This window comes from Lipophrys pholis (assembly GCF_963383615.2).
Source record: "Lipophrys pholis genome assembly, chromosome: 18".
In the NCBI taxonomy this organism is placed as follows: domain Eukaryota; kingdom Metazoa; phylum Chordata; class Actinopteri; order Blenniiformes; family Blenniidae; genus Lipophrys; species Lipophrys pholis.
The window spans coordinates 19,733,158-19,877,336 of record NC_137646.1 but is presented as its reverse complement, the minus strand read 5'-3'; the positions used below and the strand labels follow the sequence as shown (position 1 = coordinate 19,877,336).

General features: G+C 43.8%; 3 protein-coding genes across 13 annotated transcripts in view; 1 reads left to right on the top strand and 2 right to left on the bottom strand.

Annotated features, from left to right (window-relative positions):
• LOC308123808 (protein phosphatase 3 catalytic subunit alpha) overlaps positions 1-3,000 on the bottom strand; it is a 71,727-nt gene extending 68,727 nt beyond the window's left edge. Inside the window, exon 1 of one of the 2 annotated variants that reach the window (XM_080486498.1) lies at positions 2,608-3,000. In XM_080486498.1, the coding sequence (XP_080342624.1) occupies positions 2,608-2,668 (61 nt within the window). In that variant the 5' untranslated portion in view covers positions 2,669-3,000. The remainder of the gene's footprint in view (positions 1-2,607) is intronic. The other variant, XM_080486499.1, reaches the window with a different exon arrangement.
• On the top strand, positions 2,268-30,463 carry LOC308123807 (B-cell scaffold protein with ankyrin repeats-like). 2 transcript variants are annotated; one of them, XR_013936258.1, is made up of 17 exons: positions 2,268-2,336; positions 6,560-6,661; positions 7,020-7,415; positions 8,998-9,128; positions 9,235-9,373; positions 9,461-9,603; positions 12,919-13,033; positions 13,806-14,002; positions 22,147-22,210; positions 23,437-23,652; positions 25,307-25,369; positions 26,499-26,662; positions 28,853-28,916; positions 29,063-29,092; positions 29,292-29,418; positions 30,049-30,083; positions 30,159-30,463. XR_013936258.1 is itself a non-coding variant. In XM_080486497.1 (17 exons), exons 2-16 carry the CDS (start codon positions 6,649-6,651, stop codon positions 30,070-30,072), a joined length of 1,839 nt encoding a protein of 612 aa, XP_080342623.1. In that variant the 5' UTR covers positions 2,268-2,336; positions 6,560-6,648; the 3' UTR covers positions 30,073-30,083; positions 30,159-30,463. The 2 variants fall into 2 exon arrangements, 1 of the variants encoding a protein (XP_080342623.1); XM_080486497.1 differs by having other exon boundaries at positions 29,339-29,418.
• A 41,880-nt stretch (positions 30,464-72,343) lies between these two features.
• On the bottom strand, positions 72,344-141,763 carry LOC308124005 (nuclear factor 1 B-type-like). 9 transcript variants are annotated; one of them, XM_080486762.1, is made up of 13 exons: positions 139,705-140,308; positions 136,558-137,089; positions 98,408-98,464; positions 98,175-98,255; positions 95,770-95,838; positions 92,595-92,715; positions 91,704-91,825; positions 86,109-86,243; positions 85,674-85,858; positions 83,228-83,366; positions 82,763-82,845; positions 77,846-77,934; positions 72,350-74,006 (listed from the first exon to the last, which is right to left on the bottom strand). In XM_080486762.1, the coding sequence occupies exons 1-13, from the start codon at positions 139,729-139,731 to the stop codon at positions 73,874-73,876; spliced, it is 1,773 nt and encodes a 590-aa protein (XP_080342888.1). In that variant the 5' UTR covers positions 139,732-140,308; the 3' UTR covers positions 72,350-73,873. The 9 variants fall into 9 exon arrangements, with proteins under 9 accessions (XP_080342891.1, XP_080342888.1, XP_080342889.1 ...); XM_080486765.1 differs by lacking the exons at positions 98,175-98,255; positions 139,705-140,308 and adding an exon at positions 141,392-141,760 and having other exon boundaries at positions 72,344-74,006; XM_080486763.1 differs by lacking the exon at positions 98,175-98,255.
• Between the last annotated feature and the right edge of the window lie 2,416 nt (positions 141,764-144,179).

The window sequence follows — 144,179 nt, the reverse complement described above, 5'->3', positions numbered from 1 at the left end:
GGCTGAAACCGGTCTTCATCTGTCAAAACATGCAAACGCACTCCATCAGTAAATAAGACCTTAGTTTAGTTAGAACATTGCAGTCGTTGGAATTTCTAATGCATCAGAATGATCAAACTCAAGCCGATGCAGGATAAACGGTAACAGATAATTTTTCCAAACATGGAAATAGTCGATCAAATTTAAAACAAAGCAATTGTCATTGTTGGTGTTGATGGAACCTGGTGTCACCAGTTCTTCACGGGTGCACACGACCACGCGCATTCAATTCAGTCACCAATTAGCCTAGCTCTAACCGCTGCGACATTGTGACGCATATGTGCCTGCTAATAGAAGCTTTTTAGAAAATAAAATACAAAAACAAAAACTCGGACAAAATAATCAGGATTATCATGAGTGCCTGGATAATCCAGTTTCAACTGCAACTAAGCCAGGCACGCTTAAATAAATGTAAACAAAACCAACCAGCAATGGTCAAATATGAGGAGGAACTCCATAAATCATCAGCAACAATCAAGTTCATTGAATTGATATGTTCCTCGGAATCGCTCATGTTTGTGTCTCTGCCAGAGGATCAAAACAACATTCATATGACACGATTCCTCCTACCCTCGCAGATTAAACTCTTATGAGTAATTACTATTCGGCAGCAGCTTTCGGGAGCATTATGATAATGCATTTTGAAAACAGGTGGATGCAAAGCACTTAGAATAAGTTGGACTGACACCTCGTAGCGAGGCAAAGTAGGCAGCTGGAAACAAATTACTTCACACCTATAGCCTGCAGTTATTTTGGAGAGGTGCTTTGTACACAGCGAGCGTCTGTGTTGTCATAATACTGACGCATTACCAAAACACTGACTTCTCAAAAGTTGATGAATGGATAATGAGGTAAATTACTCTTTTTTTTTTTCTTTTTTTTTTTTCGGCCACAGCACCGGGTTTTAAAAGTGAGCCACGTAAACCGAGATCTCAAATTCCCCGGCAGCCACTCTAATGTGTAATCAATACATTTCAGCCTGATTAAGACCATTGCGGACCTTCACTGAGCCAAGCAGAGAGGCGGAGAAGACACAGTATTAAGATGTGGAATTCAGTGGCGGCGCTTTGGTAGAAAACACCAATGAGACACGGAAAAAGCTGCTTCATATCCTTATAACACAACCGACCAAGTAATTCAATCATATTGTCGAATCTCTTTAAAACTCCATGCCTGTCGTATCTACTTTTCATTACCCTTCAAGTTTGTGGAGACTGTAGGGGTATGATCTCTTGAAATATGCATTACAAATACACCCAAGACATGCTGCGACTCTCTTCGAACGCTCAACCCCATTTTCTGATCAAAATGTAGCCTTAAAAGAAATGGTTGGTTCTCAGCTTGGCGCATATTTTTTATTTTTTTTTTAAGAAGCTTATTTTCCATTTCAAATGACATGAGATAAGCCTCAGAAAGAAACTAAGTCAAATCATTTTTTTATTTTTTTTTTTGAAAGAGCTTAGCCAGCAACAGTTGCAAGTGCAGAATCCAGTCATGCTCTTCCGGACACTGGATTGTTGCCTTTCTCTCTACAAAACCCTAATGCCTCATGGTCAAAGAGGATTGAATTATTTCAATTGGTTGAACTCCCGCAGCATAGCCTTGGAGGAAAAAATAAATAAAAAAATCACTTAATGTCCTCATGTGCTTGTGCACTGTGTTATGGTGGAGCAGGAGACGATGCTGGTTGCAACTAGAGATGGATCAAAAAAAAAAAAAAAATGAATAAATACAAGTAAACACATCCTGTCCTTTTTTCATCTTTAATAAAGTGTGTATGTGCTGCAACAGAGGAAAGCATGAGACGTCAAGTGACATGAAACTGGGCTGCCTACGTTCGCTCCTACTCCAGGGCAGGCAGACTCGATTCTGATCTTTATTGCATTCTTATGGTAGACTGCAAAGGTGGAATGTCAGACCTGTAAAACCCAGAAGGCAGGAAGAGCCACCCCATGTGGCATGGACACAAAATAGCACATGATGAAGATGATCCCCTTCCTCATTACCAATTCAGATGACCACAAAAATAAATAAATAAATAAAAAATACAAAGTGTTTTGCAAAAATTAATCAATAAATAAATAAATAAGAGAAAAGCCCTTGATGGTGAAACTATGTTTGGCAATGCATGCAAAATGAGGGTGGTGGGAGGGGGGGGGGGGGTCGCCCTTGGTGGGGTTGCATGAAATTGTTGTGCAATAAAATCTGCATGCACACAGTAAAGCTGTGCAGAACACATGAATCAGAGAAATGAGCATGCATCTGTCACACCGCTGGCTCCAGGGAAACACCGCACGGTGAGACCGCCTCGCCGCTCGACACTGACACATTTCTGCCTTTAAATCTCCAAACTGGAGTTACCCTCACTTCCTAGTTTGCTGTCACAGCCCGGCTAACACCCTTCTTCCTCCGGAGCCAGAGAACGTTGCCTCTATTTCCACTACATCTGCTGCTGCGACCGTCCAAGTGTGCTCCAGCCTCGGCCAGAAGAAGATATATAGGCTCCTTTTTTTTTTTTTTTTCTATTTTTTTTTTTTCCTGGCGTGACAGGAAACGAAACACACTTACTTTTCACCACCCTGTCCGTCGTAGATAACTTCGGCTCATCATTCGGCTTGTTTTCGGACATTTCCAGGGTGATGTATAAAATGAAAGATATAGCAAGAAAACGAGAGCGGAGGGGGAGAAGAAGAAGAAGAAGAAGGAGAAGGAGAAGAAGAAGAAGAAGAAGAAGAAAAAAAAACGGTCCCTTGCGGTTGCTCCTGCCGAACAAACTCTTGAGGCGATCCGAGGAGGATAAAAAAAAAGGGGGTGGGGGACCGCAGTGATCTCACTGGGTCCTATCAGCGGCCAAAAATACTCGCAACAGGGTTAAATTTGAGCGGAGGAGCCGGAGGAGCTGGAGGAGCTGGAGGAGCTCGGTCTGATTTGCTCTCACGCTCTACCAAGTTGTCTGAGCGCAGTGTGCAGGCTAACCTGCTGCCTCCACAGCGCCCGCCCCCCTTCACGCGCAGCGCCTCTTCTGATTGGTGGAGCGAGGCTCACTTTTATCAAAGCGGCAGGGGGGGGGGGGGGGGGCGCCGACTCCGTGTCGCTCGTGCATTAGTAGCCAGCATGAGTAACCAGTTATACACTAACGACAGTAATAACACCGTACTTAATGATAAACCTTTGTGACCAATAAAAAATATTGTGTGTCAATGTGTAGCCATAAAACAATTTGTAATGCAAGCTGGTGAGGGTAATTAACGTTACTCGACCAGAGAATGAAAAAAACAACAACTTTAAAACATACTTCCCGTAAAAAGGTATCACTTCTGCACAGAAAATAAACCAATACACGAAAGCAAGACCGTTACTACTCATTTCACCCAAACTTCCAACCCGCAGCTGGATAAATAAATCACACCAAAGTCGATATGTTTACAAACAAACTGGAATTTGTCGCCATCAAACTGTGTTAATGTTTTGCTAACTGACATCATCTTTGGAAAACTGCACGCAGGGGTTTCTGCGAGATCAAAGATGGCGTTGCGGCATCTCAAGTGAAAATATCAACATATCAGTGGATAGGGAATTGAAAACGGAACACTTTGGCACTGGTTTGACAGCAATCAGATTAAAACTGACCGCATTATGATGAAAACACATTTCTGACCTTTTCGTGACCCAGACCTTGACCTTGGATCGAATCGCTCTCAGAATTTAATGGAACTATACTTGGAAAAAAACAAATCATCCCTGAAAATTTCATGCAATTCGGGTCAATAGTTTTTGCCAGTATGTAAATAAATAAATAAATACACACCCCTGTGTGCCCTGTGATGGACTGGTGACCTGCTCTGGGTGTAAATGGTAAATTAATTTAAATTGGCATACCATGTAAATCACATTCACACATACTTACACCAAAAGTGAAGTGATGGCTGCAATACAAGGCAATCTATCTCCAGTGGGAGCAATGTGGGGGTTCAGTGTCTTGCTCAAGGAAACTGTGGACAACGTGAGAAGCAGGATCAAACCTACAACCTTGCGAACGAAAGACAAATAATATCAAGCTGTATAAGCCACAGATGGAACAGTTTGATATGACTCAAACCTAAAATCTGAGTCTCTTTTTATTAATTCATTATAATCCAAATATGCTAATACTCAGAAGTAGAAATGACAATATACTCTCACGGTTTAGTGAAATAAGACTTCTGACTAGGAAGCTTTAGGGAAACAGTTATGATGCTTGTCAGATATGTTAACGGCATAAAACAAAGGATAACAAATGTGCCTAATCGTAGACTTGAGAGTAAATTGTAAGCTTCGTTTCATCATGTCTCTTGATTTATGTGATCAGGAGCTCTCTTGTTCTGGATTCTGACAGCAGCAATAAAGCAGCACAGCTGGAGGCAACCGTGATTTTTTATTTTTTTATTTTTTATTGTAATGTGAACATTGTATACTGAGAAATGGGCCCATCCATCCATGACAATTCAACTTCAAGCCACTTGAATGTAGAATATTTATGTGCTGGTGAAAGCCTCTTTTTGAAAATAGTTTTTTAAACATTTCTATTTTCCCCAAACAAATAATGTTATGGGCAAAATACATAATTTTCACCGAGCTTTCTGGTGGGAATGTTAAAAAATGGTCAATTAAAAAGCATAAAGTTTAAGAAGCATGCAATGAGGTTAAAATTGTTGAATAGCAACTAATATTGCCAATACTCAAAATTGTTTGTGTTTGCCTGCAGATTAATCCTGATAAATCGTTCTGCTTAATTTTCCATCCATTCATCTTATGCTCATCCACCAGTCGTTCCCATGTTATCAGTTATTGCATGCTCGCCGGCTTTGATAGTCTGCTGTAGATACTGGGTTCATTAAAGTGAAGCTACTGGACGCAGAAGACAATTCTATATCCTGTTTAAGTGGCGACATCAAAGCAGAAAAGTGTGAGCGACTGAAAGTGTGTGGAGCTGCGCACATGGGCACAGTATGATCTGTCACCAGTGAGTCACCATTTACAAAACACTGGCAATTTGCATAAAGAAGAGTTCAACTTTCACCTGCTCATGAGCCCCCCCCCTCCCCTCGTTCAAATAAAATAAATGGAGGCAAACTGCTATTAGCGGTGCAGTATAAGGCAGTTGTTTGGCAGGTGGAGGCAGTTAATGAAGCTCGGGGTTTTACGTTTCTCTCAATGAAGGACCGAGACCATGGTAGGTCAGAGCAGGGTTTTTTTTTATCTCAGCCTGTACTGTAGACATTCAACCAGATCATTAGTTTTAACACACCTCAAGTTCTCGTGCCCCGCTTTGCTCCGAGACTTAATTAAACTCCGGTCAAGTCTATGACTCGAGCTTCTCACCTCCCGCTCATCTGCTTGGCACTGACCTTTGTTATTTGCTGTTTTTCTCTTTGGGCTTCCATACATATCTACCCTGGCTTTATAATGAATAAAGTGAAAAAAGAAAAAAAAAAACGAACATCAGCAAATACACAATATTTTGTCGTTTTAATCTTTTGTCGAGTCTTTTGCTGGTTTTCTCGATGTGACAGTCATTATTCTGGAAGATTCTACGAATAATGAATAATATGGAAATTCCAGGCAGAGCAGCCAAGCTGCATCCAGGAGGAGAACGTGCACGATTCCTGCATCAACGTCCACATCCTCCACAGACCCAGCCACCGCACCAAGCCTCTAAGAGAGAAGCGTTCCGCCATACCTTAACTTGTTTTTAGGAGTTATCTGAGAGGTCTAGTTTTCACCTTGTGGATCAATCTTGCCTTTGTTTTTCCTGTGTTCTGTTCAATAAACGGTGTCAATTTCCTTTCTCCTATTAGGAATCCAATATTCTATTAATCAGATCAGGTATAGGGTCGCTGAAAGTTATCTCCACAGGAATAATTGGAGTGTCATTAAATTCTAGTATTATGAAGAAAATATATGCGAGCACTCAACAATCCTTCACCAGCAGATGAAGAACTTAATAACTACACCCCTCGTGACCTTTTTCATATTTGTGATACCCGCCTCAGCCAATAAACTTCATATTTTATAGCTGCACGATTATAACTGCCATCTTCAGAGCACGAGGTCTTATAAGGCCGATATAATATTGACAGCAATGCTAAAGTTGGGTGAAAATCTCAGACTATCCAGAATGTTACAGTAAAGCCAAACGGCTCACTCTCACCAACCTACAATATAAAAGTAATGAGAAGCTTCCCTGGTCTGTTCTGAATTCAGGAAAAGGGTTGAATGAATGTTGAAAGTGTGCAAATTTTATTTTGACAAGCTCAGAACAGGCAAAGCCCAGTTTTGACCCCAAGGACATCTGGGAGATTTTCTTTATTCATGAAGCTGCACTGAGTAAACTTCCTAACTTGCTAAAAGCATTCATTAAATTAGAGTTCACAATGTCGTTTTACTTGATTCATTAAAAACAACGCGTCCTTTCAAACTTGTTCCTTATCACCAGAACTGATGGCCTCTTTATTTGTTTTTTACAACTTTGACATATCAGGAAACACCCTCTTATCAACCATCCTCCTGACAATAGCCCCGCTGTTCGCCACCGCGAGCCGCGTCCTGCACACGAGCGGCACTGTGGAAATGAGTCACACAGGTAAGCTTCTCCCTCGACATTATTTAGTTATCAATTTATGATTACATACATTTTTGCTTGGGAAATGAAAATGATTAATGCTTTAATAAGTGAGCCTCACTTCTCTGCAATGCTCAGAGCAGTATTTTATAGTTAATGCTGGCAAAGTATATCTTTTGTGCCAAACTTCAGATGTGCTTGTTTTTGGGGGTTTGTTTTAATGCGATGGTAAACAAAAGAAAACAACCACAAGTTGGTTTTCCGTTGACTCACTGTGAGTGTTTCATGAACGTTGATGGCCTTTACAATTGCTGCTCACATTCATGACGTGATTTTATCACGCACATTTACAGTGGAGTTTAATATTGTTTTCCAACAGCTAAGGAGTTGCTGATCCTCTATGAGACTGAGGCAAACGAATGGGCCTCCTACCTACAATCAGTGTTCACCGGTCCCATCTCAGAGGCTGGCATCCGCTGCTGTGACATTACCAAGGTGTCATATGAGGAGGATGACATCCTTGGGTTGGCCCGGTTCACCTGCAAGCTCCTCATCCTTTCAAAGGGAATGTTGGAGGGTCTTAGCCAGAGGCGCCGCCTCTTTCTGGCCCAGGTTTTGACTCCTGCCGCCCATGTGGTGGTGCTGCTCTGCGGGGTGGACAGTCTGACGCCTCTGTTGGAGCTGGTGCCCCTGAATGGTGACGAGTGCCTGCAGCTCTCCACCGAACAAGATGCTCCTGACTATGTGTCCGCCGTGACCGGCATCGTGAAGAAAGGTATGGCAGTCACATTTCAGACGAGCTCCCGATAACCACTGATAACTGGTTGGTAACTTTATGTTTACTTGTTTATATCCGACCTGTCATAAACAAACCATAATGTGGTATCTGGTCCCTCAGACCAGTCGTGTGAAATCCAACCTCAGTTTCCCCACAACCCCGTAACATCAGCTATTTTGAGCTCATCAACATCTTTAAATCATGGGAGCGTCATCTCAAATCAAATCTTGCCCATGTTTGCTCAAACAAGCAGTGACTACACATGAAGCTCAACTGAGTGAACGATGTAACTCTGAAGGAAGTTTTATGACCTTCACTGAGTATCTTTTAAACAACATATCTTCACGCTGGACAAGAAAAAAAGGATTGTCATTATGATTCTTGTCTTTCACACCTTTTTTTTCTTCTTTTTTTTACACACTGTTGCCTGAGAAGGAAACAAAAGGATTTAGAGATGGCCCTGCCATAAAATGTGAAAAACAACAGAATGCTGATTATCTGTGAAAATATATGAGCGGCAGCTTGGGAGAAAAAAAAAAAAATTAATCATTTTATTTTATTTATTCATTAGAACTGTGTGCATTGAGACTTGACATGTTTCAGCAACGGCTGCAGAGACCTCTTTGGTTAAACAGTGCCGTGCATTTGTGCCATGTCCTCATCCGCCCTGCCAATTATCCCTTTGCCTCCATGCCTGTTTTTCTTCTTCTTCCTAATTGCACTATTTGTATGAAATCATAAAACGGAGGAGTGGGCTCGTATCTGAACAGGTGCGCCAGCAGGAGGAACACTGCATGCAAATTTATCCACGACTGATTACTGACTGCGAGCCATGCAAATTTAAGAGCACTCTGCATCTTTTCATTGCACTGATACAGTGAAGAGCTTTCAGCCAGGATACCATAGACAGTTATATTTAAGCCCAGAAGTGCCCTCACTATTCACGCAGGATGGTGCTGGGGTTTGTTTTGTTTTTGTTTGTTTTGTTCGCACATACAACAGACATGTGGGTGGTTAGAGGTGATTTTTAATGAACACAGATGGGCTGCACGCTTCCTCCCTGGTTTCTGTAAACCCGGTCGGGCCAAAGCAAACATTTTGTCACGGCCTCTGTGTTTTTGCCAGTTAAGTCTTTATGAGTTCTTCTCCTTGTGCGTGTCCGATCTTTTATCCCCACACGGTTGGCTCAAGTCCTTTGAGCGAGTCGTCTTTCAGTCGCAGGGTTGTAGGTTCAATCCCTCATCTGGTATCTGTCCATATGTTGCAGTCTTTGAGCAAGACGATGAAACTCAAATTCCTCCCAATGGAGAGTGAGTGCCTTGCATTTGGAACAGTGAAACCAATGCACGGCGTTCTGTAGCCTTGCAAGAATTCGTTTCAGCCCGTGTTGCAGTCACACCTCGCTTTAGCCTCGTCTAGTACCTCGGTTTCATGGTTAGCCCTTTGAAAGATGGACAAGCCGACTGACATCCATCTCTAGTACCGTACTTCGAGCGGGGCTAAAAAAGTCTCCCGCACACATTTTGTAAACATCCTCGGTGCATAATTCGGCGTGACATTCAATGTGTATCTTTTCCAGGTGTGCCAGGCTCAAAAGTCAAGCATGTGACGGAGAAATCGCCACAAAAGAAGGTGGTGCAAATGCAGCCAACTGGAGCTGATGGTGTCACATCCAGCATTGTGGTCATTCCTCCCAGAGTTCCCTGTGGGGTGAGACTCTCATCTAGTCAGTAGAGAGCCTTTTTTTTTTTTTTTCCTAAAACAGCAGACCAAGATGCCGAGCTTACTGCAATCTGCCATGCTGTCTGTTTGGCAGAGCTCCACCGAGGTGTTCATTCTTTTGAAAAACGAGGCGGCTGGCCGGAACGTCCAGGTGGAGTTCGTCGGAGTGAATCAGAAGCTGATAGTGAAGCCCGTCCGTTGGAATGAGAGGATCCTGCGTGTCCGAGCACCAGGTGAACTAAATACCAACAAATCAGGGATTCATGATGAATGAAACGCTGGGTTTTGCGGCCATAACCCTGTGTGTTTTTCTCCTGCAGATTTCCCCCCGGGGAGTGTAAGTGTGAATGTCTCCAGTGGTGGAGTGCTATTAAACAACACACAGTTGCAATACTACACCAGCTTGGAGGAAATCACCTGCCTTCTGTTGAGGGTAACAGACCCTGTAGATTTCATGTGTCAGGTAAAGCCATTAGAGAGAACATTGATATGTAGTTATTGCACCCAGTCCAGGTTTTATGAAGGGAAATACCATTGTTTTCATGAGGGGATTGTTAATAACTGACACGCCGGCGAATGTTTGCATCGAAAGTTATTCGACCATAGAATTGAGAGTGTACATTTTATTATTTATCAATTCAGCCATGATCCGTAGTGGTAGTACAGAGCGCAATGAATCATCTCAGCTCTCCTGGGGTAACATGAAGTTGCCCCCAAACCAAACCTGAGATATAGAGTGCGTACGAATAGTCCCTCCCATCTCCTTTCCTATCCACTTTTCCTTAACCCCGGAAGTGTTTAAGAGGAGACCATTATAAGGAACGTTCGAATTCTCAATAAGCTGAGAAAAGGAGGCTCAATGCTTCCTTTATGACCTCCTTTAGCCTTGGAAAAACTGATACATCCTTTATCAAAGGAGACGAGATCACTCTGCCCAACAATTCCTTGCGGCGACAACATTTAAAGGGACCCGCTCATCCGAGCGTTCAGGGAAACTCAGGATGACTCAACGCAGATCATGTTAAGTTACCAAAGCAATAATCTGCCTTCAACAACTTTAAATAATCTAAAACCCGTATCTCAAGTATGAATGCTATGCGGATGTTGAGAAACGAACACGGGGAAGTGAAGTTTTTGTGCAGCCTATTCTCAATTTGCATCGGTTATTTATTCACCTGGCAGCAGTTTCACTTTCATTCCTCGTAGCCTGGCAGCCTCGTTTCCTTTGATTTCAATTCAAACCTTGTGATATTTGAGATTCTATCGTCTCTTCCGGATGACTGAGCACCTCACTCCATTACGAAGAGTGACGCCCGCCACCCTACGAAGAAAACCCCTTTTAGCCACTTGTATCCACGCTCCTCATTCTTTTGGTCATGACCAAAATTTTTTTTATGATATATCATAAAAGATGTTGTTATTCATTAGGCAAGGGCGACTAAATAAGAAATACTACAGGATTGCATAATGGGAAGTGGAGCAATTTGGTGTTTGTTGAGGATTAATGCAATCAGGAACACAACAACAGCTTTGCAGCTTAAACCTAACCATTCTTTATTTGGCGCGAGTCCAATTACTTTATACAGGTGAAATATCAAATGGAGGCTGCTTTGTAATAAAGTGTTGCAGGAAATTCACAATATGTTTGAGTGTTGCTGGAATGAGTCTCAACATTGTTTTTTTATTTCTTTTAAACAACTCTGAAACGAGTTTCTTTTCGATGTAAATATAGAAACCCATTGGCGACACTGTGTGACAGCGGTGAGCAAAGTCGCGCCACACCAAGAATGTCTCTGGGGTAAACCTGTGTGGTTCTTGGGGGCTTTCTGTGGGGCGTTTGCATTTTGTTTTCCTGCGACCCACATGGGCTTTTTCCACTTACGATCCAAAAACATGTCTGCTAGCTGACGTGAGGCTTAACTGGTGATTTTAAATTGCTTTAGGTATGCAAGTGTACATGGTTATTTGCTTCTGTGTTAGCCCTATAATGCAATGCCGACTTGCCGAGGGACGCCTGCTACAGTAGGATTCATAAACCCCAGCCCCCAGCAGCCCTAGTGTGGATATAGAAGTCAGATGAATGGAAGGATGCCATGGCAACCCTATAACCCTGTGCATTCTGTCTCTGATTGCTTTGGAAAGAACCAGAGCTTGTAGGTTCTCGTTGAACTAACACTCATCTTTCTTTTTTATGCATTTTTCAATGCATAAAAGAGGTGTTCATTGACCTCGCATTCTACTCATACGATTAACAGCAAACGCAGTTAAAATCACAGTATTGTGTCTTATTAGATTTTTTTTTTATTTTAATCAGCGGTCGCTGAGGTAAAGACAATCATGAAATAATCAGCATTTATCATTGCTATGATAATAGAGAACAGAGTTGATATGAGGACCTCGCTGTTAATGACTCATGCTATGCGCTGGTGTCAGCTTTATGAATCAATGGAAAACACTTAGCAGCCAAAATAAAATGGACTTCAGCTTGAGGCTCCAAACACCATCAGAATTACAAATGAATTTGAGGAGGTCATTTCATTGCGATACCAGTTCATAGATTCATGTCCAAAATTTGTTGAGGTTTGGGGATATTTTACGCTACGGCATGAAATCCATCAGCGACAAGTTAAGTAATGAGTCTAATGAGATGGAGAAATGAGGCTGGCCCTAACTAACTCCTTATAACTTGTACTTTTATAGACTGTCATAACTACAGCTGAAGTATTTTTGGATTCACGCTGAGTGGCTCAAGAAGAATGTGTGTGCATGCTGAATCTAAACACAAGCTGTAAGCAGCGGTGAGGTTGAAATCTGTGGTGACGTTTGTTTTTCTTTTTTCGTTCTTTTTTTTTTTTACTTCAGTCTTACAAAATTCTTAAACTTGTGTTTCAAATTTTAAGGTTATTTTCCCCGAATGGGAGCATTAAAAACCTTTGTTTGCTAATTTTATGCAACCATCTAAGACCTTTCAGCAAAAGGGGGAGAGTTAATGTCTGGTTCGGCCCCAAGTAAAAACAGTCCTTGCAGTTATTAGCGTGGCCATTAAGATAGTATTGTATTCTCAGGATTCTTTCGTTTATCTCAGGCCGTGCTGAAAAGTAGCGGATAAAATAACATCATTATGCGTTTGAGGAGAACTTGAATAGGGCAGGTAGCAAATCTTATAACGTGGAAATGTATTTCAATAGCTGTCAATCACTGCTTTTCCAATGTGGGAAGCACATTTCGCATGCTGTTCCGTCCTTTCTCAGCTCTCCATAAAAGTAACTCCTCTGAAGCACTTAAAATGTGTTATGCTACTTAGTGACTCATCATTATGTAACTCAGTCACAGAAACTAGTCAATCACCGCCTCAGAAAAACTGCTTATAAATCGATCCACACCGAGCCAGCAGAAAGACTTTGAAAAACAGAAAATGAATTGAATCAGCATGATTCTGTTTATGCGAGCCACTGTTTATGGCCTCCTGACAGAAAGTGAAGGGACAGCAGGTTTCAGCCGGGGGTCAGCCGTGAGCTTTTGATTAGATTACGTCTCTTTTGCTGAACAGGCAAACCTGAGTGATGCCAAAAGATGACTTTGCCAGGAGAGTTTCAAACTAAATGTATGGACTGGGACTCGATGTGATTCAATCCAGTCTCCCGTTTGTGTTGTGACTCAATGTCGCCGACACAACCACTGTGTTTAACCACTGCTTTTGTTTGGTCATCAGAATCAAACTTCCACAAAAAGAAGATGGTCTACATGAAGCAATGTCATTTTATCTCTGGTATTTCAGGCTCTCCGGGTTTCATCTGTGGACAAGCTGGATGAGAAGTTATCTTCCAAGCTGTTGGAAGGTCTGCCCACTGGAGGCTTTCAGAGACTGCAGTGTGAAAATACTCCTGCCAGAGGTACAATGCTGTAGAGCTGCTTTACACTGAGAAGACATCTGTAAACTAGTCAGAAAGAGGCCAAAAGCAACAAAGGGCACACTGTTAAAGGTTTTCCCCAAACCTTCAGACTCATTTAACTAAAGATATCGAAAACTTTTATGTGATTGTAAAAGTCAACGCAAATGGTTTACATTTATTTCGGCTGAAATACTTTACCGATACCTAAAAATATAGAAGTTAACCTGCCTGATCTTATGCCGGCAGGCTCATTGAGTGTTACGGGTGGTGATTAACAGAAAGCAAGAGAGCTTTTCATTTAAGTTATCTTTCATTCTCACCGCGTGTCTATTCACTGATATGGAGTAGGGCTCACAGGCAGAAATAGGTTCCTCGAGCATGAAGCATATTATCCACAACAAAGGCGGGGGGGGGGGGGGGGGGGCTCCATTATTTCTTGGCTCATTATGTGGCAGATTGATGGCTTCATCAGCTCCTGAGATTGATCCTTAACTTTGCTAAAAAGGGCAGAGGGAAACGTTGCCATGACAAACAGGTCAATAAGTGCCTGTGAGCTGTCTTTCTTCGACTCTCCTGGATGTGTTAGATTGCCCACGTTGCATCAAAACACCGTTGAGTTATCACCTGGAAAGGAAGTGATATCAGGGGGTGGCGAGTTTGTTGCTGACAATTTATGTGAGTGTGAATGTACGGCTGCTCATTTTCAGGCCTAACTACACTTGATAGATTTTCCTTTTCGCACCTAATCAAAACGGGCAACTGTCCACGGCAGAGCTCCACCACGCAGATGTACCCTCGCTCCTCCACTTTGCGGCACTGTATGGATTCAGAAGCCTCTCCAGCCTGCTTCTGCAGTGTCCCGGCGCCAGACGAGCTCTGCAGACGGCCAATTGCCACGGACAGACACCCACTGACCTCGCCAAGAGTCACGGCCACAAAGAACTTCATGTCCTTCTGAAGGAAACTCTGGTAACTATACTGTATATACACCATATGTAGTCTGTAGTCTGGAATGATTTGAACTTTATTTGACTTGAGAACCATCCTGCATGTGAAGTATTAAAGCAGAGCTCCACAACCCTGACCCTGGCAAGCCACTGTTCTACAGTCTGCTCCAACACACCTAATTCAAGTAAATTCACTGAATAGCTTTTTCAGGCTTTTCTACAAAGTCCCAGTTTGTTGAATCTGGTTTCACCGGAATATTAAGAAAGTTGACAGACATAGGATACGCTCCATACCTATGGGTGCCAATCACTGGTATGGATTGTATTCTTGGAGAAAATGTGCCTTTTTTCTGTAACAGGCACATTTCATTATAGCCGTTGGTTGCATCTGGCCACATGTTGCCATTTCAAACAATAAACTCAGCATTTAATATTTCAAAGTATTTAATTGGTGGTAGACCTACTGTTTACGGCCCTATTTACGTGACAACGACCAACGGAAAAGTTTCATGTCCAGATAACAATGTTTTGACAACCATCACAGTTGTGATTGTTTCCTGTTTTTCCTGTGTACCCTCAATAATTCAGAGTCTCACAACAACACCATTGTCGTGGTAAACAAACAGCCAAAACACAACAAAAGTTTGGTGTTTTCATTCGCAAACTCTCTCCCCCATGGATCGCCAGGCAGAAAAATACAATCCCTTCGAACGTCATTATACCAATCGGCACAACCCCATTGTCCATATTCAATTTGGTTAACCTCAGCGTGCCCCTCCATGATCTCTGGCACCCCTGAAAGGAAGTCCTACACTCCCAGTTGGGGCCCACTGACCTATATTATTACATTGCCTCATGTAACTTTCACTGCCAGTAAGCGAAAGAGTTAAATCAATCAATTTCACTGGCAAGATCAGGCTTTTCTGATGGTGGAAAACAGACTAAATAAAGGCTTACAGCTAATCCCCAAACATAAATTAAAAGTATCATTCATGTGTTATATTTGCTAAGTGTTTGCTTGATGACTGGAATAAACTACATGCACTGTTCTCGCATTACGCATCATTTAATTTGATAATCCATGCCACTTGGTGGTTTGTTTGATTTGCTCCATTAAAAGGCAATGGGGTCATTATAAAACTTTGTTGAATAGAAGTTTGCACATCGGATTCAACAGGAAATAATTTATTGTCGCACAATTTTAATGATCCAGGAAGCTCCCACTGTAACATGAACGTGACGGCCAATACAATTCAGTGCACTCGCCTCTTCCCCGAAAGAGTGTTATGGGAGGCTTCAAGATTTTGTCTTCAGACTACAAACTACATCTGGCCACATCAGTCTGCGCAGTTTTTTTGTGTGCAGACCTGAAATCAGTCCCTTGTCCTGAAGGGCTCATGCATCTTGGTTGTCTGCCTGGTCTCACACACCTCATGCAGATGAATGGGTTGTCATTAGGCCCTGCAGAAACCTGATAACGAATCATTCATTTAAATGACTTACTCTGGAGCAGGGAGACATCTGAAACACGTCTAAAACCAGGAGCCTGGGAACACTGTGCTCTGCAATGCCGTTTCATACAATGAAGACATTCATCAGAATGCCAATATTCTCCTGACAGCTGCTGATTTCTTAGTGATTTGTGAGCTAATTAAAAATTACCCATTGAGCCATTATTGGTTGTTCCAGAGCTGTCTGGATGGCGTTACAGCGGGGTGGAAATCTGTGCTTTTCGGTTACCTGCAGACGAGTGAGGGGAGGAAAGAAGAAAGTCTTTGCCTTTGAGTTGCACCGGTCTGGGATGTTCCTGCTAACACCAGAAACAGCACTGCACAGGCTGAGAGCGAGTGGCCCTTTATCAATAATGAAGAGAGTGGAGAGAATGGAAAGGTGGAAAGCACAGAAAGTGATCTATGTGTCAGGGGTGACCTCACTCCCTCCTAACTAGTGCTGTATTTACATCCAGCTCATGTTAGAGGATGGATAGTCGCTCCCCGCTTCGCTCTCATCCTGAATGTGTGTCCTAATGGAACACCCCCACAGAGACTAGAAAGGCCGTGGTTGCCCATGCATGCACAATCGCTCATGGCAACACAGGTCGCCGGCATACATTCAGACAATTAATGCAGCAGCTAATGTTGCGATTTTCTTGCCTAATGGCTGCCATTTTCTCTCGTTAATATGGAGATCCTCTCCTCGCTCAACCACCCATTTCGCCGTGGAGCTACTCGAACGCAGCAACAGCACGTTCGCCACTCGCACCGCTAATAAGAGGCAATCCACATATAATAGATCCCCCGCATGCATGTACATCCCTTTATTCGACAAACCTGGAGGACACTGGCATCATAATGCTCTTTCCGATGCTAATTTCATTTGGCGCTGAGGACATTATCATTCACACACACAAATATAATGCGTCAGTGGCATGGACTGAACCACATCGCTTTCAGCATGTAAGACAAACAAGAAATGAGTCGAAGCAGAGTACATGTGCTGCAACAGATGCTGTGCGTACGTGTTTGTTAGTGAATCGGCAGAAAAGTGAATATGGCTGAGACTGTGTTACCGTTCCTCTGCAGTGTTTCAAAAGAAATGGTCTTTTCTTTGGGGCATGACAGATTGGAAACGCTGTCGTATGTGTTTTGGTCTCTCATTGTTTTGAAACAAGTAACCGTCATTCAGTGTTTGGACTTGGCTACAAGTGCTCAGTGCACCTGCACACGTCTTTAACCAAGGTTACTACCTGAAGGCGAGGCTGGATGGATGGATGGATGATGGATGGATGGAATATCAATATGTGGTGGATCTGTTGACCTACTTCATACCGCATGGAAGAGTTTGTCTGAAGTAAAGTACAAAACAGTCTAAAATCTGAAGAGGTGATGCTCCAAAAAGCCCAAATGTGAAACAGAACGTTTTATATTACAGAAACACTCAAGCATGACAACTTTGAAACTTGTCTTTTACAGACCTTGAAAATTTCTTTTTACAAATGGAAACTAATTCTTATGAAAAGAAGATTTCAGACATGATATTGTGAGCTGAGGATGTTTTATTGGGCAGCTATAACCCTGAACAAATCATTTATACTGGCAAAGTATAAAAGTTAGACCTGGCTTTGAACCTCCTCCATCTTTAAATTCAGTCCGTATGTTAGACATTCATTTATTTCTATTCACGCAGAAGATTGGAAAGACCAACAAATTGATGACTTAAACCAATATGAATAAACTTGATTAGATTTGATTAGGCTTGTACACACCATGTGTTTGAATACTCAAACCCTCTTATAAAATACAATTCCAAAATAAAACTTCAACTGTGTTTATTTTGTCTGCCACCAGCGTACTTTAATATGTGTTTTGTTTCAGTTTTGCAACACTACATTCAATACCGTTCACATTCATTCAATAATCTACCCGCTTTATATGGGGCTTTTATTTGTCACAAGGTAGCCACAATCACCAAACAAAGGGACAAGCGTTGAAGAGGGGCTTTTTTTTAATTTAAATTGTCATAGTTTACGTTGCTGTCTAAAACTTTGAAAAAGAAAATACTGCTTGAAAAGCAAAAGGTTAACAAGTATTGATCTCTCTTCTTTTCATTCAGTTTATATTTTTATTTAATTGAAAAAGAAAAGAGCAAGAGCCTAAAGAATGCTAAATCATAACAGCCTTGTCATGTGATTCCGTTAACTTCCTGTAGTCTTTACCATCAAAACCGTAAGTGGAGGCGTTGAAAAGGCCATTGTCATCACAAGCGGTATCTCGTTTACACAACGGTTCAAGTGAAAACGCAAAGTTTACCATTTACACAGCAAAGTTACGAAAACGATGTCATTAGCATGCCAAGCCACGAGTTGGCGCTGTTTTTCAGGTTCAAGTTTCACCATTTTCAAAAAGTCTCTTTTTCTCTGGCTATAGACACTCAAGATACAACAAAAGTTTTCCGTTTTTCACTTTAAAATGTTGTCATGCAGACGGGGCCTCAGACTGGGCGGATCACAGTGTCTCTGGGTACACAATGTCAAATTGGATAAATTTGAGATTGACCAGCACTACTAGCTGCAAATCAAAATACTTCAGGTGCATATGATTAAACCCACATGCTACTTTGTTCAGTGTACAATATATGAATAAGAGACTTGTTTGTACCTTGTACAGTGAGACGGCCTAGTGCCATGGGACTTTTCTCTATTTTTACACCAACCTTTTAAAAACTGCGGTCAAACTCAAGCACAGCCAAGGGGGAGGGACTGCTTTCTGATGACTCTGTAGCCCCGACTAGTGGTTAACAGGTGCGGGACAGTTAAAAGGTCTTGTGCGTGAATAACCACAGTTGATTTAACCAACTAATATTTCTTCAACTGCAGAAAATATTTGCTCAGCGCTGTAAAGAGCCTAAATCTGTCATTTTGATTCATGACACTGAAGCCACCTCTTGAGTCTGTGACATGTTTTAGCAGTTTGCAACAATGAGCAACCAGATATTCACTCATTCATAAGAACATCTGTGTTCTTTGTTTTGTTTTTTTTTCGTCTTCTCTCTTTGTCTTTACTCTTCATGCTGACAGCTTTCCAAGTTTCCCCGACGCCTCGGGTCAACCTATAGAGAATTTCCTCCCTCGAGGGAAATTTAGACACTCCAGCAGCTGTTGGGAATGTATCCCCTTAGCAACACGGCTAAATGAGAGCGACGGCAGAGTGAGCAAGGTTTGATTTGATTGCTCTTGCGAGTCCCCGCTGAAGCCTGCGGCGAGTCGGCTGAGCTGACAGGGGGGGCCAGCAGAGTCAAACAGAGGTCTCCCCACTGGGACCTCGACAAGCCTATAGCCTCTAACATATCAGCCAGGTTGAAACGCGCAAAAGCAGCTGACATTTCTTCGCGGTTTGAGAGGGTAATTAAATTCATCTCGACGGCTAAAAGCTAAGTAAGTAAAGTACTTAGCGTTGGCATTTTGGAGGAATTATTAAAAATCGTGATTGTGAGGTTTTGTTCTTTTTTTCCTTTTTTTCTTTTTCCATGGCAGTTTCATTAACTCGTCTCCAGCGTTTCCCCCAATTAATCAATTCATGATGCATCGGTGATTTGAGCGCCGTGCAGCATGGCAGCGCTCCGTCAATAAATCCTAGATGGATCGGTCCTCGACTTCATGCACAGGCTGAATCACTCACAGGCCCCGCGTCAGATCCACTCGTCTGCCCTGGCACCACACTTCTTTGTTAATTAGCAGTGAACTGCTCCAGAGGGGAAAAGCTGAATTATTCAGGGAGCGCATAACTAGAATACAAATATAGAAAATGCTGGGCTGTTATCTACAATGTTTATGTCTTCAGACTGTAATATTGTGCTAGCTTAATTACCGACACCAATGTTCCTAGTCTTTATTTAATATTTTAATAGTGGGGCATAAATCTGGCTGAGTGTCACTTGGCATTTTGTTGGAGTCCACACACTCCCACCACAAGATTTCACTGTGTGCTCTCAGATGTAGAGCAGAGCTCGATAAATACAAATTAGCCTTCAACTGTGCTCCTCCAAAGCCTACAAAGAGCTATTTATGTGCCGCACGCTGTGTTTGTGTACACTGTAGTCCTATTCAAATTCATCCACGCCAAATCCACTGACACCCTACACTCTCGCCCAATGATTTGTTAATTCCTCAGACTTTACTTTGCATATTACGCTTGTTTGGACAGTAACTGCACAGCCACGATGGGCAAATTCCAGAGATTTGCTTATCATTTGAATCACGCGAACAGTGCACCGTTTTCATGTGTTACGGTACTGAAGTGCATCCCGGTTTAAATCATCCGTCTGCTGCCTCTTCAGAAATGCATTGCTTGAGTGATAAAACTATAGAATTCTCCGGTGTAAGTGCCATGTAACATGATAACCCAAATGTTTATTGGGTCTGTTCACCAGGTTAGTAATCAGTGTTCAGTGTCCGCTCGTTTTCTCCCTGATGTTGAATACTCACCACACCATCTGGTGGTATAAAATGGAATTACAAGATCAGGTATGACAAAAAAGAAACGGAACAAATGAAAAAGAACAGTTAAAACTAGAACCAGGAATCTCAAGGATATCTAGTTTCCATACAAAAGTCAATAGATATGACTATCATTTAGGTTATTGTGATTTTACTGATTTAGTCTGTGAGTCAGAGTATCTTAAAATGAAGATGAACAAAAACATTTTCTCATAAGAGGGTTCGAACAACTAACCGGTGCACAATTCATCGCAGCTGAGCACAATGAATTTGAATGTGTTGCACTGTGAGTTCATGTAGCACCACATGTTTAGCATAGTTTACTTCTTTAGAATTATATTTTAATAGACTGACATCATGATATTTTTTTTTAGGTGTCACATGGTTGAAGTTCACATCTGGCAACACCACAGCGACAAACTTGTTTTAGTAGCCTGTCTAATAATCAATTGAAATGACTATTTTTAATTCATCTGTCTATTTTCTTTCTCTAACCCTAAAAAAATGGCAAAGCAAGTTGGACTCAAACTCATCGCCTTACTCTTCAAAAGAATTAAATACCAGGAGCTGACCGGCCCGAAGCCCAAAAGAATTAAGCATTGTGGATGCTAAATGAGCAGTTCTCATGTGATGGGTTCGGTGTTACATTGAAGAGTCTGCCATGAATCAAACGCTCCGGTCCTAACAACGGCGCTACGCTAAAAGACAGCCAGCATGCCGGAGCAGCGAGCCGAGACCAGCCGCCTTGTGAATTGACCGTTTGAGCTGCGGAAGACGAGAATTTCACTGCTTATAATTTACTGGAGATGTGCTCCCCGTTTCAGCCGAGTCACTGCCACGGCGGTGGAACTGAATTTGTCTGGGATGCCTGAAGACCCTGCAGTCGCACGCATCAGTAAAATAATTTAGTATCCGTGGTTAGTGAGTGCCCCTGCCTGTCGAGAAATCACAGCTGAAATAAAAATACCACTTTGTGTTCAAGCAGAGCTTTTGATTTTTAGAATTCAATAATCAAACAGAGGTACGTAACCCATCCTTTCTACCTGTTGGGCCTCTCATCAACCTCCACTGTTAGGCAATGCCTTCATGGCACCCAGTACATAATTCGCAGTGTGAGGAACAGTATAATATTGTAATTGACTCATGATTGGATGTGTTGCTTGGAAACGGCACACCGAGCAGGGCGGGTTCTACGGAGGATATTTTGATCTTAGTGAGCCGTATGTCATATATTCTGTTAGACTCCTGGTATTGATGGCACTTTTATTCTTCTTCTATTAATTCTTCTTATACTGAGAAAATAGTCCAATTTAAGCCTTTTTTTTTTTTTTTAAATGTTATTGTGTTTATTTGATTTAAAATATCTGGCTCTAAAAGAAAAAACAAAACAAAATAACCGTACCACTGTCTCTTTCTAAAAATATGATCTATTCGTTCTCTCTTCGAGGCAACTATTTACATCTCCATCACAAGCTGAAATCATCCGTATCTCAATCTAATTACGGATGCAGTCTGATATCAAGCCCAGGGTCTTGAATTGCTCACTAAATGATATGTTTGGACTGAAAGGGGAACATTGTCTGATTTCATAATTACCCTGATCATGGCCCTGTCTGTCCCTCAGCATGCGGCTGGCAAATAGGCCAGCTCTGCAGCAGCTTTTGTTGTTGCTGGGGTGGGGGGTAGGGGGTAGGGGGTGACTTTATGACTGGGTTACAACACACCTCCCTATTCCATGCAGTGAGGTTGAACTAACAGATTGCAGCGAAAAACCTCCATTAACAGTCTGGACGTTTGTCACAGACATGAAAACACTGAATATCAAAGTGTTGCACGGAGGCAGATCTCAGCCTATAATGTGGCAGCGCCTCGAGACTGGGCGGTAGATAGTCATCTGTAGCTTCATTTATCATATTTGGTCGCAAAAGGTGAGAAAAATTAGCTGACAGCGAGGATGCATTGAGCAAGTCAAGAAAAAATCCACATTTCCACTACAAATGCAAGTCTGCGTTAGTATAAAACCGTGCGCCGACACTGAAAGATTCAGAATAAACTTCCGCCTCCACCACAACAGATGAGACATTGTTTTCCCTTGAAATTATCTTCCTTCAGCGGTTTGTGTGATTTGGATGGAAGAGTAAAATGCATCTTTTCATGCGCTTTCGTTTCAGAGGATGTTCACCTCGGGCAAGGACAATGCTGATGCCAGTGTGTACGAGATGATGTGCAACACAGGTGAGGGACTGATGGGACGAGGAGGGAGGACGAAAGGAAGCCAGTAATGGAATTGTTGGGAGGTTTTTTTTTTCCCACTGTCTCATTACGCCGGGTTGCCGTTCATTTCCGACTGCTGAATAGCTTCCCCTTGCTGATGGGGACATCATGTCATGTGGCTTCCGATCAGCTGTGAAATGACAGCAGCAAAACCAGCATGCACAACTTCATTATGACACTGACACCACACTGTAAGAACACAAACGTGGTGGTTCAAACTGAAACAGCTCATAATATGGCTTTTACACTGGGTGTTCATTTTGTTATATGGTTATATTATATTATAGTAGATGCAGAATGGACACCACAGAATAGAATAGAATAGAATGGAACTATATTTATATAGCATCTTGCACAGACATGGGTCACAAGGTGTATTACAGCACTAAAAACAGAAAAACTAAAACCGAGATAAGATCATTAAAAATATAGAAGCAAGAAAAATATACGTAGTTATACAAAAAAAAGTTAAATTGAGCAGCTACAGGTCAAAGGCCTGCCTAAATAAAAATGTTTTTAACTGCTTCATAAAACCACAGAAATCAACGGATCTCAGCATTCCACAAAATTCCACTTTGGATGTAAAAGAATAATATAATTGAATGTCATCCGCATACAGGCGGCAAGAAATCCCACTAAAACTAAAAATCTGACTTAGAGGCAACAAATACAATGAAAATAATAATGGACCCAGGACAGATTCCTGAGGTACACCACAGGACAGAGGGGCTGTGACGGACATGAACTGGCCCGCTGAAAGACATGAATTCAGCAAAGGTTTGACTGTTATTGTTGATTTTGATCAATCCAGAGAGAGAGAGAGAGAGAGAGAGAGAGAGAGAGAGAGAGCGAGAGAGCGAGAGAGCGAGCGAGAGAGAGAAATATATAGATAATAGATATATAGATATATATATAGATATTACGTCATATATAGCCTATATAAATTGTGCAAGAATTTAAACAATCATAGTAAAAATGTGAAGCATCCTGTGGTAGAATCCCTTCTATTTTAAACAATATGCCCACTAAGCCATTGAAATATCCACTGGAAAATATGGTTCTGAAATCACACGGCAAACTTTAAAAACAATATTGATGGACCTCTGACACCTGTGTGAAAAACTGTATATATAATATAGATATTTGTTTTTACAATGTACAGTGAAGTGAACACAATTTGCGTTTAGGGAACCTTTCCCTCGCAGATACACGGAACATACGACAAGGAGAGGATGAAGAAGAGGAGGAGGAAGAGGAGGATGAGCTCTACGCACCCCTAGGAGTGAATGATGAATACGACACCAGCCTCAAACCAGTGACGATTGTGAATCGCCCACCAGCGCCCACACCTCGGCCTGAAAGCACCGCAACCAAGCAGGACAGAACCCCCTACATCGCTCAAGGTAACTTGCTCCAACTTGTTACTCTTCTCTTTTCCACCGTCAGATAAAAGAGACGTTTCTGGGGAGTGAGAATGTTGAGTTATGTGCAGTATTTGAAGAGGAGCTCATCTGGAGGGGAGAGGGGAGGGGGGGGGGGGGGCACGGCCTGGTATGTGCTGCTGAATGGAGTAAAGAGGGCTTCTCTGCGATGCACTTTTGTTTTGATTCCATAAACCACAAGAACACAGTCGCTCCCCGATGCAAAACAAACAAAAGCGAGGGTTAGAGAGAGAGCCATCGAACGCCACAGTCCCTAACTGTTCAATTTCAGCCACGTGAATATTTCATGAAGATGAAATATCCAAAAGTGACTGGTGTTATTAAAGTGTATAAATCATTAAAACAGCTGCGACTCCCCTTTTTCATCTTGCTAATGCAAACAGGAACACATGCATTCGCAATTAATTGTTATTCCCAGAGATAATATTACGCCCGGCCGTCCACACAGAAATGATTAAAGCATCTTGCTATTATGCAGCTTTTCATTGAGCCAGCTTGTTTCTGGTGAGCCCGCCCCCTCCCTCCTCCCAAATGGGACTACCAAAGCAAAACAAGAAACTGAGAGCACCACCGAATTCTCCATTTCCCATCCATCCCCGCAGTAATAGAGAGGGAACTACTGGGCTGCCATCTGCAACCAATCTTGGCCAGGCCAAGGCCAAGTCAGCCAGAATAAGTCATTACACATGTTTTCCATCGTCCTTGTCCCCAGAGCGCGCAGGAGAAAGGAGAGGGATTTTGAGGTTTCCATCTATTGAGACAGTGGAGCTTCAAGCCACACAAGGATCACATTTTGCTCCTCACTCGCACTGCCGCAGGGAGGGATGCGAGGGGAGAGATGCGGCTTGGTGGAGGATTAGGAGAGGAGCCAGTTATTGGCGAGCACTGCACTGGAAGAAATAATGAAGAGGCTTCTTTTGTTACCAGCAGTGTCCCAGACTGAGGGGAGAAAATTGTGTACGAGGGTCGGTCCAAACGAGGGAGGAGGCTCCGGACATGCAAACGGCACCATGAGCGAGGCACTTCTGACTCGTTGTGAATGGTGCCAGAATAAAGCTGGGATATATTAGGAGCAAGGCAAGAAGAAAAACTGAACATGAAGTGGAAAAGAGGGATGCTGTCAGGGAGGAAGCAGACAGGGGTGGGATGATCTTCCAGGGTGTGGATGTTGAATTTCAATCCAGCATTGGTTTGCACAGCTAAACAGTGTGTTCTTTCATTCTGTACGTTTTTTTTTGTTTGTTTTTTTGTTTAACCAAACTAAATGTGTCCAGAGCGTCTAATTGAAACCACAGCTGAACATCGGCCAAGACTCTGAGCTTTCATACGCTCTTCTCTTTGAACACATTCAGCTTTCATTGTGTTCACAATTTCTGACAGATGAAGACTTGCTTTAGTTTATCCGTTTCCATGAGGTAGTCACACTTGGCTGTACAGTGTAGGAGGAGAAGGTAGTGTGAGAACTGAGATTATGGCTCCATCTTGTGGCAAGAGAGCAAAAATGCAAGATTTATTTTTAATTTTTTTTAAATCGTCATTACATTTTCAGTAGGAAACTGGCAGGTAATGATTGTGATGATGATGGTGATGATGATGAGCTACCCTGTGTTCACAGTGTTCAAGAAGAAGACGTCGCCACAGGGTGACGCTGATCTCTATTCACTCCCCACTAAACAAGGTGAGGCTCTTAACTCAAACAAGATTAAACAACAGTGTCCACATGAAATCATCCCTTGTGATACAGATGCATTTATATAATTAAAATAGACTCCCCCAAATATAATTACGTCACACAACAACTAATAATTGTATATAAACATGGCAAATACAAGGCAATCAACACATATTCACACATACAGGCAATTTCTGGGAGATAAATTAGCCTCAAATGTAGATTTTTCAACAGGAGCACCCAAAAACAGGCATGAGCAGGCAGAATGTGCAAACTCCACATAGAAAGTTCCTCTCACTTTCTTCAGGATCCTAAACTAATGCATGAAAACGTTTGTGATCTTTAGCATTAATGGTATAGAAAATAGAGAAAAGCATTTGACCTCTAATGGGACAGACGGCTGTTGTTTTTTTAAATATGGATAACTTTGGGGCTGGTGCTCCAACTCCTTTCTCCTCGTCCCTCGTTGACATTACCTGATATTCCAGGTAATCGTGGCACTCTTCTGTTTTATTAAATTAATTAAAATGTTAGTAATCACCATGGGGAAATGATTCATTATAGAGGCTAAGTAATGGGCACGCAGGCAGTTAAATAAGGGATTAAAATGAGCAGGTAGCATGTTTAAACACAGCCAGGTGCCAAGAAGATTAGAATAAAAAATTGGTGTGAAAGGGAGAGGGGGGGGGGGGGGGAGAGAGAGAGAGAGAGAGAGAGAGAGAGAGAGAGAGAGAGAGAGAGGGGGGGGTGGTGAATAGAGCAACCCACTGTGATACAAAACCATTTATCTGCATTCCTGTTCTGCTGGTGACACTGTGTGACAGGTCTTTAGATCACAGGCGCACAGAAAATTACTTTCAGCATCACAGATGTGTGAGGCAAACTCATAATACAGGCCAATCCTGACGGCGAATCCCACCTGGAGTGGTGTTACAGCAGGAATGAACAATTTAATTCATGCCATTATTCATCAAGTCCACTCTGTTAATGCGTTTTCACGTGTTTAGTGATGATTTTTATTTATTTCTTTTGCACTGCACACTTGGTTTGTTATCTCAGGGGAAGCCGCAGATGTTTCTCTTTTTCTTTTCTTTTTTTTTTTTTTTTTAAAAAAAAGACTTGTCCCTCATTGCAGCACAGGGACGGGAACGCAGCCTCGCTTCCACCTATGACACCTTTGTACCGAAGCAGATGCAGGGGCCTCAGCTGCTCAACGAGCTCCAGCAGAGGGTGAAGGCAGGCGCGCTCTCTGTGGACGACAGGCAGGAGGTGCAGAGGGGCGTGGAAGCCGAGCAGCAGGTAGGGCGAGCGCACGCTGGGACCACACGCACGCCAGCCAACTTGAATAAATAAGCTGCACACATCTGCAACCATCTGTTACCGGTGCCATGTGTTAGGGTGCTGTAGGTGCTGTGCAAAGAGCCATCTATCACACTGGAGGCCCCACAGAGGAGGGATGCGAGAGAATGAAACAAAACGCCACTGAATGTGAACTTAAGCGTTCCCCGACAATGATCCTGAAGACTATTCTAGTAAATGTATAATCATCAAGTGCTGCAGAGGCTCCTAAACCTTTGGCATCTACCTGATGCTTGGATAGAACAAAGTAAAGGGAATACGTCCTTATTTTAGTCCAGAACCAGCATGTTGAAGATACAAGACCATGGAAAAAGCTTAACCAGAATTATTATTAAGAGTGATAAGAACAAAATTACAGTTGGCAGCGCAGCAAGAACCCACAACTGTGAGAGGAGACAAATGGAGGGACAATAGAACGCGGTTGAATCAATCAGAGAACAGGACAGATAAGTTTACGCTTCAGATATATGTTCTTATATGTTTTACTATATATATGTTTTACTTTATCTGTATTTTCTCTTAAATTCCTAAAATTCTGTGAAAAGATCAGTGCAGCTGACACTTTTATTATTACTCTTTACAGCCTGTATCAGATCTTCTTCCTTTTCACTTTTTCTCCAGTAAATAAGTTACATTGGTGTTTTTACTCTCACCAAAGTTCCTGTTTTAAACCAAGTATGTTTACTTCTGTCCAAGTAAAGAATGGGAGTGCCTATGGCAACTAAACAAGAGGACCAACAGAGACCAGAACAATAAAAAAAGTATTTTAAAATAATCTAGAAAGACATTTCATAGATATTTCCTGTCCCTCTCATGTAGTAACAGCCTGGTTAGTGAGTGTGCTGATTGCAACAGGTGAGCAGGCTGTTTATGTGGAAAGAAGACCTGAGGACCCCTGCTGGACATCAAGGGAATAGCAGGCATTGTGTGGCTGGACATGTTTGAGGAGACTCGTGGAACTCCATGACAAAAAGGTGAAGCCAACAAGGCGATGACAGAGTGCTGCAGTTGTTAATATGAGCGGTAATTGACAGCGAGGTGCTGGGCCTCCATCTGTCTTAACTGGCCCCTTTCACAGAAGACATTTTGGCATGACACAGTGGGAAATAATAAAGCAAATGATGGGTGAATTCCATTTACCTGCTTCGGTTTCAAGCTGGCTCACTGTCACACTGTCATGTGTTATTAGTTACACTCGTGCTTCTCCTACTGGGACAAGTTATGAGCTCCTGTCGCCCGTGCATACGGCTGACTTCTCAGGATATTTTGAGACGAACCCGGGCTGTGCAGTTAATATGCCGGTCCTCTCCTACTGTAATACAACAATAAAGAAAATTTAATGAGCCGTAATGGCACATTCTGAGCTGCTGACATCAAGCGGCTGACCTTCAGTTGAATTTATGGCGGAAGACAACGAGGTAAGTGATGTGTGGAGTGGTGGGGGCGGTGAAGAGTTACTTGGCTGAGGTGATGTGTGCATTCACCTCTGAAAGAGACTGGCTTTGCGGTGTAGAGAGTCGACAGCGGTCAGCTCAGACTCAAGCGTGCTGAAAGAGGGGCGGTTTCAACAAAGACGCTTGTGTTCAGGAATATGTAAAGATGATTGCGAGTGACTGACTGAAACATGTAAAATGTATAATATTCCTCAAATAACACACAAGGAAGGTTGTCGTTGTGCTTTTTCCTTTTTGAAAGCTTTCCCGGTAAACGCGAGGAACCACCAGCTATTGCGACTTTTCCACATTATTCCGAGTCGGTACTCATAAAGTAGCAGGAACTCTCACCCAATGGGAAACTCTAAAAATGGAGTCGAGCCATGTTTATATTTGAAAAGTGAATTACTTTCGACAGCAACACTCGGCGGCGTTAGAATACTGCAACCAGACCATCATATTTATAAAGGAAGTAAATCTGAATTTGATAAGTAGCAACTATTACTGTCATCATATAAAATGTAGAAAAACTGACGGTCTAGTACTCTTCTTTTTTTTACCAGACCTTTGTGATTAAGCGTATGAGCTGTAAGTCTCTCGGTCTCCTATTCTTGTCAACACAGAGCAGATAAATCAGTGTGTAAGCTTCTGGATGCTCTCTGTTCTATCGTTCGTCTAATAATATCTGTCTCCACAGGGGAAGCTGAGTCATCTGCAGCCGAGTGGCACCAGCAACAGAGCGCACGACAATGGCGTCTATGGTAAATATTCCTCCATCCTGCATATTGTCCAGGAACAAATACACCACACACACACACACACACACACACACACTGGAACAAATAAGCAGGTTTACAAATGGTCATATCAGACTGAATACTGTAAAGTGACTCTTCTCTCCCTACAGATAAAATCAGCGTTGTTCATCACACGCCAAGTGAGTGTTTAAAAACTTATCTCGGCGCGCACAGGGAGGGGAAACCTGTGTTTGCATGCCTTTGTAGTTCCTGCAGCCGCACTTGCAGTGTTGGGGAATTAATCCTTTGGGAAGTAGTATTTAATCAAATCCCCAGTGCCGTGTTTTGATCTAGTGAGTTTCACTAACACTAAATGAGAGTCCTTTATTTTCCTTTCAGTGAACAATTCTCTGTTCAGCTGTGCATGTTGGATAATTCCCCCCTAGGTTTCACGGGGAATGAAAGTCGAGGAGGAAGCCCACCGGAGGAGCCTCATTTTTACAGTAAGCCACTTAAAGGACAGCAGGTATGTTTCTCGCCACTGCCAAGTGAAGAGTTTTGGCAGCCATTGGCACACATACAGTACGATCATGTAATAAAGAAAAAAAGGTTCCCTATACAGTAAACTCAGCAAACATTTTTTTTGAACCCATGCTCCCAGGTAATTGTGATATTCTTTTTGGCACATTTTGTTTTAAATAACTATAAAGATCCTATTTAGCCCATTCACCTGCTAGGCTCTTATCTATGAGATTTAAATATGAACCTTGCTTCTATTTTCATTTCAAATGATTTGGATCATTTCAAGTCTTCTTTTTTTATTTTTATTTAATCAATTGAATTCAATCTCTTCTTGCATATTTGCTCAACTCAAGTTTGTCCTCTGCTCAGTGCCTCCAGACACGATGACACCACAGAATGTATTATCAGAGTCAGCAGCAGAGCTTAAATGTCAAATGTTTAAATAAGACGGGTCACCCCCGTCACCTCCTAACAAGGTTCTGATAATATATCCTGCAAAGTTCTGAGCCCTCTGATTGCGTTTTTGTACATGTTACAGAAATGTGATAAAAACACATTTCTGATGCGGTTAATGAGTGTGGATGGCTGCTCGTATTGAACTTGACTGTAAACGTCTTGCTCCATTATTTTACAGTCAAATGTCTTTGGGAAACCTTAAAAAATTTGAAGGTGAGTGGAAAATAATATAAGCTTGAATCCTTTTTTTGTTTTGTAGGGAAACTCATCTATTGTGTTGTTTTTCAGCTGCATCTCACGTCGAAGACATTACTTCTCCACCAGTTATAACAGAGCTGATCAGCTTTAAGATGTCTTCATCGTGTTTGTGAGATCTTTTTTCACTGTTCAATCTGTCAGGGAAATGAATGGAAGCTGACAAACTAATAACTGAACCACATCCACGGCTAATCCTCCCTGCATCTCCCAGCTTCTTATAAAATAATGTGCTTTTACTTTAAATTATTTCAATAACATGGCGTTTTTTGTGTGTGTCTGATGTTTAATTTCTGATGTTTTTAAGGACACAACCTTAATAAACGCTGTTCATTTGTAAATGTTGAAGTGTAATTGTGTCATTAAGTCAGCTTCTGCTTTTAGTGCCAACATCACTTGGTCTCATGAGCCTTTTTGGTCCAGGGATGATTTTCTCGCCAACTCCCCCAAATGTTCGCCTGTAGAGGGCGCCACACCTCTAAGTATCTCCACCATCCGGGGCAGGCAGGCACAGTCTGGAGCAGCCATGACATCTGGTGAGCACAGAAGCACCTGCTGACCTCCTGTTGGCTCCAAGGCAAGCCATGGAAGAAAATACATCCATACATGTTTATGAATGTAAACGGAAAGGAAAAACGCTCACGCAGAAGGTGAGAACATCAATGAATGTGCCCCTCACGTTTGCCCGGTGGCGAAACAGGAAGCACATGTGGAGGCTTGGTTTACGTGTCAGAATTAATCTGCAAATGAGGCGCGGGGAAATCTAATCGGTAAACACTTCCAAGACTCCTTCCTGATGACTAGAAATGCTTACACAGGCAGGTGAGAAAAATTAAAGCTCAAAGTCTTTTTTTTTTGTTTTTTTCCTTCATAGAATCTCATTTGGTTCAGGTGCGGGCACATTGTCTAATTCATTAAATAAAGCTCAAGGGGCCCCTGTTTTAAATCACCGCCACCGATTATGGGAGGAATAAACGTTTGCTGTATATACTTGTCAAAAATGTGAATTTGCTGTGATTTACTGAAGTATTCGGGGACTGGCACGGATGCACGTCCTCGTTTCTCACACACACAGACACCAGTTTGTTGGTACAGTCGTGCCTGTGCCTGAATGAATGAATAAGAGCTGCATGGGGAATTCAGTGAATGCATGGCTAAATCCAAGCTCGGTCTTGAAACCCAGGCAGAGGCTTGAGCTGTGTGCCAACAAAGCAGCTGGGTACACGCCGGGCACATTTTTCTGTTCAATCATGCTCTTTGTGAATAATATGTATTAATGCCGTCCCTACTTAGACCTGCCAGTTAGCCTTTGGAGATGATCCGGCTTCAGGACCCCATGGCATTTGAGGCATATGTTTGCCTGTCACCTGCTGAGTGTGTTTCAGTCCGTGTGTCGGGCATGGCCGCGGAGATAGGCCTCCGATCATCGCGTATGCAAATATCTCGGCGTCACCACAAGGAATGACGATTCCCCCGTCGCAGAGAGACAAGGAGATGGAGAACTTCAGTGGCATGTGTCGCCCACATCAAACATGCTTGTGTTGGTGGGCAGCACTACATCAAAGACAAGGGATCAAAAGCCTGACTGCATTTCAAATCGCTCCACTGTATATTCACTTTGACACACACACACACGCTCAAAAAAAAAAAATAAAAAATCCTCCTAATGCGTCAGTGACATTAATGGTTTAGACGGCAATAATGGCGGCGTTCAGCTCACCAAATAAACATTATCTAATGTCATTTTTAAGCAGCTGGGTTTTGAGACTCCTTGTCAGTTTGGATGGGGGGGGGGGCATAGTTTATTGCAAACAACCCGAGTCATAATTCACACGACAGCTTCAAATAGCAGGCCAATGAAGCAGCGTAGGTTATTCAAGTTTATCATTTAAAAATGTATTTTTATACTCGAGCGCAATTGAAACAACTTGGATGGTGGAGCTCACAGTAACTTTATCACTGCTAATCAATTCAACTTTTAACTTTATTTCTATAGCACCAAATACAACACAGTCATCTCTATCTCTAATCACATTCATCACTGTAAGTATAAGTGTATCTATATATATATATATATATATATATATATATATATATATATATATAAAAAGTGAGTAGAAAGCAGTTTTGTTTACTCATATTTCACAACGCGAACTGAAAAAGTCCATTAAACAAAATCAGTGCAAACTTCTGGACAGGATTTGAACTTCCTCTTTATTCCAGCACCGGGCTCGGTTGGACAGTAAAGAGGCAGGATTATACAGTCAATGCATCAATAATATTGTTATGACACAGCTCTTAGCTGGCGAGGGCCTTTATCAATTGAAACATGAAAAGCCGAGCTGTCGCCTCAGTCGTCTGCTGGATTCCTCCCGCATCCCCGCGGCACCACTGGTTCCATACTGCTGCAAGAACACTGGGATAACTTATCAGGGATAAGTAGCCTACTGATGGAGCATGCATAAACACAACCGCACAGAACCTCTCCGTAACGCACCTCCACGTGCGCGCAATACACACAAGGTAGTACAGGGAGGGGGGGAAATAATAAAAAACAAAAAAAAAAGGAATGTGTGCACAACCCCTCCTTGCCCAGTCCCCTCTCCAGCCCTGAGATTAGGGCAGAGGATTGTGCACAGCTGCTCCCTCAACATCCCCGATAAAAATCAGGCAATTTCACAGTCAGTGGCATTCTTTCATCCCCTAATCCACAAACCGCATACAGTTATAGATGAACCTTGCCGCAATGAGAACAAGCTGTTCTGAGCTGACCTCACCAGTCAATGCGGACATCTTTCGATTGGCTATAGGGATGGTGGGCAGCCGCCTTCGACCGGCCAGAGTGAGCAGCAAGCCACCCTGGAGGATACCAGCAAGAAAAAAGAAAAGAAAAGAAAAGAAAAGAAAAGAAAAGAAAAAAGGAGTGTATTGAAAATTTGTTGAGTTTGTACTTTGGTGAAATAACCTCAGATCACTACATCAGTCATGCTGGTAAGACACACACACACACACACACACACACACACACACACACACACACACACACACACACACACACACACACACACACACACACACACACACACACACACACACACACACACACACACACACACACACACACACACACACACACACACACACACACACACACACACACACACATCACTTCTACTAGAGACACCATCATTTATGGTCTTCCTTATTTAATTCATTTTTATTTTCACTGCGTGGCACCATCCTTCAAAGTACCCCCCCCCCCCCCCCCCCCACACACACACACACTTTTCCAAGTCATTCGGTTCGCCCATTTTGTCTGACCCCAACCTCCATTTGCCGGGGCGATTCTTCACCCAAGTTCAAACAGGGGACAAAAAGGTACTTCAGAGGGAAAATGAGGAGGAAAGAGAAGTATGAATCAAAAGGCACGGAAATGGAATTCACTGTACAAACGCCGAGGGAATTTCAATGTCCGCCGAGGCACAGTAGAGCTCTGTTCGCTTCTCGCGGGCCGTGGGGTGAAAAGAGCAACAGCCCCAGCAGGGTACATCTATTCTGACAAGTCCTTACACACGCTGAAAAGCCCGAGCAAGGTCTATTTGTTTAAGAGGCAACGGAGCGGGCTGAAGGATACTGGAGCTTGAACGCAATAACGGGATCATTTTATGGTTTTTGCTTCTGGCAGAAACGTTTCCTGTTTGTGCATTAACAGATCAGGAAACATGATTCTCGCTTCTTGGTGTTTTTTTTTGTTTGTTTGTTTTGTTTTTTTCTTCAAAACTTAAACTCGACCACAAACTTTCAGTTTTTAGAAATAACACCGACTCATGTTTCACTGATATAGTGCCAGAATTATAAATGAAAGGACGACAACTATTATTGTGAGAAATGAGGAAGCCTTGATCCACAGTTTTTGCTCAAACATTGCTAATAAACTACTGAGAAAACACAGTAATGGTCCTCCAACTCTTTTTAAATCTGATTTATGCTGAAGCTGAAACGTTCCTTCCAAGGAGGGCAGCACCCTGCCCATAATTTAACGTTAACCTCTCTTCTTTGAAATAGTTAATGGATGTAGATAATACTAACAAACACAGTTTCCTTTTTGATGTGGAGGGGGAAACTTGGTTTTCCCTCAACATCCTCCTCCTCACAGGTCAGCGTTAAAACTGTCCCCCCGCACCACCCCCCCGGGACTGCTTCTCTCACTCAGAGGCGTCTCATGAGGACGTTCAGACGCAGTCCGGGGGGGGGGGACTGGGAATGAGAAAATCAACTTTTCAAGCATCTTAGTGCGCCAATGCTGGCGCACAAAATAGAAATCAATAGATTGAGTTGAACAAGCTGTGAACGGTTTCTACAGTAGATGGAGTAGCTGTTCCTTGAGCAGATAGTGTGAAAGTTAAAAATAAATAAATAAATAAATAAAAAAAGAGTGGACTGATTGTCTTTTTTTGTGGTTCTCAGCCTCTAAACAGCAGGTGCCGTTCTTTTAAAGAAGGATTTCTCCAACCCCCCCCAAAAAAAACACAGATTTTAGCAAACATGACTCAAATAGAAGTAAATAGTGTGTTTGTCGAGGAATATTTTCAGCTTTTCTCTCCGGGGGGGGCGGGGGGGAACGACAAACTCCAGTGTCCGGAATCACAGAGAGACTTGATGAGTAACAATTTGCACAAAGGAGCTGGTTTATCTCAAGTCGCCGACCCAAATGGCGCGGGGTTTAAACAGCTTACGTCTTTAAATAGGAAACTGCAGGTGTGGTTGACACAGGTGTGGTTGACCTTCTACCCCCGAGTTCATTTCAAAGTCACGTACGCTCGCGGCCGGCCGGCCGGAAAGCAGGAAATTGATCATGAGACCCTGATTGTATGAGCTGACTTCTCAATGTGTTCATCTCAATGAAAGGACGTGTCACTCAGCGTAACAGTGTGGCATATGGATGTGTTTTTAATACGGTTTGGAAGAATCGAGCACAAAGGGGTCGTGGCAGGCTTCAGACAATAGTTGTCAGTTCAGTTTAATGTCGTGTCGGAGCCTTTTCATCCGACATGTTGACGACAGGAGGACCTGCAGGTTCAGTGGACTAAAGGCTCTTACATACCGATGGGGTAGTGGGGAAAAAAAATCTTCAAATCCAAAAACTATATATATATATTGGAAGGTATTGTTTAGAAATCAAGCATTTTTCACTTTCACAACTTTGACGATAAAGTAAAACCAGATTTCACTTAATTATCAGCCGGCTTTTTAAAATTGCCCTCGCCTTTATTTTCCATCAAATCATCAATGATTCACTGTGTATGCCATTAGTGACCCCCCCCCCCGCCAAAAAAAACCCCCCAAGCATTTTAAAAATGTGTATATTTTTTAAAAGCAATAAAGGGGAAGGGAAAGTGGTTTAGTGGTTAGCACTTTCACAAAATAGTGAACGCATCCTTGGTTTGAATCGAGGTCGGGGCTTAATGGCTTTTCTGTGGAGAGAGTTTGCATGTTCTCCTTATGAGTGCGTGGAATGACCCGTAGAACAAAAATCCAAAACCATGCGTTTAAGGTGAACTGACTGGTCCAAATTCCCTGACAGGTATAAAATACATCTCGGAAAAACACTCAAAATAACCTGTTTTACTCGCATGTTAAAGATGCCTTCGTGAAAGTCATAGGAAGGAGGTTGGTATTTGACAGCTGAGGGTTTTCTGTGCGAAGTTTGCATGTTGTCTCCGTGGTTTTGTGGACAGATTAACTCGCGACCACAGCTTGCCAGGTATCGGCTGAACTATTATAGCCTGGATACACAAAATGATTTAGGTTAGATTAACTCGAGAGTAATGTGATTTTGCAAGCGTTCAATCATCAGTGAGAACATACTGGTGGGAGCTTATTCTTCAGGAAGAAAAAAATAAATAAATAAATAAGACTTCCACATAGGCCGATGAAGATATCTCCTCCTCCTCCTCCTCCTCTTCCTCCCCCTCCTCCTCCTCCTCAGTAGACAAAAGAAGACAAGGTTTTGGGTGCATCCTATTTCACAAAATAAAAAAAGAAACTGCCTCATGGAGAGGGCAAAGCATCACCAATGCAGGTTTTGAACATATTTAGAATGTTCATGGGATTTTTTATATATATATATATTTATATATATATTTTAACACTGCTCTAGGTATGGTCAAGTCAGATCTGAAGATACGGGAACACAAATATCGTAACACGGCGCCTCTTCCACCGCCTTGATTATCTGATGCGTTTATTTTCGGCACAAAAAGTTTATCCGAACAAAAGGTGCATTTCTGTGTGAAAGTACTCTCAACAAAAAAAAAACCACGAAGAGAACACATCCTGCGCCGCTTCAAAAATGGTTCAGACTGTGACTTTTTGCAATATTACATGGTTATGTAGAGCGGATTTGGGTAAGACGTTAGTGCATATGGAGATGCATTGCAGATAAACATTATAACGTTTAAAAGAAATGATCTACCGTCACATGTTGAGCCATCGACTAGTTTTATTTCATCAGTACTTCAAAGCTAATGAAATACACCTCGGCGTAATGGTTCAAACAAGAAGAAGAAAAAAAAAAAAAAGCAGAGGAGAGGAGAGGTGATTGAGGAGTTCCTTGAGTTACGCCCTGGCCCATGAGAGGAGAGCCGCAGTGCTCTCACATTACTTTCCATCTATCTCCTCTTTTTACGACGGAGGAGCAGCGGCTCCCTTCTGATTGATGTCGGCGAAGGCCAGCAGCACCAGGAATGATCCTCTCGCCTCTCCCCAGAGCCATCCTCAGCCTGGCATCTGCTAAAGGGCACAGGTACGCCATCCTGTGCCCTTGTCACGCCCCCGCCTATTTGATCGGGGGCCAAGATTGACCCCACAGAGCCTGCCAAGGACCCCTGTCGGCGGGCCCTGGGCACCAGACTCGGGGGCCCACACTGGCTCCGTTGCTTTTTGAGGCTTTGGGAAGATTAATAGGCCTCCTCTGCAGAGCGCCTTTGTGAGGCAGCGCCCAGGCGTGTTCAAGCTGTTGGGTTTGCAGGAGACGAAAGAAGCGGCGGCTAATTCCTCTGCAGGTCAGCCTGTGTGTTGCTACTCTGCATTTTCAATGACTCGGAAAGGTCACATCCGCACTGGATGAGCCAGCGCAGGAGTCTCACAAACGGCAGCAACTTTGGCGAATGCGTCTCCCTCAAAGCTAAACTGGGATTACTTTTCAAAAGAACGGAAATAAATTCTTGAATCCATCTTTATCGATGCAGCGATTTTGACCCAAACCCCCCCCCCCCCCCCCCCCATTTTGCACATACTAATCCACTGGATGATCCCACAACCACAGCTGAACAATCAAGCTCACGTCCGCACAATGCTGTTTACCACCACTTTAGTTTGGTTTATGGATTAATGGTGAAATGAATGACAACAAACATGCAAATGTACATATCATATTTGCACAGCCGCTTTCCGGAGGGGGGGGGGTGCTGATCATGCACAAATACACGGGTCACCACGGCGAGTTGTGAACAGCGCCGCGGCTTTGTGCGTCTCACTCAAACTCCACATTTTCCTCCTGACATATTCTCTCACACCTCCTCCAAATACTCCAAAATAAGAATTTTTCTTCAATGTACGTTGAACTTTGAAATTAACCACAAGAAGAAAATGTTGGAGGCTTTTTTTTTTTTCTTCCAACTAAAAGTTTGTGGATTTTATGCAAAGGCTTTTGGCCTGAAACCATTTTAATGATTTTTCTTCTCACTTGGTTGCAGGTGAGGGCCTTTGATTCTCGTCATGTCACGCCTCCAATAGTGCAGCCACCAATAACAGCCTCTTTCACCCTCTCCCTCCCTCTCACTCACCCACACTCGCACACGCGTGCGCACTCGCACACGTATATCCACATGCGCGCATATTTCAGGCTGTTCCAGGTGCCAGGGTGTGAAGGGATCAGCCAATCCCGGCACTCATCTGAAGCTGGATGGTGGCCATCGTGTTATTAAAAGCTACGGGTGAGCTTTGCTGCTTGCCTTTCCTCTGCACTCCAAACAATTTACCAAAAAAAAAAAAAAAGAGGAAAGTTATGAAACAAAACAGCGTTGGGTGGTGTTTAAAGCTTCCCAGAGGGAGAAGAAAATTATTTTCTGTTAGTCATCCACCCATTTGCATGAGCTGATAAGGAATCAATTTATGGGTCATCATTACATGATTGATGTCTCCATCTCACTGCTTTCTGTGTCCAATGATAATCTTCAGTGATATTATTTCCATAAACATCATTATCAGACAGAGCTGCACTATCTCCTCACTCAGGACTACTGGGAAAGCTGAAGTGCCTTTGATGAGATGAGATCACATTTTAGAGGGAGCTGCCTTCCCTTTGCCTGTAGCCAAAAACAGCCTAATTGTGTTTTGTCCCATATGTGAATTATTATTAACGACGATTCATTTACTACACTTCCTTTGCCAATTTCCTAAATTAAAAAAATACCATGTTGAGATTTACAGCACACACCCCCATTTTCAGCACCGGCTTCCAGCGTCGCCATGGCAACTTCCAATCAGCATGGATGGCAGAGCCTGCCGGCCGTGTGTTTGGCGCGAGGCTCTGAGAGGCGCAGGTGGAGCACATATGGAACAATGGCCCAGCTAAAAAAAAATAAAAAAAAAGAAGAAACACCCTGCCCGCCTGTATGTGCCAGCAGTGCCCATTTTAATCCCACCGTTACCTTCTAGTGCTCTCTGATGGAGACGTTCTGCTGCAATCACAGCCTCAGACTGCTGCTGGGCCCATGCCAGACTTCACTTGACAAAGCCAGAGCTGGCGTGCTTTTGTAAAACAATGTCTCCCAAAATCGCCGGTTCATCGTCTCTTGATCACATCCTGGAAAAACGTCCCTCGGTGTCTTCCACTGGATCATCGGCGGCCATGGCCGATCTTGAAGATCTGTCATCCAGATTGCGGTTGACGGCAGATTTGGCCATGTTTGCGACTTCTAAGCTCCTATATGTTATGCTACATTCATGGCCATACATACATTGGGTATTAATGACTTTTGTGCCTCATATGGCTAGTAATTGGGGTAGTAATGTTATGGAAATCACTAGCATGTGCAGTAAATAAATCAATCATCCAAGGGGCCTTATCTATCACTGCACATTTAAGCAGTCAGCTCCTATGTAGGTTAATTAAAGCACAATGGCCGAGGAGAGGACCTGGCACCCGTCCTGCTTATGTTTAAGCCTCCTCTAGGCCCGCTGGGCTGGAGCTTTCTACAGCCAGATGAAATTCGCCCATTTTATCCTCCCCCATCCCCAGCTGAATACATAAATCATGTGTAAGGGCCTCGGCTTCGACCCTAAATTCCATGAACAATAGCGTTTGTCCGCAAATACCACATATAATTGCTGGATACTCTTCAAAGCAGAAATTGTGTTTCTTTGCACTTATCTGGGGGCATATACTGCAGATTTCCGTGAGTCACTTCATCTGGTTTTGGAACAAATCAATTAAGATGTTGTGCCACATCCAGCAAGGATATTGGGTAAAGTGTGCCACCACTGATTTGCTTTTATGTTTGGCCTGAGCTTTGAGATAAGAGTGAATGGCATGTGTGTGGAGGGGGAGGTTGGGTGGATAATATACATGTCAAAGTGCAAACAAAGGTGCTTTTTAGATCCAAACTTCTTTAAGCTGCAGCTCTCCGTTGAAAAACTGCAGCGAAAAATCCAGGCATGACATCACGCTGACTAGACACTTTCTTACATCCAGGTGATTCAGCCAGATTGTTGTCTCTCTCCACAAGTTAATACGAACTACTTTACCTGCACATTCTCCAAACTGCCAGTGAGTATAGAGGATGTGAAAAAAAAAAAAAACCAAGTCATGTGATGAGTAACTATTATTGTTCTTTTCTAATTAACCAATATGTCTTTTTTTTTCCCACACTCTCTCACTAATGAGCAAAGAAGTCAACAGCAACAACCCCTGAGAGTCTCTCATCTCGCAGATTACAGTCTGAGCTCACGTCACATCGCTGTCTGGAAACATTTTTAAACACAACACGGTTAAAGATGTGCGTTCGCCGCTACGAAGCTATTAGAGAGGCTTTTAAGTGAACATTAGCATCGTCCCGATCTCTTCTCCCACTCGGGGAGGATCAGAGTGGAGGCACCGGGCCGATACAGCTCCTCGCGGCCCTCGGCTGTCACTGATAACAACTGTATCTCATTATCCTCCTTGTGGGGGCCACGGAGGTAGCGGCAACCGTAAACACCGTGCTCCTATCCCTCCACAATGGTGCCGCTCGCCGACAAAAGGCACTCTCCGAAGCTTGAACCCAAGCCAACAGCTCTATTCATGTTGCCGTGTACGGCAGATGTCTCGGTGAGCCTATGGAAAGGCGCACATCTATGTTCCACATATAGACAACCACAACATGAGTTGGTGTATTGAGGCATCTGCGCGTATGTAAAGAGGTGGAGGCATTCTGTTTGCAGAGTCAATGTTTTCAGCTTTTGTTTTTTTTTGTGTGTTTTTTTTGAAATCGTCATTTGTGGAGTAGGAGTATAGAACAAATATCCATACATTTCAGGCTATAATGTGTGCTTTTCTGTTCATTTGCACCCGTTTGGAGGCACATTCAGTTTGTTCAAATCATTAACTACTTGTTTTTTTACATCCTCTTGATTCCAAAAAATAAAAATACAAAATTAGACCTCATGCGAGCACATAGCTGATGATTTTCAAATGTAAAGACGGAAGTGCTGTTTTTCAGTTTTTCTTAATGACACAAGTGTGAGTCAGATCCAACAATCTGTTTACAACGGGGGTAGCCAACATGGGGGCTGGTGGGCACCTGGTAGCCCACAGAGACCTTAAGACTAGCCCGCGGGGTAGATTCTAAAAATAGTGGCCGGTACAAAAAACATGATGTGACAATGTGAGTTATTGACTTCTGAATATTTCACCAATATGTAATAGGTGTGATTATAGGACAGAATTTTATGGAGAAAGATATATTACACAATAAAAGAGGTGTTTGCTCACTTTCAAACGTCGAGGCACACTTAGATAAACAGAGCTATATTTTAATGCATGTTCAAATCTATTTCCTGCCATAGTAAACCAATAATATTGAATATCAGAACCTTGAATTTTACTCTGTCTATACTCAGTTTTAAAACGGTTGAGGACTCCTGGCTCACGAATTGAAGTGTCACATGTTTTCATATCATTATTTTGTCACTCATGTAACCCTGACATCGCCATAGCTATCACCTGTCATCCCTGGAAAGAAAATCAAGCAGACTCCCGACCCCCCCCCCCCAGGTCTCTTCAAAAGGAATATATACTTGACTTTTGATCCTGTTCAATCAGATCATGTTTGAACACATGAGAGTACAAATAGACCCAAAACCCAACAATTATGGGTCAGGGGGTCAAACCACCTCGGGATGCAGCCCGAATAGATTAAAGTGTTCTTATATTTGAAATGGCACCTGATGATCCCAAATTTACGAGGTAGCAGCCAATCTAAAAATAGAAAACAAGATATGTCGGCTTTTCATAAAGCTTTCGTCTTCACCTTACGGAACACAGTTTAGATACAAGATGTACCAAGACGTATCTAAAAGGTGTAAATGGGTCTTCCTCTTTCTTTCAACTAATGTGATTCCTTTTTGAAACCTCTTGTATTATAAATGTATAAAAAGTTCAAATGTTTTGAAACTATTTGTAAATCATAAGATGTCTGTCTGATAGAGTAACAGCCAGCAACACTGATGAAAAAGAGTTTGTTTGAACTTCTTTCTTTTGCGTTCCCACGCAGTCGTAGAACAGTCATTCTTTTTCATCCAAACCAGGAATGAACTGATACAGAAAGCAAACAATCGCTAAACTGAGAACAACAGACAGCCAAACTACAGACGAGGTGGCATCACTAATGGCTGATTGACATCCTTTTCTTGTATATCGCAACACATCCAACCACAATAACAACTTGAGAAACATCTATATCAAGGAGACGTTAGCACTTTATGAAATTGTGACAACAATTGCACCACAACCAGCATTCTGTTAAACATCATTTCCAACAAACTCGAGTCTTTATTAGGAAAAAGAAAAAAAAGAAAAAGCTAAAACAAATCAATCATTTCTGAGAATGGTACCCCTGCTTTCATTAGAAAATCATATAGATTAAACGTTAATCATAGCTAACTCTATACCAGTGGGCTTCTGCCAAAATGACAGATGGACCATTAATGAGAATAACGAGGGGATCTTAGTCTATACACGGATATGGAGATGCAACAACAAGCATAACACCACACTTGGCTTCCAAAAAACTGTTATTTCGACAGGAATAGAGGACGACAATCAGCATGCATGCGCAGAATCGCTCCTCTCCCGAAGTCAAAGAGTGTGTGTTGGAAATGTGTGAGATCACTACAATGTGGATGCGGACGTGTTTTAAGATGTTTTCATAGTGGGGGCTGCCACAGGAGACTGCGGGAAATTGGTGGTAACACCTGTCACACACATTCAGCATCAGATATTAGCATCCGTCTCTTTTACTGGTCTGTGAACGATGAATAATTACTCTTGTTTAAAAAACTGCCTATTAGCACTAACCAGGTTATATTGGACATCTGTCTCAGAAAGCTGACTGATATAATTGGCTGCCATCATATCGTACTCGACTCTATGGGTAAAGCACACCGGCGTGACAGGCAGCGAGAGGAATCGCCGCCGTTCACTCCGGCTTGGTGACGCCGCTCGCACACGTCGGCTTTTCGCTCGCGAGCCTGAATGAAATTGTACGAGATGAAAGTTGCGGTGAAAAACGGAACACATATGTCCACGCGCGGCGCTCAGTGGCATGTTATTGGCACGGCGTTTTCATCAGGTCTGATAACATATGTTTCGAACTCAGGAGGCTTTGGGCAGGAGGGAATAGCGCTGTGTTTGAAGTCAACTGCCACATTAAGCAGAGAAGCGGCACAGTTGTGTGGAGATGCTCTCTTGTTCAAAGGGATGGAAGGAACCGCTCCGGGGAGCGTCCAACATCAAGAGCTGACCCCGGCACTGTTTCCCGCTACCTTCTGCCATGCATCCCGCCGCCGTATGCTGTGATTCCCAAAGACCGGCAGGCCTGTGCCATCTGGCCTCACTTCGGATTCCCCGGACACATATTGGGAATCCAAACTATGCCACCTCCCTGTCTCTCCCTTCCCTCTGCGCTCTCTCCCTCTGGGTCGTCTCTGCGCCTCCACTTCATCCCTGCTTGAGTGTTGGCTCAAGTGGAAGGGGTCTGCTCTCCAAGTGATCCCAGTTGCCCTTTTCCGTTTTAATCCCCTTGTGATGGGATCCAGTAGGAGCCCTTTAAATTCGCCGGGAAACAGTCGATAGTTTTTAAGATGAAGGAAGAATCCCCAGAGGGTTATCCACCCGGAGTAGTCTGTCTCTGTCGTAGGGCGCTCGGCTGATTACGTGACCTTCAGACTACTTTTCCCTCAAATGCATCTCTTCAAACCGTGTAAAATTCTCCCTCCTTAGGCAAAAAGTCAAGATTCGTACACTTTAACCCCTCAGTTTGAAAAGCTTATGCTTCACAATGGTGCGTTGCTGCAAATCTTTACCAGCCGTCCCATTTTAGAGCACTGGTTGCAGGGTAACTGTGTTTACAGACTCACACAAAGAGCGAAGAGGCTCCAGGAAGAGAGCAGTGGTGGGCTGTGCAGTATGTTCTGTAGCACTGCCACAGATTTCACACTCCTTTTGTGTGTCTCTTTCTCTTCCTCTCCTCTGGGCGTCGCCTCAGTGGGGAATTCAATTCCCTAATAACTGGGGAATCAAAGTTGGACAGCACCACTGCTGAGAACCATAAAAGAGGCAGTGGAGTGGCTGGCCATTCATTCAGCCCAGGCCCATTACAACGTATACCAGATGGACACTGCACGTCACCGGGTGACATCTCAAGACAGTCGCAGCCGCCTGCCTGCCCGGCACGGAAAAAAGATGAAAGTTGTAGGGGGGGGGGGGGGGGGGGGGGGGGGCAGGTTGTGTCAAACAGAGACAGATCTGATCAACAACTGCACAGAGATGAAATCAAAGTGGTTGAAGCATGTGGTGTGAGGCATCTGGTATTCTAGCAAACAGAAGCTAGCATAGCTGCCAACGCTATCGGGGGAGAGCTGCCTCCCCCGCTCAGCCGCCTCAAGCCAGTGGAAATGCTACCGGCTTATTCTTAAATCCACAAGAGGTGAGGATTTTGCCTGGGTTGTACTAAGAGAGGGATTTTATTATTTTATTTTTTTTTGGTTTTGTTTTGTTTTTAGAGATGATTTTTTAGCAGGCAGCAATGACGAAGGGCATTCAGACCAATGAGTCATGTTTACATCGCACGCAACCGGGACAAGGGTGCTGCCAGGACATCTCATCTGCTAGGTTTTCGACACAACAAGCTTCACAAAGTGAATCAACGGCTAAAGGTGACATTAGGAATTTGTGTGTGCTGGAAAGGTGCCAGGATAATTCTTCAAACTATGTTGCACTTTTCTTATCGGCAAGAGGAGCCAAAATCTGATAAGAAGTCCTTCAAATGCTCCTTTGGTTTGTTTTACATCAGCAAATATTACACTTCCACTCCAGATACAGGATTCTTTCAACAAACACACACACACACGCACACAAAAAAGGCAAATTACAGCCCACAACAAATTAAAAGAGAGTTGGTGTAATGTGGGTTTATGTGCTGTGTAACAACATTATGTATGGTGTGTCTGTGTACATCTGCACGTCAAGTGTAAAGGACCTGTCAAGCCCTCCTGGCATTGATTTTACATTTCATACTACTTCCTGCATAGAGCGCTGTGAGCATCTGATCCCCTAATCTCAGAATGCCAGCTTTCACTCAATGTCATCTGCCAATGAGCTGCAACCAGGCGCCCATCCTGCCTCTGGCACCAGAACTGCACCCATCCAGCTTGTGTGCGTTAATACCCACCGTTGCTAGGCTACAACGAGAGGAATCAAATTTAGGTGGCTTCCACAGCTGCGCTGTACTGTTGTGCACCGAGGGATATACATGGCAGCGTTCCCAGTATGCACCTGGATGGAATGAAACAGGAAGAAGAGGAGAAGTCCAATCTACTAGGTACAGTAGCTGCTGTCTGCCCCACGTTTGCCCTCAAAGTATGTCCGGAAACAAGGAAGGAAAGAAAAAAATATGGATTTTCAGATTTCTTTAAGCAACCCCGCAATGTTGACGATTTAAATGTGTGTGTTATCGACGGGAGAGGGGTCAGCAGGGGAACTGCGAGCGCTGCTAAAAGCAGGGATGTTATCTGGAAGCTGTTAGCTTCTGGCCTTAACGGCAAGCTCTTTTGAAAACAGTGCCATGACGCGTTTAACTGAGCCGTGTAATAACTATGTTTTAAACATAACTCGGCGGAATCCGAGTCTGGTTATACGGACTCGTAAAGCCGTTCCTTTCACTTCCAAATACATATACAACGTCCTCTTTTAAACGGCGTGTTGCATGGCTGCGTGCTCTTTGCAGTAAAACAACAGAGTTTTTAAAAAAAAAATTAAAATTGGCTGCAAACACAGAGGGTTTTTTGTTTTTTTTCCCACCACAGCTCGCCTCCTGCATCTTAGTTTCAATGAAATCAGCGAGCTGCGCCACGCTGACACCGTTGATTTCGCAGGGGGTTCATGGAACTGTAGCCACATCTTAACAATCAGCTTCAAGAGAGTCGCGTGCCAAAGGCTAAATGAGCAGATAGAGGAAAACATGTCAGAACGACATTAACATGTCAGATAGGAAACTGTCATCAAAAAGAAGAGAGCCGAATCCCAGGGATTGCGTTGTTGCAGGAGGAAACGCTGATTATATTTGAAGGACTCATTGGATATTATATAACTCAACTTTCCTGCCGCCAAACTCTCAACCATATTTGTGAAGAGTTGCATAATATAAACGTGTCCCACCCTACAAATAAACCGACATACTGCAAACTCTCGTAGAAAAATCGACTTTACTTGGAGAGAAAATTGCACCGATTGTACGCTTTTACTTGCTTTGTCACTTTCATATCATGCAAGGTGCACACATACCTGAGAGCAACCTGGGTTTCAGTGTCTCGCCCAAAGACAAATCCTTAATCTTAGCCCACCATAAAGACTGAATTAAAAGTTAAAAACAGTTACTAAATCCACAATTAGTTGTATTTTTCAAGTGAGTGTGAGGCAGCTTATCTCTTGGCTGGCAATTTCACAAATTGTCATTTTGAACCTTTTGGTGTGTTGTACGGATTACACTGCCAGACAAAACATGTTTATTAGTCGAGCTTTAGCGACTTTGGTGGATGGATTAAATTACCTTTAGAGGAAGCCAAGCCAGCTTTTTCTCCATCTTTCTCCAGGTTTTTTCCTCTTTTCTTTCTTTTTTTTTTTTTTTTTAAATACTAAACTAAGCCAAACAGCCACCGGCTCTCTGTATTAGAGTGGGATCGATCTGGGTCCAACTTAAATTAAGAAAACCAATAAGGGTAAATGTCAAAATGTCAAATGATTTCTTCAATGAAATGGAATGTGGATAGAAAAGAAAGGAAGCTGCTTAACTTGGGCTCATCTTAATTTAACTGTATTTGGCTGGATGTACCAACTGTCTGCAAGCCCAAAACTAATTTCCATTGACTTCCTTGAGAAAGCCAGCATCACTTAATTCAGTTGACTAAAAAAAGGAATTAAAAGGACTGCAATCAGTGAGAGTATTTTCCTTCTGGTTTTTTTTTTTTTTTTACCTCTTCTAGGGCATATATGGATTGGTAATCCTTCCACGTGTGACTTCAAAGCTGGACTTAACCAGTGGGAGGAGAGCCGCCATTTAACACAGGCTGTCAATGCACAATAATAAATGCCCAAATACACTTTCATTTGAAAAACAGCCAAGTTTTTTGGACTTTAAGACCCGGCCCCTCCTGGATAGACATCCTTGGCTGCATTAAGTGTATCCACCACTTTAAGAGAAAAAAAAAAAAAAAGAAAATGCCCACAAACACATCCTTGATCCTGGATTGTGGTCCTAAAACAAAAGAGACATTAAGCTTAGTCATTGTGGCCACGAGACATGAAGATCCATTAAAAACTGCATATTTGACCAAGATTTTTTCATTTTTTTTCTTTTTAGGTTTATGCCTAAAGAGCGAAATAAATCCATTCCCTCCTCGCACTCCTCCTTGCCACTGTGAGCCAGAAACAGATGCTGGTGCCACCGTGGTGCCAAGATGACAGGAGCTGCCAACACATCCAGTCTCCTTCAGCAACCGAGGCTCAAGTGATGTTCAAGTACACACTCTCAGAGAAACTGCATTTTGTCTTATAAGTGAGACGGCGAGAATATTAATGTGAACAATGTGCAAATTAAAGGCTCGCTTTGGATTTCCGAAGTCAAACGACGGCCTCAACACGAAGCGCATCTCCTTCTCGGTGTTTCCTCCTCTTTGCTCCGGCTTGACTTCCAGGTAGAGGATGAGTTGCCGTGACCGAGGGGAAGAAAGTAAAGAGATTATTTCAGACCCGTGCGTGACCTTTTCCTCTCATCTGCACTCATCTGTGGGGGTTTGGATCTTTTTTTTTTTGTTGTGTGCCTCGAACAGGGTGGTGAAGGAGGGCTGGCAGATGGAGGCAGTGGGATGATGCTTCTTTGACTGAAAGTTGGCAAAATGTGAAGATATGAAGTCACGGACTATAGATTTTTCTTAACTTTTCAATAATCTAACCTTTTTTTTCCCCCTATAGATGAGATTATGTATAGTGTATATAGGGTTTATGAGAAAGTAAATTAGATAAAAAAAACATAAATGCTCTTTTGCACTTCAACATTACGTAATATCTGATACTTCTATTAATTGGTTAGATATAATTCTAAAATAATAATATAAAAATACTTTATATCTTTACACCACATTACCTTGTCATAACATAGTTGTGCTCTGACTTTTAAAACAGAAGGAGCGTTTGTCATTCTCACTCATCTCTTTTCCTGTAACATTACAATCCAAACTGTTTTTTTTTTTTTTTTTGTGGAAACCACCCTACATTTGGGACTGCACTACAACTCTAGCTTTTTTATTTTCTTCATTAGCTATCCTGTTGATTAGTTTCTGGATCAACAGTGGTCTGGCTTTTAAAATATAAGATACGCTAAAACAAATGTTCACATGCAGCCTAAAATGTGTTTTTGGTCCTGATTAACGGGACACAATGAAAAGATATTCAGTTTATTAGCCAAGAGGAATAACTGAGTCGCTGAAAAGTCACGTTGGGGGAAGCTGGAGATATCTTAGCTTTTGAGGGACTCCAATTATATATCGATTATCATGATTGCCAATTTTGCCCCGTTCAACTTATTAAGTTAGAAATCAGTGCAGCCTCGGCAACATGAGGGAAGATGCTCCAAATAGCATCAGAATTTGTGTCAAGTGAAGACAATTTCATATTAATGTGGTTCAACGTTTGGATGAAACAACTCAGCGGCTCCCTAAAAGGCTGCCATACATAGAATCTAATTCTATGACTTTATATTTTCAGTATGAAAAAATGCGTTTTCTTTTTAGAATATCAATGTAAGCACAGAAGTAGATGATGCTTGGGCTCATAATCACTGAAACGGCAGATTTATAAAATGGCACAACTCATTTAGAAATATATGGAAAAAATTAATACGATTAATCACGAAAGTGAAACATATAAAAAAAAAAAAATCATGTATACATAAATTAAACTTGACTTAATGTTGTTGTTAAATGGCGCAGGCGTGGTTAACACACACAGACTAAAGGCCTATGAAATCAAAAAGCTATATATTGTCTATATTGCCTGTGGGAACTGGCATATCTGTGGACCTACAAGCTTCTCACACACACTGATACACACACGCACACACACACCACACACACACACACACTGCGTCTCACGCCCCATGTGAACACTCATCTTTAACGAGGGGAGAGCTGAAACCGGGCGTGATTGTTTTAGAGAGGCTGCCCTAAAGGCACGTTATCGCTCAATGTGGGACTGCGTCTCCCAGTCATACGTCCTCTCTTGTTGATTGTGCGAGTGCAGATCAGCAGCAACAAAGGCATCATTAGTGGGGCTTTGGTCCCCACCAGGCCCGGGCTAATTATGAATGGGGGGCCCAGTAATAATTCAAGGGCCCATCGGTGCAGCTTGAAACTGAAGAGAGAACTTCACGGATTCAGTGCTGACGTGCTCGGCCCATCTGCCTCCATTTCCCAGCCACCTGCCTGAAGATCTGACCCACGTCAGCCGCAAGATTGGAGCACCATTACACACAAGAGAGAGAGGCAGAGGAAGCATATGGGATTTATACATCAGCTTTAATGAATGATTTGCAGTGGTCATTAAAAGCTGTGGACGATTACTTGGTTACAGCATGATAGGCTGCCTGGTAAACTGTCAAACAATTGTTCATTTTAGAATTATTTCCCCATCCTAAAAATGATTGACTGTTTTTTTTTTAATTACGGACACATGCTTGACTTTAAAGAATTTGAATTACCTCCTTTTATTGTGAAAGCTCAAACGAATGATATCGAATCATTTGCAGGTGCCTGTCACTGGGTTTTGCATCGAACTTCTTACACGCAGTGATTATTGGAGAAGTGATCAATGTTTCCGCCAGAAGAGGGCAGTATCCATTTTCTTAATCACATCTCGAGTGATTTCCCCCTTGGCCACAGCAAAGCACAAACATTGCTCTAATTCCAAAGCCACAAAAGAGGGAATTTGAAAGTAAACAAACGAGCCCGATGGGATGATCAGCATTCTCAGATTCACAGCGTAAACTCTTTTCCCATGGAGATGGCTCAGAATTTCAACACAGGATTTGGATTTATCTAACAGCTCTTCATTTATTTGATGACGAGGCTCTGATTTATGACAGCTCTCAAATTTGATATCTTTTTTTTTTGTTTTGTTTGTTTTTACCTGAAGAAGAGATGCAGTGAGATTGAGATGCCAGTTAGGACGCGGCTGCAGGGCTGCGAGAAGCCCCAGTCGCTCACATTATTTATGGATGTCCAGAGTATATATTGTATCGTTTGGCTGTCACATCAGACACTGAAGTGAGTTCAACTAATTTGAAATGTGAGCCATTTGGACAAACTGGAGCCATAAAGTATTCATGAAATCATGAGGTGAAATGCAAATCAAGGATATTGTTTTCCATCATTGACTGCAGCATGCGGACAACAGCCTTGATAAAACTCCAAATGTAGTTTTTTAACGACTTTTAATGCACGTCTTGACTAAAAAAAAAAAAAAAGGGCGCAAATTCAAATGCATTCTCTAAATTAAAAGTGAATCCATCAAGTATTGCCATTCTGCCCCGGTCAGTAATTTATGTGCAGGCTTTCATTTGGGTCTTCACATATCGAGGTCTATTTTGAATGGAGCAGCTAATTTGAAAATAATCTAGAGTGGCACACAGCTTTTGTCAGCGATGACATCACCCTGTGGATTATTCAAGCCGCTCGTAAAGACAATTTTCCAATGGTGGCTTCACCACTAGTTGTGAGTGGTGCCTTGGGGCAACGAGCCCTTTCCCTTTTGTTTTCTTTTAACCTCCCCGCCCCCCCCACAAAAAAAATTCTTACACCAGACCACATGGTCCGAGAATTTCCTTTACAGCTCAGCCATGCACAAATCCAACATTTAACAAGACAGTCCCACAAACATTGCAATAAAAATTTAAGACCCGAATGTATGCTGTTAGGATGTTGTGATTTTCTCTGCGCCGAGCCTCCAGAGAGCCGCTTCAATCTGTGGCTTACAAGGCAGCGCTACAGTGAGGATTTGCCTCCCATCTCGGCTCCAGAAGCAGTGAGGGACTGATTGTTGGGAGAGAGGAGAGTCGAACACCGAGTCAAAAAAACACTGGGCTGGTTTTGATCTGGATTCAATGGCCTGGAATAACTGGCCCCTGAAGAGCTCTTGTGTCAAATGGTATCTGTGACAGGGAACAGGCAAGGGGGATAAACATGCTGCATTTAACATGTGGACGTAACACCTCCCCCCCTAACACCATCTGGAGGAAAACCAACCTCATCCGCACTCACTAAAGAAGACGGTCTCGTCTTGGTCGCATTTCACAAACCTCAATTTGCTGCCGATTCGGAAGCAACAACTGGTGCTCGCACGGTTCGTGAGGAGGGAGCCCGACCGGCTATATGAGGAATCAAAATGCTCTTTTTTATTCTTTTGGTTCCCCCCCCCCCCACCCACCCAACTAAAGGCAAGCTATCGTTTTAGCATCGACAGGTTGGCTGACTCCCCTCTTCCTTTGAATCGTCCTCTGCTTTGTAATGTGAGGGTGTTTGGAGGCAGGTCAAAAGGCCCTTTCAACCCAAGGCCTCACCTACTTCCTAATGAATTCCCAGGGTCCATCAACCTGCAGGCGCTCCCATACAAGCTAACCAATGATTACACCTTGAGGGGGAGAGGGGGCGGGTGGAGGAGAAGAGGAGCCTGGTGAGATAGAGCATCCCCAGTACACACACACACACACACACACACACACACACAGACTCACACTAACGCGCACACACACACATACACGTACAACCTCACACTCAACCACCACCACTACCATCACCCCCCAGATTGGAGGCAGGTGCAGCAGCAAATCAAGCCTCATTAGCTGCACCTTCTGCTAGCGTATACCGTGGACAGATGGAAGCTCGCCCTCACATGTTACCTCACATCAGATGGCAGTTGGAGGAGGGTGGCTTGGGGGTAACATGGAGGAACACTCACCCCCTTCTGCCGACACTACTTCCTCCGAGCTACAAGATGCCCCTAAGCACAGATTCAGCAGCAGAATGCTCCTTAACCTTAATCCTGCTGGCAACTACTGGTTTCCAGAGAATATCTAACATCACGTCGGTTGTAACTTCTTTGCCTCCCGTTAGGCCTGGCCCGGGTTAGAGAGGTGCATTCCCGGGCCCGAGGTGGAGTCGAGGACCTGCGGAGGCCCCCGCGGCCGCGATCCTGCCGAATCCATGTAAAAAAAAAAAAAGAAACGGAGCTTGTATACGTTTGGATGTGCAGGCTGATGATATTCTAAGACACACTATGGGGCCACCAGGTAAGTGACAGAGCCTCAGCTGCAGGGTATCACGTCGCCCCCTTGTCCTCGTCGCTCCGACACAGGATCCCAAGCAGCTAATTGAGGCAATAGTGCAATTCATTGGTGCAGGGCCCAGTGTCAACACCCTCTTGGAGGTAACAGAGTATTTAGGCCCTCCCAACCCCCCTGGGGACACGGGCAAAGCTATGTCAATGAGAGAGGCCATGTGCAAATTGATGTTGTCTCTATGAGAAGAAGTATTGCTCATGTGTTTTTGACAAAGGCTGTCAGAACAAAATGAGTTTAGGATGCTGGAATTTCCTGTTGGGCCCCTTTTAAGCTGTCACAGGGCTTCAATGAAACATCTGGGAATAAGGATACCAATGTGATGACAGAAGATCACCCCAAGCTAACGCACAATTTCCTCCAGTACTTAGTATGAGCTATGAAGAGTTAAAAAAAAAATAAAAATTGCAACACTGGCAAAAAGCATAAGTTGCTGTATCATCACCCACTTAAAGTCCAAGGAGAAAGAAGTCAAAGGAGTAGACATGCTGATTGGAAAGCGCAGCACATTAACACCACAGGTAATATTTAAGTGCTTGATCAAGATAATGAGGTTAGACACATTTTTATGATTCAGATAAGTGGTGTTTGGCAAGTGGTGATGTATAATTAATCAAAGGTATACATTCCTAATTTCAGATATGGAATAACTTGAAGTTAAGCAAGGGCGGATGGGTATAGGGAGACTGGAAATGCAGGAGGAGTGAGGGCAACGCCACAATGGGCACTTTGTTTAGACTAGGTAGTTAACAAAGGGAAGGGCTCAATAATGGATTGAACATGTTGTCTTGAAGGTTTTTAAATCGCTCGCAAACATGAAAATCTCAATTTCTATGTTGACTGAAAGAATTATCGGTTTGAATGCCCAGTTATTTAGTTCATTGTTAAACAAAAAAATTAATAAAATGTTTGTAAAGAGACGGAAATGCGTCTCTCAGGTCAGAAGTTTTCATTGGCCCTACGCAGGTTTTTATAATCCTTTAACCGACTGTTTTGGATTCATAGCATGCAGCTTTAATGTTTTGGTTCACTCTTATTATTTTCTGACCGTTTTGAGCCAGAGCAAACAGCTGCTTCCAGCCCAGTCCCTCCGATAAACAGACTGTACACTGTACCTTACCTAACATCAAATACCGGGGACAAAGTTATAAATAATAATGAAGGATTACGCTGCTAAAGAGCCGTAAATGTCCTTCAGGAGGCAGCGTGGATGAAAACTGAGCTCAAAGGAGACTGCATATTGAACCTGTGCTGTGAATAATGCCCCAAATGAATGCTAATGCTGCTGCATGCATAAAAAAGGTGACTGTTTGCTAATGTGTAGGGATGCGCGATATTGGATTTTATGCCAATATTTGATTTGCTGATGTTGGAAAACTCTTTTGATCAATGGCGGATGGCAATCGGGATATCTTGAGATGTTTGTTTTCACCTCGCAGCAGACAAAAGTCTCTCTTAGTGGAACTTGCACAGAATAAAGCCTGCTCTCATTGTGATTGCTCAGATCTTCCCTGAAATAAGCTCATAGAGCCGTTTTGGTCTTTTTTCCATCGAGTAAAATATAGTCACAAAATAATCTGATCACTGCAATCTTGGCATGCACATTTCCAATTCTACTAATTTCAGGCAAATATGAACCATTACCAGTGACAGGGAGATATATTTGTGCTTCCCGACTCACGTCTTTATCTTATTAAATTCAGAAATTGGTTATATGATGAAGCATAATCGGGGTTATCAACAAAGCAAACAGGATGTTTCTTTAAAATGTCTAAAAGTGTAAGTCAGGTTCATGCGGGGCCACATCAGGCTCGCGCTGCAGTTTTATCACCTCCACACTGAAAGCCCGTGTTCCTTGGCAAACAGAGAGGACGTGCAGAGAGACAGCACGTCCTTGAAATTTCCCCAACAGCAATATAAATGAGCTATGACCAAGTGAAACATTTAAACGCAACTTAAACTTCTTGCATATGTGCTGCATTTTGACCTTTTTTTTTTTTTTTTTTTTTTGCCACGACGGTTTGAAAACGTCAGAGCGGACTTGCGACGTCGGGTCTGAAATGTCTTATTGGAGGTTTTTTTAAACATTCATTTCAATCAAGCTGCTGAGGAGGTACTTCTGTTTTCCTGGGAGCTAATGAAGAGAAAAAGACACACATATGGGACTCTTTTCTTTTCTTTTTTTTTTTTTTTTTGTCTCATCCTTCGATCGGCGCCCAGATCCATACGCCATATGGGAAAGTGCAGATGAGAAGATCCAAGCGCTCAATGCATGTTCAGTCTCCCTCCAAATGCACCAGAAAGAATCAAAAAAGGGCTCCGTCTCTTGTCTTGCTCACTCCCCTGGGCACATGAAAGTGAAGGTTACACTTGCAGCCCTTTTAATGACAGTCCCTTTTCTTTTTTTTCTTTTTTTTGAGGGGTTTTTGTTTCATTTGGAGGAAATCTTCATTGTTAATCCTTTGCCTGTTGCCAGGTTTGAACACACGGTGCCATATGCTCGCACGCCGCCGCGCAACCTTACTTCTAAAAACGGGGTTCTTAAAATTGTCTCTCTAGTTCATAAGCAGACAGCATGTTTCCGGTGGGCTGGGCCATCTTTATGTGAGGTTCTGATGCTGGTAGTTTGAAATCTGCCAAGTCGGAACACTCGCGGCGACTTCAGGTCTTAAAGTTTAAAAAAAATAAAAGGTTAACTTTCTGATCGACCCAGTTCACTGGTGTTGAATTTGGCCAAAAGGGTTTTTGAACAGGCAGTATTCATAATGTGCTAAAAAAAAAACAACAAAAAAACAAAAACACCCACACTATCAGTCTTTCCTTAAACATACAAACATTTTCTGAGTCGGGCCACAGTTCCGAGCTTCAAGCGCAGAGTCCCAGCACAATCACAACAAGGTGCTTTAGCCAAGATGAAGTCTGGAAGCCATTAACGCAGAATATAGCCGTGCTTTAGTCGAAAAAGTACAGTAAATGTTAAGCAGGTGAGGGATTAGAAAGCTGTAATGATGCAAATTTTATTCAACCCTGCACAGATGTATAAATAACACTGAAAAAGAGGTAGAGAGTAATTTGCCAAAGTCTGCATGCTTCATATTCGTCTGTTGTTTAGGTTTTTTTGTAGTTATAAAAGAAATGTAAGCAGCAGGCGGCCATATTTCTGCAGGAACACAGAAGCCTCTGGTATGTTTAGGGGAGGCTCCACGAGGCAGATGTTTATAGATACCAGACTTAAGATACTAACACATGCCTGCATTAAGTAAATAAAGTAGCCTTCCTCCAACATAAACAATTATTGCTTCTAGTATTTTCACAGGTGGGAGTACAATATTACTGTGCCAGAGTCCATACATTGCACCATTCATCACATAATTAGATTTTCATGAAGTAGATTGCCTCCTTATTGGCTGTCACTTCGACTCTTTGCTGTCAATGAGAGAAGCTCCTCCTGTGGTCCGCTCCATCAGCCCATCTTTACTTTGCATACCTGCCAACACAGCTATAAAGAAATTACCCTAATCATCATGGTAATTAACATCAATAATTATTGACAGTGCCACAGACGGGAGCGAGCGTCGGACAAAAGAGACGCTTTCTTTGTCGAGCACTTTGAAGTCAGTTTCCTGGGAGAAGTGTTGCTTCCTCACTTTAAAACAAAAAAAGTCCTGCGAACGTGCCGTATAGAGGCGTTATAGGAGCCGGATTGACGTCATATATTTGTTAAATGTTGAGTGCCAACCACCAACAGCAGGTGACCCCCCCACCACCACCACCACCCCTCTCACCCCCTCAGCGCGCACACACACACACACACACAAACACTGTCGACCCCCACCAGCATCAACACCAGCACCGAACGCCCCCCCTCTTCATCGCCTCCCTGTTTGCCAGGAGTGCACCTGCAGCTTATTATCCGAGCCTTTAGGTTTATAATGCAGCGCAGGTGCCAAAGTGCCAAAGCACCATTGTAACACGCACACACACACACACACACATACACACACACACACACACACACACACACACGTCAACAAACTCAACAACAGGCACAGAAATGGGCACACGCGCTTACAGATGTGCGATGATTAATTAATACGATGGTAGGTAGGTCCATGAGCATTGTTCCCTCCTGCTGTTTGGAAACACTGGAAGTACCGCATATGGGGAGAGTCAGATTAAAGGGAAATGCCATTTATTTGAGGACATCTTCTTGTTAAATATTTGACAGATATTGCGATCAATCTTCATGAGCGGTGTTTTTGCTTTATAGATTGCATCCATCAAACCACAACGAGTTTTTCTGTTGCATATATTCAGTGTATGAAAAGGTTTCTTGGCATTGGTTCCCCGGTTGGGAGCGGTGGCTGAGACCACAGTTGGTGTTCCCGAAGCGTTTGCCTGCTCCACGGTGGTCCGGATTAATATCTTCACATCTCAACGTAAATAATAAAACACTTCGTACACATTTGAAGACTCCTGACTTTAGATGTTTGGCTTCGCTTTAATGTTGTGGAAAAATCACATGCAGGTGACTGGGCAGTTTTTTTTTTTTAAAGACAATCTGGAGGTGAGCTGTTCACTTGTTGAGCCTGAATGAACAGTTGGAAGGTGCAAAGTAAGACGTATAGCACCCTCTGGTGGACATCCTAAAAAAAGATGGCAGCAATGTAGGAAAAAAAAAACTGAATTATGTATCTAACTCAGAGACAAATGTGTGATATTTTACAAATCGAAGATGTATTTAACCTTGTTAAAATACCTGCTTTACATTATACAACATGTAGATTTATACCTCAAGAGTCTTCCTGGTGATGTTAGAAAGATTAATCCTGTAACTACAGTGTCTATGTTTATTCGCCATGAGAGCAGGGCTCTGAAATACTCTGATTCACTCCAGGCTCGATTAACAATTCTGCAAGTTTTAACATGTTCTCCCTTATTATAAGCAACCAAACAGGAGGCAACATCACAATCAGATATGAAGGAACACCGTATATGCGTCCACATTCAAAGTTTTGACTGAGACATAAATTGTTGGACTAAAATCCATTTAAAATTTCACCCAAAATTAATTTAAATTAAACCCATTTTCTACCCGATTTGAATTATATTTGTCATTCCAGTAACAATATCACATATTTAACTCACTAATTTCAAACTTGACAAATTGTATTATTCTGGACATTTGTGAACGCTTTGCAGATATTCTTGCTTTTAATATGTTTTGTTCATCATTTGTTGATCGGCTAGTTTCTGGCTGCTCTTTTCCGGGATTCAAACTCAAGTTCAAGACTCAACTTAATGAGTTGAAAAAAGTAAAAAACCTGTTTGAGGATGATAATTGACTGAGTAAACAAAACCAAACACAGCAACTCATGAAAATGCTGATTAGTATTTGGACATATGTGAATCCAGTCTGGAGAAGCACTGAAAGGCCCTTTGACACATCTGCGAACATGATGGTGGAGGTGGATTATGGGACAGTCCTAATTGTTGCTGGCAGAATTAGTATTGTGGCCTCAACGGTAGACGCTGCCAAATCAATAACAAGCAGATTTCAAGTCGGTTTTAGAGAAACATAAGATAGGTGGGCGCGTTTCGACAAACTTGAGGAAAATTACTGTCTGTACTTACAGGTTTTTTGGGGAGTTTTAAAGTCTTGTTTCACAAGCCAACTTCTGGAAATCCTCTGCTGTCCAATGGGATGTGGAGGATGCAACCAGCACAGAGGGCTTTAACCCTAATGTTGAAGGGAAGCGGTCAGTATACATAAATACAAATACACCATATATACATATACAGCTTCGCTACTATCCACCTATATTTGTAGTTTAGAATAATATCGACATCAAATATTGTCAGACTCAAATGAACACACTGATGTAAAATGTGTGGATGTTTATACTCATTTAACATATTACATAGTTTAAAACATACCTCTTTTAACAGTTGGTCCCACTTCTTCCTCAAACTCATCACTGATTGGCTGATGAAAAACTGACCCAAGAGGTTTTATATTGATATCAATATGACACACATATACATAACAAAAAAGTTGGTTATTTCAAATTATATTTGGAAAATAACATGGCACAAATTTCTTACTTATTTTAGGCTCTGGTAGCCTTGTTGCAGCTTTCGGAGGTGGAAAGGCTTCACATGTGAGTGTTTCCGTTCTGCCATCATTAGTTTGTGTCTGTTACATTTCAGACAGCACGCGGTGGGAGTGGGTGAGAGTGAAATGACTGACAACTGGCCTCTCCTCACAGCCTCTCCCAAGCAGTTGCTCGTTGTCCTCTAATCCCCTGATTGGCCGATCAAACAGGCAGAGCTCTGTGGTCAGCTCACAGCTGATCCCAGTCTGCCTTCCAATGGAGGCGAGGAAGAGCCAACTTGTTAAACAACGCAAACAATCAAAACATTCCAGTGACATACTTTTCTTTTTTTTTTTAACTAATAAATTGATCAGAAAAGTGTAAATGCTGATTGTTTGACACAGAATGGAAAGTACGAGTACTTTTGCTCTGAGCCACAGCTCACAAAGAAAACCTCAGAGATCGTCAGTTCCTCTAAATAAAATATTTCAAACGTTTTCCAGGCTGTAAATTTCTCCGCATTTCTGTTCACAATTTAAAACTGAGCTTCTCAACTTACTCTTCAGTCACTCCCCATTTCGACACACATGTTCTTTATAATCAAGTTTCCTCTTATTCTTTTTGTGTCCATGGTCTGTCAACTTAGTGTTTAGGTTTAGATTAGATGTTTAAGGAGTACAGGAATTAGTTCCATAATTAATAATAAAAAAGTAGAGTAAGGCGGTGCTTTATTACCTCCCACCTCTGCAGGAAATCTCCAACGTGATGACATGTAATATGAGGTGATAACGTGCACCGGGGGTGAGTCAGATGCTTTCTGCGAAAAGCCCATTCAAATGGCATTTTCTACTGTAAGTATATCCCTCGTAAATCACCTCCATTATTTTTATTTCAATATCAACAGAGCCCAAAAAAAACAACACATCAAAACTGACACTTGGTTAAAAAGAAAACAATAAAAAAAAAACGAACTTGTGACAGATTTGTGGGATTGCCATCGAACCCCACCGCACTCTCGCTACTCAGGCCTTGTGTGTGACCTCACTGCGCCGTCAGCAGTAAAGGATGTGTCTCTTTTCACCCTGAAAAAAAAAAAAAAAAGAAGTGTTGTGGCACATTACCGCTGAAGCATAGATTGGAAGTGTTTTAATGTGATGTATCCTCCTGATATATGAAGGTGTGAGTGGTGGATGTTGTGAAAACAGGCAGGAAACACCAGCCTGTTGCAATCCAGGGGAGAAAAATGGAGGCCGGCACACTCAGACCCATTTGTTCCAACCTATCTACATAAAGGCTGACGTTTATACAAACAACCTCCTTCGGCGCCGAGCCATCCGTCATCCGAGAGGAATTCATCCTAATAGGAGGGCTGTTGGAAATACACCCAAAAAGGTTGGGATGATGAGTAAAATGTGAATTAAAAACAGACTCATTCAGATCCATTCAACATTATTTACTGTAAATGGTGTTTCAGTTTTATTTTTTACGAGTAGTTTATGGACTTTAGGAGGAATCAAGAGTATGAAGAGAAGTGTTTTAATGCCCCTCAAATGTGTGGCTTCGAGGGATAATACGTCAATAAAAAGTTAAAATACCTCATTCCTGCGTGTGACTTGTGATCTAAATATGGGAAATCGCTGTATCTTGTTTTTTTTGTTTAACGTGTCACACGTTGTCGCAACTTTCTGGGGAAAGTGGAGAAGCGAAAGTGAGCAATTTAAAAAGCCGGGGGGGGGGGCTGGGTTCGCACGATTCCACATTATCAAGGGAACCACGTGCACCACGGGCGCGAGCAGGAAACATGTTATGTTCATTCACTGAATGCTAATATACAGTAAAAGTCATAGTTTGTATGAAAGGATGGTTGTTCTCGCCCTCTCTTGCATTTTTCTCATGAAGCGAAGTGATAAAATGCAGCATGATATGGAAATAATTTGCTCTCCGTCACGGGAAGGTCAGAGGTCCGGCTCGTGTCCGGGCCAGCAGCTTGTAGCCGAACCTGGTATCGATCACGCCGCGCGACGTTCAAGGACACATTAAGCCGCGCAAATGTTTGTGACACTGCAAGGGCACTGTGGACAGTTACCATACACCCTGCTACATTTTAACCCGAAAGCAAGAAAACTAATGTTGTTCTTGCTGAACCGGATCTGGAGCGGCCATCGGCATACGGAGCTAAACCAAACAAAAATGGTGGACCGCTTTCCCTGCAAAACGTCTCCCTGAGCAGCGGGCCACATCTGTCTTCTTCCTCTCATAACATGAGCTGTCTTCTAATTTCTAACATACTCTTCCCTGGTACTGCATGTGTTTGAGGAAATAGAAACATACTGAAAAAAAACAAAAAAAAAAACAGAGACTTGACTGGTCTATATTTTCTACCCACTTTGTTTGGCGATGATTTTGTGTGCTGAATTGATGGGAAACCACAGGGAGCTGCAGGCGGGCTGAGACACTGACCACAGGCACCCCGATCCAGACTCAGGGACAGACCTTGTGGTGACATCTGCTTTTACTCAGGGAGAGCACTTCAGCACTTAATAAAGCATGTAATCACACTGTTGTAACTTGGGAGCAGACAAAGCAACGCCGGCGCGCTGCAGAAACGCTTCGTACGCCGACCTTCCCCTCGCTCCGAGATGTCTGTTTCTGCTTATCTGATTTCAGTTTATCAGCAATTCCGCATTAAAGACCCCCGAATGGAGACAAACTACATCTTAGAGCCTTTATGATTGATTACGGCTCTTTACTGCACAAGTGAGAAAACCATTTACGAAACAATTCTCTGAAAAAGGTGTCGATCCCTTTTGATACATGCACCTGCATGTAATTTTCTGCATGTAAGTGCACAGGAAAGGGGAAGGAGTTGTAGTTATTAATGCCAGCGTAATTTAGGCCGCAAGCTGCCCGCCGCGGCCAACAAAAGGCGGTTTTGTGGGGTTTATGACAGCTGGGTTACAGTTCTCTCTTTTCCTTATCGCCCAGCGTATGCTGATGAGGCAGACAGACCACGCCACGGCGCTGAAGCCTTTAACCAATGGAAAGATAAAAATACATAAATAACCGGTCAGGTTTTTAGCATGGATGGAATCTAAAAGCCGCACCAGCTCTGCAGTGCACAAGCAGGCTAAAGTGAAATTCACTTTGAGTGTGTTCTCTGCATCTCTTCTCATATTTCAGCTAAACTGCCTCCTCGCCAGGGCCAAGGAATGCATCAAGCGCCATAAATCAGAGGCTTGATGGGAACTTGGCTGCCAGACAGCAGTGCAGAGAGCTGTGTTATGTAGCCACAGTACAGTAAAGATGTTTTAAGGTGAACATTACCATCTTGGAGGAAGAGAAAAACGAGGGGGAGGATACTTTGATTCAGGGGAGTTTTGTCCAAATGACAGAGCAATGAAAGCCCTTCTCACCTCCTTCAGCCCTTTGCATTCCTGTACTTGTGAATCACCAGGAGGAATATAGGCCTCAAAACTCGAGCCGGCGCTGCAACTTCTGACTTCATGTGCACGATACAGTTTGTGCTCAGGAATCCAGAACTCCGTTGTGGAGAAGAAGAAGAAGAAGAAGAAGAAGAAGAAGAAGAAGAAGAAGAAGAAGAAGAAGAAGAAGAAGAAGAAGAAGAAGAAGAAGAAGAAGAAGAAGAAGAAGAAGAAAAAGTGTGCGCAGGTGGAGTTTTGCTCGAGCGTTCTCTCGTGTCTTCTTTCTTGTCCTGGCAAGAGAGAGGGAAAGAGTTCATGTGAAGGAGGCAGCCGGCGCTGTGTGTGCCAGGTTTGTTTGTCACATCTCCGCCTGTCTGCGCCTTATGCAAATGGGCAGGGGGCTGGGAGGGACGGCTCCATGGGAAACTGCTGGTGCTAATCCAGCATGTTGAACAGGGGAGGAGAGGAGTACTTTTCAATAAAGCACCCCCCCCCCCCCCCCCCTCCACCCACCCCGCTACCCCCCACCACCCCTCTGTCAAGTCACACAAACACACATGTACACACACACACACACACACACACACATACACAGCTTTTTTTTTTTTTTTTTTTTTTTTGCATCCCATGTGTGCTTTTGAACAAACATCACAGGAATAACACAAAGACACACACACACAAGGTCTCTCTCTCTCTCTCTCTCTCTCTCTCTCTCTCTCTCTCTCTCTCTCTCTCGTTCTCACTCTCTCACACACACACACACACATACACACATGCACATAAACACTGAACACCTGTTTCTTTTCTGCACATCCAAACAGACATGCTTTAATATGTGAACAAATCCCACGATCTTAAGACCCATTCTCAATCCGCCGGGTGTAATACCAGGGTGCTTTCAATGAGATAACAACAAGCCTCAGTGTGATCGGCCTGTACTACCACCTAAAGATAGACTAATAACACGCTCCAGCCACAGCCCATGACTTAGACTATGAAATTTATGCAAATTTGCGTGGGAATACATGGAGCTAAGAGTACTATTTCGGAGTAGTGCATTTTGAAACGGGGCTCTTTTATTCCCGGGACGCTCTTCAACTACATTTTTACAAACAACCGCACTCTGTTGTCTGAGTATCTTGAGTGTCTCCTCATGAAGGCTGAAGTTCTTCACTGAAAGACTGGATTTAATGAAAATTGCTACCTGTTAGAAATATCTTTGTTTTTTTTAAAGTGACGCACCCTCAACTGTCTTCCCTGTGATTAATTAGTTTTCCAAAGAATTTCACAAGCCTGGACAATAAATGCGTTTCCACCTGTATTCACTGCTGTACATGATTTTAAAAAATTTTTTTTTATGTTTTCTGAATAATCAATTGAAGCATAACTTCGGCATGTTCAGTAAATCATCGGCAAATCATCAGTATTTGCGAAAATTGTGACCTAATAATAATAATCGCATCTTATTTCATCTAAATAACTATCTACCAAAAAGCAATGTGCAATCTGTCAATTATTGTTTTAGGCCAACGTTAATGTTAAACCTTTTTTTTTTTTATAGTAATGTTGATATATCAAAAAAACATTCTGTTATTTTTAGTTTGATATGAAAATGAAACGATATAAAGTACACAACAAATATTTTAAAGAGTTAAAAAAATTTTTTTAATTAAGACACTTGGTTTTTCAACAAATATAAATTGTTAAGTATACATGCTGAAGTGTGAAAAGCACACGATTAAAAAAAAGAGAACATTAGTCGACTCGTTTACTAACTTGTCATTAGCTATTATTCACTTTAAGGCACATAGAAGCTTTACATTTTACATAATTGCTGTTGTATTTTATTTTGTGAATAATGCCTAATTGCCGACTGAACAAGTAAACTGTATTTTGGGCAAAACCTCTTGGATCTCACTTCAAAATGAGAGAAGTGTAAAAATGCAAGCTCATGTCCAGATTTTTGGCCCGGTGCTTGCGGCTCTGCGTTCGTCTGCAGAGGATTTAGCAGAACAAGCCTGGAGGAGTCACATGTAGTTCCAAGTGCTTTTTTTTGCATGTTACGTTAAACAGTAATTATTGAAACCTGTTCCCCGGTGGGTATGTAAGACGTTTCCTCTATAGCATGAAATCAACTCCTTTGTTTTGTTTTCATATTGAAATTATGAGCTCCACATTGTTTAGGAGTACAAGTTCAGCCTTAATTACTCCACGATAGATAAAGTGTATTAGAGTTATACTTTGATGCCAAAAGACTACAGGATCAGATTAATTCATTACCTGATTCCAACAGCAGGCATGATGAATATTATATTCCTCCCATAAAACTTGGTGATGTGACAGAGTTCTTTGTGCTGGCATTGGCTGGTGTCCAACAGCCCAGTCCAAGCCCCACCACTCACAGGTTTGTGTGAGAGTACTCGCTGTGCTTTTTTCTCCCTCCCCCCCGCCCCCTCCATCCACTCTTTGGTACACAGTCAGAAGGCAAGTCGGAGACCCACAAGGCGCCGCTACCTCTCCTGGATGCACATTGCTAGAAAAAGAGGGAGGAAAAAAATAATAAAAAATGGACAAACACAAAGGCAATCAACAAATCCCCTTTGCTTGAGCCTGGCGAAACATAATAGGGCCAAATCATCATCTATTTAGCTTCGTCAAATCACTGACAGCAGGCCTTGATAAAAGAGAGTGGAAAATATGTAGGGTACAAGACGCTGCCAAGACCCTCACCAACAAAATCCCCCCCCCCCCGTATTGAAGCCAGATGTTGACTCAACTGGCCAATTTTGATAAATGGCGTAATGATTACCATTATAGATCGGGTAATTTTATATCAGTGTGCCACATTGTTGGTCCTCTTTAATGATAGCCAAATGAACTCTGGTGTGCGCCCGAGGCCAGGTGGGCTTTTCTGGTGTCGGCGTGCAACATGCAGTGCCTGAACCACCATTAGGAGGGCGCCCCTGCTGCAGACAGGGCGCCTGGCCCTGTGGGCACACCTGACAGTTCCTGTTGTCCTCAAGTGTCAGGCTGAGACCTGAGCCCATCACACCCGTCCGTAATGAGACTTAATTGGCGTTTTAGTCCGATTCTTGCCTCCTTTAGTGTCCTCAATCCCATTAGAAAGGCTTACTTGATTAGAGCCCAATGTACTTGACACAGTGACCTAGATGGTTGTTACCTTGTGTGACCCTCGGAGGTCCCAGCTGACCGAATCTGCTGCGGCCAAAAACACCGCCCTCCGTCTCCCATTCCTCTGGGATTGAGGCATTACTGTAGATTAGCTGGAGTAATACCACGTTGGTAGACCGGTATGTGGGGTCATGAGATCACTCCAGGACACGAAAACTAATGTTTGCTTTCAGGGGAAACTGTCACAGACACACTTCTGAGAATCAATGAAATCCAATTAGTTTAATACTTAAAGTCAAATTGTCGTCTTTTCTCTGATCTGACACTGTCCTGATTCCACCCCTGGAGCAATTACTAATCTTGTTTTCCTCTTTCAGTCAGGTCTTATAGAGACTTTCCTGAGTGACGTGATCCTGAGCATTAAGCTGAAAACACGCCGGCGCCGCAGTGCAGGGCTGCATCATATGATGCTCACTGAAGCTCACCCATAGAAAGCACATACCATGGAATCAAAGTCTTCCCTGTGTGCATACTTTCAGAAGGAACACTGCTGTATTATGAGGTTCTGTATCATGTTTACTTTGTTCATAATGGAAGAATTAGGTGTCTTACAAAGGTTCTCAGCAGTACATTAGAACTGAAAGCAAAAGCTTGGACTTTCCTTCTTTCTTTCATATCTGTTGCTTCATGGCAGGACAGGCAATATCGATCTTTACTAATGAGCGCGTTGTGATGCTTCTCTAGTCTCTCGTCACCCATCGTTTACAGTGTATTTTAGCTTTACAGTTAAGATTGTCTTGCAATACAAATGCTTAATAATCTCGCCGAGCACTTTATAGGGTACACTTGTCAAATCAAATGAGATCCAGTACAACAGCTCTGCCATAAAACGAGCCTTTGCAGAGGTAATTATGTTCAGTTTTGCTGGAGATTGTCAGAGAGTTTAATTGATATCATCGTTGAGGTTGTAGTATGCAGAGGTGCTGAGTTTGGACAAGTGATATTATAAGACGCCGCCCATTTACCGATTATGGTAATGTTGGAACTGAGAGGATCATCGTACCACCATAGCAAACTACCACCTTAATAGTGAATTTTAAAATAACATTTCTCCGGTCATCTCAAGTGAAAGTACACACTTCTACATGCGTGAAGTCAGACTTTATAAGAGAGCTGCTGCACTGGATCGCATTACCCTCAGACCTGGGTATTATGCAGCCTGAGAGCCTTATGCGGCCCTCTGGCTGTCCCTGATCGACCTGAGAGAGATCAATGAGGAATGAGGGATCAAATGTCAATTAGTTCACATAATGTATGCAAAACAACAGTTTTGAAGCAGCAGCATTGTGGCTTTGTATTTTTCTATGGTTCATGAGCATTGTTGTTTCTTTCACTGTGTTTACAGATTAAAGTTTACCTCATGAATGAATATGGACATGAATGTTGAATAATTGATATAAGTTCCTGATACTTTGGTCAAGCAGTTCTATTTCTAGCGGAAGTGGTTTCGTTGTGAACACCCTCAGCTCATGGTGAGATCGTCCCTGGTTCAGGTCGAGGGTTGGGCCTTGGGGCCTGTCTGTGTGCAGATTGCATGTTCTTCAGTCCAAACAGCATGCGTTTGAGTTGTGAATGCGAGTGTGCGTCTCTCTGTGTCTCTTCTGTGATATTGTTAACTGCCTTCGCATGTAGTCAGCTGAGATTGTGCTTTAATAAAGCGGTACGTCCTATACGATACGTATTTATAGATCTACATTATCAGTTGAAGAACTCGGTGATGAGATTATACAGTATATGTGATGTTGAGATTTGTGCCCAAACGTCTTTTTTTTTTTTTTTTCTGTGAACACTGTCTAGTGCAAAATGATTTGCTATGATGTAGATGTGTGTGTATTTGTTACTGCTGTCGGTACTGACATCTATGAACAAACTTACATTATGGGACAGAAAAGCAAAGAGGGCGAGCAGTATGTTTGCTAAACTCAGGGTAAGGTTCTGGGTGACGTTGGCTTTAGTCTTAAATTGTAGAAAGTGAGTTTAAGTGCATTCAGTTTTTCCCCCAAAAGCATGAAAACGTGTGTGTCTGTAGTCTTTCTTCTTTATGAGGACTCGATATTGGCTCAAAACCTTCCCTTTGAGGACTTCATACATTGTGAGGGTATGCCGACTGAATATGATTTCAGAGTTAATATTAAAGATAGTTTGTGTAATTCCAAAGATACAGAGACATATTTGTGTGTGTGTATCCCCAGAAGGTACAAAAATCTGCCAGGTGTGTTTTACAATGACACCAAAAACCCAATAAAACACACAGAAAGAGTCATATTTCCCAAGTATTTTTTGTAGCATAGCTCATTTTATTGTTTAAACAGTTTTGCATAGGAAATATATCCACTTCCAGTAATTGACTGCAGTAAAAACAGCTGCTAGCAGTATAGGCTGGATATAACAGTAACAATCACAAAAAGTTGAGCCTTTATTTACACTGATTTTAATCTTGTGGCAATTTTAGCCCCTGCACCAAATGTAACCAGCTTGAAGGCATCGCCTAACGCATGGTGTTCCTAAAATCAATAAAAGAAGGGATATCAAGGCCTTCGCTATACAGTTCACAATGGACACCTGTGGCTCCTAAACTGTAAATGAAAAGATAAAAAAAAAAACAAAAGAAGTTTTCCAAAAGTCCTCTAAAACGTACATTCAGATACATACATAGACCTTCGCACACACTTGCAGTGTAACTACAATCACTACTGGAGACTGTTTACATATTGTTTTGTTGTTGTTGTTGTTGTTGCTTGTTTTTTTTTTTTTATATATATATTTATATATATGTATAATTCCACCATGATTCCTAAAATATAGTGAAATGTGTGCGCAGAGGGAAGTAAAAGTGCCACAAGACCCAAAAAGAAATCAGCCCCGCAGAGAAAAACGGTGACTTATTTTCAGAAAAGAAGTTATTTCGTCTTTTCTTCTGCGTTTTAATGTAGCACTGACCCCCCCACCCCACTCCCCCTCTCAGAAGAAGAAAAACAAAACAAACAATAGAATAAAAGAAGAAGTATGAACATTTCCTATCAAAATCTCAACAAGTCTTATGTGGGCATTGTGTGTTGACATAATTAGAAAATTAATAAACCACAAAAAAGCTCCAAAACATCAAAGAAGTAATAAAGAGCAAATTTCCAGATGAGTTTGCCACATTCTGTTGTGTGATGCAGTTTTTTTTTGTTTTTTTTTTCTTTTTCTTGTCACATAGGAAAGTAAGTCTATCACATTTTACAATTATGTACAACAGACACTTGGACAGCTTGAACAGGCACTGCATTGCTATCTTTTTGTCTCCTTTTGGTGAATGTTACATCCTGTAAAAATGCTGGTTTTCATGTTTTCTTCGAACAACCTGATGCCAAGTGACTAGCAGCTAGCCAAAAGTATGGAAGGTGTATATTGCTCATGTAGGATGAAAAAATGAATGTTTCCTTTTAGGTCTGCATGTATACGCCCTCTCAGTCCTTACAGATTGAGTGACATTCAGTTCACAAAAGGAAAAAAGAAATAAGACAAAATAAAAGTCACACATATTGCATGAGTGCCACAGGTCCTCCTTGCATAAAGTCGTCCTGTTCCTAGGTGATCGCAGCGATCGATGTAGTAATACTTTTCTGAAATAAGGTCAAAATCAGCCTGAAATGGGGCTCTTGAACCTGTCGATGGGTCAAACACTGATTGAAATTCATAACTCTCAAGAGCTTTTCCACTGGCTACATCCACACAATGTGTAGTAAAAGAAATACACAACCAAAGACCAAAACCTCAGCTGGAAGGTACAGTACCTTATTCCGAAGCACCTCGAAATTAAACAAATGATTGTTGGTAGTGTGAATGGACAGTATTTTATAATACATCAGGCTTCGATAGCGTGCGGAAAAAGTGCAAAATAACTGATGCCTGGATGCTTTTGCCGGGAGATTCCCAGAGAGCACCTTCTGCATAACGTGAACCATGCAGGCGGCTCGTCGTTGGCCAGCCGAATCGGGAAATATGGCGAGACGTAGCACCAATCGTCATGCAACGATCCCAAAAAGAAACAAAAAAAACAAAAAACCAAACAACAAAAAAAACCAAACAAAACAAAGGAAAAATCTCTGACAGATTCATCAAAGGACGTTTGTCACTGCTGATTTTACCCTGCTTCTCGCTTTAAGGTGGGGTGCAATCTGGGGCCTTTTGTTTTTCTACTGGTTTTTAAGTGACGTCACTTCCCAGCTGCTACAGGAAACACACTCACGCCACCGTCTTGTTGGACAAGAATTCACACCCATTTCCACAAAAAAAGAAAAGAAAGAAAAAAAAAAAAAAGAGATAAATCACATCACACTCGCTATGGCCACACTAATCAAAGAACAACAATTCAAATATTCATGAAGTGTTTCCAAAATGGAAATATCTAAGCACTAACCAAGATCAGAAAAAAATATTATTAATAATTAAAAAAAGCCTTCATTGTTGTTGTTTTTTTAATATTTATCAATCTTTATAGCATAACCCCTGGCCCCTCCTTTTTTTTTTTTTTTTAACCTATACATACAGGAATACAACAACCTGAAGAAAACACTTTATATTCTACTAATCAGGGAAACCTGGAGAGTTCTAACTCAAATCCAGTCTCTGAAACAAATTAAAGAAATAAAAAGAGATCCAAATTAAATTCGTTTGCTTTTTTTTTTTTCCTAAAATGGAATTGACTCATTTTCCCCAGAAATGAAGATTTACAAATATGGGCTTCAAAGAAGAACTCCCCAGAAAGTTTACAGTGTACAAACTCCTGTCCTACGGGCAGGCTTTAAAAAAAAAAGAAAAAAAAAACAAAACAACAAAAAAAAAAAAAAGAAAAAATTCAAAGACCCTCATCTTCTCTCGTGTCGTGTCAGAGGCACTCGCGCACACACACACACACGCACACACACTTTCTCAAGCTGCCAAAGCAGAGTTCAGCCCCATAGACTACTGCTATCGACGCGATCAGGATATTTACCTTTATGTACAGTTTACTATTCAAATGAAGACCAGCAGCACAGAGACCCTGACACATTTTTCTTTTTGTCTCGCACACGCACATCCGCACACAAACACACTCGGGGACAATGCACTTCAGTGGGGTCTCCAATGGCCAAAGGCTGCAAAGCACTTATAGTTTAGGGTATTTTTTTTCCTTTTAAAAGAGAAAAAAAAATTAATCAAAGACAAAATAAAAAAAGACAGAACAGTGCACATAGAACGGGGTGACTTTCAGAATTTTTTAGTTTTTTTCTGTTTAAGAAAACTGGGTGAAAACGGAGAGATTGAGCTTGACTTGAGGATTGTTTTATTTCTTTTTTCTTCTTATTCTTATTCTAACAATGATTTCTGCTCCTTTCAGCCCTCGGCTGGAGCTCTCGGTAGTACCGCCTCTCCGGGGGAGTCTTTCACGATTGTAGGGAAAGAGTGCAAAAGGTGTCACAGCAGCATCGGCGGCGCCACTCCTTCTGTGAAACAATTTATCTCACATTTCAAAAATGGCAAGAGAATGATTGATATAAATAATGCCCTGTAATACGCCTGAGAGATTCAGTTGGAGACTAAGTTGTGAACACTGTAACGGGGGGGATGTGATGATTGCCTATATGCTATTTAAGTGCTATAATTGACTTCTAGTGAATTCTATTTAAGCTTCTACTGGGCCATTGGACATGAAGCGGGAAACCACCAATCTTCTACAGTCCAATATTTACTTTGACGTGCTCTAATGTGGCTCGGCTGGGGAAAGTATCTCAAGAATCGACATTATGTGCATATCGTATATACATTTATACAAATCTACTACTTATAAAATACTTTCGAAAGGCTTGCTTGAGCCCGTCTGGAACTGATTTCGACAGGTCTCACGAGCATTAGTCGGTGTGTGATTGTTGCGCAGGTCACAGGCCACTTCACTGATGTGTTTAAGGCATCTACTTGGGAATTGCATTCGGCGACATCTAAGAATAGTACGGTGTACAGATTCGATACGGCGTGCATCCGTCCTTGGTTGCAGCTCTGCGGGACGCTGGGAAAGGGGGGAGGGGTTTCTACGCAAAAACAGGACGATTTCCTTTTCTTTTTCTTTTAAAAATGATTGTCATACTCAAGTCAAGCCGTCTCTCCTGTGAAAAAAACCATTTTGCTCGTTCAAGATCACACGCTAGCACCCCAGGTGGAAAGTTGAAAGTAAGAGTCACAGTAGACCAATCAGTGACTTTGCAGCCATAGAAAGACCAAGGGTGCATTTTCTTCTATATATATATATCTATAAGTACTTCTAAAAAAATACCCCCCCTCCCCCTAAAACTCCCAAATTCATAATACACTGGAACATGTCTCATCGTCATTCGGTCGGCCTATGTGCTAAAAAAAAAAAGAAAAAAAAGAAAAAAAAGAAGAAGAAGTAGAAGAAAAAAAGACCTTGTCTTACACTGCATAGAAAGCAGTCCCCACTTTGGTCAATAAAAAAGGAAAACACCCACAACAACAACAACATCATCAACAACAACAACAACGACAAACAACGATATCAACAAAATAAATGCATTACAATATTGTCTATCTCCAAACTAGCCTCTAATAATTGACGCATCTATAAGCACTACCTACATAGGCAAAACTTGGTATTGCATAATTTTCATAATTCTGAATTCCACCCTCCACAATAGTAACTGGAAGATGAAACAAAATGAGCATTGAAAAATAAAGGAAAACAAAAAGATGACAGGTTATTAGAAAAAAACAAACAAAAAAAAACCCACCAAAATACTGAAAAAAAAAAAAAAAAAATGCTGGTTGATTACAAACTTTAAAACGGCAACTATACACAGCCTTGATATGCAATGTAACTGTGAGATAGAGTAGTACATGAAGTTAAAAATCAACAATTTCATTCAGAGTACAAAACAATTCTTATCATAAAAATGTTAATTTTTTTTTTTCTATAATGATAAATGCAGCAAAAACAAGTGTAGTGATGTCTCTATATTCAAAGGCAAGGCACGTAATGTGGACTATATGTCATCGTGCAAATTAGGAGTATTGGAGAGATTTTCCTTGTATAAATACGTCTGGACTGGAGAGGCAATGGCTGTGAGCATGCCGTGCACAATTCTAGATTTCAGGGATTTGCCACCACCTGGATTCATAATTTCAGTTATTCGACCTCTTCCACTTTAGGAATAACCTTGCACAAACTGTAGCTTTACCCAGAAGCCTGCGTGCTACATTTGCATGAATAATATAATTTTCAGGAATTAGCACTTCCATATTCTCTTCTTTTTTTTTTTTTTTTTGTAAACATAAGCTTTAGAAGCTGATGGCCAAATGCATATGCTCTTGATCTTATCGTGAACATTCAAAAATAATAATAATAAAAATGCCTCTTTTTGCACACTATGTGTGTCTCATTTCTTTACTTATGTTCTTTTTATTTTTTATTTTTAATACCCCCAAAAAATAATAAGTTAAACAAAAATCTCCCCACAGCCATGGAGAGGGCTCAATATAAGTGCTGGTTTTGATCAGCGCTGCACAGGTAGCTTAATGCTCGCCTTCAACTGCCTTTTAAGCTCGATGTTTTTCTCATGCGAGGAGACGGATATGTGACTGAAATCAAATTCAAATGTTTTCTCAAACACATTTTTTTTTTAAATCCATAAAACATTTAATATTTATCCCCTTTCCTTTAGAGTCCTAGGGCTGACAGACTGATAGCTTCCCTTCAAATATTCAATTGCACTTGCCTCTGTCGCGATTTTCTCATTTCTCCAACTTTTTCTTTTTCTAAAATCCTTTTGAAAAGGAGTTGTGAATTCTCTTTATGAGGGGTCCAATCTCAAGCCTAGCTTTTTAGTGTTTTTTGAAAACTGCATCAAGAGTTTTCAACTCTTACCATAAGTGTTTACATTAATTCTTGAAGTAAGTAGCAGTAAAGAATAAACAAAGTCAACACATTTTTTTTTTCTGAACAAAGAGTCGTATCACAGTAAACTGAAATCAAACGGAAGAAGAAGAAGAAAAAAAAAAAAACACTCTGAATTCACAAGTTTTTTTTTTTGTTTTTTTTTTGTTCCTATGGTGTACACAGTGAATCATTTGATGCGGGGGAAAAAGCCTCTTTTTAAGAGGTCTGAGTCGGAGAGCTTAGAGTGTCTCAACCATCCACCAGACAGAGGTTGTCAATGAGCAGACCACCTCACGTGTGTGTGCGTGCATGTGTGTATGTGTTTGTGTGTGAATGTGTGTGTGTGTGTGTGTGTGTGTGTGTGTATTTTACATCTTCCTCCAACATGGAAAAATAGTAGGAATTGCCGCTAAGAGACTAGAGTGTCATGCAATAAAACATTAAGGCATCTATACATCACAGTATTTGAATGGATTGAAAAGTTCTGCAAACGCAACAACTGACTGGTGGCTGGTGGGTGAGGGGGGTGGGTGGGGTGGGGGTGGGGGCGAGGAGACAGCAGACCTGAAGCTTCTTCTCTTTTTTTTTTTCCCTCTTTCCTCTGCAGCCAAACCTCATCTTCACTTCAGAGCCAGCGCCCATCATCGGGAGGGGGCAGGAGTCCAATGGGAGGGGGGGGGGGGGGGGGGGGGTTAGGTTGGGTTTGATGGGTAGAAGGAGGAGAGGGGGAGGGAGGGGTGGGGGGTGGTTATGCAGCGCCTGCTGCTTTGCTGGTTTCATCCATGGCTGTGGACACCTGTAGTGCTATAGCTCCGCACCACAAACCCCCCCAGACATCCACACCGTCCGCCCTGAAGGAGCCGGGGGGGAGGGAGGGGAGGGAGGGAGCGAGGTGGGAGGTCGTCCGGCCTCCCTGTGATCAGTTCCCTGTCTCGGCGGGGACCAGGGGCTCACCAATGATGTTTATGCTGTAGTTCTGGTGGACATTTGTTGGCAGAATCGGAGTCCCGTTCGACACTTGGAATGGAACTAAGCTCGCCCAGGTACCAGGACTGTGGACAGAGAAAAACAAACAAGGGGGGGAGGAGGGGGGGGGGGTAAATTAATCACACGGTATTCACATGCAGGCAGAATCAGAGTCAACATCAATACGTCGCTGTGCTAACTGAGTTCTAACACTCAGCTAAGAGAGATAACGTTCATCTTTAATGACAAAAAAACTACTGAATTCCGTGCTAAGCTAAGCTAAGCTAAGCTATGTGTGGCTCCATTCAGTCTGAAAGCAGAGGAACAAGTTATGTTAGCGTCATTCCTGCAGCTCTCTGTGACCAGCAGGCCTATTTGGTTTTGGTAAACACACAAAAATGGCAGCACAACCTTGTTAATGTGAGCTGAGGTGATTCCTCTTGATTCCCACCGAGGGACATTATATATATATATATATGTGTGTGTGTGTGTGTGTGTGTGTGTGTGTGTGTGTGGGGGGGAGAGTTTGATTGGTGGCGGAGGAGGTGGTGAAGGGGTTTTGGGTGGGTGGAGGGGTGCAAAAAAATAAAAAGTGTGGGGGTCCCTACACAAAGCTGTCCCATCCCTATTCATCTCACGCTAATGGCAAAACAACACGGTGATTGTTCCTGGGGAGCAACGGTGCTAACTGAAAACGCGAGCGGGAACAAACAGCATGTTGTTCCCGAGGGGTGCTGCGTTACGTAGATGTCAGATAATTAGCTCCCCCCCCACCTCTCTCTCTCTCTCTCTCTCTCTCACACCAATACCCTCCCCTTTTTCTATCCCACAGGCCCCCTGTGTGCACTCATCTAACACCCTTCCACCTCTCCCATCACCCCCGCTAAGTACGAGAGTACCTGTGCTGCACATTTTGCTCCCTACGTTCACCCCCCAAAAGCAAAACCGTCCAATTCAACCAACAAACGTGGAACGTCGGGACAAGCAGTTCAGGAAAACCCCCCCCAAAAAAAAAAAAAAAAAACACAGGGAGGAGAAATGCAGAAAGGGTGACGGGAGAAAGGGAAAGATGGATGGGAGGAAAGGAAAAGCAGCCTGACGGGAAACAAAACACGGACGAGCCTAAAGTGTGACGATGTTGCGTCGCCCAGTCGAAGCCGAGACGGCGGTCTTTGTGGAGCCATTAGACAAAAGTGTCTGCGTTGATAAAAGCTACTCATCAACCAGTCTGCATTTTATACAAATCGCTAGTCGCTGCTCTTTGACTTAAAACAATGAAAGTGCAAATTCAATTGCCCTTGTGTCCCGAGAAGCCGGACCCCCCCCCCCCCCCAAAAAAAAGAAAAAGAGAGAGAGAGAGAGAGAGAGGTTCTATTCAAAATAAAAAAAAACAAAAAACAAAAACACCACTGCTCAGGTTTGAGGCCGTTTCAGGACGCAGAGTGTTAAAAATGAAAAAAAAAAAAAAGAACTTGGAGACTAATCCTCCCCGGCAGTTTCTCTCCTGTCCGATCCGTCCTCATGCTATCCTCTCCTTCTCCTACTTTCTTCCCTCCCTCCTTCTTCTCTCACGCCCTGCCAAAAATCATCGGACAGGAAACGGGGGATTAAGTTTTTCCTACCTTGCTGAACAAAGAGCGCACAGAGCGGCCAAGGACTGCAGCTTTCTCCTTTTCCTGTTCGCTTTCTTTCCTCCTCTCTTCCTCCCTCCCCTCATCCATCCCTCCCCTGTCTCTCTTTCCAGGTAATGGCTTACATTAGGAGGGACCACACAGCTACAAAAGGGCAGTTGCGGCCTTTTTTCTTTTCTTTTTTTTTTTTGGTCTGTGCGGATCGGTTTTAATCTTGTTAAAATCGATGGCTGTCGGTCTGTATCAGCATCTTATGAGCTGAAGCTGTACTAAGCAGGTTTTTGTTTTTTTTCCTAAGTAAAGAATTCCTAATATCAGTGAGTACGGGTGATCAATGGAGGCTTACAGAATTACCTCATTAATATGCATCCTCTGAAATTGTTTAAAATGCTTTTGTGCGCAGGGGCATTGCAACTAAAATGCAATTCTGACCTTTAAAGACATCAGAAGCTGTCGCTTCTTTATATTTTGCGTGTTTCCGGTCGGAGCAGCTCTGGAAGGAGCTCCAAAGGCCTGACCTCCATCGCGGCGTTTCCTCAGGTAACCTTCAAGATGGCCTCCCCTTGCCCTGTCCCACCTCCCAAACCTCACTAATTCTACTCCCTGCAAGCACAGTCCGGGCATACAGCGTGCTTCGTTTAAGGATTAGCTCCCTAAATTAGATTATCTAATGGCATCTTAATGGATTGCTGACCCATTTCCTGCACAATGGCAACATGCGAGTCTGGCAGCTTTTTAATTTGGGAGCTAGTCCTGAAGAGGCATAGCGGAGCGCTCCACTTAAAGGGCAAGCCAGATTAAAAAAAAAAAGAAAAAAAAAAAGAGGTATCCCGACCGATTCCATCTATATGTTGAGCAGTCCGGCGTAAATAATCCATCAAAAAGTGGGGTGGGGGGGGGGGATGTAATAGAATTACAATTCTTGTAACGGAGTAAAGTAAATTCAGTTGGGATCTGTTTTATCCACACTTATTACTGTACGGTCACAGAGAGGAGCGAGGAGGAGCGGGTCGGCCCCAGTGTGAGTGGAAAAAGACCTCAAGCTGCTGCAGGGGACATTTTTCTGTGCTACCTCTGCTGGCCTATTAGGAGGCCTGTTGAGGGGGCTCTGCAGCCAGCGCTCGTGTTTGTTAAAAAAAAAAAAAAAAGTTAGTAAGTTCAGCAAGCACAAATGACCTGTACACACACACACACACACACACACACACACACACACACACACACACACACACACACACACACACACACACACACACACACACACACACACACACACACACACACACACACACACACACACACACACACACACACACACACACACACACACACACACACACACACACACACACACACACACACACACACACACAGTGCATATCCAGGGAAAGGGGAGACGTAACAGGAAAAGGCTTAGCTCAGCTTGCTCGCTCTACCATAGTGAAATGGTTCAGGGCTTTTTTCTCTCCCCCCCCTCCCAGGGGGAGAGATACAGTATGGAGGCGGGGGTGGGAGGGGAGGAGAGAAGGTGGGAGGGGGATGTGGGGATGTGTTCAGTAACTTTAAGTTAAAGAGAGTACAGCATGACTCGAGAAAAACAAAGCCAAACAAAGCGGAGCTTGTTTCGATGCGTACGGCAAATTCTCCTCACATGGCAATAAATCTGACCTGAAACGACTTAAAACATTGATTTTATTTGCTCTGATTAGTTCCATCAAAGTTTTGGCTATGACATATAAATAATTCAGAGTGATGTGGTCGTGAATTCATGAGAGCTATGTCTTCAAAGCGATCTAATATTCATCAACAGAAATACATTGAACAGAAATAAAGTTTAAACCGGCACAATTTCCCCCCAAAGACGTCTACAAATATATGAGCTATTGTTTCAGATTATTATGATTGTTTATTCTGTCTGAAAATCTCATCAACACATGTCGTCATTTTCTTTTGAGAGAAATTTGATCAAAGTTTCTGAAAAATCAAATTATGAGGGAATGTGGGAAAACAACGCAGGGAAAGGTGACATGAGGAAAAAAAAACACGACAAAGGGAGAAGAAAATGTAAAGTTTATGAATAAAAAACATGATCTCACGTTAAATTTCCCACCATTTGTAATTTTTGTACGGTTTCAGCATAAAATATGGCAGTAACTTTGAAAGGTGAAGAAAATTATTACACTCATATGACTTGCAAGGGTGTGTGTGTGTGTGTGTGTGTGTGTGTGTGTGTGTGTGTATGTGTGAGTGTGAGTGAGAGACAGACAGAGGACGTGAAAGAATGAAAAGGTTACCTTTGCCAAGTAATCCCCAAAGTGTCGTCAGTGGCACTGGGGCCATAATGCCTGCCGTTTTGAGTCACGCTCCAGTCACACTTCCTCAGCTGTCAATTGAAACCTAGCAGTCAGATCACTGGGCCAAGACAACTTCCACTGCAGATTACACTAACACTCAGCACTGAATACACACATGCATGCACATGAGCCTATAGGGCAGAAGCAGCACAAATCATAAACACAAATGACTCCAAAGTGAGTCCTAACTGTTAACTGGCATCATGACAACAGTGAATTGACTTTTCTTCAGGGGAGGGGAGAGGGGGGGGGGAGGGGGGGGGGGGGTTGTAGAGGAACAGTGAAAATCAAAGCTATGGGAAGAAAGAAAAAAACACATGCAATCATAAAAAGTGGTGACAGCTAACCTGGAAGCAAAAACAAATAAGTAAATAAAAATAAAATGCAGTTAGTTCGTTAGAGAATGTGAGTGGCATCATGGGTAGTTGATCTGTGAGCTGGGGACTACGTGCTTTTACCTGCCAGTGGAGCCATGCAACCCACTGGATGCATGCAGGCTGTCGATAAGCGCCGCTTTCACTGTGTGAGTGTGCATTCAGGAGTCGGGACGGAGTGCGCATGCCCTCGAGCATGCAGACGCTTTTTCATTAGCTAACTGTTTTTATTGATTAAGGGTCACAATTACTATAAAGTTACAGCACACACACACACACACACACGCACACACACACACAGACATACTCTCGAGTGCGCACGCGCCAACCTCCTCTCCCCTGTTTTTCTTTTCTTGTCTTTTTTTTTTTTTAAAGACATGCCAACCTGACATACAGATTACAAATTACTGCAACAAAAAAGCCACACAAACTGTGTCTCCTTTGCATGCATTATGCGAGCACACGTGTCGGCAATCCAGCTGAGAGCTATCTCTGCCAATACCAACCTAACCTTGCCCCGTGGTCAACACATTCATTTAGTAATGCATCGGGATAAAACTGCACTGTTAGCACTCTGCGTGCAGCGGCAGACGTTTTGCAGAGGCTCTTAAGAGGGATTTAATCAGATATACGCACACGCTGAATATTCAAAGCCATTTGCAGCGGTCAAGAAATGTCTTCCTTTTCCTCTGAACACCTGGATGAACACAACGAGGCTTTCCTACTTATACCACGCCTACATTTTTTATGGTTTTTTTTTCCTGGCGGGGGGGTCACGTCCCTTCTAGTTTCTTTTTTTTTCTGGAACAAACATGAAGAAGCACCAGGAATTGATCTTAAAAGCCTGAGAAATGACACAATATCTGGACTCAGCTCAGCTCCGTTTCATCAATTTGCTTAATCAAACTGAAAGGGAAACGATGCGAACTTGTTCCATTCATCCCGCTTTTCTTGTTGTTCTGTTTTCCCCTTCCTTGGTATTTATTGGAGGTTGTGGGGACTAAACCCCCGCGCTGTTCCTGCAGCACTGCAGCCCTGACAATAGCCTGGGAGAGAATGCGCGGGGCCGGGGCCAGACGCTCGGTGCCACCGCTCCTCCGAGGGGCTCGCCATCTGTCCGCTGGCACCGGCACATCAGAGCGCCGCGCGGGCAACGGGGGGAAAAAAAAGGGGACGGGAGTCGGGGAACGTTAGCAAACAGATGCGGGCAGATTGTGGATTAGGATCCTTCCTTAGATAATACCAAATGACATCTGATCAGGGATCTTTCCCAGAGGAATGCTCGACGGTGGCGTTCCCTGGAGGGGTTAACCAAGGAGAGAGATGAATGGAGGGTTTTCACACGTTCTCTGTCTGGGAATCATAGAGCAGGTGTGGGAGCGTGTGGTGGTGTTGTTCTGTTTTTTTCATGCCTGCTGCGTGTGTGTGTGTGTGTGTGTGTGTGTGTGTGTCCTCTACATAAGTCTAAATAAAAGTTGTATGATTCAAACAAAATGGCTTTTTAATGTAGGAAAGTGTATATATATTTAGGCATTTAAGATACGTTATACTAAGAGTTACCGAGAGCATGGATGCTTTAAATCTGTATGATGCTCCGTGTGTAAAGCAATATGATCAATTGTGATGAACAGTGTATAAAGTACAAAATAAGTTAATCAAAATTAATCTATTATCAGATTTTTGCCTCAAGGCTGATCACATGAAATGATGTGAGCACGTCGACGCACCCAACGTTTAGTTGGGTGCCACATTATAAGAGAGATCTCCTTAGAAGTACTTAAACTCAACTACAGGTTTGATAATTATAATTAAATGAGTTAATTAATGGGTTTTTATTGTAACAAAGCATAGGAAATAAGCATATTTTGGCACAAGTCTGAATTTGTTATATGAAAGTTCAAGAAAGACCTCCTTACTTTGACTCTTTATGATGTATAAACCAATATAATTGACACTATTTTGGTAAAAAGCATCTAAATCTCTGTTCAGATTTCGGGACACTTAAGTGTACAGTCAAAGAGACTAGCACCATATTAATAAACAGGAATCTGCTGGTTCTTACAGAAAGAATGAGGAAAAAAACAAAACACATTTTGTTTTTTGAGTCTTGGACTTTTTCTAAAAGTTGAAAGAAGTGTAAACTTTTTTTTATGCCAGTATCGTATCAAACTTTTGGGATTTTGGTATTGCAAAAAAGAAAAAACAACCCCGTGGAGTCTTAAAGTAATCACCAAAAATTCAAGTGCCTTCTGACTCTTTTCACTTTTTCTAAAAAAAAACAAAAAAAAAAACAAAAAAAAAAACCAACTTAAGAAGAGATGTCTGCCAGCAGCAGAAACGGATGCAGTTGAAGTCATGGCCTCCATCAATCATCCAGCCAGACAAAGAAGAGTGCACCTCCACGGTTCAGTCCCGAGGCTGACCACGCTGGAAAACCTCAAACCTCCGCAACATACAGTAACTCCGCCGAGCGTTTCTCTTTTCACAGCCAAGCCTTAGCAACCGACGGCTGCAGCTCAACAACTACAAGTGTCGGCGAAGCCTTGCGGACGCTCGCACACAATAAACACATCGCAGCCAGATGGGGACAATGACGGAGTCTTCGGTGGAAGTGTTTAGTCCTGAGGGACTTGGCCCAGTGTCTCTCTCTCTCGCTCTCGCTCGCTCCTTGACTCGGCCAGATCTCAGCCCGTTAAATCATAGCACAGAAAACAAAAACAACTGTGACAAGCAGAAGCATGATGAATCAATGCGAGGACTGTTTGGAGTTCCTTAAGCCGACAAGAGCATCCATTCAGCAGGATCCACCATGTAATAACCTCCGAGAAGGGTGTCATTGTGCTTGCAAATCTTTCATTCTTCCGTCCCTTTTGGAGGCCGCTGGTTTTTTTTCTTTCTTTCTGAAACACCTCCCAAATCGAATCCATGGATATCTCATTTAAGTGTCCTCTCCTCTGAGCCACAAAGCCATGCTTCAGGATAATTGACTTTTGGATCATTACAATCACCAGATAGCACAAACTCCTATCAAATCTCCCGTAATTCTTCGCAGGATATTTCTAAATCTGACCCGATTCCTCACTTCAACCCTCTGGAACAAACAAAGGCCTCTGGTGAGACGGGCTTTGGACAACGTTCAGCAGCTTGTGCAGCTCCACTCGGACCGCCGCTGTCTTGTGTGGTCACTTTGTGCCCCTCTGAAAGAAGTAGCGGGGCTACTAGAAAATGTGGACGGCAAACTGCCCAACGTCGGCCAAGTGAGTCCTCGTCCGTCTCCCCCGTGGGGAATTAAAAGCATCCAACGACTGCTGACAAACGTTGCTCCCCCCGTTTCTTTATTTTATGACTGCACTGTTTTTAAAATAAATAAATAAATAAATAAAGGCAGAGAGGAAAAGAAAAGACAGAAAAGAGGAGCAAGGAAACAGAGGCCAGCTTTGTCGTTTTTTTTTTTTTTTTCTTACTGAAGTTACAGAAAAAAGAAAAAAAAAAAGCGAGCTGAGGAGAAACCCAGCGATCATTATGTAGCTGCGTGCAGATGCATTCAATTAGTTGTGGTTGGAAAAGCCTTGGCCTCAAACCAACGCTTTCAATAAGACGGGGTGGGGGAGAGTACTCTCTCGCTCTCTCTCTCTCGTCCGACAACACCGCAACACTCCTAACCTCACACACACACACACACACACACACACACACACACACACACACACACACACACACACACACACACACACACACACACACACACACACACACACACACACACACACACACACACACACACACACACACACACACACACACACACACACACACACACACACACAGGCACAACTGTCCCGGGACATCCCAGCACCAGAACTGGCCGACCGCACGAGGCCAGAGCTACATATTCCATAAATGAGCGAGTGTGCTGATTACAGGTTGTGTTTGTGTGTTTGTGTGTGTATTTGTTTGTTTGTGTGTGTGTGTGTGTGTGTGTGTGTATGTGTGTGTGTGTGTGTGCTTCTGCTGTAATGTGTGGAAGAGGCAGAACTGAACACATTACACTCTCTAATGCACCCGAGTGTCATATCTATCTGGTAGTAGTAAATGAACTCATTCAAAGCTACTTTTTGGACTGTATAATATTATTTACATGTTTTTGCTTTAGAATGGAAACAAAATCAGATATTCCAGGGATTATTTGGCTCAATCTTAGTCGTTCAATGTCTTAAATGCTTGCTAAAATTTGCATACGCTACAAATTGAGGCCTGAATTTTAAATTATTGCTATTTTATTTTCATCAATCTTGTGCTCGCCTCTCATCAGTTCTCTAATTAACTAGAAATGATTCTAAAGAATCATATCTAATGCGACTGGTTTTTATAGAGGGCGGGAGATTTCATACTTGATGTGTGGGGGAGACAGGAGGAGGAGGAGGAGGGGGGGGACAGAAAATGAAAAGATAAGAGGAGCATGTGAACAGAGGGAGAACCTCACCTGTTGCTGGTGGAGGAAGGCGGGATCTCGGGGGCTCAGGCCTACAAAACGATTAGCCGTTGGGGTGCCAGGGGCTGAGTAGCCTGGGTAACGTGCCATCACAAAGAACAGAAATACACGCATGTATTACAATTAGCATTCCAGGAATTGAAATGTTGCTCGCTGCTGTGTGAGGCCCTTCAATATAGTAATTTGGAGCAAGTGCCGTTTTAACGATGTTGATGAACATAAACAATAAGCATATGCAAAAAGAAACCTGTGGCGTCCCGCAAGGTTCCCTTTTGGGATCGTGTTTTTTTTTTTTTTTTTTTTTTTAGAGGCACTTTTTAAAACACAACATAGCATTTTCATGCATTTTTTCAGATGTCAGTCCAGTGTATGTCAGCAAATTCCTGCGTGTCTAAACTTTAGCCGGCGTGCCGCGAGATGTTCAGGATGTGATGAGTGGCAGGTACTGGCGCTCACCTTCTGCTGACGTGGTGATGGGCTTGGTGTCGGGCATGGAGAGCGAGACAGGTCGCACGGCACCGTGATGCGGAGAAGGAGCCAAGACTGGGGTGAAGTGGCCTGGGACCTTTCCAACCCCCTGACCACTGCTGTTAGGCTGCAGGTCGGGTAAAGAAAATAATTTAAAAAAATAAACACGGTCAGAAAGGTCACACAGTTAGTTTGAAAACCCCTCTGAAAATCATCCGACCCAACTTTAAAGTTCTGACAAAAAAAAATTGATAAATAAAATGGCAGCAAAATGAGCACAAAAAATCCCACAAATTCATGCTTTGCTAAACATGTAAAAACTATATTTGTTTTGTTTGGCACTGAACGCTATCACCCTGTGAGAGGACAGACTGTGTCCAGCGGAGCTGTGTTTACAAGCTCTTGTTCACTTGTAAATACGCAGTTAGCCACATCTCAATAAAACCAACAGAAGCATGCAACAAACTCTGTTTTTAACTAAATGATTCGCATAGAACCAGCTGGACATTGTTGTTGTGGGGGGGGGGGTTGTGGTGGCTGAGTGGTGGTGGTGGTAGGGGGGGGGGCATAACTACTCCGCTTGCTCTGACAAACTTCGAATTACCAACAAAAGCTGCCCGCCGCACTCACTTTTACACTTAATGCTCCGCTTGAAGAAAAGGTTTTAGTACTTTCAGCCGCCGTCTTGTCACAGTTATTACTAAAACTCTGGGGGGGCCCGGCCAACAATAGATCCTCGGCCATTGACAATGGATTTCCTACATGATTCTAAACAATGATTTTAATGGCGCTCATAAATGGAATTTAGGAGGACCCGGGCGTGAAAAGACAGCCAGAGCTGTGGAGTGACCTGTTACAATGGTGTGAATGTGGCTGTATGGAGAGAAAGGCAGAGGGACTATATATATGGAGGAACGAAATAAAGGGAGCTAGTGGGAGCTGCTCTTTCAGACGGCTGGAGACTGTCTGGGGCGTTCATTTCGGGGCCGCCCCAAGTTCAAAACTCAAACAGGCCTTTTCGGTGAAGAATTGTGTCCACAGGGTTCCCTCCGATGTGAATAGAATGTTTAATTAGAGTGTAATATAATCTGCGTTAAAGCAAGCATAAAAACATTCTGGCACTCGTCCATGGGATTATAAGCGCTGTGTTATTTGCTGAGCCCCCCCCCCCCCCCCCCCCCAACATCCACCCCATCCTCCTTCCCCCCTCTCCTCCCCTCTCTTTCTCTCTCTCTCTCCCTCCATCCTCCATCCTCTCGGCTCCCCGTTCTTCCCTGCCGGACCCCGCCTCACCTTCCCCACCTCCCTCTCTTTCTCCAGCACCCCAGCAGAGGGCCAGTTAATTCTGCACAAGAGCCGGGCCCCGGCAACGGCAAATATTTACAACCTTTATCATTCCCTGCGGTTTTTCTCTAGAGTAACAGCCCCCCCCACCCCCAACCCCACCCCCCCTCACACACACCCTCCTCTCCTAACCCGCTCCCTGCTCTGGAGATGGAGCCGTCTACGAGGCCTTTGTTTACAGTGAGAACAGCGGGGATATAAAACTCACATAAATATCACACGGCTCTCTCATCTATAGAGACGCCTGCTCGCTCTCCCCCAGCACACTGGCCGCAGTGTGTAGTACGCCGAACGTTATAAAAGCCCCGAGCGATTTGATTTACTGCGACGTCTTCATACAGTTTTGTATGTCACGTGTGACTGCAACTCTGCAACTGCAATAGTTTGGTTGACTCTTTTATGGAGTCATGCGGTAGCCCCGTTTCTTTTTCTTTTTTTTTTTTTCTCTTTCCCCCTTTTCTCAAGCATTACTACAAATATAAGGCTGGGAACGCGCCGCGACCTTTGCCACAAGCATTATATCAAGCTGAATATGTACGCTGCCTTGTCACATGAAGTGGATTCAAAAGTTCAGCCTGGGTTTGTAAGCAGAATGCACTTAATGTACTTACTCGCTCATTATTATTCAATTCGCTGTAGGATATACTAAATTAAAGACACTCGACAATGAAATTAGAGGTTTGACTCTCATAATATCAACCCTGAAACACACCAGATTTAACAGGGTATCATTGACTCTATTCACTAATAAAGGGAGTTATCAGAAGCAAGCTTCCAGTAAAGCAGAAACAAGCGAAATTGAATTAAATTCTTCGTTTACAATTGCACTGCAATCCCACAATAATGACTAATGCCCACAATAATTCATGTTATCTTCAATCTTGAGGTCAGACGGGAGTCGAGCCGAACAAGATAACAAAGACCGACTAGAGGCCACGAAACTCGTGCCAAAACCTCCCCGACTTCTGGCCTGAAAACTGGCTTCCTGCCTTCTTGGAGCGAACACACACACACACACACTGACACACACGCTGACACACACACTGACACACACACTAACACACACACTGACACACACAGAAATACTGACCTGGCTGCTCTGTGGGCTGGACGGGTCATATGACGGCACGTAGCTCTTGAGGGGATCAGCAGGGTTGAGGTGAGGTGGGTAGCGGATGGTGGTGTGCGAGAAGTAGGGCGATGGCGCCGGGGGCAAGATAGCCGAGGCCGAGAACTGCAGGGGCGAGTGCGGAGGGGGGCTCCTCGTCGATATAACTGCGAGAGAGAGTGAGAGAAAGAGAGAGCGAGCGAGCGAGAGAACAGAAGAGCGGAGAGGAAGATAAAGATTGAGTGTGCGTGAGAGGGAGTTCAGATAAAACAATCATCATTGATCTCTGAAGCTAAATTAAGTAGCATCATGGATTTTTTTTTTTTTTTTGCACTCTGTGTACGAGGACAAAGCAGCTGGGAGTTTAACGGATTTTTTAGGAAGCGGAGCCCGAGGTTGAAGTCATCCGAAACTCACCACTGTGTCCTACACCTGTTAGGCCCGGGTGATGAGGCTGAGGAAAAGTGCTGAGTCGTGGTGAGGAGTCCTGCGGGGAGGTGGGGCTGAAGAGCGGCTTCTCCGGCTTCTTCATCGTGGGGGAGGACATGTCTGCTGATGGGAAAAAACAAACAACACGCGGGATACAAAAGATATAAATATGTGGGAGCATTTATGAATCACATCTGAGTGTGCAGTCGTTTTGGGTTTATAGAATTATTGTGGTGCGCATGCTTTCCTCGCAGCAAGACGATATGTTAATTCACATTGTGACTCTCACTGTGTGCGCATTGGTTTAATCCAGGTTCTAGTTTCCTCCCACGGTCCAAAAGCCTGTGTTTGCTGATTTTGCATTTGCTTGTAGGTGATCTATAGTCCGGTGGGATCAGCTCTTGTATAAGATGAATGCATGGATGCTCCAATGAGGCTAAGTCTGGTTCACAACAAGGAAAGCTTGTCCAGGGAACGTCTTACTCTTTCCCACCGTAAAACTGTGAATAACCTTGAGAATTCAACATTGGCCGAACGTAATATTAATAAAATACTCAGAGGATCCAGAGAAACATTTATACTTGGGGGATAAGGCTGAAAACTCGTATTGGGTAGCAGTATTCTTTGGCCCCGCAACAAAACCTAGACATGATTCAGGACTGTAAATACAAGCTATTACTCAATTGTGCAAATAAGAAACCAGATATCACCGCGGTCTTCTCAGGACCTGACCTCATTTAAAATGGACAGATGCAAAACTTAAACGTGTCTGATGATTCCCGAGAATAAAAAATGCGATGCTATTCACAGACTCTGTAGCTGCGGTGACCTGCGAGGTTAAAGCTGAGAGGGAAGATCCAGCTTTGCCATGCCTGCACGGGTCAAAAGCCAGCATTCGGTATGAGAGTGGATTTCTGCACACGATGCGGCTGATTTGCACCACTGCGAAGGCTCAATTAACGCTGCGCAATATGCACAGCTTTTCCAGAAACAAAAACATTTTTTTATTATAATTTTTTTTTTAAAAACCACATTTGGATGCAGCGTGTGCACCAGCCAGTATGGTTCTGAAGTAATAGTCCGGCTGCTGAACTGACCTGCTGTGCACCGCACAATGAAAAAGAGAGACACGTGAAATAAATCAAGAGCAAGAAGACCAAGAGATACTGAGCAACTTATATCTCACGGTCCAAAAGGTCCCCTCAGTTTCTCGCATGCCTCCAAGCTTCAGGCTAAGTGGTAAACGTGCACCTGTCCACACTTGTTCGGGAACATCCAATTCAAAGCAGGTATTCATGATTGAGATCAAACCGTCTTGCTCAATGCTCATGATTTGCACATTGACAATTCATTTTTTTGTTCCCCGTCAACAAAGCATCCCCACTTCTCTGGAAATGATCCAGATTATTTTTGTTTTTTTGTCTTTTTCAGATTTGTTGTGGGTGAATTAATCACAACGTTTCCCCACTGCGTCTCCCGATGCTTCCATTTCTCACCAATGAAAGGAATGAAATGGCAAAAGTGAATTATGGTTCAAATTAAGCAGAATCTGATTGGGATTAGTGTGATCAGGGGACCTTCTCTTCGTCAGCAAATGCAATTCGCAGTGAGAAATGTACTTGGCAAATTACACGCAACCCCCCCCCCCATCAGCGGGTCAAACTCACACATAATTTCGGTAATCGTGATAAACCGTCGGACATCCCCGACAAATGAAGAACTGCGTCTTTTGTCATGTCTGAGCAGACAATTAAATCCAGCAAAGTGACTTGTAAAGCAGCTGGTCGCTCAAATAGGATTTAGGAATTTCAAGACCCTCACGTAATCTTAAATGGAATATTACACTGTTACATCTGCTTTGCGTCGGCCTTACAGGACGACCGACAAGCTCCCGTAATTCCCCACGAATAATCCCGAAGGCTCCGCGGAAGAAGTGAAATTGGTTTGGGAAGATTTCGTCGACTTCTCGAAAACCCGACTCGCAGTTTTTAAAAAAAAAAAATTTCAACGGTGCTGCTTCTGCTCAGGTCTGCGAGTGTATTAACCAAGAATAAGGAGCTGGATCTTCTGATTTCCCCCCCTGTGATGGGGAAGGATCCACCCAATCAACACTCGTCCCCGGAGAGGAGAGCGACAAAGGTGGCTGGAATTCGGGGGGGGGGGGGGGGGGATTTCCCAGTCCGAGGTTGCAAGAGGATACAGGCTTAAGTGCCTTCACTTTGTGTCAGAGGGAGAAATACCTCCGAGAAGATTTATATCGCTGCTTAATGTTTCCATTTAAAAAAAAAAAAAAAAAAAGGGGGAATATTTCTTCACAGCGGAGGCATTTAGCTTTTCCTCTCTTCTGCTAATTAACTCCTTCAGAGGCCGCCGCCAGAAATTAAACTGGACAAATTAATTAACACTTTAAATAGAAAGGTCCAGTGTGTCCTTGCATTTAGACCAGATTAGCTGTCTTTTCGTCGGTGATAAATTTCATAAGAAATGGATAAATGTGAGCTGAAGCCGTAAAAAAGTCCGTCGTTGGGAGCTTGCAGCTCTTTCCCAGAAGAGAAAAGTATTTCTCGCACTACATGGTGAGGTTTTGTCGAACGACAACCATGTGCAAGGAATGACTGCTTGGCACTTCGGGAGGACTCATATGGGTTTAATATCGGCCCACTTCTCATTTATTCTCTCTTGACAGAATAATGGCCGTCTTTGGAGAGTTTCCTACCCACTGCTTTCCCTTTCTCCTCACCCCAACTGTCTAAGTTTACGCAGAGCAGCACTCCCGGGCCTTGTGCTCGGGGACACGCTGAAAATCTCATGTTAGCCACATTGGCTTGTGGCTCCTTCCCACCAGAGTTTTCCTGGTGTTTTCCCTCTTTTCCCTTATTTACTACATTTAAAAAAAGTTCTGGCTGAAGCGAAAAGCGAAAGAAAAAAAAGCAAGACGGATGGTCACATTTCACCGCTTGAATAAACTTTGGCTGCACGATATTAAGTAAACATGCCATGTGTGATGAGTTTGAGATGACGATATGATTTGCAATAATTGATCACATATTGCATGTTTAACTAAGTTATGTGATGTTAGTGTCTATGAGAGCAGCGCTCTCTTTACACTAACTTACCCCAAATGTGACAGGTTTTTTTCTTGTGTGTAATATATTCATGGGATATGAAATAATTAAAGCTGTTCAATCAATTAAAACTTTTGTGAATTATTCAATCGCACCTTTTTTCCCCCCTACATATTTAAAGTTCAGGTAAACATAATTTAGTGCGTTAACGTCAGATTTCCGATATACCTCGCAGCTCCAGACTAAAACGTTTGGGACGGATGAATCCAGGCTCTGGCAGAGTCAGCGGAGGGTGAGAATGATCCGGAGACACGGGACAGTGAGGCCTTAATTAAAAGGGCGCCGGGTTGCGCCGGTGCACCGGGAGACGGCGTAATGAGACATGCAAGCTGTCCTGAGTTCTTCTCTCCAAGAGACAAAAAAAAACACAGCGCTGGTGTTCCTCTGACGTACACCTCTCTGTCACTTTCCTGATCCTTATTAGGTGTGCTTTGTGTATTAATTACTTTATAATTGTCCTCTTCATTAAACTTGATTATCAACACTCCACTGACAGGTATTGCCTCTGAAGAGCAGCCAAGGTGTTCTTAATGAGAAATCATTTGACACATCTGCCCTGCAGGTCTAAGTGACGAAAAAAAAAAATAAACTAAACCAAAAAAAATAAACCCTCTCTGAGAGTCGATCATGAGTTGTGTTGTTGTTTTGTCAGCAGAGGGAACAAAAGCACACACAGTTTGTCACAATGGCCAGAGAAAAGAAATACATCTTAACTGAAGCCTCAGTCCTAAAATTATCTTCAGGACATCTGGATTCATTTTGATTTCATGGAGTGTCAGAAAGATGCCGCTATATCACCCGACCCGAACACAACTGTTTGCATGCACAATGAAATTCAGATTATTCGTGTGATCGTGTAAACAGCGTGAGGTGACATGCTTTATCAGACGGCAGCCGGTATCTGATTATGAGAAAGTGGATTCCCACACATAGATTTCCCTCCAATACGTGTCTTTATGAGTAAATACTCACAACCCCAACATGTGCAAAACAAGGGACAGAAACTGGAGTGACATCAACAAGTCAAACATGCAAAAGCAGAAAGCTTATGAGGATCCATGTCAAAATTCATGTTTACTTTCATGTTAGAAGAAATTAAAAGCCCTCAGCACAGTTGATGTTAAGTTCAACAAAGAAAAGTGGCACTACTCTGTTAAAGGACTGAAATGTGTAAACCCATACAATTATTATGATTATGTGATTATTTCCAGCGATCAGATTTTTGTCACCTGAACGTTCTCATTGTGTATCTTTGACGTTACTGAGAAGCTTGAATTGCAAGAAGTCCATCTTGTATTTGGCCATAACATTATTTTTGGTACTTTATGAAACTTCCAGTAACTGTGACTGTTAAATTGTAATTTTCTAATACATCATTGTTAGTCGGAGCTTCGATTGTCAATATCTTAAACAGGGAATCTGCGATTGGAAATGAACACTCAAATGCTCTTAAATATGTAAGATAAATAAATAATACTCTTTCTACTTTACTTTTGCTTCAACAACCGAACTTGAACTTGTAATTTGAGGACAATTGAAGTAATTTTCCCCAGCTCCAATAGTATGTATACTTACTACTACTACTACTGACACAAGAAGAAGTCGTTATGACGACTCATGACTGTTGTCACTCACTTTAAAAGGCAAGGTTGGCCAATTTGTTGACGTCTTTGTTTTGAAAATGTGACATCACAGAAACAAGATCTTTCCTTGAACTTTCCTCACCAACTCTACTTCGAACAATATTTTTCTTGCGTGGAACGACAGGCTTGCATGTTTATGACTTGTGGTGCCGTCCCGCATTAACGTCAAGTTGTCACGGCAAAGGCATTTCAACCGAGGCCGGGGATGCAGTAAAATGATATAATTGTCTAAAGGACACTAAAACGCAGACGTCGTAAACATGCGCACGGCGTGCTTAATGTTAATGACAAGTAACGTCACGGTTATTGACAGAGTCGTGTCAGTCAAATGCGCGGCTCCTTCAAGTCGTCAGCCGGTTCCCTTTGTTCCGGCGACAGGTGTCAGAGAATACAGATTTACGCTCGAACACGGGTTCAAATAAGTCCAAAGCTTGGTAAGACTGTTGGTGCTCGGGGCTATCTCTGACACGGCACGTGCTCTCAAGAGGGTTGAACAGGTTCGCACGTGGATAGATGCGTCGGGTGTACAGTAGCTTCTGACGAGGTGCGCTGTTTGAAAAGAGCAACGCGAGGCGTTTGCTCTGATCGGATCTATTTGCATGGAACTAGGATGGGCGATCTGCATATCCTCCAACAACTTCTGTCAACACGCTCATAGGGCCGCACTGGGTTGCACTGCAAATGTTTATACAACTGCATGAATGCAACGGAGGGTGTAACCGAGAGGAGCGCAGCCATGCCTGCCGAAGGTAAAGGGAAGTATGCAAATCATATCTAAAAAAATAAAATAAAAAAAAATTTAAGTGGGGAATCACCTCCGTCTCGGTCGTGCCAGTTTGCCCGGCTGCTGGCTGGTGAGCTGGGTGACGAGTAGAAGTCGGGTCCCGTCGGGCTGGTGTCCATGTTCTCCTCCATGTTGACGGTTTTGGGCCTTTTGCTGCAACACATGGAGAAAGTTTAGAGAGAGAAGAGACTCAGTTTTGGATGCCACAGACTGCAGCACGGTGTCGGCGCTGATCTGGTCGCAGTTGGAATGAAAGTCTGGCAAAGATTAAGCGACACTCTGGGAGGAAAAATAAATAAAGCTTTCATTCACATTGTTGACAAGAATAAAATGATATGACAGAGAGCATGCTGAATGTGGAGCCAGTGCCAGTAATGATTAGCTTTGTTTAGCATGAAGGCTGGAATCTAAACGGACACACAGTTTTTTCTCGTGACAGTACAAATTCAGACTAATTATTCATAAATATTGAGCTTTACGAGTCTTTGCGGGCACAATTTCACTTTTTTCCACCTTGCAAAGCGGAAATATGCGAAGGAACTGTTTTCTTCATTTGATTAGCATTAACTACTACTTAAGAAGTATAACAAGGACGAGTCCAAGTTTCTTATAATGATGTTTTCATTAAATACTTACACTGATTTATCAGTTTTTGAGCTGAATCAAGCTTTTTAGTTGTAGAAATTGCCTTTTAGTTTACAAAACCTGGTGGGAAGCTATCAGGATTGTTTTCCTCAATAAGACATGCATCCATTCTAAATGTTGTACAACTCTGCGGACCAGCATTTCTGCTACAGAAAAAGGGTTTTGCTGGCTTTCATGTGGCATCAGAAAAAAAGAACAAAGTCACCGTTTCCACGTTACGATAAGAGAACAACATTCTCTCAAACAAGCATCTGCGGTGTTGCAGCTTTGAACCGACCTGCCGGGAGGTGAGGAGAGGGAGCGGTGCAGCCCCACGCTGGAGTTCAGGTCATGATAGTAGGGTTGGCTGGGCATGTCAGCCATGGAGAAGTTAACCGCTGCGCCGTGGGTGATGGGCACTGTAGAGGACACGGGGAGAAAAAAAGCAGAGGAGGGGGGTTCAATGTCACAGCACTGTCAGTCCGAGTGTCGTCTTATCCCTTATCCTCGCATCGAGAGAGACGCACAATTAATTGCACAATAGCTTGACTGACTGTTATTGACGCTCTGCGTTTAGGGGGCCTTGTATATCAAATTAAGCGCTCCCCATTCTCCCGTTAACTGTCTGACCATCACCGGCGTTCCTTTTTTTTTTTTTTTGCTGAGCACTGATTAACAAGTCTGACGACGAGGCCGTGATTGCGAGGAATAAAAGAAGTGCTTCAAGACGCGGCGGCCGCAGCATATTGCCTCCAAGGATAAATAGTTGTTGTTTTTATGGTGGCGCAGCTTAATGGCAGTTAAAATGTGTCAGTTCGGCATTAAAATTCACATGCCTCCCCGAAGTAAATCGCACAAACTTTCACTTCCTTTTTTTTTTTTTTCTTCTTCACTATATTACTTAGCAGTTTCCTCACATTGGTGATTTACGGTGTAAAAGGTGTTGTTTTTCCTCTCTGCGGTCAAGGTGAGGGATATTGTTTCAAGGGAGGCCGGGACTGTGTTTACAGAACAAAAGGGGTTCACCACCCATCCTCTCTCTCTCTCTCTCTCTCTCTCTCTCTCTCTCTCTCTCCCTCTGCAGTGTGTGGCCGCGAGGCAGCCTGCAGCTCATGCGGTTGGTCGGTTTGGAGTGGATGAGAGGATGGAGTGTGTGGCGCCGTCTGTTGTGGTCTGAGGTTCACCACTGGCACGATCCCTCGGCCAGCCTCCGCCCTGGCAGCCCACTGCAGCCCTGGCAAAGGCCCCTGCCCGCTGCTACCCATTGCGGGCTGTCTGTGGAGGAATGCATCCGGCCCGAGGACGCTGAATACAACACCATTGTTTTGTCTTTTTTTTTTTCTTTCCATTCATGGTTTAGGATACCCCCCGACCATGTCTCTGTGTGTCTCTCTCTCTCTCTTCTTGGCTCAGCACAATATTTGTGATGCCACTTGGCCACCCTGCCAATCATCTCATTTAATAATCTGGGCTTCCACTTTAAAGCCGAGAAAAGAGTCAATGAAACAATGATGCTGCAGAAAAGCAAAAAAAAAAGAAGAAGAAGAAGAAGAAGAAAGAAATCAAAGCAGCCGTTTGCTTCCTGCGATACAAATGGACAATAAAGTTATGTATTGTTAGAAGTTGAGCTTCGGGAGTTCGCTGCGCTCGTGCACGCCCACGTTTACATTGCGGCCGAGGCTCCTGTTGCATTAATGAGCGTCCTGGTGGAAACGCTGGATTGCGAGCCGGCCTTGAACTCCGTAGCTCCCTTTGATGGACTTCAAAGAATGTCTCGACAGCCCGGAGAGTCGGGGAGAGGAGCGCGATGACGGACGAGCGGCTGCTCAGATATCTTCCCAGGGAGCGACTGGCTGAGTGAGTGACAATTCCTGCGCGTCCGTCGACCTTTTTAAAATTCCAACTCGACTTCTGTCGGCTTTCGTGAAACCGTCACCCCCCCCCCCCGGTCACATGAGAGCAAACACGGCGGCTCTGAGGCCATCTGGTCAGGGGGCAAATTAAACACTAAACAAAAACACAGCGTTTCAAAGCCAAAGTGGATTCCAAGCCAGTTGGTTTGGGATTGTTTACATAATGAGTTTCATGTTTTAATATTAGAAATGATGTTTTGTTTTTTTGTTTTTTGATGAATCAATCATTTTTAGAAGATTTCTGGAGCTAATATGAAAACTTACTGACATTAAATGCACTTATTTGTTTCAATAAAAGTTGTATGTCACTTTAGGCCAACAGTCGTACATCAGTTCATGCGCACAAAGTTTACATTATATTGTTTAATTTCATGAATTAGTTTTCTCTGACCAAGTGGCAAGATGGAAGTGAACATATAAAGGTGGATTATTTGCTTTAATCAGGGATGAAACAACCAATAATGTGATTATTTTGGCCTTTTTCAATGTAATAAACCCCAGAATGCAAAAACATATTAAGATAACACTTTGCCAATAATCTAACAAGTTATTACAAGATGGAAGCAGCATTAAAAAATTCTCCTCAAATGTAATAAGTGCAACTAATTATGTTGCAGTACATAAGTATGGCTGCATTTACAGGAAATGCAGGTTTTGTACAGTTTACTTATTAATAAAGTCGATGGGATGGTCGTCACATTCCCTCTCATTCATAGTTTTTAGTGCTTTATTACATTATTAGTAAGTTATTAGGGTTATTGTGGACAGAAGTATTACCTTATTGGCTGTTACACAACATATTAGCCCAGACAAAAGTCCTAAAAGCGGTTTTAGAGGAACTTCAAGTCGAGATCTTCTTTATTTTCTACCATCTCTTCATGAGAAAAGAGAAGAACCGCTCTTCTCCTTTGACTGCGAGCACACAATTAGAACTATCACACACACACACAAAGGTATGCTTCCCTTAAACACAGGTTTTCAGTGGCTGGGCGGGTGGGGAGGTGGGGGGTGGGGGTGTACTGGGAGTTTTGTACAGGTACGCAGGGCCTCAACGTGCCATCAGTAATCAGAGGAAGTACAACCGTCAACGACTCTGCGGACATGTCTATACAGCTGTGCTCTTCAGTGTTCTCTCACTGCGACCAGCCAAACTGGATTCACCACACTACAGCTGTGTGTGTGTGTGTGTGGGGGGGGGGGGGGGGGATTTTCAGCGAGTGCAGGGCAAAAATGCTTTGTGTGAAAGTTGAGGAAGAACTGGCTTTTATTTTTTCCATTTGACGGTAAGTTGTGGAGGCGAGAGCGGTTTGTTGTGAGCACGCCCACACAGGTATTACCTGATTAGACCTCTCCTAATGACAGCCTGAGCCTGAATCCACTGACTGACTGACTGACTGACAGATTCCTGGCTCCCGCGGTAAATCTGCTGCACCTGTTACACCTTCAGCTATTAATTGTGCTCTGGTGTCCTCGCGTGATTCACGACTCTTCGGATCTGGCCAGCCTCAACCTGACGCTTCATCTGCGAGTGATGTGAAGAGGAAGAATCCGAGTACTTACTTCTGGACACTCGCACCAGTTCGGCAACACTGAAGACTCCTGATTTGATGAAACTGTCTTCCAAATACACTGCGGACACAAGGACCAGGGATACACGTTACTCAGTGACGCGTGATGTCACAGGTTAACAATGTGAGTCCCTGAGTATGACCTTTGACCCCCTCCCCGCTCCCCCCTCCCGCTACTCCCCAGGTACTGCACTTTAGCAGCCCACGGCAATAGTATGAATAGATTATCTTAAATACAGAGAAATACTTTTTTCCAAGAGGATCACTGGGAAAATAACCTCAATCCTGAGCTGAAAACTTCCAACGAAACGTTGAGGTTATTTTACCAGAGACCTTCAGCATCAGTAAGAGTTGGCTCGAGCATAATATGACTGAGGACATTAGTTTAAGAATGTCGCAGTACAAATAATAGAGTCAAAACGTCGCCAATAAAAAAGGAAATCAAATTTGGAGTGAGAAAAGTCCTTTTCAATAACATTTTGAGGGTAAACTTTTGTTGTTGTATGTTTTGACAATTCTTTGGTATATTTATGGTTCATTTATCAAACTTTAAGTATTTTCAAGATTTTATTTTATTTCATTTTGTCTTATTTTTCAATCAAACATTACAACTTGATTCAAAAATGCTATATAAATGTAAACAGCTGCTGAGATAAAATAAAATTGTTTCATGTTACTTGAACTTTTCAGTTTGAAATCAGGCAGTTTTTTTTTTAGTTTTTTTTATATATATATTCTAATTGTTACCCTGAGGAGAAATGTATTGCCTCAATTACAGCTGCAATAAATTATGTGATAAAACAATGTTTTTAGAAAATAAAGAATAGTTTGCCCCCTCGACCAATTTATCCAAAAGGTAAAAAAATCATTTCCCTGTACCAAGAGCCGTTGCGTCTTGCTCCATTAACATTACTGCATGGACGCAGAAAATGATCATTATCCCCCTTTCAGTCTCATAAACATTGAAACAACCCAGAAATTTTGAATCTCTAATTATTATCTTTCATTCTTTTGAGCAAAACTGTATCCTTGGCAGGGATCATGAGTTTATCTAAGTGACTCTGGGGGAGTGGCCATAGCGCGAGGATTTTGGCGCATCCCTCTCCTAAACGTTTGAACAAAGCCCAGACCGTGTCGCTGCGTCGTCACTCCTCTGACATGCCCGAGTACGAATTGAGACAAGCAGCTACTGCATTCGTTTTGCATGCGTCGTGCTTAAAGTGAGCCGGCGAGCGCGCGACGCCACCGGGTGACGGGGGGGGGGGGCGGGTTTGTGCGCGGAGCAGGGAGTTGCAAGGCGCCGCCTATCTGATCAAACACTGAAGTAAAACTTAACGACTGTCAATATTGACACTGTCATGCTCGCACACAGCATTACAGCCGCTAATGGCCACGTTAATGTGTCATTTGCAGCGGTGCTGATATTAAAGATGACTTTTTTTTTTACTATAAAGAAAAGAATGTGACATTGCTTCGCGTCAATAAACTCTTGTACGTCAAGCGTCTCAGCGAGTGAAATGAGGTTGTTCCAATGAAGCCGCAACTATTTTTAGAACGATACCAATGATAGCGCCCGAGTATTTTTGCAGCGTCGTCGAGGTCTGTGTGACCTATCCAGGACTCGGCAACACTAATCAGAGGCTGTCAGTAAAAAAAAAAAAAAAAAAAAAAAAGCCAGACAAGTTATTGACACCCAAATGACTCCGGCTCCGCTGTGATTCCAAGCCAAAGGGTGGTGGGGTGGTGGGGTGGGGGGCTCGGGGGCCGTGCCAGAAAGATAGACGGGCATCTCCATTGGCACCTACAAAGCTTAATACCTCCAGTGAGCCAACGGCTTTCGTAAAGAGCCGTGCCACTGCCGCGGGGCCTCCCAGGACTGAGTCATTGGCTTGCTAGCATGTTTTCCTTGGCACCGGGATCAGCAGAACCTGCTCTTGAGGTAGAAAACTAATTATACTTCTCCAACTATTTTCATTCCAGCACTGTGACGACACAGCGCAGGTCAGTCCAGGGGAACAACAGCGCCGTCAAAGAATTAAAAAAAAAATAAAAAATTTCTTTCCCCTCCGCAGCTCGGCTACGCTGGCTCACCTTGATACACTCAGCGAGCTGCCAAAGACGCAGTCGGCTTTAATGCTCTCGCTCCAGATCTGAGGTGACGACGACTCAAATGAAAAGATACATTCAAATAATATGTATTGGGTTTTTTTTTCTCAGTATTTACAAAGGTAATGATTAAAGATTCAGCCAGAGGGTGTCCGAAGTTTTAACTCATCTGGTCTGTATTGATCATCTTCATTTTTTTTATTTTTTTTTTTCTCCCCCCTGCAGTTGAACACTTGGAGCAAGTGGGTGAAAAATGTTGTGTAGCTGGACTTCACATGTTGTTGCACATACTTTGCCGGTGCCTCATTTGGTCTGCACCTGGCTCCGCTACAATACAGTTTCCGCTCGGCAGTAATGACTCTGCTGTTTTGCCTGCAAGTCACAGAGTTCACAACACTATTTAAACGAGGCAGGTTACAGTGTACATAAGCCGCCGTACAGTGGGCGAGCTCGACGGGAACAATGGAGCGATGACAGGAGGGAGGGGGGGAGGGGGGGGGGGGCATGACTGGCAGCGTACATACCTGGAAGAGGGTTCTTGCCTGGCTCATTGTTACTTGGACTTCCTGACTGCTGCGAGTCTGCAAAACACAAGAACAGAGAGGCGGGGAGGGGATTAGTGCCGAGAGAAGACGACCACATACCATCTTACTTTCTCGTCAGCGTTGATCCTTCCCAGCAACACAACCTAAGATCCTGCAGCTAAAAAATAATTTTGTATCTCAATCTGATCCTGAAAGACGTTACAGTTTCTATGTAGGTGAAAAGTGTTGCAGATATTCACACACACTGTTGCCAGGTTTGCAAAGAGGCCTAAAAAAAAAAAATTAAATAAAAAAATGGCACCGCCGACCGATCGCCGCCCTGGCGACCTGATCGAGGCCCTTAACCCCCACAACTGCTCCCCGGACGGCAGCTGTCCACTAGTATGCCACCAGCCGTTGGTGGGGCACTTTCTGTGCACTCCTGGAGCCGGTGCCAAAGCCCAGATGAATGGTGAGGGTTGCATCAGGCAGAGCATCCGGCGTAAAACTGCTGCCAAATCAAACATACGGATCACCTGATCCGCTGTGGCACCTTCAGGGGAGAGCAGCCAAAAGAAAATTTAAATTTTTTTTTAATAATTCTTATGTTCTTGATGGTAATTAACTATAAATTGCATACATATAATAGAGTCACTCAATTTTTAAATAATTAGTTTGGGTGATAAAAGTGAAGGTGATAACAAAATACCTTGATGATCAGATAAGATAAGATATTCTTTACCGACTTTGGGCAAACAATGATGAATTTTAGTTATCTGAAGGGACGTCAGTGACAGAGAGAAGGACAATATCAAGCAGAAGGAACAAATAGTATAAAAACACAGTGTAATAAGAAAAAGAATCTAAATCAGTCAAAAAAAATTCCAAAAGTTGAAAAAAGAAAACTTGTTATATTTATAGAAATTACAGGGTTTTTTAATGGCTTTACACTCGAGATTTATACATTAATTTTAATACAAAAAAACAGGTTACACTTGATATATTAAGTTGTGTGAATGCAGACATTTTTAAAAAGTCCCTTTCAGGTGCGATCAAAATGTATTTTTCAAAAAGTGCACAAGGCTGGATTGGTTGAATTGACTTGAGAAAAAGTGCTGAAGCAGCAAAAAGCTCCAGCATTTTAGCTTTTAAACTGAGAAAGCTCTTCGGCTGAGACAAAGGCAGACGTGTATTTTTTTTTTTTTGGCAGGGTGCTTTAAGGTTTGGACTTATCTCTCCGTGGAGAAGAGTGCACCCACTGTACATTAAGCAGGACAGGTTTGTTTGAACAGCTTTATCATTAATGGGACTGCAGACGGGAGAAAAAAGCTCCGTGTCTGACACAGGATAACCTAAAAGTTTCTAATAGCGGACATGTATGTAATTTTTCCAAGTGGGTCGGGGGAGTGCGGAGGCGGGGGGGGGGGGGGGGGGGGGGGGGGGGTACAGAATGTGTTTGGTCCTGCTGTGCAAGGTACAAGCACAGAACAAAACATTTAGAGAGGACAGGAGAGGGGCGGGGAGACACAAGGAAACATGAGTGGAATTCTTTCCACCGGCTACGGTGTGCAGGCTTTTCGGTATGAGGCGGCCTGTACTGACATCTTTTACCTTGAAGCCTCCCTGGGAGGCGATCTTATCATTCCTCTGTAGTTCCCTGCTTGATCACTGACAGGCTTTTTTTTTTTCTTTTTTTTTAACCCCTTACACGAAAGTCGTGAAAACACAAAGAATTTACCGGCGCAAAAAAAAAATCACAAAGAGATTTCAATCAGCGCCTCTTTCTCCGCTGCGAGCGAGGCCTCCAGCTCAGAGCGTGGAGCTGCCGCCCTGCCAAACAGCCAATGTCTGAGCGGACCCCCGCGAGGTCCGAAAAAAAACGTCCTGAGCCCACACATGCCCCGAGACGGAGGGAGAAGGGTGCAGCGAGAACCGGCGGGGGGGGGGGGAGACGATGATCTACACCTTTAACATGAGAGAGCTTCAGTTTGAGAGAGAAGAAGCTGGAGACGGTGAACTCAGATACCCTCGCCTTGCAACAACACCCCTTTTCCTGCTGCAGCTCTCATGAGCTGCGTTATGGAGGGGAGAGAAAAGGAAAGCAAGGGGGGGGGGGGGGGTGGAAGAAGGAAAATAAAAAGTTGAAAGATTTATTCCTTTCTTGCTCTCTCTCTGTGTCGCTCTCCCTCTCTCTCTTGTTCCCCCACTCCTAAATTTGACTATTAAACAGCGCAGCAAAAACAGAATGTTCTTGGCCGGAGCTCAACAATGACAGGGTAGGGAGGGAAAAGGACCATACGTTAAGGAGAAGGAAGGAAGAAAAAAAAAGAAAAAGAAAAGCCTCTTTTCAGAGCGTATAGGCCTGAAACCATATGAACATCATACATGATGAGGCCTCACTAAATATGCATGCAGGTTCCCGAAAACTTGATTCCTGCTTTCTCATTAAAGTTTGACCGTCGCATTCAAGTGCATCGGGTTCGTCTTCCAAAATCCCTTCATCTATAAATGATCCAATTCAGTCTTCAGATAGATTATTCAGGAGAATATGCAAACATGGCAGAACAAGTTAGTTGAGAAGTTTTAACCTGAAGATTATTTGCATGCCCCCCCCCCCCCCCACCACCAACCCTAACTTGAATCTCTTAGGTGAGTCATCGGTTAAAAAATTATGAGAAAAAGTTTCTTCAGAGGTTGAAATCTGCATTACAGCTTGTGCACTCCTGCATTAAACAAGTCATTGTCTGACGTCAGCTAAATAGTTTCCTTTTGCCTTGCAGCAATAAACAGCAAGTCCCTGTAGTTCCCCCCCCTAAAGACACACACACACACGCACACAAACACACGCGCACACACACACACACGATGTGTAAAGAAGATTTTGTGAGCAAGCAGAGGTTTGTATGGATTTGCCACAGCACATGTCCATAAAGTGATTGCAGGCAGCTCAGTGGCCTTGTCTCCTTGTCTTCTCCCACCACCACCCCTCCTCCTCCTCCTCCTCCTCCTCCTCCTCCTCCTCTTCGTCCCCCCACGCCACTTTCAGAGTCATCCATCAGTCTAGTTACGACTGCCAACTCCGTGCCTGCTCCCCAAGAACTGCTGAGAGGGAGAGAAACCAGGCAGGGAGAGAGAGAGAGTGAGAGAGAGAGAGAGGGAGAGAGAGAGGGAGAGAAAAGAGAGCAGGAGAGTCGAGGAGATGAGCTAAACGCTGAAAAGGTAGCGCACGGGGAGGGGAAGGGAAGGGAAAGGGTAGATAAAAAAGAGAGCGGAGGTGGGAGGAGAGCGAGGTGCTCCAGTTCGGATCAGAGTTTGTGTTTTTGTTTGTGTTTTTTCCTTCTTCTTCCAGGCCTGAACAGGCAACCATGACAAAAAGAGCAGATGGTCGTGGCAATTAGAGATCCCAGGCAGCATCTTCCAGCATGAGGCCCCCACTGTAGCACCAGGAGAGACCACCTGGATGACTCAAGGTGGGATACAAACATATGGCACATCTGCCAGGCCTGCACCGGAGCTGGAAACACCTCCCCCTATTGCATTACATTTTACCTTTGACCCGAGAAGGGCGGCCCCCGTCGCTCCTTCTCCTTCTCTCTGGATTGCGATATTATTTAGTTTGGCGCCTGCCCCACTTCGTGAGGCCGTGAACGTGTTTGTTTTATCTATTGTTCTCTGCGGCCTTTTTTCTTTAGAATCACTTGTGGTGTGTGTGTGTGTGTGTGTGTGTGTGTTTGTTTTGTCTGACCTCACTGTATTAACTTCCTATCAAATGTGTTCGAAAGAGAAATCGCAGGCCGGGATGGAGTCATTGAAACACCGCTTTAAAATGTTGTGAGTGAAACATCATTTGAAATGACAAATACAAAGTTAAAATGCATGTAATTTCTATAAAAAAAAATTTTGAAGCAACTCAGGGATAGATTATACAAAGTGAAGCTGTGTGGTATCCGGAGCCGGGGGCCTGGTATCTGTATTCTAAAAGGTGTCCTGTGCAGAAGCCCGGCCAATCCGATAGTCTTCAAATAAACAGTGGTGTAACCTGTAAATAAACAGTTGCGGTCGAGGAGGCTCGGCTATGCCCTGGGAGCTTGGCAAGGGCTTGATCATAGGGCCAGACACCACACACACACACACACACACACACACACACACACACAGACACACACACACACAGACACACACACACAAATATACACTCACACGGCTCTTTTCCAAAAACAACATTTCTTGGCACCCTCCGTCCCTGCCACTTGTTTAAATAAACAAACCGGTTCATGAAGGAAGTGAAAAAAAACAAGACCACGTATGAATCACATTATCTACTGTTACTCAGCACAAAAAAAAAAAAAAAAAAAAAGCAGAGGGGGCTTGTGGGTATTTTGGATGTGACCACGAGTTCTTACACCTTCTTGTCCGGTGGGATACTTATCATACCACTGTAACAATTAGGGCAATTACGGGTAATGGCAACAGAAATCTGGCTCGGAAAGAAAGTTTCTCAGTGCTTGTGAGGTTTCTCCACGCCCAAGTGTGTTACTCGCCTGGATTTTATAATCACTGACACACTCACACACACACACACACACACTCCCCAACCCAGCGTCTCCATTTTTTTGGCATGATACCCATTCTGTTCCCAGTAAATTGCCGAACACACATGCACCTACGCACACGCAGCGTGGATTAAATTAGCCGCATAGTTTGGGAAAAACTTTTTCTTAAAATTTTTTTTTTTTTAAAATAATGAATTTTTCTTTCTTTCTGACGACCGCGGTGCACGCTTCTAGCCCGCAAACACTTGCAGACACGTACAGATATCCCCCCCCGCAAAAAATAAAAACCAGTGCGCACGCGCGACACGCACGCCCTTGCAGATGCATACCGCTGTCGACATTTCAGGAGGAGAAGCCTGTCTGGCAGCCATTTTATGCCGAGCGGGGTTCTGTGCACATGTATAGCACTCTGGCTGCCAGAGGCATGGGTCCCGAGCCAAGACGCATTTCAGCAGCCTGGGGAGGCGAAGGGGAGGGGAGCGTGGAGGAGAGAGGTGGAGAGGGGTGGACTCCCAGAGAAGTAGGGAAACAGAGAGAGAGAGAGAGAGTGAGGGAGAGAGAAAGGGAGAGAGGGGGCAGAAAATATCGACCTAATTACGGAGCAGCTCTGATGCGTAATGTTTCGACAATACAGCTGCTCCTGAGTAAATATTTGATGTGGCCGAGAAGACTTTCTGCCCAGTGTCCTCCTGCGTTTCTTTCCTGTTCCGGTGCGACGGGAAAGACTCCAGTTTGTCCTCCCAAATGTGTGTGTGTGTGTGCAGCACGGGGGTCAAGCAAGCCTTTATGGAGTGCATAAATGACTGTATGTGTGCTGGTATGCAATGTGTATGTATGTGTGGATGTATGCATCTGTGTGTGTGTACTTTGTCCCATGTCCTCCTCTGCTCCTGGTTTCTATCATCCGCAGCTTCGCCGATGACCTCACAGCACTCGGGCAGGCTTCCAAGCAGCCAGCAGAACCTGCTCTCCTCTCCAAATCTTCTCCTTCTCCTATCTGTCTATCGCGCTCCGCGCGCCTGCAACAGTATCCCTCCTCCATTGTATCTTTTCATACCCGCCTCCGTGCATATCTGCCATTCAGCGTGTATCTGTTACGATATTGTCTTAGCCGGTGAAAAGTGCACGCCGTGTCCTTTTTCAAATTTTCTGCTCTCATCCTCCGTTCTGGACACTTTTTTTGTCTTCTTCTTCTAACATTTCCATCTGTGCGAGTGCCCCTTCATCATCAACCCCACACTACCATCCACTGCCGCCCTTTTTAATGCCCCCACCACCACCATCACCACCACCCTCCTCCAACTCTCTCTCTCTCATTCTATCTCTTTGTCTCTCTATCTCTCTCTCCTCTCCCTCCCTCACGCTTTGTTGTCTAAACAAAGTGGCCTTTATCGGGATGAGCTGCAACCCAAACAAGCCAAACAAAAGATATGGGCGAGAAAATCTGCCCGCAGAAGAGGGAGGATCTTATCGTGCCAGCCTTTGTGTGCCAGCCTGCCAACTGGCGATGCCCCCCGCCGCCACCGACCCCTCCCCTCCCCGAACACACGCGCGCACACACACACACACACACACACAGAGACACACACACACACACGGAGACACACACACACACACAAAACACCAAAATTGTGGCACGTCGGGCCTCCTTGCCCCCTCGTCCCCCTTCACCAGGCAGGACTCACGCATGGCATTCAGCAAAAAGCTGGCACATGACCTGGTCGGAAGGAGAAGGATAGTGACACTGGAGCGAGGGGGGAGAAGACAAGCGCAGCGCCAAACAGGACACCATCTTGGGGTGGCATTGTTCAGCAAGGAAGATGGGCTTTGGCTAAACTCTTGAGATGCAGCAAAGCCAAGTGGATACTCTTATTTTCAAAGGCCGAGTGTGTCATTATGTCGTTCAATTCACATAAATAGAGGTGTCATGTTGATATGACAAGAAGATGTAGAGAAAAGCAATAATAGATGTGGCTGATGTAACGATGTAGAAGTAATTCCCAAAATTGCAAATAAAATCAGTTTTTGAATCATTTATAAGTCTTCTTCTTCTTCTTCTTTTTTTTTTTTTCTTCGTCACAGTGCCTGAGCTGAATGAACAGAAAAACAATCTGCTGAGTGTGTCTGCCTCTCTCGGTGTCATGTAGCGTAGCGTGAGCAGTGAACAGCGGCGAGCGCTGCACCCCAGAGTGTACTCGAGAGGCATTCAAGGACACCTCTGAGGACAGGTCGCTTGTGATTTCATCAAAACGCATTTCCAATCAATATAAACTACAGGTATGTGTGTCAAAGGTAGAGAAGTCCACTTAATACTGACGACTGCGCTTTCAGTCGTGGATTATTATTATGCAAGGTCCAAAGACCTCACTACATACCTGATGATTTACTCTCTGTTACCTCAGATTACCGTGTTTCTTATTTGCAACACCTTGGCACACACAGGAATGAAATGTGTTCTATTTCTGTGACAAACTATGACTCTGCAGTGGCTGCACACTGTGGGACTCGGTAATGATTATCTCATAATTGGAACAAGGTAAGCATTTCTTATTGGCTTAAAAGAGCACCTGGTAATCCGGATAGCCGCCCTATCGAATGACTGCCACTGACGGGGAATGCAGGTACAGTAGGATGAGTTACACACACACACACACACACACACACACACACACACACACACACACACACACACACACACACACACACACACACACACACACACACACACACACACACACACACACACACACACACACACACACACACACACACACACACGAGAGACAGAAAAGCACAGGGAAAGTGAGAGGGGCAAAGTTGAAACGTCTGTGAGAACAATGAAATGTTGCTTCTTTTCTCTAAGACAGACACGACAGACTTGTTCAAAGAAGCAGGAGGAGACACACACACACACACACACACACACACACACACACACACACACACACACACACACACACACACACACACACACACACACACACACACACACACACACACACACACACACACACACACACACACACACACACACACACACACACACACACACACACCACACACACACACACACACTCATACACACGAGTCTGTCAGGGTTTTGAGACTTATGGAATCAAGTGGGATCCCAGCCAGACAGGAACAATGAGAAGCCATACAGTGTGTGTGTGTGTGTGTGTGTGTGTGTGTGTGTGTGTGTGTGTGTGTGTGTGTGTGTGTGTGTGTGTGTGTGTGTGTGTCTCTGTGAGAGACCCAGCTCACTTGTACCTCCCTATGCCCGAGCACGTCTCACGACGAGAGCACGCCACGGCCTCGATGTGTGTGTGTGTACGCACGCGCAGATCATCAGTGTGTGTTTGTTTCTAATCGTTGCATACTAATGCGGGTGAAGAGCGGGCCTTCTTTCTCTCCGCCGAGTCTCTGTGCCTTCTCCTCCGTAAACTCTCACGGCACTGAAAAGAAGAGAGCATTTTAACTGAGCCGGGAGGACAACAGGCTCCTCATTGAGGTCACCAAACAGTGTGGACGGGGAGGGAGCACATTCAGTGGCGAGTGGGCCTTGAACAAGGGACTGAATGGCCTGACGGATCATTAGCCACACCGGCCTGGGAGAGGAGAAGGAAGAACCTGGCAGGCACAAAAGGATACATAGCTGCGAAACTAAGGATGCAGATTGAGGGTTAATCCATCTAAATTCAACTTCCCCACCTTTTAATTTGAGAAATAAAGTTTACCCACCTCTGCACAGATGCACACATTGCATGCGTTTACCGTGCAAATAATCTCTCCCGGGCCAGACTTCATTCATGGAGCCGAGCTACATGTGCACATATTGAATTCGCACACATACACGCGTGCACAAGAGGAGACGCACACCCGGCGTCCTGCGGCGAGCTGATCTGTGCAGCGCCGTGCAGTCAGCGACCGGCCTGCAGACAAACTACACTGCACAACGCGACACAGTGGCTCATCTGTCCAATGAAAAATGAGCAGGCTGGTATCCAGTCAGCACACTGCGCCCCACTTAATGTTTCCACCTCCTCCTGCTCTCTCTCTCTCTCTCTCTCGCTGTTTGCCCTTTTCGCACAATGTGGCCTTTCCTTTCACATTTTTTTTATTACTTTCCCTTTTTTTCCCCCTGTTCCTTTAAGTGAATCCCTTTTTTTACTCTTCCACCACTTTCCTCTCAGCTTTCAGCCCCAAATGTTTTATCTCCTTTCATAACACCCAACACAGTCAATTCCTGAGTGACTTGGAAAAATCACTTGTGTCCACGAGACTCCTCAACTAGTCAACCCTTTTATTTTTTTTGACTTATTAACGACAGAAGCAGTTTATTATGCAACTGTTCTAAAGCCGTGTTTAAAAAAAGGCTTGAGGTGTTTGCTGCATCAGCTTAAAAGTTAAACTAAGAACTCGGTGAACTTGGAAGTATCACATTCGACTGTGCTGAACTACAAAGATTAACTATTCTTAAACAAGTGACCCGGAAGCCTTGAAAAGATTAGCTGATTTAACGAGATCCTTACTTAAGTCATCTTTTATTTATATCATTGTAAGCTGTTGCAGTTTAGACTTTTCATGTATTGTTGAGTTCAATGCAATCTCGATAATAAATTATATAAATCGAAGCTCCCTCTGCAACTTTTCTGGCTCCTCGATTTGCTCCTGACTGAGTTTTCAGAGACTTTTTGAAATCAACTCGTCTGCAAAATCAATCAATGAAGACAATTAATGTGCGATGTGACATTGTCTGAATAAAAGGCGACTTGGCCGACTCTCCAGAAACGGGGTCCCATCATTCTCAAGTTCAGCCGGCAGAAGGTCGGGCCTGTGAGAAAAAAAGAACTTCGCATCTGTGCTGAAACAATGGACCCATCAATGGGCAACCTCGCATCTTTTTGGTATGCACCAAACAAACAATTAGCTTTGTTGCGGTGTAATTGACTGGCAGGGCCGGGTGGCATTTACATTCGCCCGCTGTTGCCACCCTGCCATTCGGCGAGCTGGGGTAAGAAAGAATAGATCCATACGAGGGTGCGAGGTTGGCCACATCTCCCTGATTCGAAGACACTGCGGGGCTTTTTTTTTTTTTTCTTTCCCTGCGTGGCAAACTTCCAAGCAGGTTTTTTTTTTTTTTTTTTTTTTTTTTTTTTTTAAATGCACGTCTGTGGAGGAAGGAGGGAAGGGAGGGGTGGAGTAAGGACGAGACTATAGATTTAATTATGCATGCGTGTTTTCTCATTCATTGTAGTGGTGGGAAGGGGAGAGGCAGAGGGTAAGGGGTGTGCGGTGGGACGGTTGGGGAGGGGGGGACAGACCAATGACATTCCGTCGTTGTAGTCCTCCTCCTACACACACACACACACACACACACACACACACACATACACACACACACACACATACACACAAACACACAAGGAGCAGTCTGGGAGCGAGCCGCTATAGGCTAATGAGGTGACACTCACCGTCTGGAGACTAGCCAAAACAGTCCATTAACTCCTAGCCAGTAGTTAAGAGGAGAAGAAGGAGAAAGGTGGTGGTGGGGAGGGTGGGGAGGAGAAAAGAGGAGGTGGAGGAAGGATGGGGGGGGGGGGGGGGTTGCGTGAGGTAGGCGGCTAGCCGATGGTTGGTGGGCGGAGCTTGCTGAGGGGGGGTTAAAAAAAAAAAAAAGGAGCGAGTCTGAAGTCTTTCAGGATGTGAGGGTGGGGGGTATCTCTGCAGTTTTGTAGTTGTGAATGAATCAGTGGGGTGGCTGGTAGAGGGGGGGGCGTGCACGAGCGTTCACTGTTGGCGATTATGCTCTGTGGAAGCAGCTCTTCAGGAAAAAGTGAGACTGTGTGTGTGTGTGTGTGTGAGAGACGGAGTAAGAGGTGGTGGGGTGGGCGGTTGATGCCGCGAAAGAGAGAGGACAAGGGAGATAGATCCAAAACCCCCCAGTCAGGCAGACAGACCTTTGACAGAGGAGCTCTGTGATTCGCCTCTTTCATCTTCAGAACCCCCCCATCCAGTCGGATAATTATGAGACAAATGCACCGGACCCCTGCTGCTTGAGTGGCAATGGGCATTGGGGGCCAGAAACACAGTGAGAGGGTTCAAACCTGCACGTCTCGACTGGTCTGGAGGGAGGGGGGGGGGGCGGAGGAGAGGAGAGATGGCGGGGCTGTTTAGGGGGTCTGGGAATTTCCCCACTCTCCCAAGAGAGACAAGTTGGCCCACAGATCATAGTTCAGGGACAGCTTGGTTGTGATACTAACGAGGCCTAACTTGCTTTAGCCGCCAACTTCCTTTCAACTTCCAAGTATTCGTCTGGTTCAGATACGCCGTCGCGTTTGGTTTTCAAACACACTCCCGGATTTGTAAACTTGCAGCTGGAAGAGTTCGACTGAACTCGTACACAACATGTTGTTTTATTAATAGTATTTGATGGTGCTCTGGTCTGCACTGATAAGGCAGCAGAGTTAAGAAAGGCAAAGTTACCTACATCTTTATCTCACACCCACCACCAAACCCTGACAGCCTTATCCCCGCAGCATAGAGCTGTTGAATCGAAACTCCATTTACCAATCTGCAAAACTACTTTGAATTCAAAGGTGATTTATGTTGCAAAAAAAAATAAAAAATCATAATCTGGTGAAAAAATAAATAAAAGTAAAACGGGACTCAAAAAACAAAGTCTACACGCGGAAAGAACTTCAACTTCTTTTTGTTTGTGCTCCAATCTCAAAGGCAACGTCACTTAATTTCCACTCAGGCCTGTGTAATGTTCTGTGTCTGTTCAGCCTCCTTGCCAGTGATGTGTCAGTGATTGTCAGCGCTTACGACGGCGTCAAGCCTCAGCCAAGAGGACTTCCCACTGGTGAGGGCTGCAGGCCGCGCCAGGGCGCACTGGGTGCTCCCTCGCAGGGCAAAATGGCTACCATCCAGCTGGGCGAGAGGCCACCGAGGATCCCTGCCACCCATTGCCACTGTTTGCACTCCACGAGCCGTGCCAAGCAAGCGGCGGCTAAAACGCACACAAACACACACGCCCACACACCTTAAAGTGGGGACGGGGAAGGAATTATCTGATCATAGAATGCCACCACATCTAAGACCAGATCTTGGCCCAAAACAGACAAAGAAAACAAAGCGTGCACTCATTCAGACGATTTTGCTGGCACTGCTTCCCTGGAACGGGACGTAGGGCGGAGAAGGAGGGGGGAGACTCAACCACAGAGTTTAATGTGTCATTACAAGCATAAAAACAGACTACTGACATTGCCAACAGATGTCGAACCAGTTTATTTTTGCCATTACAACTCCAGTAGGGAACGGAGCGGCAGGTGCAAATGGTGCTTTCTTTACTATCCAGGCTACTGTACTGCTGCATCATCATTCCTCCTGATCTATTACTCAGGCATGCATCATGGGGAAGGAGCTGAGCATCAAACCTCAGTCAGTCTCTGGAGTGCAGACCAAAAGCTGCAGCAGTACCTCGGTTTTGGCCTGTGATCTCGTTTACTAACCAGTTGATTCCATTCAAAACTTTAAAAATGTGCTTTCTTACAGGTAACAAACACTGGTGTGATGACTTGCAACTGATTCTTTCTCCATATTCAATGGCCTCACTCTGTGAGGTAGAGTTTCATTTTTTAAGTCCTGCCAATCTTTTCCTAAACAAAGTGGGTATATCTGTCCAAATAAAGGTTCAAAATTAAAAGTGTCACCGTGTTTTTTGTAATGTGACACAATGCAAAAACTTTTTCATGCTTTGCCACACCTTTAAAGCAAAAAGCCCCCCCCAAAAAAAAGCAATGTTAATCTGCTTCAGTAACACCTTTTTTTTAAATGTTCTTAATGTGTTACTTGTGTGCTACATGGGGTATGGGCAAAACCTTCTGGACAAGTGTTTGGGAGCCGGAGGCTTAATAACGCTGACACCTTTCTGAAGTCCCTACTCCAAATAGTGCAGTAATGATGGAAAGCTGTTTTTAACTCTGGAAGGTGTAAGCCGGTCAGATGCAGCAGGCAGACGGAGGAGCTTGTTGCTGGTTTAAAAGCCGGCTGCATGCCGCATGGCCAGTAAAAACCCCTCCTTTCCTGTTAATGAGCTTGGAGACAGGGCTTTCAGAGGCCCCCGTCAGAGCTGGCCCGAATCAAAGCATCCGTGGGGATCAACGCTCGGGGGCAAGAGGGTTTGTCGAGGGAGTGGGGTTTGGGTGTCTCCACTGGCACAAGACCACTTTATGAATCTTTTAGGGCAATGAGCGACATTGTGGGAGCGATTTCTCAAACCACTGCGAACGAGAAAAAAAATGGTGGGTAGACTTGCAGAATCACTGCACCAGGTAGTTTTTCATTCGCTGATGCGTGGTCAGATGCAGAGCAGTGACTTTAATGAAGCGGCATCATAAAACTGATTCTCACGTAACTCAAGAGGGAGTGACGGCGGCTGTGCCCGCCACAAGGTCAGAATGTTGGCTGTCGTCCAGAAGCGGTGGAGCTCCTTCACTCCTTGTGGACCCTCCAACTGTCTGGAGACGCACGGCTTACAGCAGTTACGGTGCAAACCATCTTTGTGGTTGCAGATCCCAGAAGCCCGACTCCAACGAGCGCATTCGCGGAGTTAACGCAGTCAAGAGCCCATCGCTTACCACAAACAAAGCACCACGTAATCACGATTAAACATCTCGGTCTTACAGGAGATCAAAGTGCAAATCTAATCTCTCAGGTTTAACAGAGTATTCCACCCCGCAGTACCGGGAGTCTGTGATTTGTGAATCGCGCTAGAATGCTTTCTGAGATATTCGCAGCCAGAGAGAGAGTGGGACGGAGCTCTATTCCACATTCCTGGCAAAAAAACAGACAGCGAATCTGTTCTCTGCTACTAAGGCCTGCTGGGGCAGCCCCCTCTGCCACTGCAGCAATAACAACATGTGGTTTGGCTGCACAGCACCAGTTTACAGTGGGAAGACGAGAGGCGCTAAATTAATTTCAGATTCTGTTGTTTGAGAGTCATAAACAATTTGGGAGCAGAGCGTGGCATCCGAGCGGCGGTGGCCACAGCGCCGGGTCACATGATCATGAAACATTACGTCAGTATCTTCTCAGCGGTTGGGGAATATATCAGTCACTGATACTACAGGCCCAATTTAGATACACAGATTGGTCACAGTGAGCACAACGCACGAAACAATGTGCCTTTGTTTTGGCATTATTTCTGGGATATTGTCAAGCTTATTGGGATGAAACACAAAGCACAGAGATGTGCCGTCGGGCCTCACCTGGCAGGTGTCTGTCTGTTTGCAGGCATCTTGAATTAATTCGGTTTTATGATTACATGCTCTCTCTGGTAATGTTAAGAAGGAAAGGCTTTCCTGTTAAAGCGAGTTTAAGTCTGGCTGTCCTCACCGCTTCAGCCTTTCCCACGAGGCTCCCAAACCATAATCTCTTGAAATATTTGCACAGATGACGGCAGCACTCGGGCTGTTTTGACATGGAGCGGCATGAGCGAGATCGAGCAGTCACTTTTTCCATCACTTTTCAGTTCAGGAACAGGAATTCCCCTTTTGCCGCTTTTCTCTGTAACCCACCCGCCCGCACGCCTTCCCACCAGCCCCCGTAACCCTCCCAGCAGTCCTTCCTCCACTTCCTCAGGCTGTTAGGATTTGTCCAGTCAGGGCCACTCCACAGGGGCCTTTACACCCGCCTCCGAGCCAGCTCCCACAACCCCCTTTGCTTTCTGTCGTTCAGGCATGTTGTTTTCACTTTATATAAGATGCCAAAAAGTTTGCTCGCTGAGATCAAGAGGTGCTGGGTAGGTGGGAGGGTAATCAGGGTTGGGGGCAAATGCTGCCGGAGGACGAGGAGGGCGGGGGGTGGGGGTGTGGCGGGAGTGGGGGTGGGGGGTGGGGGGGATTCCTGTCTTGCACTGGTTCGGCTCAGGAGTAAAGCAGAGCTGTTCTGTTTGTGTTTCATGTTTCTGGGAGGGTCATCTTTGTGCTGTGAGCCAGAAACTCACGCAATAATGACCCTGGTTTTATATTTGTATAGAAATGAATGATCACATTTATCAAATTTATAGCAAACTTATTGGGGGTCCCTAGTTTATCCTGAAACTCATGTACGTGTACTGCATACTAGTAAAAAGGTTTTCATTTTCACTGTCATATATGGCAATTCTGTTATGCTTATATGCACTGATAAGTTCTCCTAAAGGTGTCTTTCATTGCCCGCTCCACTATTTCAAAGTGTTGTCATCTCATTACTTCGCCTTGCCTCATTTGAACAACCAGCCGCACAGTCAGCACAGAGAGCTTCAGTTTAAAACATCCATCAACACAAATGTCAAACTATATGTCGTTAAACCTGATAACAATAAAAGGTTTGAGATATTTCAGAGGGCAATTGTTCTGAATTTGGTGTGGAATCTGTTTAAAGGTCATAAAAATAATCTCTTGATGCAAACCATAGTGTTGCATCATGGGAACTGGAAGGAATATCAAAGGGCCACCATTGGAGCAGACTCCGTAATCCCCTTCCTGGCAAGCAACTACATATATACATCTGTCCTTGCCAAAGGTTTTTTTTTTTTTCTCTTCCTCCAGAGGGCCCGCTCAAATGTGCATGTGCATGTAGAAAACACTATCTCTTTGCTGACACTGACGGCACAACGGGCTTGTTGCAGTCGCTGCTCTCGCGAAAGGTTGGCAGCCCCGCAGAAGCACTTCCCATTTGCGGTGCGGGGATCGGTCCAAGCCACTTGAACTTGGCAGGGCTTACCTGGAACAGCCTACCCGTAGGACTGCCACCGAACCCCCCCCCCCCCCCCCCCCACCCAGCCATCGCCTCAGCCGAGGCAGACAGCCACAGTGTAAACTACAACAGCTGATGAAGAGCCACACCTCCAGAAAACTGGAGTACATACCAATTCCAGGTGTTCATCATGGAAGAAGGAAGTGACAAGTTGTTTTGTTTATCACCCTTTCCCCGTTGAACAGGTTCCTAGAAGTGCAACGACTTAAACAAGGCGTCAAAGCTAAATGTTAGTGCAGAGTCTCACGAACTTCACAAAACTGACAAAGTTGATGAAATGTTTGAGAGCAGCACAGAAGCTACAGGACCTTTCACAAAGGACCGAACTGTGCATACAAGGTGACTTTTTTTCTTTTTTCTGTTATCAATTCAGAGAGAATTACACAGATCGTATGACACCATATGGAATTCTTTTTACACATAATGTATTTCCTTTGCAGGCGCTGTGAAAGGCGAGGCCTACAGGGAGTCCTCTTTAGGAGGAGGGGAGGGAGGGAGGGGAAAAAAAAAAAGAAAAAGCTGTATGTATGGTGAGGAGGGAGGGCGGGTGTGTAGGGGGGTGGGGGGTCGAGGGGTTTAGTGGGGCGGTCCAAGCACGCTCAGCGAAAATATGCCTCATGCACTCGTTGAACTTGGGGCCTGCGCAGGCTTCTCTCAAGGTTACAGGAGAGGCCTGTGAGGAGAGGAGCAAGAGAAAGAAACCATGCAGCAGCGGTCCACACGCAACAAGGTTTCCCCTGGACCCTGATTTTTTTTTATATTTTTCTCCCCGCTTCTCTTTACACCCTGACAAAGGCTTTATTTTCTCCTCATTTGCTTCGACGCCAAAACACGTGTATCAATTAAAAAAGTTGACATAACATCTCGCAGATCACTCCGACAGCATTCGAACCACACATTAGATCTCTTGTCTCCCCGACCCGCCGAGTTGTGCCTGCGAGTGTCTGTCGCTCAGATAACAGAAGCAGCGCGCGATCGCCTTTGACACCAGGTTTCCTTCCCTCCTCGGAGGCTGCCTGGACTCGGGCCGCGTATCCGCTGCCGCACCCCCCCGAGCCCTCGACCACACAAAGGTAGGAAGCGGGCGGCCGGAGCGGGCCGCATTGTGACGAGGACCACTAAATCACCTCCCGTTTCATCCAGCGCCATTTACGAACATTTCAGCGGAGGAAATCATAAAGACAACAAGGCACAGTAAACACGTCTGACGACGCTTTGCTGGAAAGAAGAAAGGCTATTAGCTAATTGAATTATATGGACAGTAAGGACAGAGGGCTCTGGTAGTAACACATTTACACACGAAGCCTATGAAAATTTCACATTCGCAGACACTTTACTGCTCATCTAATATAATTTAGGCCATCTGTCTGGGAAAAAAATACAACTTTCCCTGTAAGTTTTTAACAGAGAAAACTGATTCAAGCTTGTCAACCTTTAAAGTCATATTTAATATCTACAAAATATTAAAACTGCTGACACTGTGAAATTGTCACAAATCAATCAATTGAAGTTTAAATAGAAAATACAATCTTATGCAGACAGAACAAGAGCAGATTCATTCAGTCACGATGAAAAGAATTTGTGAGTAAAAGAAGCTTGACGTCAGCTGGTTCTAGACATATTATGGAATGTTTATCAGATGGACTGAGACCTGCACTGAGAAGGCAGTAACACAAAGTGCCAACAGGTCCAGCGCTATTATCAGAGGGATACTTCTGTTTACGCACAACTGTGTTAACACGTGGAGTCAAATCTGAGAAGCTTGTACAAGAACGAATACAGAAAAATGAGTCGATCTTTTGCTGCCTTAAGTTTAAGACCTTGGGACCGAATAACAGATCGAAGTGGGCTGACTTGAGAAATCGCTTTGTCTACCTGCTTTATGGCAGAAATCGAATCATTTGTCCACTCGTGGATCACTTTGGTGCGCAGGGCTTCACACGTATGATGCTCTCCAATGTTTAAAAAGAAAGTAAACAGGGTACGTGTGCTGCAACAACAATTTGCTTGAGACTTCACCCTGACAGAAAGGGGTCAAAGGCCAACAGGTAGTAAACACTCAGCTTAATGAGTTGGTCACTTTGCCTTTCCCCAAGAATTAGCAGGCCATTAGCACCTCGTAAAAAAGGGCCACTTCTCTGCTTTACAACGGCTTAGGCCTGCTTTCATACAAACAGCTCAAGGAATTCAAAGGTACGGCAGACAGACGGAAGTAACTAAAGACTGTACAGAGGCCCCCAAAAAAGACAAAGAATTATGTCTACACAGCCTCCTTCAATAAACATATACCACTTTGATGTAAGCTTATTAAACAGACCAAAAACATCTCTTCAGAGTCAATCTCTGCTCAATTTCCCCAAAACAAATTAGCCGAAGATGAAGTGAGTCATTCTCATGTCTTGATTAAAGAAGGCCTCAGCTTTGCCCATGTGGCCAAGTGGCAGACTGCAAGTTCATCTTTGCGCACTGACGGTCTGATCCAGGGCCTGCTTCGTAAACAAGACGAGGGGGAATAAATAGCCCCATCGAACATAATGAAGGGAGCATCAAAGCAGCTATAGAAGGGAATCAGTCGGAGTATTAGGCGCCACTTGGGGTTGTCAACGTGATGGCTTAGATGTCACTGGAGAACATCTCTGTGGATGTAAAGCGGGCAAACAAATTAAGAGGGATGAGCTCGCACTTGGTGGATTAGTTTTAGATTTATGGGGACAACTTGGAGTCAGTGCAGAGCGGCGAGAACACAAGTCTGTCAAAGCCGGGAAGACATCCACTAGAGCACCTTTACTTTAAAAAATTATGAAATTAAAGTGAGTGGAACCCGCTCAGGACTGGCTGTGGATGTCATTTGACAGCAGAGTTGTTTCAACAAAGGGGAGACAGATACTGACTGAAAACCGGCCTGACTTGATGGATCACTTGTGCTTTATGAAGATTGCAGCAGCATTTCCCTGAGATAACCTTGTCAACGGTTGTACAGTGTGTTCTGGTAACTCAACTGTGTGAGGGTGTGTGTGTCTGTGTGTGTGTGTGTGTATGTTGTATTATGTGTCCTGATCGCAGGTTATGTATCCTGAGCATGAGCCCTGCAGCAAACCCTCACTCTTATAAACATTGCATAAATTAAGGGTGTGGCAGGTGCAGGCATCCAATTATGACAACCACACAATGTGTATACGCCAACAATGAGGAACTTGGGATATGTAACATTTAACTATGTAATTGTAACATAAATGATCCACACTATCCGATGAAACAATCTCGACTTCCTGCTGAATTTTGTAATACCACCCTGTTCCACAAGAGGCTACGGTGAGTCATTTTATCGTTCAGTCTGCCTGAAGTCCAACAAGAGAAGAAGCAACAGTAGCTGCAGACTTAACTTGACACCCACTTTACAAAAGTTGTAATGGCACACATAAAACTGCTGATTTTCACGTTTGTGTCTGTTTTTGTTACATACACATGAGCAAAAAATAAATAAATAAATAAATAAATGCAAGATGATCCTACAGACATTTTAAAATGCTGGTGATCTCCTGACTGCGGGGACTAACATAACACCGCCGAGCCCAAGACGCTCAGCAATCCACATGTGGCACGATGTGAGGGTATTTTTAGGCCCGGCGCAATTTCCCAGCGACACATTTACTGCGAAAGGACCTCGAGAGTGATAACATGCACGAACTGCAGTCTGCCGAGGAGAGTGACTCGCAATACCCGGAGCCACGGGAGACACGGGCCAATTAATGCCAGGAAGTCCTCCGAGTGCGGCCCTCTGGATAATCCCACAACCGACTTCATGGGGGAACACCCGCCTCTCGCGCTTATGTGTGGATCATTAATCACATTTCATATCAAATGTCTGTCCCTCGTCACAAATATTAATTCCCCATACTCTAAACTATGTATGTCAAACACTCAAACACCAGCAGGACCAACCTAAACTTTACGTCACAGATTATTGAGAAGAGTAAAAAAAAAAAAAAAAAAAAAAATCCCAGACTGGGACACTTTGAGTTGAAGCACCTCCACACTTAAGATTTCTGTGCTACTATTTGAAAAGACTGAAAACACACTCATGGAAAGAGCTTGCCAACACCATTAAAAAAAAAAAAAAGAAAGAAAGTATGATGGTTTTTAACTTCAATTTAAGCAATGCCACTTTAAGCCGAGCTCTCAAAATTCTCGCTTCGCACACAGAACTGGCACTTGAGACATGAAAGGGCAGCTGCGACGTTTGGTTTACATTATATCTTAGTGGTTTCCACATTGTGGCCAGGGGATAAGCATCAGGAGAGGTTTATCTCTGTCACAGCGCTCTATGGAATATGTAAACACTATGTGTAATCAGTGCTGCAGTGAAATGGAGTGCAGGGCGAGGTGGGGGGGGGTGGGGGGTGGGAAAGTGAAGGGCTCTAGGAATGAGTCGCCATCTTACTCATTGAGCTAAAGGAAAGATAAGACATTGAGGGCAACGCGGAAGAACTCCCAAGTCTACAGGTTGCTTTTCTTTAATTACAGGAGAAAGAAAAAACTCTGAAAGTATTCAAGTATTGAAAAGGAAATCTGCGAGCTGTTAGTTAGTTGTTAGTCCCTGAGTGTTAACTTTCCTCTGTTCAAGTCCTTCACTCTCATCTATTCTCATCTGCTCCGTCTCTTGGCTTAACTCCGCCGGCGTGTCTTTGTCCTCGTCATCCACCCCGCGAGGCAGCGCCGCTCCCCTTTTCTTTTCCTTTTTTTCTGGAGGACGGGTACTCGTTTTTTGTTGTGTTTTTTTTTGTTTTGTTTTTTTTTTAGTCGAAAGAGCCTCTCTCCCGTCCCGAGCCCGAGTTTTTAATATGGTGTCCAATCAAAAGTGATTAAGCATCGCGGAGCACAAACAATGCTGGCCCTTAAATCTCTGTGAACCCTCTTTCAGTGGCACGAATGAAAGAGCACTCTGTCTGCAGCAGCAGATGACAGACGCGCGCTTGAAGATAAGTCTTCTCCGTGAGCCCTTATCCCGCAAACACCCACCGCCCCGCCGAATAAAGAAGTAAATAAAAACATGACAAAACGGCCAAACACAACAGAATTGGATCCCACCTTCAAGGCATCAATGAGAGGGAGAGGAGGGTGTACTTTGGGAGCGAATGTTCCCCTTTCATCACCCCCCAAGAAAAAAGTGCCTTGAGATGATACCTAAAACCAGTGGCACCGGGCTGGCCAAGCTCAGTGAGTGAGCCACCATGGCGAACTCAGCCGAAAGGAATTAAGCCACGAATAGGAGACAAACGGAGACAAACGGACTCAAACGTACGTGTCGCGAATTTATAAAAGCCGGTCAACCTATGAGCACGAACACAACTTTCCAGCAGTAAATCACTCATAAAATCACGCAGCTGCCTGAAGTGCAGTATCTTTCACATGAGAATGAAAAAAAAAAAAAAAAAGAAAGAAAAAGAAAAGGACATTTCCCACAAATCATCGTGTCTCGCACATAAATTACCAACAATCACAATGTGTGATGTATGCGGCATGTAAAACAATACCCTGAACTAATGCATTAGATGCATGCGGTTCCTGCAAGGCGCTCAGCGGCATGAAGATTTAAGGGGAGCTGGATACTCGGGGCGGTGAACTAGCGCCAGGAGGATACTGTTCTTACTGTTCCTTTTCAAAATGCCAAGAGCAAGAGTAGTGTTGCAGCTTACAATGACACGGCGGCTGGACCGATGTTTCATCATTAATATAATATGAACATGAGACGGTGTTGCCTAAATACATGTTTTCATCACATGTAACACAATCTTGTAGTTGGGAGCAGCCGTTGGTACCCGGGGAAAATATGGGCTTATAACAGTCGAGCTGCAGTAAAACATCCCTTAATGAAGAAAAGACCTCGAATTAAATGTTCTAATCCGTGCCATATTCCTTAAGTTTAACATATAATTGAAAAGAATAGCTTCCGAAACCTCCAAAATATGTCAACATGCAAGAGGTTACACTGGCAGGGCCCTTTCAGGGATTCAATAACCACATACACATGCAGACACATTAGCAAAATTTAAAACAGAGAAGAGCAGACGAGCGTCATCATTGAGAAGCCATGAGAGGGAGGAGCTGGCACTATGACAACAAGACATCAGCCGTCTGCAGCCTGCTGCCGTCAACAAGTCAGCGTGAGCACTACCATCTGACTGGGCTTTCCTAACACTGCCCCCATTACACTCAGCCAAAACTAGCTATTGCTGCTGCTATTACTGGCTCCTGCTTTCAATTTCTCTGGAGTGGGCCAAGTAATGGCTTCAGCGTTTTGTGGTCTGCCGGCACATATGGTCCGTGTAGCGAACCGGTTCTGTCCTCGACCCCCCCCCTCCTCCACTTCTCATTCCAGGGATGTGCAGGGAACTTTATGTAGAGGGAGACAGACGCAGCCGCAGGGGTCCAGCCACAGTTAATAGGGTGGGTATAGGGTGGGGGGGTGCTTATATGGGTCGAGTTATGAGAATTGGGCCCTGTCAGGCCACCACTGTAATCACTGTGTGGCTACGAAGTGTGGAATCTACCTAATAAGACTTTTTCACTTGTACTGGCAAAGGTTAGGTCTTTTAGATGAAAAAAAAAACAAGTTTTACAAGTGAATTTGACTCGATTTCTTTGTAATAAAGTGCTTTATTTCCATCCGCTCGTAGGACACAATGTGAAAAACCTTAACGAGAATCTGTTATACATATAAGTACTGTTGAATACCTAACAGTACTGTGTTATTTTTTGACTGTTATTGATGGCCAATGTGGCAAACAGGAGAAGACAGAAAGAAGCTCAAGCTTCAGTGTGAACGCTTTATTTAAACCAAGTCCAAGCGAGCTGCTGTCAGCTTGTCAGAGGTTCCTTTACATAGCCATGAACACATGGTAGAGGAGCAGCTGGGAAGATGATGAGGAGGCTGGTGTCAAAATATTACGAGCTCCATGTTAACAGGGTCAATGCTGTCGAAAAAATTGCCTTTGGGACACTGGCCACTCACAGAAAGTTGCGTTATCTACTTAAAAAAAATAAATAATAGGATTTACAGTTTTTCAACTTCTTGTTTTGTTAGATTGAGGACAGACTGTATGATGATGACTCACTCCACCACCTTCTGGTGCAAACTGGTACTACAACGCGACTCACGAAAACTACATTTCTGGGTGATGACACATTGAGATTACGAGTTTGCTCTTGTTTATTCACATTCTTTTTTTACACGTTTAAAACTTAAACAATCTACTGTGGACTTTGAAAAGGAAACTCAAACATTTTCTCTCAATGAAAGAGACATAACTGATTGGCTGCATAAAGGGCTAACATGTTAAAAAGAAAGTTTATTAATTCAAGAGTGGATTATAAGAACCTCCTCTCAGAGTGAATAAAACCAAATAAGTAATGTACATCAACTTTAAGCATGTTTCTATAGTTAGGCATATGATGAATCAAACCTAACGCTTCTTTATAATTAATTTAATTGATAATTCAGACAGACAGCCACTAAACTTTTCAGAATTAGTTCTACTTCAACTGGCCACAGGAATCAAGAATTACAACGTTAACCTTTTCTTTATCACTTTTATCACCACTAATATCATTGCTGGAAGTTAGGCTGCCGCTGCTGGTGCCCCTATCTGGCTGCGTGACCTAGATTAAAGGTTATTTGCTCAAGTCACAGAGGCAGCTCCGTCTGCTCGCTCTTGTTGGGTTTCCTTATCGGGGTTTGTCTGGACTAATCTTGGACACAAAGCACCCATTTTGTGCTCCTCTCTTCAGATCCTGTTACAGCGTTCCAGACACAACGCGCTCCACCAGCGGCGGCGGCAGCGCCTCTGGGATAACGCAGCGTTTCGTGGGGTTGCACGATTAGCCGCTTCCTCCACTTCAAGCATATGATACATGCGAACTCCCCTTACTCCTCTGAGCGCGCTTTTGTGCGGCGATGGGAGTAAAATGATCGGCAAGGGTGGTCGAATGATGTCATGCTGGGAGAATTCAGATATAGCAGCCACTCCAACCCAGCCAACCAACTGAAGGAAATGTACAAGTGGATCCAACAGTGCCTCGGGGTTCCCCAACATCCATGTTTTGATTGCTTTAAAAATTGCGTTATTGCTCAAGAGCTTCAGCTTGTTACTACTTGAGATGGATCAGGTAAATTTAAGGTCAAATCATGCTCCAAAAAAAAAAAAAAAACCCCTGTGAAATACACTTTTGGATCCTGAGTAAAATACAGCATTACTCCACAGTGGAAGTCGTTCAAACCCACATGCACAGTAAGTGTTTGTGGAGATGCCTTGAGGATGATCTAGTGGCCTTTTTTCCTCCTGTGCTCTCGAAGGACAAAGTACAACTGAAGGAGCAGAGTGAGAGAGGCAAGGGAGAAGGAGGGAAATGAGAGAAAAGAGTAGTGTTCACTGACCTCATTCTGACAACAGACCCGGGAAGAGCCTTTTCTTGGAAGCGTTTCGCAATAGCACTGTTGTTTATACAGGTGGTGGGTGAGTCGAGAAAGATATGCAGAGAGCATGCATTTTGCAACACCTCATTATGAATACTAAACACAAGCAGCATGTTAAATCACACACAGGCACTTTATCCCGCCGTCTAAAGAGAGGCTGAACTTTCATTTCGGCCGTGACATTTTGCAGGGGAAACGCGTTGTTTTCGGAAGCGGCGGCCAAATTTGTCGCCCTCCGTTTGAATTTCAAAGTCAGGCTCCCTTCGCGCGATCCAAGAGCTGTCAAACACTACTATCCCCGGGTATCGTCCGCCGAGTGCTCGCCTCCTGGAACGGACGCCTCTGGTTGGCTCGTGCGTTTGGCTGCGGGGCCGTCTCATGCAACAACATTCGCTTGGCCAGAGTTCAGCCCTGTGGAAGGCTACAATAGCCCAAAGGTGGCTGGCCAGACCATTGTTTATGCAACAGCATGCTACTGCCAGGTTAAAAGGAAAAGACGTTCAGAAAATATGGAGGGCTCCTACCTGCAGCAGAGGAATGCCGCTCTTGAATCTTTTTGCGAGCAAAAAAGCAGGATAATGTGAAGCCTGTTCAAGATTATTTTTGCAATTACGAAATCAAGAATTATCTTTCATCAGCTGATTCTCTACTTTTTTTTTTGCAGAATGCTGGCAATTACAATTAAACACGTTGCAATTTAGGAATTAAATAATAAACAAACGAGCCATTTTAAGCAATGCACCCTTATCATGGAACAAGTTTGTTTTCTAGAAAATGTGGCCCACTGTTGCAGTGACACAAAAACTGGCACCTTAACCAAAGCCATTTAAAATTTAATGAAATCCCACCAAGACTAAATAGATTTTTATGCAACAGTTGAAGCCTGAATATAAGCCCATGCATAAGTTAATGTAGCGCCTATCTTATTTTCCCACTAACCAACGGGCTGAACCAAATCCATTATATCTTAGAAAGACGTGGAGGAAAAAAAGGATCAGCACAACAGCTGTTTGGTAAACATACCAAAGTAATTGTTCCAAATGCCTTATTTTAACACAGATTAAATACAATTAAAGGCTGTTTATCTAATCACAACAAGTCACTCTGCCAAAAGAAAAACCTCTGTCATTGTTTTCTCGTAGTTCTGCTCAGAGGGATTACAGCTGGAAATAGGAGAAACTTTTTTATTTTTTCTACCAAACATAGCTTCCTCATGTACAGGAAGACACTTTTTTATAAACAAATAAAGCTCATTGTATAGCAAGTCTATAGGGACATAAAAAAAAAAAAAAAAATAGTTGGTTGGCTAAGGCAAGGGTCTTCTGAGGTGAATATGAGGAATTCAGGTCAGTGCAGCCGAGAAGTTTAACCAGATCAAGCCGCTGCAGCCTGGGTGGAAATAGCATGGGAGGCCAGGGAGAGGGAAAACCGGTGCGTCACAGCTCCCGGCCTGATTCCAGGCTCCCTACCTCCCTCCCCTCCAACGCAAACAAGAGCCATAACTTCCCTAATGATCTGAGATCATGTACGCCTCGCACACGCTCCACCAATAGGGAGCGCTTCCTCTTCCCCTTTGACCTCCAAGTGGGTGTGCCTACCTTTGACTCTGAATGAAGTTCAGAACATGTAGGCATGGTGCGAGCGCAGTGGGACGAAGAGTTGGCAGGGAGTCAGGCCGCTTAGTTTGAATGTTTCATTGTGGAAACAAAAAAAACCCAAAAAAAGCCTTTAATCCAAGTATGTACAAAATCTCCCCACAACACCACTAAAATCTGAAAAAAATCCCACGTTAAGGCCTGACAAATCTCTTAATATCCTTAATGTTTGCCAAAATGTAATAATCTGACAACTCACTTGTTTTCTTTTTCAGTCTCTCCGTCACGCACAATTGCTCTGCGATTTAAAAGTCTAACATCACACTGACTCTCTCGCTCTCTCTCACACACACACACACATTGTAAACAGTCTTTATTGAGACGTGAGTGCTTGTATAAACATAGACAAGCCCTATTGAGGGTCTGGGGCTAGGTCGAACAATAAGAGGGGGAAAGTTGCTGGACGTTCCTCACAGACGGTGTGTACAAAATCCAATTATCAGAGCCATGGCATTAACATTCCAGCAGTCTGGCAGGTGACGGCTCCGTCTTTTCAGCCCCCTCCTCTACACCGCCAGCATGGGAGAGAGTCTCCCGGCAGCACCTCAACAATACACACACATGCAGCCTTCTTTGCCCCCCCCCCCCGAACCCCCCCTTCCAAGATCCCCCAAAGTATTGAGACATATATAGCGGGAAGAAGGCAATGAGAAGGGGAGGCAGTGGGGAGGAGTGTGGGGTCCACCAGCGACACTGGTCTTTTCTTCAGGAGATCAGCGAGACCGGCCTAGCAGGCAGTATCAGTCAATGGGGCATTCTTCTCCTCTCTGTCTGTGGGTGAGAATATGTTGATCGCTGATAACGTTTGCTTTGATTGCCATAATGGGGAAACCACTTTTTTTGTTTTGAGCATTTGCCTCCAAAACAGTGCTCGCTTTGTCAGGCCTTGGGTGATGTTTGTGGCATAGAAGATGCCGATTTAAAAAAAAAGAAGAAGAAGAAGCTTTAATGGTTAAAAACAATACTGCTGTTCTTGGCTGCGGGGCAAATTCAATGGATTAAAATAACGGCTGCTCCAACTGAGCTATCACTGAGAGAAAGTGAGCAAAACCCAAAAGCTACCACTAAAAACTTCAACTTTATGGTCCGTCTTGTTTAATTATACCCTCTAACTTGTGTAATTAGCCTCTGTACCTCATCCCGGCATTAATCCCTCTGGTATCACAGAGCTCCTGTCATCATTCATCATTAACAGTTCTTTGCTTTACATACAGTATATATAGTTCTTATCATTATGGGATGGGGCGTACGTGATAGTGTGCAAGTGATACTAAAAGGCCTCTTGCCTGGTGTCATGCCCTGCACCCTTGTCAGGTCCTATATTTAAACATACATCTGGCCCCCATTCTGCTCTTTCCATCATGTCAGCCTGCCTACATGGGAGAGATGGCTGTGAGAGACAGCAAAAGCTGGTCGAAATGAAAGTGTTCATTGAGGATTTATAATGTGTCGAATAATTATCATGTAAAAAAGTACTAACTGTCATACTACAAGGCCAAGAACACTTTCTTTCTAATAAAGAGCCGTAAACCCAAACAGAATCCATTTTAAAGAGGCCCAGAAAAGTGTTCTTCCTCCTCTGACAAGGGGATTATCAAAATTAGACTTGAATGCATGAGCAGGAAAGTACAGTAGAGTAGAGTACATGACAGTGCAGTATATTATATGATCCCTGGACATTCCTGAAGCCACAGACACTCAGATGAGGGATTAAGTTAAGAGCTGAAGGTGTGTTCATGCCAAGGTGCAATGTGAGTAAATGTGTGTCTCAATAGGTCTTGTATGCCAGCAGCCATTAAGTGCATTCATGAACAAAGATTTTATGTTATTATGTGATATCATTATGGGTTATTATGTGTAATCAATTTATGTGCAATTTGACACTCGGTAGTTTTCAGGGCTTGTAAGCTATTTTTATAGTTTTATCTGTCCTATTTAGAAGTACCTAAGAACTTTACATTGTCCCCCAATAAACGCTCTTTTGTTGCCTCTGCCTGCCCCCACCCCCCCAACCCCCCACTTCCCTTTGTGTCTCACTGTCCTCCTTTACGGTGAGATGTTAGTCAAGTGTCTCGTGGCTTTCTCCATCCTCACCAGAAGGCCTGCCCGTTGTTAATTATTCTTGGACGGCAGATAAAAAAAAAAAAAAAAAAGTAAGTTTTTTCTTTTTCTTTTTTCATTTTCATTAGCTCAGCAGCAGTTTCCCCCATTCATAATAGTTGGCACTGGTTTCGGTCCGCCTGCCAGAGATCACACCCCAACCATTATCATTTTCCTTCATCCATTTATTTCATTCATGTCATAGATTTGGCAGAGGCCGACGTCGTTTTTCCTGATGGCCGTCGACCCTTCGGCACCCCTCTTTTGAGCCACGTTCGTGGCTTTGTTTTGGGCGAGGGTGAAGAAAAATTGGAAGGGAAGTTCACACTGGTTCGCATCCAAGTGATGTTGTCTGACAGTGTTTCGGCTTTGGCAGTGTTACCCCCTCATCCAAAACTGAACGAGAAAATACTTGAGTTGAGCCATGTAAAACACTGCTGACTCGTTCTTGGATGGAACTTCACACACCGAAACTCTTTCGTGGGCAAATAGATGGATATTGATTGTGCATGTGCGTTTCAATGGTGGGATAATTTCCAAAGTTAAGAAGAGTGTGAGCTCACAGTCCCTCGCCTTCATGAAGCATATTAACCAATAAATTTGCCAAAGGAGCGAATGCACCATGTGAAGTACTCTCCCCCCCAACACTTTAAGTCCATTAAACAGTGTATTCAGCTATCTGAGGCCCCAAGAAACAGCCATATATCATCATGCAACTACTGGAAGTATGCCCACTGACAGGAAAGCTCCATCACACCAACACACATGCTCAAAAACACTCTTCCCGCCCACACAATCACCGAGCACTTTGCTAAATCTATCAACTCCATCTGCATGCGTGTATTTTAATCAATACCACGCATGTGCACAAGGCCGCGCACGGATGAGAGCAGGACTGTGAGTGAACCCACTCGAATGTACCCTTCAAGCAGACTCCAGATGCAAAGCGTTCTCTTAGGGGCTGCAACACAATCCAAAAGAATTCTGAAATGGCACATTGAAATAATAAAATAAAACAAAAAAAAACTGTCTCTCTTGTATCGGGAACCACAATTCCCAACATGGAAACAAACAAGATGGCTACCGGGTCTCCGACTGTTGCAGCACTCACCAGCTCCCATCTGAGTGGAGTTAGAGGCTGGCTCGCAGGAGTGCAGGGGAGAAGAGTCTCCTGGGGGAGTTGGCTCAGCGAGCAGGACCAGAGGATGGCTGCACCATGGATTAGGGCCCCACAGTGGTCCATTGTTAATTGGGCGCCATGTGTGAAAGCTACAGAGAGATTAGTTTGTACAGCTGCTGCCATTTGTCATAACTGCCCTTAACAAGACACACATGGCAACCCAAGTTACGGCCAGAAGTTTTACAGAAAAAAATAAATAAAAAATGGGGCGGAAGAAAAAAAAAAAAAAAGATGTCTGCGTCTTACAGTTTACAAAAACAGAGCAGCGTAAGCAGATGAAGATGTTCCTGGGAAACACCGAGCAGACGCAGCTGGGATCCCATAAGAGATGATGAGTTTGTGCATCACTCATTTAGCCATCTGCAGGTCAACTACGGTCATTATCATAACCGCTCAGAAAGCGATGCTCAGCTAGTGGAGATCCCAGACCACAGGTTGCAAACAATTCCGCGAAACACTGTGAGGGGAGAGACGCCGTTGCATCACAGGCCCCACTGGCCAAAGCTCAAATTAGAACCCGGTCTGCGTTTTATTAGACAAGCAGGACGGGGGGATACTACAAGAGGGCGAGTGGCTGTGAAAGCCTGACGACCTCTTGTTAGCCAGATTTCCTCGGTGACGGAGGCTGGAAGAGAGGAGTTATTTTTTCGGTGAGAATCCACAACGTAATTGCGGGTTGTAAGTATGCACACATGTTGGAGGCCTAATTACAATCCTGACTTGGTAAATCTGGAACAAGCTTTTAAGGGACTCCCACTTTCAATTTTTGCCTGACAGATGCTGGAGGAGTTTCCGCACAACTGAATCTAAATGTGGCCCACAGAGCAGGTGAGTTATAATCTAGTGCGGTTGATGAGTTTATGACTTCCTACATAAGGGTGTCTGAACACGTGTCTCCTTGTGTACGTTTTTTTTTTTTTTTTTGCACTCGCAAATTAAATCACAAAAGGTTTTTATGCAAAGTCGGCGCCGCCAGACAACAAAACTGGAAACTTTGCCCCGGTGGCGGAGACGACCAATTTGATAAGAATTCAAGCTTTCGGCGCTGTGATCACATCGGCTTTCAGGAGACACCATGGTAACAAGCCCTGCTCTTCTCCAGTAAAAAAAAATATATAAATAACAGGCTTCATTAAGCATCATGTTTGTGTTGCAGCAGGCTGTAATCACAGGGTCCACTCAGCGATTGACAAGCAACTTCCTGTCACATCAATTCACACTATGGTCAGGTCATTTAAACACGTTTCAAACTTCAGTCATGGTTACAAATTAACCAAATATGTAAATACGCACGAGATAAAGTCTCAGAAAAGGATGAAAACTGTTGCTTCTTGTAATGTTGTTTTTTTTTTAATACGAAACAACACAAATGAGTTGTTGGATATTCGTCTTTTTTTCACTGTGATCCTTGTCAGAATGAAGCAGAAGTTAAATTATGGATTTATGGATGCATATTTTTTATGATAATCTCCAATATAAATAACTGGCCAAAGGTGTCTTTTTTCCCCCCGGATCTGTTCCCTGAGCTTTCTACTTTTACAACCACAGTGTAAAAGGGAAAAACCAAAATGGTCCATGACAGCGAAGATCGCAGCGCTGCAGCAAATCGGTAACATCTGCCTGTCTGGCGTTGCTGAGATATGAGATTTCCATGTTGTTACAAACAACAAGGTATCCATATTTCTCCTCTCTTTTCGCCTCCTCCGCCTCCTGTCATTCCTTCTATATGGCTCACTTTAATCACACGCAGCCCCACTGCTAAAAGATGCTGTCTTTCATAAAGGACAGCATGTTTATGTAAGTGCTAAAAATGTAAATGACTTATTTTTCCTGCTTTCCTTTGCCGCTCTGCTGCCGTAACTTTCCTTACTGTATGGGTCAATAAAAATCAAACAATCTCTTTGGGGGTTGTGTTGTTTATTACACTGAGTACAGGGGATCGTCTGCTGCTCGACAGTTGGTTTCTAAATTTGGGAGGTTTTTTTTTTTTTTTTTTTTTAAAGTCAGCCTGACATATGTGAAGGAGGAGTGGACGGTCTTTCGCTGGCTTTGACAACTCAATGGGGTGCTGATGAATCCGTCCCAAGCAGGCCATTCCCAAGCCCCAGACACCATATCCCCTCTCTGACCCGCTGCACCGACATTAGAAAGAAATCCTCTGGGGATTCACCCCCCTCCCATCCCACTCCCCCACCCCCCCCCCGACCCCAAAACAACAACATGCCCACCCAAAAGTACATTTCGCACAGCGCTGCGATGGCGGGCCTTTTATTTTTCTGTCCCGCTCAGGTCTTGTCGAGCCGTCACAGTGATGGGCCGTACTGTACCGCCAGACAAAAGAAGAGACAACCATCACTCTGGGCCACTGATCGGCCCTGTCTGGGCTGAAAAGACTTTGATGGGGCAAAGCAGGGTGGGGGCGCTGCACACAGAAGTTAGTGTCTCCTGGGCAACCACTGTGATTGTCTGTCCCTGCCCCAAAGTTCCCCATAACACCCCACACACTACCCCTTCTCATTTTTTTTTTTTTTCCCTCCCTTCACTGGCTGTTCACAGGCCTCCATCCTGGGTGAAGGGGTCTGGCTTTCGCATGAAAGTCTCATTCTGACACTTGAGGGTGCTTTTCTCCTGACTGACTAGGAAGAAATGCGAGGTCAAAAAACATCTTCACACCAATTCTCTATGTAAGACTTTTGTCAGAACTTCCTTATCCCCCTTTTCACCGCAGACCCCGCTGTCTTACATGACCAGTCTAGCAGGCAGATGGGACAACAGTAAGTTTTTCTTGCAGTTACGCTAGTGGGACAGCAAAGAAGAGAGTGCAGCCATTGGATGGAGAAGCTCAGGCAGCAGGGAGGGCGCGCTTTGTAAGGCAGGACAGTGAGGTACGGTGTAGCGCCCGGGATAAGGGGTGAATGTACCCATTTGTCTTCATTTGGTCGGACTGGCAGACAGGGTGGGGGTGGGGATCTATCCAGGAGGAGTGGGAGGTGCCAGTCCTCCAGTCAAGTGGCCTCGGGGGGATTTGAAATGCATTTGAGGTCCTCCCCGAAAGCCTGGGAAAGTGTGGGGAAGCTGAGATCTTAACCATAGACTAATGACACAAACTGCAGCCCTTAACCAAGTGTAGCCTGTAACGCGAAAAAACGAATCTCCTGCTGAAATACACAAGAAAAGCCTTTTCAACACAATGCCCATGCCTTACAATGCCTAAGAAAGGCCTTGTCTCATTTTTTGACGGATGCAACAGCGCAAACTGTGACACAAGCAAATTAAACACACTGTAGCGAAGCAAAGGAGGGAGTTGTAAATTTTGGCGAGAAAGAAAGCATCCACATTTTTCCGTGGCCTCTGCTCCGAGTTGCCTAGTTTCCATGGAGATTTATGTACACATGGCACACAAAAGAGGGCTAAGGAGGTAACACGGCCTGTTTAAGCCTTGAGGTATTTGCTCGAGCAAAGCCCCGCTGCTAATAACACAAGCCTCATACTGAGCCAGGCAACCTGGCTGCACTGCACCCAGGTTGGTGTTTGAGAAAGAGCAGGAGGGGGAAGAAGGCAGGGGGAAGTCAGGAGGAGGGAGAGCGCAAACAGCCAAGGAGCCCAGAGAAGGCAAGGGAAGTGGTATAGAAAGCAAGAACGCAAGCAAGAAAGCAAGGAAGCAAGAAAGCAAGAAAGAAAGCAAGAAAGCAAGAAAGCAAGAAAGCAAGAAAGAAAGAAAGAAAGAAAGAAAGAAAGAAAGAAAGAAGAGATTGAACGCTGCAAAACATAAATAGCTCCTGGGTTAAGAGAAAAAGGATCGGGAAGACATTTAGTGGGAAGCGGAAATCAATAAGGCAAGCGGTGAAGCTGGGAGGGAGTTCTAAGTGGATTAGATTGAGAGAATGTGTTCGATAGGTTATGGCTCTGAGAGAGAGGTAGCCAGACACCGCAGGCTCTATTGCATACTAATAAGGAAGACAGAATAGAAGCTAAGCACAGGGTTGTGCAGTTCACAGTCAAGACTTTTTCTATATGGCTATTTGGCAACGATGGTTAAGGTTTTACCCAGGATTTGTGTTTTATGGTCTCGCTGGGGTTTGGGTTTTTTGTTTTTTTTCTTCCAAGTATTCACTCTTAAAATTAAGAATAGAAAATTCCTCCTAACTTTCTTCTCCCAACATCATCTCACCCGTCTAACTAGGAAATGACAGGGAGCGGAGTAGCTGGGCTTGAAGAAAGAAAGAAACAAAAAAAAGAAACCCGAAAAAGAAAAGCCCAACAGTGTTGTCCTTAACGCTGTCTGCTTACAAGTTTTGTTTCACACTTCTGGCATGAACCCAGCCACCCTTTCTCTGGCCAAGAGCCGAAGCCCGGGACAGCTGTCATGGTCGGAGTTTCGGGCTTGAGGGAAAGCCAGAGAACGAGCACGGAAAAAGAGAGAGAAAAGAAGGAGTGAGAAAGTCATTTGGCCGGGCAGTGTGCCGCCGGGGTGATTCCTGATGGCGGCGCAGGATAAGGGGATTGGAGCAGAGGGAGGGTTAGATGTTGTGCTTAGTCACAGACCTCCACTGTGACCCAGAGGGTCAGGCCTCCGCACTGGCCCGCTGACCAAAGCCTCCGAGGCAGCCGGGCGGAAAACAAGATGCAAACGGCCTCCCCCCCACCCCCCCACGCGGCGCGGCAAGCGGGCAAGTAGCCGGTCATGAAGAAGACGCCGACCCCTTTTTTTTTTTTTTTTTTTTTTTAAAGGACCGGAGTGTGTCTGCATGTGTGTGTACGTGTGTGCAGGGAGGGTGCGGGAGGCAAGGCAGCGGCGCCGACTCCCCCTCACTTAGGCCAGTGAACCAGAGGACCACCGGCTAGAGCAGAGGTGGTGGCAGGGGAGCGGAGACAAACAGTTGCCAAAAGACCACCGGTGATCCTGCGACCGCTGCGGTTTGACCCCGATTGATAAGGTCAACAAGGGGAGGGGGGGGGGGGGCTTACGAGCAGCGATCCGCCACCTCCTCTGACCAACACCACCCCCACAGGAAAAAGAAAGAAAAAAGAAAAAGTCTTTCTCCTCCACGTGCCCCCCCCCCCACACCCGAGCTCGCGACGGAGCGTTTTCACTGATCTGTTGTGCTCAATTAAACTTCAGAGGACACACTGCCACATCTCTTAGCCGGGGTCACGACCCCGGGTGCAGAGGTTAAGTCTGGCGATTGTAAAACAAGGTCTCCATTAACATGGCGGCATGTATTCAGAGGTAATCCATCTATTTCCACAAACTATCGTGACGGTGTGAAAAAAAAAAAAAAAAAAAAAAAAGAGGAACGTTACATTAGTGAGGGGGGGGGGGAGGAAAAAAAAAAAGTCAAGGTAATGATGTTTTATGGCCGTGTTAACTTTCAGCAGCGGAGTAATGGGAAAGAGGCTTGACCTTGACTTCTTTAGTCCCCCCATTGGACTGCCTCAGCAATCCTTTTCTGTCACTGCTTATGAGGGCAATCTGCTCACAGCTTCCAGAAGGTTTTACGCCATTTGTAATTCAATTGACAATTAGGACCGAGAGCCACCTTATCCAAACAAAATGACCGCTCGGCGATATTGATTTGATTGATTTGATTTTTAATGAGATGTTTGGTTTTCGAAGCACCAGAAAATGAAGAAAATATCGTCTCCATGAAAGACAAGGAAAAAGCTCAAAAATGTCTTGTTTTGCCTGGCCCAACACTCAACATACAAGAGAATTTTGGTTCATTATCTGGTAGCACTGATAAAACTGCAAATATTCCTATTCAGAGAACTGTGATCAAAGAATTCTTCCTTAATAGGACTGAAAATGATCAATCAAAACATTAAAACGACTAATGGAGTAATTAAAGCAGCTCTAATCTCCTGATATTTCTCTATATTTCAATACTTCCTATTTTATCAAGTACACCCGCATGCATTTAAAATAAAAAAAGTAATAATAAATACGTGTTGAACTGAGAGTGTTCACCTAAATCCCAATGGTGGTGGAGCAAATAGTGACGGGCGGCTTTAAAAAAAACAAAAAAAACAAAACCCAGATACAAACGAGGCCTTCAGTATCCTGACGTGTCCGAACACGATGATTATCCGCATGCCTCGTTACAACTATTCCATCTCGCTGTCAGACTGGATATGCAAAATATGAATCCAGGTGGGGAAAGGTGATGATACGAAGAAGAAAGGGGGGAGAAAAAAAAAAGAAAGAAAAAAAAAAGAAAATCACACTTCATGTTTTATCAGATAATGATAAACACAGTGTTGGAGCGCCGCAGCAGTACGTGTGCGTGTGTGTGTGTGTGTGTGTGTGTGTGAGAGAGAGAAACCAGGGCCCTGTATTGAACACGGCCTGCCAGTTGGCACAATGGATGCCACATCCCCCACTCTCTCTCTCCCCCCCCGCCTCCGGCCCCAAGCCCTACTTCCCAGCGGGCATTCATCTGGGCATGCACATGGGTGCTACACAGCGCTGCCTGGCTAAACGCGTCTGTGCCCCAGAACAAGGGGGCTGAGTGCCCTCTCAAAATTCACCCAGGACGCTCGCTTGCCAACCCGCCGACCTTTCTCAGGCAGCAACCCGCCGCCATCGCAAACAGATACACTGTCAGCTTGGGCTTCGGAGGGGGGGGTGAAGGGTGAACGGGAGGGGGGGATTGATAAACCGCAAGTAAAAAAAAAAAATCCCCGTTGAGTAAATATTGGCAGGGAAATTTATTTTTTTTTAACAACCGAGCAGAAGTACGCTTCAGAGGCCAGAATGCGTTTTATTTTGTCAATTTTCTTTTTTTAAAGCGCGATCTGAACGACTTTATTTCCGCGCGGAGATCGCGCGACTACTTGATTCTGTTGCGGACGGAGCCGTTTGCTAGCTTCTTTGTGTTTGATTGTATGTTTGTTTGTTTCGTGCAGTTGCAGCGGAACAAAGGCAGCGGCTCCCATTCTGCCACTGTCAAAAAACTTTCCAACGTGCCCACTGCATTGCGGATGCCAACCAACGAATCAAAGGCATGCTGCAAGTAGACAAAGAGAGTTTGATGCCAACCTCCAAAACCTCTAACAACCATTACTGGTGATTCGCCTGCCTCCCTGGCACGGTGTGAAACAAAATGGCGCCGCGCCGCACGCTACCACAACATGGCTGCATTGTCTGGAGGTGGGCACTGCTTGGTAACTTAAAGAAAGGGGGGTGGGGGGGCGCTTCAGTAAACAGAAAAAAGTTTAAAAAAAAATAAAATAAAGGAGAAGAAAACAGGGCGGTCTCTATAAAAGAATGCTATTTTGTTTTTGCCAAAGTTTTAGTCGGTAAATAATCGCTCTGATCCACAAAGCGGGTTTTTTTTTGTTTTCTTTTTAAAGCACAGATTATTTATTCAACAGAACATAACGTCCGCTGCTTATATTTCCATTTGTGGTTTTTTTTGGGGTTTTTTTTCTCTCGTATAAAAACTGACGAAACGCTGCAAACAATGTCCAAACCGGGCTGGAACAGTGAATATTGTAGGGGTAAAAAAAAAAAAAAAAAAAAAAAAGAAACCCACCAAAGAGCCATTCTTAAGTTGGTACCGAGCAGTTAAAAATGCAGCAGATGCAAAGTGGAGAAGCGGTGGCATCCTACAAAAGACACAAAAGAGGGTCTGATGCCAACCCCGGTGCCAGTGGCAACCATTATTGTCTCTGTGCGGTGCCTTCTGCTTTCCCTGGCACTTATCAAACACAAAATGGCGCTCAGGGTTTGATGATAATGAGCGAGCTATACCCCTATTCCTCCCTCAATAGCAACGTACTAGAGCCTATTCGCTGCTGTAGATTTAACACAGGGGGAATTTCAACCTGCAATACTATAAGGGGGGGGGGGGGGGGGATTCCTATGGTGTCAGCAGATAACAGGAGGAAGTTCAAAAGTGCACAATGTGAATGATAGAAATTTTATTACACGCAGCAGAAACCCTAAATGCCCGTTAAAGGCGTTAACCCTTTTAAAAACGTTCATTTTCCTCACATTCAATCCAAAATGTGACGTTTCATCGGTCATCAATATGTGGCTGAGAATCTCCATGACAGATCATACAAAAAAAAAAAAAAGTCCAGTTATAAATGTTGGCAGATAATTTATTTATTTATTTATTTATTTAGCTGAATGTGATTTCTTTAATGGCTGCTAAATTCTATTGGTGTGTGACATGTCTTTCTTTCTTATTTTTTTTTTTTATCTGACTGGAGTAAATAAATAAATCACAGTAATTTAATTGTGGTGGGGCGATAAATGAAAAGTTCATTCATAAAAAATGTTTTTTTTAAATGTGCATGTCAAAACCTATTCCGCTCCCTGGCAGTCGATTCAATTCATCCTCCCATAACACACTGTGCTACAAAATGATCCAGTTTTCACATCAGATACGTCACTGTGTCCACAAAAGGCTTCCATTGTGAAATCAGCTTTTCAGGAATCAAGGAAAAGAATTAGCACAATCACACATGACACACACACGACACACACACACACACACGACACACACACGACTCGACTGTTAAACACACCAGGAGTTTACTCATATCTTTGACCTGCAATCGAGCTCACAGGTGAATTTATTTTAGCGGATGATATCAAGTATTATTACTGTCTTTATGGGAGAATGAAGGCGTTTTGTTCAACAGAGAAGCAATGTGTTACTACGTATGATGGCGAATAGAGAGAAAAGGCCATTATTAAAAACAAAATGACATAAAAACAGTAAAAAAAAAAAAAGAAGACATTTTTAGATTATTGTGATTATAGATGTACTGATTGACAAATGAAAAAAATGTTCTATTTATTGAGTTTGTTTATTTTTATAGACTTAAACGTCTACTTTCAGTGTGTGTGTGTGTGTGTGTGTGTGTGTATCAGGTGAAACAAATCCTGCCATACAGGATAGCAAAGCAGCGTCCAATAACAATTATTATTGATTACACATTTTCTTTTTTGGTTGAGTAAGCCTTTATGTAATAGCAGAACACACACACACACACACACACACACAAACGCACGCACACTCGCATGTTTATTTCTCTGGCAAATGTAACGGCCATTCCAGCCAGTCTCAGTAAAGACTGCCAAAGCATAACACATGTGACCTCTGACCTGGCCAAGCCGTCACTTACACATGTGTATTCGCTTTCTCTCTCTCTCTGTCAGACACACACACACACACACACACACACACACACACACACACACACACACACACACACACACACACACACACACACACACACACACACACACACACACACACACACACACACACACACACACACACACACACACACACACACACACACACACACACACACACACACACACACACACACACACACACACACACACACACAGAGTGTGAGCCTGCACCTACCTTGGTCCTGGACATAGTACGCTAGAAACAAGTCCAGCTCCTTGACCGATACTGTTATGTGGTGTGGCTGGACACAAAGTGCTGGGTTGGTGCAATGTGGAGACTTGACGAGGCGCTCGCCGTCTGTACTTTCCAGAGGGATGCCTTTGAAGAGGATGACCATCACCAGGTCCAGACGCCAAACCTTGTCGGCCTGCCGCAAGCAGTCGATTCGGCGGATCTTGCCCTTCTGGTCCGGGTTGGAGAGCACGCAGCACGGGGGCTTCTTGCCCGTCACGCTGAGGACAAAGTCCTCCCGGTACTCTTGCCGAATGTCCTTTCGCAGCTTGGCCAGCAGCCTGGACGCCCACTTTTGCTTCACCTCGGGTTTCTCGCTCAGGAGCTCGTCCTTCACCGCGCGCTCCTCGTCCTTGGACATTCGCTTCTCGTGCTTCTTGAAGTACTTGCGTTTTCGGGCCTGGAGGTTGAACCAGGTGTAGGCAATGGCACGGACATGGGGGAGAAGTGCCTCGATGAAGGGATGAAATTCATCCTGAGGAGCACAGTGAGAAGGCAAACTCATGTCAGCAAAAGGAATCGGGGATATATATGGGTCTGCTTAGCGTGCGGACCACAAGCATTCAACATAAAACCCCCGGTGACGAGCCACGCGGTGTCCGAGGCGCGAGTTCAGACAGAAACACGGGTTTTGCCATCCCAGATTTGGACGTACTGCAGGTACGATGAGAAAATTCCACTGTTGAAACAACTGCCAGCACTACAATAGCAGCGAGTCGGTGAGTGAAAGCACTCCCGGCTCCGCTCTGAACAGGACCCCCGTATCGGCGCTGCACACTGAGAGCATGCGCCTCTCGCAGTCGCATTTCTCTTATCAAACCCGATGCATTCCACTATGAAACCCACATCCCGTGTTCGCTGAGAACGGAGGATAAGCTGGAGGGCCGAGCGGGACGCCCGCCGCCAAATAGGAAGCTCGGTAGATTCCGGCCGTCCTGACAATTGAAAGCCTACAGATAGGACGCACGGGCTGCGTGCACCGAACGCCACAGAGACAATAGCAGAGGGGAACGGCGGCATATCATAGTGTGAGGCGTGTTTGCGAAGGTTGTGTTAGGACTCGAAAAGAAGTTCACACCAAATCGTTTCGGGTTCTGCGGTTTGCATGTGGAATGGCACTCGCTCAGCTTCATTCCTAAAGCCTGAGGTGAGTCAGTGGGATCCGAACACAGACTACTTTTTACCCGCATTAAATCGAAACAAAAACTTTTCTGGGCTGACTTTAATTTGCGTGGTGTAAAATATTTACACGCAGAGCAACACTATGTATGTGCAGTTCCCTATTTGCGTCACACTTCCCAACGCGTAGGATCCCTTTATTAGCGAGCATCTTGACCTGAACACTCAGAAATCATTTCAAATAAACTTTCGGCAACTTTTGAAAAATTTAAACAAAAAACAACGTCCTGCTTTGGCCAATCGCTTTTGCACTGATGTAACCCTTCTCTAATTCACTACCTAAATGGAGTGATTTCTCTCTGCTTGTTCCCTGTAGGTGAGGGAACGGACAGGACAGAGTGGGTGATTTAGGGCTCGTCAGAAATCACAGCCGCTCTGACTGAGAAGTGGAAACATTAAATTATCTTTGTTTGAGGTCATTAACATGTCACTTTTAATAAGCATTCACAGCCCACTTTTTTTTTTTTTTTCTTCCTCCCCAAAGGGGGCTTTTGAAGAGTTAAACCACATATTGTTCTTTTTGTGGGCAGTCAGGCAAGCAGGCTGTAGGAAAAACCACAGAAATCCACTCCCTATCTGTGCCTGCCACTGCTGCGTCTCTGGGAAGCCACATTTCTGCCCTGCACTGCACGGGCCAATAAAACGCTGCTCCAGGACCATAGTGTTGAACCAGAATCGCTTCATACACAAAGAGAACAAACTTTTTTTTTTTTTTTTTTTTTTAACAGTACGGTTTATAATATTTAAATATATTTTCACTGTAGCCCGAGTAATAAATGTAAGGGTATCAAACAAAAGTAAGGAGAAAAAAAAAAAATTTATAAAACATTTTCAAACTTCTCTTTGCTATAAAGTTACCGATTAAAATTCAAAAAGTGACTGAATGTGCTGAGCAGGGGACCGCCTCGGACATGTTTGTTCTTCAACCTCTTCCATCCTGATCAAACCCCCCCCCCAAAAAAAATATTCTGTTAATTTCTTAAACCTGACTAAAGCCAAATGCTGTAAAGATAAATGACTTGGCCGGGCCCTATGCAGTGCACTTCAGCTGGGGCCATAAAAGCACAATCCTCTTAAGTACAAACTAAACCACATCTCAGTCAATCACTTACTTATGCCAAGTAAAATATAAACAGTAAAACTGAGTCAGCCAAAACAGTCAGTCACTCTGTCCAACCGCTGAATCAACCTTATCTTTCGTTTGATCGTCCTACAGTGAAAGTGGCTTTATCTTCCTCCAACTTCACTTCCACCAACAAAGTATAAGGGTTTGACTCTAAATAAAAAAAATAAATATATATGAAAAAAAAAAGAAGAAAAGAAATAAACACAGCGAGGGCCAGGGCCGCGGAGTGTGTGTGAGGTTACAGGAGGACGCAAATAACCTAATTAAACCTGAGAGGGGGGAAAGAAAAGAGCGTACCTGTGCCAATTATTCAAGATTATCAAAAAGCCCTCCCCCCCACCCCAAAAAAAATACATCTTTACGCACAACTTTACGCACACAAGAGATGCTAAAAAAAATGTAATCTCACGTGTGTGTTAGACTCCTAAATTATTTTTCTTTTTGAGTTTTGCAGGAATTAACGATTTGGAAACTAAAAAGTGGCTCAAACACACGTGTTTTTGTTCAAAACGGAGCCTAAATTCCGCTTTGATTTTGCGTAATTTTTCACCGGCAGAGTGATCTTGTATTATTTGCGTAATTTAGAAAAGTATTTCCCACGCAGGGCTGAAGCTGTACAGTACTGGCGCACACACACACACACCACACACACATACACACACACACGCACACAACTTTCTAACTATTACCAACTTCCATCTGACAATTACCCTTCCCAAAATATGCAAACAGCGGCAATTAAATAGAAACCAAAAAAAAAAGAGAAAAGAAAAGCACACAAATACCTGAGTAAGACAAATCGGGGAATACATGACGAGCCGGCTACACACTGTAAGTCAATGCACTTGGACTGATTCCTCCGATCACTTTATCGCGCCATTCCTGGAGCGACGTGCGCCGTGCGAGAGTGTGGAGCAGCTGTCCGCGTGGAGCAACAAAAAAAAAGAAAAAAAAAAAAAAAAGAAAAAAGGAAATTATCCAAGGACATCCATGGAATTTTTTTTTTTTTTTTTTTTTGCGATCCAAAGATTGTCGTCACCGCAGAGAAAACGAGATTTAATGCAGGAGATTTTTTTCTTTTCTGTTCTTGTTCTTTTTTTTAAGTTGACATGCACGAGATAAGCACTTGCGGGATGTGGAGCCGGTGCGGAGCGGAGCGGACTGCGCTTCTGCTGCTGCTGCTGCTTCTGCTGCTGCTGCTGCTGCGGATACTCCTCTCCTCCTACATGAGGCTCTTTGCGCGTCTCAGTGCACAGATATCTCCTAAAAGCATTACGGGGAGCTTCGCGAGGGCGCCGGGTGTGTGATGTTCACCCCCGCTTTGACCAAACTTGATATGAAATCGACCGGTGCACCTTCGCTCCTGCGCGATTCCAGCAAATCAGACCCAACTTTTTCTCTTTTTTTCACCCACGTAATTACACAGTCACACTCCTCCTCCTCTCTCCTCCTCCTCCTCCTCCTCCTCCTCCTCCTCCAAACACACAACCCACATCCACCCTCCAGCACCTTCTTCTCCTCCAATTCATTTAGCCTCAGAATTATTTTATGAGCTGCGGGGACTTTGGACCGCAGCGTCAAGACGCACAAATAAAAAAAAAACAAAAAAAAAAAAACGGGGAAATCTTCCCTCGGCCAGCCTTTAACCCCGCAGCTCTGTGTCAACAAGACGCACTCACTCCTTTTTTCCAAGTCAACGCGGTGTTTGTGGTTAGTACTGAAAACAAACGGGGCTTTTTTTTTTCCTTCTTCTCTCGGCCACACAGATAAAAACCCAACAGGGGAAGATTAATGAAACTTTTCAGGACTCAGATTGAATAATTGCCGGTGGTCATTAGAAAGCAAACGAGGGAAGTTTGAATTTGGGATTTGGCTCGTTTAGAAAGTTTTTTTTTTTTCTTTCTTCCACTTGTAGATTTGACTTTTCCACCTCTTTATTATTATTATTATTTTAGGGAACACGCGTTACCAACTTGTATCAAAACATTGCAGCAGTGAAAGTTACACATTGAACACTTTTTTTTTGGGGGGGGGGGGGGGGGTTCTGCAGTTGTGTGTGTGTGTGCGCCCTGCAGAGCTGTCCACACACACACACACACACACACACACACACACACACACACACACACACACACACACACACACACACACACACACACACACACACACACACACACACACACACAGTTCATTTGGCAGATTTAAGGGGGGAATGGGATGTTATCATGGGCTGCCGGAGTGTCCGTGCCAAGTTTGGTTCGGCTTTGGCCCGCCGTGCTGGTGTTTGTGCTCCGCGTAAAGTTACCCCCGTGTCCCCACATTTTTTTTGGGGGGGGGGGGGGGGGGGGGGGGGGGGGGGGGGGGGTGGTATGGGAGGGAAGGAGGGAGGGGGGGCAAGGACAAGTATCACATAAAATGACAAAAGACCGCAATCACAACATTTGAAAGTAGTAATAATCCATGTTCACGTACCATTGCACTGTACTGCATGGATTAATGGGGAATCCTGGAGCCTGGTGGAAACACACAAGCCGGTAGCTTCACATTTCTCACGCTCAACTTTGTGCTTTGGAGGGTTTTTCTCTTGCAGGAAAAAAAAAAAATAAAAAGTCAACACCGGAAGACAATTCTTGGCAGATAGCGACGAAAAGAAGTTAGGAGCACCTCGCGGGTTTTTTTTTTTCCTCTTTTTTTTTTCTCCCTTGTCTTCCTTCCTCTTCGAGTCTTACTTTTTTGGATCGTTTCGTGGGGTTGTTCACTGGAAGTTGAACGTGATCCAGAAGAGGCTGAGTTTTCGGCACTGGGTTGGTCTCCGCCTTCACTTTCACTGTCTGACTGACTGCCGCCCTCCGGCTCCGCGCAGCCAGCGACAAAACGCACGGGCGGCGGCGCGGAGCTTCCCCTTGCGCTTTTCACAATAAAGGCTACACTTTAGCTCGACACGCACCGAAATGCTAACAGACTAACACTGCATGTCACAGATATCGATAGGAAATCAAAGATATATATATATATATATATATAAAACGTTTTGATTATTTTATTACATTGTGCACAGTGTGTTTACCTATTTGTGTTCTATATTCCCGATAATATCTATAGCTAGTATTCTCCATCTTCTGTTTATATTTAGTTAGTTCTCTATTCTCTGTATTTTGTTTATATTTTGCTTCTGTTTTGATTATGTTTATTGTCTTATTTATATTAATCATTTCCCTATTTGTTTTACATTCAACATGTTTCATTTTCCCATTTGTATTTGGTATGGTCCCTATTCTTCTATTCATATTTAGAATGCTTACTTATTTTGTTTATATTATCTTCTATAATATACAATGTTAATATCTATATCTATCTGTTTCTTGTTCTTGCTTATATTTAGTATGTCCTTTGAATTTTATACAGTTTGCAATTAGTATGTTCCCTTATTCTGCTTATATTTGGCCAGGTCCCCTCGTCTGTCAATATTTAGTATTCCTTCTTATTTTGTGTACATTTAGCATGCTTCTTCATTCTTTCCATTATTTCCCATTGTTTGCAGTGCTTGTATGTCCATCCATTCATTAACACTCTACGGTGCTTTATCAAAACATGCTGCTGGAGGTTAATGGATCATAATACTCTTGTTAGGAAATCATTATTGCGTTACAAACTTGAATCCATAGAGTGAACTGATCGCTCGCTGACAAATGCAACAATCGAATATGCACATATAGAAATAAAGCCGAGCAGTAGGTATTAGACTAGAGCACTGAACAAATAAATGTCAATTATCAATCATTGTTATTTGAGTACACACACTGTACATTCAAGGGAACTATAAAGTGCAGTAGACATGCAGTATTTCAGCTTCAACTGGAAAATATCAGCGTTTATTTCAGGCAATCACTGCAATTCTGGGGTGACACAGTGGTTGAGCCTTTCTATGTGGAGTTTGCATGTTCTCCCCGTGTGTACGTTGATTTCCTCCCACAGTCCCGGGTGTATCCTGCCTTCTCTCATGGTTACCCAGGATTGGTTCCACGTGTTAAATGGTGACGGACGGACAGACGGATAGAAGGACTTACAATTCAGGATTTACAACAATGCTCCATGTTTATATTGCACTTTCTCTAAAAACACATTACTCTCTAAGGTTCTTAGTCACAGACGTCCACCTGACCCTGCAAAAGCCTGACGACAACAAGCTCACGCCATAATCGAATGGAAACAAGAAGCCTTCTAGACCCCCCTCTTGTTTTGAAACTACATCCTGTCAGTGCCTGAGGATCCTGCGGCTGCTTCTCTTCAGCTTGACCGACTTCGGTTTTGTAATAGCGTTTGCATTCTGGCCTCTCATTGGTCAGCAGCAGTGGCCCCGGGACTCTGCACCCTGGGCCCCCCACTTCCGCTCCTCTGACGTGCTGTTTGGGACCTGACAGACCTCCGCAGGACCACCGGCCAGCATGAGCATCCAGACATACTGCTCTATTATTATTATTATTATTATTATTATTATTATTATGATTATGATTAGTATTATTATTAGTATTATTATTACACAACTCATTCATAAATAAGCCTGACTTACACCACCACAATCTGCTCATAATTCTGCTTCTTAATTACAATCTTCAAATCTGAGCGTTCATTTCATTTAAGTGCTACTTAATGCAGCAGTTGCAGGCAGTGTTGTAACACAAGCTGCCCCAGTGCTTGTATTGTAGCTCAGTAATAATGCCATGTGGCCATTTCTCCAGACTAATCAGCTGCATGAAAAGAGTAACCTTGTAATGCATAATCACACAGTGGATGCCCCATTATCAAATACTGAGCATCAAGCGTCCCCCAACAATAGCAGAAAGTGTGGATTGTAAGGTTTGAATGCAGAGCCGCACAATAGACTTCCATCACCGTTAACGTGAAACTAACACAATGTTTATAATATTTTAAAAAAAAAACAACAAGAAAGTCTCGTCCTGTCTGTGTGTATTTGTTATAGATTTGTTCAAAAAAAGGGAGATTAATGAAGCTGGTGGTGAATACGGCTGATCGATGGTTGTTTTAAGTGTAAAGTTCAGTGTGACTAGGAGCAGGTCTGCACTGCGGCTGAATGGATCATATCCTTCTGATTATTACCAAAACTCTCCCATTTAAAAAAAAATGCAAACACACACAGTTTGCACCTTCTATCGACATTGGCTTGTTTTTACTTATGATACTTTCTCCACTTTGCTTGACTGCTGTTAATAGTAGCATTAAAGTCAAGATCATTATTTCA

Excerpts from the sequence above, each read along its gene's own strand:
- LOC308123807 (XM_080486497.1), top strand. Across the intron at positions 7,416-8,997 it reads GACCGGCATCGTGAAGAAAG|GTGTGCCAGGCTCAAAAGTC; the intron begins GTATGGCAGTCA and ends TATCTTTTCCAG. Across the intron at positions 23,653-25,306 it reads AACCCCCTACATCGCTCAAG|TGTTCAAGAAGAAGACGTCG; the intron begins GTAACTTGCTCC and ends CTGTGTTCACAG.
- LOC308124005 (XM_080486762.1), bottom strand. The coding sequence starts at position 139,731 with ATGTATTCCCCGATTTGTCTTACTCAG. Across the intron at positions 77,935-82,762 it reads CCTTCCTCCACCAGCAACAG|CTGAGGAAGTGTGACTGGAG; the intron begins GTGAGGTTCTCC and ends TTCAATTGACAG. Across the intron at positions 74,007-77,845 it reads TTGGGGATTACTTGGCAAAG|TCCTGGTACCTGGGCGAGCT; the intron begins GTAACCTTTTCA and ends CTCTGTCCACAG.